The 141,839-nt window shown below is 21.1% G+C and overlaps 4 protein-coding genes, 3 long non-coding RNA genes and 1 pseudogene across 7 annotated transcripts; 2 read left to right on the forward strand and 6 right to left on the reverse strand.

Moving 5' to 3' along the window:
- Nucleotides 1–5,608: 5,608 nt before the first annotated feature.
- Nucleotides 5,609–5,762, reverse strand: LOC133667350 (5.8S ribosomal RNA; annotated as a pseudogene).
- A 4,847-nt stretch (nt 5,763–10,609) lies between these two features.
- On the forward strand, nt 10,610–14,886 carry LOC133667299 (uncharacterized). The gene is made up of 3 exons (XR_009832669.1): nt 10,610–11,734; nt 13,375–13,536; nt 13,601–14,886. It is a non-coding gene; the product is annotated as an uncharacterized LOC133667299 (long non-coding RNA).
- Nucleotides 14,887–37,434: 22,548 nt separating this feature from the next.
- Nucleotides 37,435–44,071, reverse strand: LOC133667309 (uncharacterized; the record flags this gene model as incomplete). The annotated part of the gene is given in 7 exon segments (XM_062085123.1): nt 37,435–37,476; nt 37,538–37,624; nt 39,636–39,704; nt 39,748–39,851; nt 39,854–39,983; nt 43,285–43,382; nt 44,065–44,071. Coding segments are annotated over 7 exon segments (537 nt in total), but the record flags the coding sequence as incomplete, so codon positions are not given.
- Nucleotides 44,072–57,232: 13,161 nt separating this feature from the next.
- LOC133667322 (uncharacterized) lies at nt 57,233–63,225 on the forward strand. The gene is made up of 3 exons (XR_009832705.1): nt 57,233–57,921; nt 57,998–58,622; nt 61,131–63,225. It is a non-coding gene; the product is annotated as an uncharacterized LOC133667322 (long non-coding RNA).
- On the reverse strand, nt 61,130–74,023 carry LOC133667321 (uncharacterized). The gene is made up of 6 exons (XM_062085148.1): nt 73,777–74,023; nt 69,569–69,748; nt 68,915–69,167; nt 68,784–68,852; nt 63,572–63,658; nt 61,130–63,517 (listed from the first exon to the last, which is right to left on the reverse strand). The coding sequence occupies exons 1-6, from the start codon at nt 73,812–73,814 to the stop codon at nt 63,416–63,418; spliced, it is 729 nt and encodes a 242-aa protein (XP_061941132.1). The 5' UTR covers nt 73,815–74,023; the 3' UTR covers nt 61,130–63,415.
- A 12,670-nt stretch (nt 74,024–86,693) lies between these two features.
- Nucleotides 86,694–97,366, reverse strand: LOC133667315 (uncharacterized). Its single transcript, XM_062085137.1, has 5 exons — nt 97,057–97,366; nt 90,370–90,606; nt 90,231–90,297; nt 86,831–86,919; nt 86,694–86,762 (listed from the first exon to the last, which is right to left on the reverse strand). The coding sequence occupies exons 1-5, from the start codon at nt 97,090–97,092 to the stop codon at nt 86,694–86,696; spliced, it is 498 nt and encodes a 165-aa protein (XP_061941121.1). The 5' UTR covers nt 97,093–97,366.
- An 8,452-nt stretch (nt 97,367–105,818) lies between these two features.
- Nucleotides 105,819–108,141, reverse strand: LOC133667233 (uncharacterized). Its single transcript, XM_062084204.1, has 5 exons — nt 108,076–108,141; nt 107,715–107,967; nt 107,544–107,612; nt 106,053–106,139; nt 105,819–105,999 (listed from the first exon to the last, which is right to left on the reverse strand). The coding sequence occupies exons 2-5, from the start codon at nt 107,886–107,888 to the stop codon at nt 105,910–105,912; spliced, it is 420 nt and encodes a 139-aa protein (XP_061940188.1). The 5' UTR covers nt 107,889–107,967; nt 108,076–108,141; the 3' UTR covers nt 105,819–105,909.
- A 906-nt stretch (nt 108,142–109,047) lies between these two features.
- LOC133667234 (uncharacterized) lies at nt 109,048–114,407 on the reverse strand. Its single transcript, XR_009832537.1, has 3 exons — nt 114,197–114,407; nt 113,434–113,750; nt 109,048–111,185 (listed from the first exon to the last, which is right to left on the reverse strand). It is a non-coding gene; the product is annotated as an uncharacterized LOC133667234 (long non-coding RNA).
- Between the last annotated feature and the right edge of the window lie 27,432 nt (nt 114,408–141,839).

Here is a 141,839-nt window from a genome sequence, read left to right on the forward strand (position 1 = left end):
ATTGAATTTCAATACATCCATTAAAATCATTAATGAATATATATTTTTTTTATTGCTTGAGCTGAATTTATTTGTATCGCATTATAATACACCAGAGTGTATTATATCGAGTAAAGTTCTTAAATTTATTTGATATTTTTATTCTTTTTTTGAATATCATATCATAGTTTTCAATTTATGTTTAAAATTAATCTTTTTTAATTATTCTGTACATAATAATCCGAATTCTTTTTTTCTAATTTTCTGTACTAGGAATGTATGCAATTATTTTTGATTGTGCATTTAAAACGTTAACATTTTGTTCATTCATATATTTATAAATTATAAATTATTTGATTTAATTTATATAAATAGTTATTGCAATTATTTCACTATTTTCTATTATTGCATTTATTATCACTAAACTTTATTTTGAAATCATCATCAATCATTTTTTTAACTAATAGTTAATTTTCGTATAATATTAGACATATGTTATATATTTTACTGTAATGGTATAATAATAATTCTTCCTACATTGAATTTATTTAAATATTTAATATTACTTATATCTTCTAATTGTGATCGTTTTAATACTTGTTACCATTGCACTATTTATGAAAAATAAAAAATTTTTTATTTTATTTGTCACGTGACTTATTCTTTTTGAATCAACATATTATTCATTTGACGATTATATACGAATTTGCATTGAATGAAAATTCACTGTTATTATTTTTTTCTTTACTTATTTATCTTTTCTTTCTTTTGCTTTCAGATTTTATATTTTCTCTTTTACAAAAACAGTCTTAGCTCGAATGAATTTTCTTTTCTTGGATTAGAACTACCTTATAATTTCTATACTATATAAAAATATGGTGATAACTTGTTTAAGATAATTCAATCTACGATATTCATTAATTTTTCTTTAATTTAGCATTGAAAAAAAATTTTAATTTATGTTCAAGTCTGTTTATAAAAATAATTATTAAATAATTATAAGATTCCGATAAATTATACAGCATTATCATGAAAAAAGAATATCGTTGATAACTTCTTCAATTACTTCTAACTGATTATATAAGTCGATTATATTTTTTTATATTTCCGAGAGTTTTAGATCGTGAATATTTTTAAAGAAAATAACGAACCTTACTTTGATAAATTTTTGATGTAATTTTACAGTACAATCTAAACATCTTTTTCTTTATTGGGTATGAAAATATACACAATATCTTTCATCAAGAAACTGTGGTTTTAATTGTTATTTTTGATTAGGATTCATTCATTCTAATATCTCTGATAGATTTTGATTAATAAAATCCTATACTTTTTTTTATTTAATAACAATTCTGTTTTATAATCTATGATTGGTAATAATTGGCTATTTCCATTTTCTTTAAAGTTTATTTTTTTTATATACTTCTTGAATTGTATACCATATAACAATATTATAATATACAAGAAATTGAATTTTAATTAAACATTTTATCGAGTTCTATGCTAATCTGTTGAAGATTAAAATTTTTTTAGATTCTGTTTTAATATCTTTATTTTTTGTTTTTGTGCGTACATGTGTAGATGGTAAATAGATGAATGGTATTTACAGAAGCAAATAGAACGACAAAGATAATTCTTTCACATTAATTTTTTTTTTCATAATATCGGATGAGATTGTCGACACATTTAATTCTTACTTTTAAATAATATATGACGATATATTATACGATAATATATACGATAAATAATATATTACTATTAAATAAAATATATGACGTTAAAATGTGACTACATATTTGATATTTAAAAAAATTTTTAAATTATTATTTTATAATCCATCTTGTAATTTTCCTATCATTTTTAATGAAATTTGAAATATAGAAATAAACAATGCTCTTTGTGCGCAATTTTAGTATAAATAAATAATGTATAAATAACAATATAATAATAATACAATAGTCGATAATAATATTTTGAGAATATACCATAAATATTAATAACAATAACAAAAATATTAATTATTATATCTTTATAAAATTTGATTTGTTCATTTTTATTTTTAGAAACTAAAGACTATTTTATTTTATTTTTGATTTCATTTTCAACAATCAACATGTTCTTCAAGTTGCAAGGTACGTTTGATGATTTTACAGCAATATATAAAATTTTGTAATTTTGTAATATTATTTAGTAAAGATACGTCAAATAATAGATAACTCTCAATATTTTTAATATTTTCTATTGTCTATGATTATAAAGAATTATATGTAGTAATATCATATATATTAAGCAAATTGGATATAAAATTAGATAAATTATAGATATAATAGTAATATTATTAATATACTGATATTAATTTTTATCAACGTTTATTATTAAATGTTTTATTAATTTAAATAACAACTCAATATATTTTAAGACTTATAAACATCATTTGACAAATTTTCATTCATATTATATTGGCAAAAAATTGGCAAAAGATGAAATTAATATTTCCAGACATTTTTAAGAATCACAAAATAATTTTAAAAAACATAAAATTAAATATCTTTTAAAATTAATAAATTTAATAAATCAATTAGATATAATATAAAATTTTAGTATTCCGGAATTTAAATTCTTTGACCTTTTGAATCGTAATGTATTTAGTGATTATATTTAGCGATATCTGTTTTTTATCGGTTTCAATGATTGATATAAAAACAGAATTTACTTAATTTTTTAATATAAATACATTAATATAATATTTCAATATAATCTTCTATTCAATTAATAATCTTAACAAATAATACAATAAACTATTGCCATTTTTGCATAATATTTAAAAAAACATTTAATATTTTAATACGAAAAAGTGAAATTTTAATATTTTTTCCAATTGATGATTTTTTTATAAAAATTTTTTATAAAAAAATTGCTACAAAAAAATATTGTGAAAAAAAATTGTGATAAAAATATTGTGATAAAATCTTTTTACTAAAAACGAATATTATAAAACACGATGTATTCTTTATGTAAAATATTTTCGAAAAATTTAATATAATAGATATAAAAATGTACAAATGTACAAATACTGATATTTATATTTATATTATATTACATTATTTTGATATTTTTAAGTTATATTCGAATACACAAAACCGTTAAAAATTATGTTTAGGATTACCTATTTTTTGATTGTATGTATCATTTTCTGTATCATTTTCTATAAAGATTTATTTTTTTGTGTCATTTAAATATTGGAGTTTACCACCCACTTAGGACTGCACTCTCAAGCAATCCGACTCTAAGGAAAAATTCTCCCGAAATGCATACCGGTCACTTCGGGCCCGGCATCCTCTACGGGTAAATAGTCCCATTCAAGATGGACTTGAACGCAGTTAGATATCACGAGATAAACGGATTCTCCCGAATACTACATTTCCCAGCGGCGGTATCGTAGGATTCAGTGCTGAGTTCATTCCTGGCCGCTACTAAGGAAATCCTTATTAGTTTCTTTTTCTCCGCTTATTAATATGCTTAAATTCAGCAGGTAATCTCGCCTACTCTGAGGTTGTCTCTACGTATAAAACGAAATATATTCGTGACATGTAACGTGTATCAATGAGAAGAATAAGAAAGTTAACGAGAGAAGGTTATATTTTTTTCTTTCCTTCCCTCTTTTTTTTAATTAAATTCGAAGAGGGAGGAAAAAAAAATGAAAATAAACATTCGAAATGGAAGAAAAATTTTTCTCACTTGAATCCCACCATCATATATTTTTCTCTTGCGCCTTCGCTAGATATATCTTATTTCTCTTTCGTATTACAAATTCTTTTCCCTTTCTTTTATACGCTCTTTTTTTTTCCCATGTATATTATTGGTATATATCCTTGTATCAAAAGACATCATGCATAAAGAGACATCGACACTCATCGTTCGAAATTTTAGACAGGCGGGGAATTCTCGTATGGACAACGGTAGGGTTGGCTCGGTGTGGAAGCATTGTATCATATCTATCAATCATGATGCTCGCACATCCCGATCTCGATTATACCAATGAGTAACTTTTTATTTATATCCGCAAAATCCCAATAAATCGAACTTACTCTCCGTTTTTTATTTGTACGATGAAGTTACAACCAGAGAGAAAAAATAAAAAAAAGAAAATAATGAAAGAACTTGTCTTTTTTTAAAAAAAAGAAGAAAAGAGTATTATTGTAAAGAAGAAGAAAAACAATATTCCCTCTTTTGCAGTCATAGTGTGTTAAATATGCATCGCACCATAGTATCAATTATTGTATGTCGTATTCATGTTCGAGCCAAGACTCTCGCAAGATACACAATGTCGGTTTTGTTTTAACGCCCGTCCTCTATTTTAGCTTCCGTTGACAATTCCAGCAGTTCCTACTTTTTTAAAACGTCGTTTTCTCATCTCTACAGAGATCGAAATCACCGATGCACGCCTTCAAAGCTCAACCCGATTACAATATTTTGATCCATGAAAGAGAATAAACAGGCCGGAGATGGTATGTGCACGAGTCTTTTTACTGCTCTACAAAAAAAGAGAAAAAAATAAAATGAGGTAAAATGAAACTCACGCAAGAAAAAATATCACGAGCCGTTTCCAGGGACTGAACAACCGACATGGACATGCGGTTCGGCGATAGACAACGAAAAAGGCATGGGATGACTAACATTAGATTCAGGAAATTTCTTTTTCTTTGCGCGGAGATGCCATAATTTGTCGTCTCGAAAAGCGAAAAAAAAAGAAAAAACGAAAAGAGAAATGAAAGAAAAGCCTTACTAAAGAGAATCGTACTCATCCTCATCTTACGTATCCTATATCTCCGTAGAGTCTTTGATATCTGATACGAGAACGTATCGCATGAGGACTCGCGTGCAGGTTGATGTGACGGTCCAATGACAGTTCCGACAGAATATAACACACACGAAGGAACGGAGTGAATATTCCGATTCCTGGGATTCGTCTTCTTTTCTCTCTCTCTCTCTCTCTCTCTCTCTCTCTCTCTCTCTCTCTCTCTCTCTTTCTCTCCCCCCCCCCTTTTCTTTAACAATTTCGATGAACGGTGCCATCAAGGGATGGTGTGATCTCTCTTCCCTCCTCTCTCGATATTAAACTCCCATATATTTTATCACAGTATTGCAGAAATATTAGTTTTAGACGACGTTAGGAGCGTGATATGTAATTTTGTGATTCGAAGACAGATTGAAGACGTATCAAAGTGGCGGATACGAAATAATGTTGAAAACAAGCACGAAGCGATGAAACATGGGCAATTACATGAAACGGACTCATGATTCCGAGAACACTCACGCACGTCCGTGACATGTTTCGTTGTTTTGTTGCTATTCGTGAACACGATTCTTGTATCACACACGAGCACATGTATTTCGATTCTGTAATTTCGGTCATGACCACGACAAACGCCAACGAACATCCAACAATCGTTCGTACGTCGCGCATCTTCCTCCTTACTAACTTGTCCCCTCCTCGATTTTTGACACCCGACTCGGAAACGTTCAATTTTAAAAACAACGACGGGAATTACAAAAAAAGAGAGAGAAAAAAAAGGATCAAATATACGAAGAATAACGATGCGCAATGCAAGTATTTAGGTTACGTGAACGACCCTCAGCCAGGCCTGATCCAAAAATTATATCCATAGATCGCAATGTGTGTTCAAAATGTCGATATTCATGTGTCCTACAGTTCACACATTGACACACATTAGCTGTGTTCTTCATCGACCCACGAGCCAAGTGATCCACCATTCAGGATAATCGTATTTTTTTTTTCTTTTACTTTTATAAAGGAAACGACGAGGATATTCCGATACTGAATCCTTTTTTTCTTTCTTTCTTTCTTTCTTCAAACTGTCGCTTAACCTGGAGAGAACGATTCATCAATGTATCGTCGCAGAGCTCATACGCTTAAAAAAATTCGATATTGAAAACTGCAATTCAGATATATATTATATCTCGATAAAATTCGAAAAATCGATGGAACACGAATTTCGGCCTCGAGTGGTTTTACTTCTCAATTTCCAAAGCGAATATCCGCTAACAGTACGGGTGTCCGACTCATGACACGATGGTCTCTTTGTATAACTGAATATAATTCGATATTTCCCTCTGAACAAACAATGTTTCAACTTTTAACTAAGAAGCGATAAAAATTTTCACGTCGACGCAATGCATCTTGGTCTCGCCGTTCTTTCGTCGGTTTAAAGTTTATTATGACGATGACCACACTATCCACTCATGGATAGGAAGCACGATACAAGAATGATAATAACATATAAGAGAAAAAAGGTCGAAATAGTATCCATCGAAGAGAATGTCCCGAAATAAAATTCGACGACGGCTCATTCATCCTTCGTTTTACTATCGACGCGCTACTTATCCTTACTGCTTTCTCGATTATCATTATCTTGACAGCTTCGTTTGATTCCAAAGTCTTGGGATCTGCGAGATCTAAGAGCGCGGTCTCGTCCATCTCCCGTTTATAACGAGAGCTCAGGCAACGAAAATAGAGAAAAGAAAGGAAGTATAGAAATATAAATTTGGTACTTTTTCTGCACGTATTTATATCCATACGTAACTCACGCATATATATTCTTGAAGACGACGGATCAAATTAATTTTTCATGTCAAAATTTGACATAATTTAATGAGTTTTTATTGAATGATGTATTTCTGTATGCTTTGGAAACTGAATTCGCGATAACCATCGTTTTAGCGTCGAAAAGCTACAATTTTGATCAAAATCAAATTTTCATATCAGAATTTCACCTAACTCGAATATCAGATTGCAAACGTCTCTCTTAACGATATCAAAACAGATTTCGCCGAAACTGCGATTTTCGTGCCGAAAAGCTACATAACTTATCGAAATCAATTTCTCGTTGCTGAATTTATCGCAACGGAGCGAGTTTGTCTTGAATAACATATCTCTGAATGTTTTCGATTCAGAATTCGCTATATGATCATTTTTCGTGACGAAAATCAACAATTTATATAAATTGATTTTTCATGAAAGAATTTGACATAACAATGCGAGTTTACGTTAGATATCGTCTCTCTGATTTCAATTTCGATGTCCAATTCGCCGTAACAGCGATTTTTGTGTCGAAAAGTTAACAATTTTAATAAAAATCATTTTTTCATATCAGAATTTTACATAATTTGCTAAATTTTTTGTTGGATATCATATTTCTGTTTGCTTTCATATTTGCAGTAGCAGCATTTTTAACGTCGAAAAGTTACAATTTTGATCAAAATCGAATTTTCGTGGCAAAATTCAACGTAACTTGCGAGTATCAGCTTGAAAACGTCATTCTCAACGATCAAAGCAAAATTCGCCGAAACTGCGATTTTCGTGCCGAAATGCTACATAACTTATCGAAATCAATTTTTCGTTCCAGAATTTGATATAACAGGGCGGGTTTGTATTGGAGATTGTTATCCGTCTCTCTCTGAATGTTTCGATGCAGAATTCACCATAGGAGCGTTTGACGAAAAGCAACATTTTTCATCCAAATTGATTTTTCATGGAAGAATTTAATCATTAACAATGCGAATTTGTTGTGTTGAATTAACTAACATCTCTCTGATCATTTTCTATCCCGAATTCGCCGTAACAGTGATTTTTTTGTCGAAAAATTATAGTTTTAATCAAAATCAATTTTTCGTGGTAGAATTTGTCATGATATGGCGAGTTTTTGTTCGATATCGTATTTCTATTTATTTTCGAATCCGAATCGCGGTAACAGCGTTTTTAGCATCGGAAAACTACAGTTTTGATCAAAATCGAATTTTCGTATCAAAATTCAACGTTTCTATAAGAAATCGTCACTCTCAACTATATCAAAGTGAAATATGCCAGGATTTCGATTTTCTTGTTCAGAAGCTGCGTGACGGAAATCAATTTTTCCTTCCATAATTTGTTGTAACTGGGCTTTGTATTGGATAACGTTTTTTGATTCATTTTCGATTTTCAATTCTCCATAATATTATTTTTCGTAACGAAATTTACAATTTCAATTCTAATCAATATTTCATGACCGAATTTGACGTAATTTGACGTATTTCTGCTTACTTCGAATCGAAAATCGTTGTAGCAGCGTTTTTTACATCGAAAAGTTACAATTTTGATGAAAACTGAATTTTCGTGTCGGATTTCAACATATCTGTGAAAAATCATCACCTTCAACAAAATCAAATCGGAATACGCCAAGCCAACGGAAAAATACAGATACACACACACACACACATATGTATCTACAAACCAAAACGCAATTTTATTCATTATTACACGTCAAGGCGTTTATGATGGTACGAAGAAGAGGAAATTTTAGAATCCTTAGATTTGGATACTATTGAACTATAGAATATGTATAAGAGGTAAAAAGAATTTTCTTGACTCATTCAAGCAGGAAATGTTGCACATTATATTCAATTTTAGCTGATTATTCTTCTACATACGCTATGGTTGAATAAAAAAGTGGAAATTTTAGAATATCTTTAATACATCATTAAAATGACTGTATTTTCGAAGATAACAGAGATGCATATTGTTTCCTCTACTCATTGCAAGCAGGAAATATTGCTCTTTATATTCAATTGTAGCTGGTTACTCTACGATAAGTATTATATGCTATGGTATATTTTTATGTTTTTTATGTTTCATTTGTATATTTGTCAAATAAGATACAAGATTGTCAGAAGAATTTAGTTTCGAATATTAATTCAGATCAAAATGATTTAAGCGTATCAAAAGAATATAAATGTATCACGTAACAGGATGAACAAGATAAAATAGCAAACATTAGTAAGAAGATTGGAATTAATTTTTCATGAAATATTCATTTTACTTAAATAAAATTTTAGATCTCGACAATCTAACTACGGATGATGCAGATATACATGTTTCGAGATGATATTTTAACAATTGAAAGTTTAGATGGAAATAGATTATATTTGGATTCAACGATTCAATTTAGAATCTACAATTTTACCACACAATATCGTTGAAAATTTTGAAGATAAAAGCCATTCTTATTAGAAGGTAATATGATATCTATATAATATATTTTTATATATTTAACATATATTCAATGATAGGCAATGATAGAAATTGACATGCTAAAATTAAAAGTTTGAAAATGATATGATAAACGATATGTAATTGAATAAATAAGTCATGGAAAAAAATTGAAGATAAATTTATGAGCGAAAATAAATATAAATCTGATGATATTTTCGTTAACATGCGTATTTCTATGTATTTAGAAGCATTGAAAAAAAAAGAAGAAAATGCAATATGGTAGTAGCAATTTGAAAAATAATTTGACAGATAAGAAAGAAAAGAGATCAAAAAACTAAAAAAACTGATTGAAACAAACGTGTATACATACACACACACACACACACACACACACATGTAAACAATATGTAAAGGTAATATAGACAAATTAATTGTCATGTTTCACATGAAACACAATAATATAAATTATTGGATTATCTAATAAATTATATTACATAGACTACTTACACATTACTTAGACTACTATTATGATACTATTATGATATTACTACTATTAGTTTAATTAATCGAGGTTTTACTTGTAACTAAATCTATAGTCGCAAACTTTTTTTATACTATCTTAAGGAAGAAATTGAATTATTATGAAAATTTTGATTTCAATGAAAACTTATATATAACAATATATTGAAATATTACATATAAAATAATTTATTTTTGGACAAAAAATTTCTTTAAGTATGTGAAATCAACTCTCATTTTTCCATGTTTTGCATTTCTTCTAGAAATGTATTTTATTCTATCTCCGATGATAGAGTTAGAATTCAATATTTTATAATTTAAAATTTTATTTTATCTCGAATCATTACGAATTGAAAGTATGTAAAGAAAGAAAAATAATATTGAAACTTGAAAAATTGATTTCACTGCTTTAAAATGATGTCCCATAATAAGAAAAAAAAATAGTTTCATATTATTATACTCGCAATATTTTATATAAAAAAATTATTATTGATTATGTCGATTTCGATAACACAAATACAATTGAATTTGTGTAAAGTATACGAAAACTTCTGCGACTAACTATATATATAATATTCTTATTAACAAGTTAATAATGAAAAAGAAAAATAAATTTTACATGAAGTGGATTATATTTAAATTAAAAAAAGTATTTTGTTCTGACATATTATCTAAATTAATTTTAAAAAATTAAAACTGATTTTATTTTTTCTGTTCATATATATATATATAATATCCTTTTACAAAGGTGAAAATTAAAGAAACATAAAGATTTTTGATATTATAAATAATTTATATTTTTATGAAAACCAGTCATATATATCGTCTGATAATATTAGTATTATTAGTATTATTTGTTGATAAATAAATTCATGATGCCATATATTTGATAATTAATTAATTAATTAAAATTAAATATATATCAAAATTATATTAAAATAATATTGTTAACAAGTAGTACATTATTAATTTATAACAATATAATCGATATGTTGTAAATATATATATAATTCTTTAAATCGAATGCTGTTGTAGAAGAGCTAAAATACGTTTAGGTTATTTAATCTAAATGTCGTTTTTTGCCGTCATGTTTAATTATTTTGTAATAGATATTTTGTAAATCATATGCGTATATATGAATATACACACATATATTAATAATATACTTAAAAATACGATATAAAATATAAATTGTAAATATATAAACAACAAATTTAATACATAATTTTAAAAGATTACTACGAATAATGCGAAATAACCTTAATGATTATAACCTATACGAAAGTTGAAAATTTGACAGTAAACAAAAATAAAAAAAGAAAACGAATAGATTGAAACAATAAATATTTTAATAAATGCTCTAAGTTGAAGTGTTTTAGTTTTTTTAATTTATTTGTTTAATATGAAAGTGTAAATAATTTAACTATTTTTCTGTGGAATACTTTTATCAATTATAAAATTAATTAAATCGTTTATATAATATAATTTTAGAACATAAATAAATATAAATCTCATATATAGTTTCTCTTCAATCTTAATATTCATATATTAAGTTATTCATATATTTTGTTATTTTGAAGATTATACTTTTTAAAATTATACGATATAATTACAAAAATTATAATAATATTTATTAATATTAATTTATAAATTATTATAAAATTATAATAATGCAGAAATATTTAAATTCATAATAATTTTTATGTTTAAATATATTGATAAACATTCGTAATAATAATAATAATAATCCATTTTATGTATATCTTGTTCTATAATAAGATTTAATTATCTATATTACTAATGTCTATATTAATATTATTTAACTATATACGTGAAAATTGACAATGTATAAATATTCGACAATGTGGAATTTATAATGGTCTAATCTCGTGATTTGTGTTGTAAAAACAAATTCTATGATGCAGTATTTAAAGAATCTGGTGGAAAAAGAAAATTCATCAACTTCGAAACCTTATTACGGGCACGATTGCTTAATTTTTTTCTGTAGAAGATAAAATCGAGATAAAAGTCCAAAGATCCAATATGGTGTGGGTTTGTTCAATTGCTATTAATAAATGCAACAATTTGTAATGATATGATAACACTAGTTTCATTATAATCCACTGCATTGTGTTTTCTTGCGAAAGTGGTGAAGCAAACTTTGACTCTAATGTTCTTAAATATCATGTAAGTTTTTCTAAGATCATAAAATTAAAAATTAAACTCTATATATATTATTAGAATAAGACAAATATTAACGTCAATGACTTTTATGTAATAAATATATAAATATTTTTTTGTTTTTTTTTATAATGAAAAAATTCATCCATTATGCCTGTCACTGTACACTGTCAATGTACACAGACAGCCATAAGATGTTATGCAGAAGTTGGATTCCTTATCATTGCTGATCTCTTCAGGAAAAAAAAACTTACATGATTCTGCAAAATGTGGTCTTTATCTGGATCTTCAGAATAAATTGTTTAGAATATACGATACGTTAAAATAGTTGGATGAACCATATGATATACAAGTATTCTGTAAAATTCCTTGATATTAGCACAAGAAAGATAAGATATCACTATCTTTTGTGAAATCAAGATCACCGAAAATAAAAAAAATTGATCATTTTTAAATAATGCACAAAATAGATTTTTAGATGTGAAACTAGAGTGAAAAGAAAAAGAGTCCTTTTTTGTATTAGTGGTATATCCTACAAAAAGTTATTGATTATAACCTGTTTTATGGCAATTTATCATTATTTAATATATTGATGAAATTTGTCTTTCATTTTCTGTTTCAATCTACAAGAAACTAATTTAACAATTGATCTAAGTGTCCTTTAAATCCATAGTAATAGTATAATAAAAAGTATTGATAATACACTCCATAAATAAATTCAATTTTTAAGAATAGAATAATTTATTTGTGTTTGATATGATTGAAATTATGATTATCCTCTTTTGTTTACTGTTTCATAATATAATATTGATGTAATACATCTTGGAAATATATTATATTAATTACTAGTGTGTTCATAGCATAACATGATTTTAACATTTATTATTCATTTTTCTTTTAAACCTTTTTTTTTCTGTTTAAACTTATGGAATTAAATACTATCTTTTTAAGTAATAAGAAAAATTATGATAGAATGAACTTTGACATGATTTATAGATATTTTTTTATAGATTTTATTTATAGCATTGTTTATGTATTGTCATTTGTTATGTTTGGTATAATGATATGATTGAAATTCGATTATTTTAAATTTCAATTTTGCAGAATTAGACATCATTTCTTAAGATATATTTTTTTAAAGTAAATACTAAGAATATAATAACAGTGAGATATCATTAGTTTATTGGTTTTAATTTTTAACATTATTAGTAAATATTGGAATTGAAAATAAATATTATAACATATCAAAAATTGAGCGTGATCGTAAAATAATAGCTATCGTTCTATGAGGAATTATTCTTTTTATGCTTTCATCTGATATGTTCGAGATACTTTCATCTTTGTTAATCAAACGAAATTGAATTATTGTTTGCATAATTATAAAAATTAATAATTAATAATCTAATGTAACATTATTATATTAAGATTGATAAAATTGATAAAGTACAATTAAATCGAGCATGTGCGTTATTTATTCGCCCTTGAACAAACATGAAATATAATCATGATGTAGTATGAAACTGTTCGTATTAATAAGCTGAAAGGATTGGAAAATTGGGCCTCATGGCAATTTCAAATGCGCGTTACTTTGAAATCCTGCAGTGCATGGGAAATAATTACAGGTGATTCAATTCTTCCTGTACTAGGAGATGATACGGCAAATCGAGCACGCGCTGTCTGGATAAAACTCAACAGTACAACTCAAAGTATAACCGCTAACATCAGTGCTATATCTTGACAAAGACTACGACAAAAAATGCACATTCATGAAGAATGGAAATATATTGCTGCAATAGAAAAAAGAAAAGGTAAGATTACAGACGAGCATTAGGCAAATATGGCAGTGTGCAATTCTCTTTTTTCCTGGCACAGACAAATGGCTTATCAGAATGTGGATTAAGTGAAGAAAATTCTAAGATCCCAGAACATGTTTTTTAAGAATCAAAAGTTTTGTTGCGAAAATTGAATCATAGGAAAAATGCACAGACAACCATTCCCAAAAAACGATACAAAATCTGAGTTTGGAAAATTCATCCATGCAGATATTTCAGGTCCAATGCAAGAAAATTCGCTTAGAGGAGCTCGATATTCCTTAATGATGAAAGATGACTACAGTCACTGGAGAAGTTTATATTTTATCAAAAATAAATCAGAGACATCACGATATTTAGAGGATTTCTTTAAGAAGCATTTAGAAAAAAGAATCATCATCTTCAGATCGAATAACGGTCTTGAATTTGTCAATAAAGAAATTGAAGAACACGTCGATATGGCATTATGTATCAGAGAACGATATCATTTACTGTGGAACAGAAAGGTTCTGCCGAACGGGAAAATAGAACCGTAGTTTAGAATCGTAGACCATAGTCAAAATAAAACCGGAAGAGCAGGGAGAATCATACAACGACTCTTTACGTGAATAATTTGAGCGCAATCAAACTTATTAAAAACCCTGAATTTCATCAAAGAAGTAAGCATATTGATGTACGCTATCATTTCATACTCGAGATAAATTTTACGAGAAAGAATTTCTTCTGCAACATATAGCATCAGAAGATCAGGCAGACCTTCTGATGAAACCTCTGAGAATAACAGTATTTGAGATATAAAGAAATCGATTGAATATCAAGAGTATCGAAGACATAATAGGCACATAAAATTATGACACTCAAATATAATAAACGTACACACACTAAATAAATTTCAGTTTACTTTTAAGAATTATGACACTCAAACATAATAAACGTACACTAAATAAATTTCAGTTTACTTTTAGTGGGAATATTAAAGAATTTAAAGTTCACTGAAATTCTATTTGTGAGTTTATTATTCAATGTTGCTAGCAATACCACTAATTCATAGCTGGTACCTATTTGTTTTTCTTCGATACGCATACTTCAAATGTTTTGTAAACAGATACGCACAATCATGTATAATCAAATATATTCATTCAGCTAAACCCGTACATTTTTATTTATTGTTTTCACTACCCAGTCAACACTTTTCAGTAATTTTAAATGAACTAATGGACCCTATGTTTATGTTCAGTCACGATTCTCAAGATATTCAATTGAGATTACTGCTTGATTAGTTGTGCGATCACGTTTCACGTTCCAAAAACATTGTATAATACAACGTAGAGCTGACATTAAATATTTTAATATTACGTTATGAATATTACAAATGTCTAAAATTACTTGAATTTTTTTTCTCTTTTTCAAATATTAGAATCGTAACATTAATTTAAATTATGCAAATTTATTGAAAATTAATTAACTTTCATGTAAATATAGTTCTAAACATCTAGATTCTGTTTTTTAGAATCATTTCTTAACGCTTACTAGCATATATTTTGTTGAAAATTTTTAAATTAAATTTTTAATTAATTTTCATTTCTAAACGATAAAATTGAAATAATAAATTGATGAAAAAAATGTTTCATGATTCAAATCTAAGTTATATTTTTAATTGAAATTATTTTTAAGAGAAATATTGTTACGAAAATAATACTTGTTTATTCTAAACTGGAATATTTTATTATAACATAATTAATATTGCAATATTAATATGCAATATAACGTATTGAAAAATTTATTGGCTATTGTATTATTGTATTATTGTACTATTGTAGATTTCTTTAGAATCATTTCTTAGTGCTTCTTAACATTTTTATTCCACCAAACTAAACATTTAAAAAAAATTATATTTAAAAAAATTTAATTATAAAATCTTATTAACATTTCTGCATTTTAAATTAGAACATTCTACAATCACAATTATATATATTCCATAAATTTGTTAAAAAATTTTTAAGCCATTGAAAATTATATACAATATTCTTTAGAATTATCCTTTAGTGCTCTCTAGAATTTTTCACATAGAAATAACTTAATTAATCCTTTTTCTCTTTCTCTTTCGCAACCAATAAGAACAGTGGAACTGATCGATCCTCCACATCTCGTTTAGAATACGTAGAATACAAGACAGAAAGGTGTAGTCATCTACGTATTCGATACGGCCTCAAAAAACATCCTCGTCTACAGCATGACTTCCGGTCGAAATCAGCGTATCGTTTTATCTCAAATCGTCTGTGTGAATTACATCAAGAGAAACGTCCTTTGTCTTCTCGAACACTCAGATGGCAATACTTGCCTAATTTTCACTTATTTAAACAGCAGCTAATAAGATTATGCTCTCGATAAGAACAGAATCTTGAAATGAGTTCACAAGAAAGAAGATTCACGATTTCGACATGAAACCGAAAAAAATGGTTATCTTAGGCACGGACAACAGAAGTGTCCTCTTCTTCTAATATGAGAGTGAGGCGGATGTTTAGATGGAATGCGATCAATTCTTTCGGTTCAAGGTATAGGATTTCAGCAGATGTTCACAAGCTCAGAACATCATCACTTAGGTTGCCGATTATGCGAGGAAAAGCACAAAAATCGAATTTCCCGGATTATACACAGAATACAGTCGAATGCGGTGCCTGATTCAAATTTTGAACATTGTATATATGATGTTAGAATAGTGTTTTGGAACTGAATAAATTAATTAACGTGAAATAGTTTTTTTTCTCAAAATTAAAACTCTCGAGAGTTAACATAATTTAACAATAAATATTGTTGAAAAATTGAATAATTTAAATATTTAGAATACACATTAGAATATACGTTAATTTTGTCAATAATTACTCCTAAAGTATTTTTACCTTTATAATTTTAATTGCAAAAATATAAAATATAAACGGTTATTTTTACACTACTGCAAGGCTATAATGCAGGAGCATAAATTATTTCATGAAGTTGACTATGTGTATTCTATATCTCGAATGTAATTTGGCAAAAACCTTTTTTTCTTACAATCTCTCATTCGTTACTTCGATTAATCGATAACAAATTGTTAAATCGAACAGATCATACAGATTGAAAGAGGTAAATAAGATAGGATTTATTTTATATCAAAATGATTGCAAATGGAATTATCCGAGTTGGAATTTTGAGTGACGCGATTAAAATTCATAAAGAAAACAATTTATAACATAATATGGAATGCAATGAGTTTTTATTTTGTTATTGTTTACCTTTTTTATTTCTTTTCCTTCTTAAAATTCTTGGACAGTAATACTAAATTAGAAATACTTATAGATAGAGAAAACTATTATCTACTCGATAATAATAAAATGAAATGATAATTTATACTGAACTATAAAATATATAAAATATTTGTCATTATATATCATGCAAATATAAAAAAAATTTTTATTTCATATAATTAATTAGTGTACATTAAATTTGTAATTGCTATCAATAATTATATATATGTGCGTGCGTGCGTGCGTGCGTGTGTGTGTGTGTGTGTGTGTGTGTGTGTGTGTGTGTGTGTGTGTGTGTGTGTGTGTGTGTATGTGTAATTTAATTCTGTGTGTATTAATTCTAATTTTCCGTGTTGAGTCAAATTAAGCCGCAGGCTCCACTTCTGATGGTGCCCTTCCGTCAATTCCTTTAAGTTTCAGCTTTGCAACCATACTTCCCAAAAGTTTTGGTTTCCCGGAAGCTGCCCGCCGAGTCATCGGAGGAACTTCAGCGGATCGCTGACTGGCATCATTTATGGTTAGAACTAAGACAGTATCTGATCGCCTTCGAAACTCTAACTTTCGTTCTCGATTAATGTAAACATTTTTGGCAAATGCTTTCGCTTCCATGCGTCTTGCGACGAGAATTTCACCTCTAGCATCGCAATATGAATGTCTCTATCTATCCCTATTAATCATTACCTCGAAGTTTCGAAACAAAATAGAACTGAAGTCCCATTCCATTATTTATGCAAACAGAGAGATAACCTGCTTTAAGCACTAAGTTTTTCAAAGTAAACGTATTTGCCTACCTCGACACTCAATGAAGAGCACCGCGATGGGATATTAGTTGGACCGCCCGCAAGGAGGTAAGTCCACCGATACTATGAACCGACACTGTGACATACAGATTTAACTATGTTTTTAACCATAACAACTTTAATATATGCTATTGGAGCTGGAATTACCGCGGCTGCTGGCACCAGATTTGCCCTCTAATTGGTCCGTTAAAGGATTTAAAATGGAAAGGATTTAAATTCCCATTACGGAGCCTCGGATGAATCCCGTATCGTTATTTTTCGTTACTACTTCACTGTGCCGTAAGTGGATAATTTGCGCGCCTACTGCCTTTCTTGAATATAATAGCTGTTTTTCAGGTTCCCTCTTCGGAATCGAACCCTGATTCTCCGTTACCCATTACAACCATGGTAGGCCCAGAATCTACTATCGACAGTTAATAAGGCAGATATTTGAAAGATGCGTCACCGGTGCTAGATAACTATGCGATCAGGATAAAATTATTCAGAGTCACCAAAACAAACGATGGACGAATGGACGAGCCATTCGCCACCAATTGGTTTTGATTTAATAAAAGCATTTCTCCCATCTTTGAGAGAAATTCTGAAAGAAATTCTGATGAAATTTGCATGTATTAGCTCTAGAATTATCACAGTTATCTAAGTAAATGTGTTCACGGTCTAATGAACCATAACTGATTTAATAAGTCATTCGCTGTTTCATCTTAATTCGGCATGTATTGAGACATGCATGGCTTAATCTTTGAGACAAACATATGACTACTGGCAGGATCAACCAAGGATCTTAGTTTATATATATAATTAATATTTTGCCAATTTTGACACACACACACACACACACATATATATATATATTTGTCATCGGTGCCCTTTACCCCTTTACGATCGATTATAATAGGTTTTTATAAATATTCAAATATGTATTAAGCATGCTAAACATTTGACTACCTTTTAAAAAATATAATTTAATTTCAAAAAGCGCGTAATATAAATTCACGTTGAGCCATATCCCAATGTTACTAGCATTTCCTCAATATGCTCCCATGATATCATCGATCATTCATAGTTTCAAGAATCATACTTCACAATATCATATATATATATATATAAAATATAATATATTATGTAATATATATAATATTGTGATTTTTAACAACGTGTAATAATAACATTGTTTCTTTTGCACGTTGTTTCTTTTCTCTCTTTTACAAACTTAAAATTTATCATACCAAATATGCAAGCCAACAAGAACATGCCCGTACGTCCTTAATAATATCCTTAAGTGAAAGGCCCGATCGCTCGAAGCTAAAAGTTAATGCTCAGTCGTACAAATGGCAAAAGCCATGTATACAGGTCACCAGCGTCTTTCTTCATAGAACAGACACGCGCCTGACGCTGATCCGCCCGGCTGAACTGTCGCTTCTCTTACAGTAACCGAACCATGGTTGGCCACCATGTCGGCGTCAAACCGGCTAATGTACGGCCGCTTATGGTGCAAAATCGTTGTAGCGACAGACCGAACGAAAGATACACTGGAACTTAGATTTCGATCAATGATCATTATCATTATACAAACTGATAAAAAAAATTATAAATATATTAACAGGAATGATGAATAATAATATAAATATAATAATATAAATAAATATAAATGAAAGGTCAATAATAGATTTTTACAAAAAAATTTAATTTTTTTTCTTGATAAGAAAAGTTACAAAAAATCAATTTTTAATGAAAGAAAAGAAAAAATTAATATATAAAATTGCGAAGGATAAATATAAATTGATTAATGAAAAAAAACATACAAGTTACAAAATTATTTTTCGAGAAATTAAGGAAAAAATAAAATAAAAATACCTGAGTCACGTCGTTCGGTAGTCCCCCGGTCAGATCGATAGTAATATCGGTTCGCTCGTGCTATATGTATCGCTCGGATTTACCCGGTCAGGTTTGTCTGTTCGTATCCCTCTAACATCCCCGATTAGATATTTTCTCCGCAATTTAACGTTTCAAGTGATAATTCTTCCATTCTAATCTTACCTTCAAGAAGCTCGTATCTGCCTATTATTATCATTGTTTGCTTATATTCCATGTTTTGATCCTGAAAAATCCTTTATTGCTATTATTATTGATATTATTATTATTATTGTTGTTGTTATTCATCATCATCACTTTTTTCTTCTTACTTTTCTTTCTTTCTTCCTTTCTTATCCCTTTTTTTCTTTTTTTAAATAGAAATGTTTACTCGCGTATAATATTTTTATGAATATAATTATTTTATATTTTTACATTAATTTATTTTATATTTTATATCTATTATGAATATCCATAAATATTTACATTCCCTTTTTTTTCTCTCTTCCAACTCTATTCTCCTCCGGGATTTTCTATCATAAATATTTCCATTATATTTATTAATTACACTAATACAATATTATATTTTTTTCGTTTTTCCCAATATTAATATCATTATACTATATGTTACGATTCAACGATGTTATGTTTTGTATTTGTTCAATTTTCTAATAATATCGATTTTTCGTTTTAATGACCGGTCACGTCGGCGCTATCTTACCATTCGCAAGTATTTCTTTGGTCACGTTGTTTCGGCGCCATTTAGTCATTTGGATTAAAGCTCCCGATCATGTCGGTTCGCACTGCTTTATTCTATTTAGTAAATTCGACCTCTACTAGTGGCGTATTTCTTTCTGAAATTTAAAAAAAAAATTTTTTTTTAATATATTATATGTGTATATATATATATATATAATATATTATTATATTATTATTTTATCATGTAATTTTATATGCATGTTATACAGGTAATATAATAACATATCGTTACTATATTATCGCGCGTACACATATTGTTGTTACTTTTTTAGTTGAATGTATATATATTTTCTTTTACGTCTCTTTTCTTTTTCTCTCTTTTTCTGCTTTCTTTCTTTCTTTATATTTTTTTTGTTTATATTTCGTGGGGTTTCGTCTAATCGACAAAACAAATCTCAAGCATAGGGCTGAATCTCAACTGATCGCAGCGTGGTAACTGTTCTACCGAGTACAACACTGCCAGGTACCTAAGTCGTTTACAGACGATTCCGAGTCTCGATGTCAGGAGTATCCATGATCGATTGTTAGAGCGCTATGGCCATCGATCGGCGAGATCCCGACGACGAATCCAAAGACGCCCGTACAGTAAACTGCGATGACCGGTCACGAGTAGTGTCACATTGTTTTGAGTCTTTCGACTAGGTTTCTGTCCTTGCTAAGTTGACCTTAGGATACCTGCGTTATTCTTTGACAGATTTACCGCCCCAGTTAAACTCCTCGCCTGGCAGTGTCTTCGAATTGGATCACGTGGAAATATTTTTGGCGATCGGCCGCGAAAACCTCACACCACTCTTACACGCTTGGGTCTAAAACAAACGGGTCGAAACCACCGGCGCACGCGCTGCACTTAACCGAATAAATAAAAAAACGATGAAAGTAGTGGTATTTCACTGGCGATGTTACCATCTCCCACTTACGTCTTATTCTTACGTTACACTTCTCACGTCTCCTTACAATGTTAGTCAAGCTTACAGTTAGTCAAGCTCAACAAGTCTTCTTTCCTCGCTAATTTTTTCAAGCCCGTTCCCTTGGCAGTGGTTTCGCTAGAAAGTAGATAGGGACAGAGGGAATCTTGTTAATCCATTCATGAGCATTACTAATTAGATGACGAAGCATTTGACTAAAATATTGCGCCTACGATCAGAAAGATTGTAGAAGACTTCCGAGGAAACCTTCTTGTGAGGTTCATCATTCAAGACTATTAGTTTTTATATTACGGACTCACTTTCTACGGATACTGTCATGAGATCTACCCGCAAGCTTGGAAAAATTAGAAACGGGGACTCTTTCGGGAGGCGCACTTAGCCGTAGCGTGAGTGCCTCGCAGAGACGTCATCCCAGATTCTACTATGTAAACATAGATTTCCATTTGCTCGTATCCGTCTTCTTTAATTTTTTTCGCGTAGCTTCCACTTTATGTGTTACGCATGACCATTGAAGATCTACGGATGCAGCATATTTCTTTGTTACCTCCTTTTGCTCTTTTTGTGGCAATATCCTTTGACTTAATTATTTGGATGCTATTCTTGTTCTAGTTTGGCTAGTTTTACAATGTTTGCCATCCATTGGACACCTAGATCCCCATGACTTTTGTTCGTATAAATTATTCCGTCCGTTATGGATGGATAGAGGTGCAATATTTCTTTTATTATTTGTTTGACCTCTATTTGGTCTAAGGTTCCCAACGGAGGAGGATTTACCACTAGTTTATGTATCAAGAGTTAGATTCTTATTAGATTTATTTTCTGGTGCGATTTTAGCTTTAGATTTTTGACGCACTTGGCTGCATTATTTATCTCTTGAATCGAGGCTTTGCACATTCCTTTCATGGGTTGAGTGTGGTTCCTAGATATTTGATTGCTTTTAAATCAGCATACGGAATACATTGCTGACCCAGTGCCAATTGTGGACCTTTTAGGATGTTTTGTGTTTTTGTTTGATAAGGAATGTCGCGCATTTTTCGTCGGATACTTGTATTTTTAATTTTTCCAGATATTCGTGTACTAGTTTATTCTGGTTATCAGCTGTTTCTTTATTTTTAGCCAGAAGGACAAAATCATTAGCGAAAGGGAGAACTGAAAGGTTCTCGCTTCCGAGTTTGATGCCCTCCGTCGTCTTGTCTAATGTCCCTATTACGGGATCGAGAATCAAATTGAAAAATAATGGAGATAGCGGGTCTTCCTGTTTAACTCTTCTCAATATATCCACTGGCAGGATCTTATTCCTGCAATATATTATGGTTTTGCATTCTTGTTTTGGATGTATTCGCTTATGAGATTTGGAATTCCTTTCATTTCCAATCCTTTGCTTATTGCCCTGTGAGGAACCGTGTCAAAAACTTTCGAGATGTCAATTATTGTTACAACTCCACCTAGATCTTCTTTCATTTTTATGAGGGCACTACTGAGGCTATGTTGTTTTTGCAGCCATCCTCTTGCATGAACCCTTTCTGCCTTGGCTGCTGCTTAATTTTTGATCGTATCTTATGATCGATCATAGCCGAATATATTTTTCCCAGCAGAGACCCGATGGTGATTGGTCTCCAGTTTTCAACCTCTTTCGCGCTCTTCCCCGGTTTGGGGATAATTGTGATTCGGGTGATTTTCTACTGTGCTGGGTATATTTGATGCAGCATGAAGAGGTTACATAATTTCGCAAATGCGGTGCCCCTTTCTTCTTGGTTTTCTTGATTCGGTCCGGCTGCAATATCGGCCTTAATTTTTTTTAATTTTTCTATAAGGTTCCCCACAGTAATAAGAGTCCAAACCTCGCTCATTTCTATTTTATTATTCAAGGGTTATATTGTCATATATTTTTATAGGCCTATTTGGCCCAAAAATTTTTATAGAGTAGAACTACTGAGCCAGTCCCAGAGAGACTGATCGCTTGTTTGCCATTACTCGGCTCATCCGATAATGCCAAGTCCAATAACTTTCGTAGACATTTTTTGTATAGTTCCTGGTGCTTGGCATATAGAAATTTTTTTCTTTTATTGTGGGTGGCCTTTTTCTTGTTATTCGCTTCAAATTCTTCCATGAAAAATCAATTTGTATGAAAATTGTTGATTTTCGTCACGAAAAATGATCATATGGCGAATTCTAAATCGAAAACGTCCAGAGATGTTATCCAACAGAAACTCTGTTTGTCCCGTTGTGACAAATTTAGCAATGAGAAATTGATTTCGATAAGTTATGTAACTTTTCGGTACGAAAATCGCAATTTCAACGAATTCTGTTTTGATATCGTTGAGAGAGACGTTTTCAATCTGATACTCGAGTTAGGTTGAATTCTGACACGAAAATTCGATTTTGATCAAAATTGTAGCTTTTGACGCTAAAAACGCTGTTACCGCGAATTCGGCTTTGAAAACAAACAGAAATACGACATCCAATAAAAAGTTGGCAAATTATGTCAAATTCTGACATGAAAAATTGATTTTCATTAAAATTGTTATCTTTTCTGTACGAAAATTTTGCTACAATTTTGATCCAAATTGATTTTTCATGAAAGAATTTGCTATAACAATGCGAGTTTGTGTTAAATAACGGTCTCTCTCTGATCATTTTCGATGCTCAATTCGCCATAACAACGATTTTCGTATCGAAAAATTACAATTTTATTCAAAATCAATTTTTCATGACAGAATTTCATAATTTATCAAATTTTTTGTTGGATATCGTATTTCTATTTGTTTTCGAAGTTGAATTCACGGTAGTAGGGTTTTTAGCGTCGAAAAGCTATAATTTTGATCAAAATCGAATTTTCGTGGCAGAATTTAACGTAACTCGCGAGTATCAGCTTGAAAACACCACTCTCAACGATATCAAAGCAGATTTCGCCGAAACTTTCGCGATTTTCGTGTCGAAAAACTACATAACTTATCGAAATCAATTTTTCGTTTCGGAATTTCTGAACTCGTTGCAAATGGAAAATGTTGCTCTTTGCACTCGTCTTTCATTGATAAGAAAGATTTAATAGGATGAAGAATAAGGTTTCTTTAGGATAAGCGGTTCATATGCTATCAAAGTCCAAAAACAAGTGGAAATTTTAGAATTTTTTAAAATATATTTCATTTTATAATCTTTGTCGGCAATAAAATTCTCTAATTCTCCTAATGATTTGAAAGAACTTGTAAGAAAAATTTATTTTTTGAAGAATAAGACAATTGTCAGTATGTTTCAGTCAATATTTGTTTTATATTATGTTTATTGTCACAATGAAATATTACGTAGGTCTGTGATAAATCAATGAAAAAAAAATTTTGTTTAATGATTACTACTGATTTTCATATTGCATTATCAGATTATTGTTTAATATCGTATAATATTATAAAATAGAATTTTTGTATTTATGATGAATTTTTTGCAATTTTTATTTTATTTATTTTTATACAAATTTTAGTAATAAGTTTCTGAAATAGATATTAGATTATTGATTTTATTGACTTGTAAAAAGATTTTTAATTCCAAAATTCTGTGACCAATTGCGTTTCAATTTGCATTCCAAATTGTATATAGATCCCTTCTTATTTGTAATTATCTTTGTTTAACATTAAAATAAGAAAATCTATTATTTTATTGATTTGCTATAACTTAAATTGTTTATTCAATGATTCTATGAAAATATTATTTTATTATTTTAAATAATGAAAATATTAAATATTTATAAATTATTTCTATTAATTATATTTTTTCTATTTTTATATTTTTAGCTAATATCATTAATAAATTTTCAATTTGTGCACAGGTTAATTTTTTACAGGATCATTTTTTCTAGTAAATGCTTGTTTATATCCAAGTTGTTTGAGTTGTTTTTGTATCAAAATGCTATCAGAATTATCATTTAGAATAACAAGCTAATATAAGAAATTTGAATTTTGTATAACCGTTTAATTTTTTAATGCAGAAATATAAAATAATTTTTGCAGCTTTTTTCATATTGTACATAATATACAATTAAAAAATAAATTTACATGAACACAAAAGCGTGATATCTCTGAATCGATGAAAATTTGAAAATAAAAAAACATATAATAAATCAAAATACAAATACAAAAATAACGTTAATCTTGAAATTCAAAATCAAATTTTTTTTATTCAATTATTTTTCATTCATCTAATGTATTTCACAGAAATGTTAATTACGAGATAATAAATTAGTTTATATTCACATATCTAGTGGAATATTCATTTGATACAATGATATATTTATTTTTTATTTTTTATCAGATTTATTATATGTTTTATAGGATTTATAATAATTAAAAAATAATACATATATAATTTTAATATATACATAATTTGTTTTTTTCATACAATTTTCATTCAACAAAATATTATTTTGAAGTGTAAAAATAATTTTTTTTAATTATATTTTTTTAATTATATGTGCAAGAGGAATTGTTATCACAATTCAAGAAAAAAAGTATGATATAATGTATCTAAATATATCTTGTTTCATTTGTTTATTCAATATCAGCATCATCTTAATTTTATAGATTCTTTAACAATGTTACTTTTTAAAAATACATAAAAGTCAACTTACTGTTCATAAATAAAAATAAAATTTATTAAAAATAATAAATTACTTTTTACCAACATATATTTTAATTCTAATATTTTATTAATTCTAATATATTTTAATTCTAATAAAAACAAATTTCAAATATACGCACGAATATCATATGATAATAAAATATTTTTAAAAATTAAAAAAATGTTTTGCTTTAAACAAAAAACATTCAAAAATAGAGAAATTTGATGTCAATATTCTACGAGCCCAAAAATTTTTAACATTTATACGGAAATGAATCCTTATATAAAAATATCATTTTTACATTTTTAAATTACAAATTATATAAATTATGTAAATTTTGTTTTAGTTTTATTTCTAATATGTTATATATATTTATTATATGTAAAATTATCAATCGTATTTTCTTCTTATATTTACATTTTTATATTTCTATTTCTTATTAGCAGTATAAAATTATAATTATAACTTACGTTTTCTAATGAACATAATGATAACATGATAATAAAAATAACATATAATAAAATAAATTTTGTAAAATTAATTTTTTAAAATTAATTGTCTTACGAATGTATTCCATAAATATTTCAGGCTTATTATCGAATATTAATTCGTCATAGTTAAATAAATTTTAAGTATTTTTTTCATTTTATTTATTTTTAATAAAATTTAATAATTTATAAATTTAATAATTTAAACGATATTTTATAGTAATTTTTTATTAATTTATATTCCTTTGCACATAAAAAATATAAATATAATATATATGTATATATTATATATATTATTTATTATATATTATATTATATAATATATATATTATTTATAAAATTTCCTATTTAATTTTATTTTATTCATTTTAATTTATATATTAAATTGAAAACTTAATATTTTTTTAAATATTTCATTTCATTTTATATATAATTTTCAAACACATTAAACATTTTTTGTGCATTTTTCTATTTTAAGTTATAATTTTCAGTTATCTAAATTTTCGTTCAAAAAATTATTCCTGCTTATTATTAATAATTGTCTTTTTTAATTTTTTAGAGAAGAAAATATTATTTCCTAAAAAAAAATAAGAAAGTTTAAGATTTAATTTAATGAATGTCATAATTAAAGATTTATGGAATTATTTGTATATATGCAAGATTTTTAATAAATAAAATATATTTATAATTTTTAATTTTAATAAGTGATATCAAAAAAAAGACTGTTTTGATTCGAAACATGATTTCTTTTTATTCTTTTGTGCACAATTTTCTGCTAAATATTGAGATATAATGGTTTTTTGTAATAGCTTTATGTTAAAATTCATTTATTTAAGAATTATAATTAATAAAGTTTAATGTTTAATAATTTTGAAGTGTTATATCCCACTCGAATCTTCCAAGATTCTTTTTTATATACAGTAAATTTTTGTTGATACTAAATATAAAATTATTAAAATAGATCTTTAATGCTTAAGTAGCATTACCATCATGCAGTTTTTTAAAAGCATTGCAGTGCTTTTTGTAAATATTCAAGATTCGTTTACTTTCTTGTTTCTTAGTAATGTTATGTGTAATAAAATAATTTTTTATAATTGAAATATATTTAATTTATCAAACTGTTTTAAGTATTAAAAATAGTTACAAAAAAAATATCATTGATTTCGATCATTTTTAAATATTTTAGATATTTATTTTAAATATTTTTTGAATGTATAATAAATACGAAATATGAAACTAATATTGCAATCATTATAATTTTGGATATTATCAATTTCGCCCAAGAATTATTTTATACTTTATTATTTAACTTTTCCCAAATCCGTTTTTTCCAAACTTTCTAAAAATAAATTTAATAATAAAAAATAATAAAGTTGTAGTAAAATAAGTTATATAGTAGTTTTAATCTTAGTAATAGTTATTAAACTTTATTATTAAACTTATTTCAATTTCCTCGCATGAAAAATCCAAGTTATTCTTTTTCAATTTCGAACGAATGCGAACTTCGTTTAAATTTATATTTTCATTTTAATTAACAATTTCATTAAATGGAATGAATTATATTTGATATATGAATTATATTAATAATAACAATTCCAAAATCCTTTATAATTATCTTAAGATTGTGTTATTCCTTTTGCGATTCTATATCGAACTCAAAGTTTTATAATTAATTTTTGTACTTCTCAAACTTTTAGAATTGTGATAAATATAAAAAGCATGTAACGCATTGAAAATTAATACGATAATACATTGAAGTTCGAAAAGAAATAATAACTTTCTATAGTACACAATATTCTTTATTGATAATAGTTGGTTTCTAAAAGCGAATAGCAATTTTTGAAGATAAATATATATTTCGCGATATTACGTTAATCAGAAATTTAATAATTAAATATAAATTTTTGCCTAATTTCGCAATTTTCTCTTTTAAATAACTCTTTATATCTCTGTTATGATAATATTATATGTTATATTATATGTTATATATATTATATGTTATGATAATATTATAAAAATAAAAATTAAAAGATTGATCGTAAATGAAGAATCCTATGATTCTATGAAGTTTTAGAACTAAAAAATATTATTTTTTCTAATAAACACAGTCTGTTTGTATTGTTATAACATTATTAATTTATTGATTCTTGAATACAAATAATTTAATTCAAGTAATTCTCGAATACAAATAATTTAATAAAATTATTTGTTTTAAATTATAATGGAATAACTCTCGAAATAGTTACCAAATTTTGAAATTTTATATCTAAAAAATGAATGTCAAAATTTTAATATTTTTTTCTCGACGATCTTTTTATTACAATAATGTGCTATGAAATAATTTTAAAAGTAATAATCTAATTTTCAAAAATTTTATCTTTTTATTTTTCATCATTCTTTTTCATTTTTTTAACAACGAACTTATTTATATAATTATTAATATAATAATAGAAGTTATTATATTACCAAAAAACTGAAAAAGAGATTAAAATCATGAATCATAAATAAATATTGTTGATAACATCACCAGCAGTAAATTTTAGAATTAAAGGATGAAGAACTTGTAATGAAAATTATTGCACCTAAAATTATTGTTTATTTTTAATTTTTATTCTTTAAATGTTTTTATTTCTTAAATTGTTAATGAGAATAATTTGTATTTGATATGCTTTGCTATGAAAATGTAAAAATATCTTTGAAGAAATTTGAAAATATTTGCATAGCATTTTCTAAAGAAAAAGAATATTCAAATAAGATCAACAAATAAAATAAACATTCTAAATTTAAATTTAAAAAAAATGTATTTCAATACATAATTATTGTAACAAGATGTATATACTATAAAGTTTGATATTGAAAGATATTCGAATATGAAAATTCAATTTATAGATTAAAGATTAAAGATTAAAAATCAAAATATATATTGTTATAACGAACAGTTAAAGTATAAATTTTTGAGTAGGCATATTTTAACATATATCAATAATGATTAAAAGATCAATAAAAAGAGAAAAAAAATACATACTATGAATGAATCAAATCAAAAACACGATCCAAAACATGATCGTTATATTTGAATATATAAATATATTATTGTTAGCTATTTAGAGATTAACTTTCTTATTGTATTTGTATTTTGATCATTGTTTTTCTGCAATTATTATAAACAATATTATTAGAAAATATCAATCGATAATATGAATCGTAATATCATAATACAAATTTATTAAACATAATTAATTTAAACACAATTTTATTAATTAATTATTAGACGAGCAAATAAGTTCCTTCCCCTTTTTTTTATAATCATATTTTCTGATTGAATTTGAATTACTTCCCGTTTTTGATGCCATCTGAAAGAGCGTTTTTTTATTTTTAAGAAGAATTTTAATAAGTGATTTAAGAATTTCCAATCTTGTAAGAATTTCAAACAATATGACGAGAGGCCAGAAGCATCATTTGCGTCATTGTTTACATAGCACTGAGAGAGAACGCTGTATTTTACAGAATATAGAAAAAGTAGTACCAAAGATTTAAAGTCGAAAATTTTAATTTGGAAGATAATGATCGTTCTGATACACCGAAAAAATCCGACTCAGACGCAAAAAAAATTGACAGAAAGGTAGGGAGTCACCGGACAAACAATATCTATTCGATTGAAACAATTGGATAAGATTAAAAAATTAAAACGATGGGTTCCACATGAATTAAACGAAATGAATAAAAAAAACAGATTCGAGATTTCTGCTGTCTTGCTTTCACGATATAAAAAGAAAAATTTTCTGCACAAAATTGTTATTGGCAATGAAAAAGATCTTATATGACAATTCCAAATGATGGAAATCATGAGTTAATAGCTTCATCTATCGAGAACCATCGATTTCAGTGGCAAAACCGAACTTGTATTGTAAAAAGTTTTGCTGTCTATGTAAGAATTTTTAAGGAATCATTTATTATGAACTGCTTCCACTTATATAGCTAGAGCAAAAATAACTGTTTACTGGACAAGGAACAAGACACATGATTTTGCAACATGACAATCTTCGGCACGTTGTAAAGGAACGCGGAACATATTTATGCATTGGAATGGAAAGTCCTGCCACATGGCATAATCTCCTCATCCTAGAATCGTCAGACTATTGTCTTTTTTGGAGTCTACAACACCAATCGTCGGAAAAGTATTTCAACTCGAAAGAAGATATTCGAAAATGTATTGATGATATGTATTGATAAATATATTCATAATCAACAAGTAAATGTCATTTTTCAGAAATTTAGATGAAATTTATAATTTACTCGCCAGATGGGAAAAGATTATAGAAAATGAGGGTAAATACTTTGAAATGTAATCTTGTATCTGACAATCTACTTGTATGTAATAAAATCTTAAATTTGTAAAAAAAGAAAGAGAAAGAATTTATTTGCATACCTAATAAAATAATAAATATAATAAAACCGCATGCAAATTTATTGACTTAAATTTTTCAAATTCTAATGACCGATTTAAATATACCAATATATAATATGCACAAATAAATGATAGTTCATAGAATCTCTAGAATTTGTAGGTAATGTTTATATTCAGAATATATAATCACAGTTCATAGTCACAATTATAATCTGAATTAACAAACTTTCCGTTAATATTAAAATTATAATACATTTTTTAAGGAAACAATAAATCAAAAATTACAGAAGCGATAGGTTCAAATATATTTTTCTTTTGATTCATTTTATTTAAATTATTTATATAGTGAATATCATCTTTTTTTTTAATAGAATACTTATTTGCAGAATAATTCCTTTTTAAAATACTATGAAATGATTTTTTTTAATGAATGTTGATTTACAAATTGATATTTTTTTTAAGATATAAAATTTTCTTCAATGCTGCTATTGATATAGGAATTTTGCTCGTGAAATATATTGTAATATATAAAAAAATTATTATGTGCAAAATTTATAGCAAATCTATTTTTAATTGATAAGTAAGTTCTAGATTATATTATATCAGAAAATAGATCTTATAATTAATTTTATAAATCATCTGCATAAATATAATTCAATGTAAAATCAATAACAAATAATTTATTAACATAAATTAGCATAAATAGAATTCAATAATATAACATCAAAGATATTTAATAAATGATTCAAAAAGCTATTCACTCATTATGTGTGAAGAATACACTCAAAATGGTTATTTTTATATATATCAAAATTATGAAAATTAATAAAAAGAGAGGAATATAGAGTTATTTTGGCAGAAGTAAATCACAGTAAATTCAAGTAATTCAAGTATAAATGAATCTTACCTCATTTCTAATAGAATTATCTAAGTAACAAATTTCCAATTGTCGAACTAAATGCATTGTTATTTGTATCTATAAAATTCTAATATTATATATATATATATATATTTATATTAATCTTTCTTTATATAATATAAATAAATATACTTCACGATACAAATTAGTACAGTAATTATTTATAATCATGATTATTTATAATTTTTATTAAATTGAGAAAAGTCCATATTAAAAATCCTATAATTCCTTTATTTGATATTGGTTTTGATATGGTGAATGATTTTAATAAAAATATAAATTATAAAATGTACACAGTACTAATAAAAATTCCACTATTAAGTCTAATAGAATTTAAGTATATGCTTGATAGATATATATTAATAAGTATATGATTAATTTCAAGTTTAAGGATCTCAAAATGAATATGCCTTGAATAGATAAAAAAAAAAGAAATAAGTTAGAAATAAAAAATAAAATAATATTAATATTATTATTTTTTCGATCTAATAAATTGTTATTAATAGAAGAAAAAGATAATTTCAGATATTTTAAATAACATAAGAAAATAAACTTATAAATTTTAATGAAATTTTTCTTTTTGAAAACAAATATATAAAAAAAACTTTATAATTTATTGTGATTGTATCTAATCGGAAAATGATATATATATATATACATATATACATATATATCATATATATCATATAACATATATATATACAATTAAAAAATGTAGTAATTTTTAAATAATTTTCAATAGTTTTGTCGCATGTAAAAATATTACAATATAATATCACAAATTTAGTACATCAATATTTGTTCATATTTCCAATTTTTATATTTATTATACATTTTTCGTATTATAAAGAATATATTGTGTCTCATGATGTTGATTTTGATTAAAAAAATTGATATTATTTTTCTGCAATATCTTTTATTTGTAGTGGCAATATTTTTATAAAAAATTCATCGTTAAATGAAGAAGATATTAAAATTTCACTTTTTCGTATTAAAGTATTAAATATTTGTTAGAAGTATTACACAAAGATGATATCAATTTATTACGTTATTCATTAAGATTAATGATTCAATAAGATTATATAGAAATATTATATAATATTGTATATATTACAATAAAAATAATCTCAAAATAATAATATTGTAATATATTAAGTAATATTGTATTAAGTATGTATGTAATATATTAAATATTGTAATAAATTAATCTATTTTTACATTAGTCATTGAACCAAGTAAAAAACTGATATCGCTAAATATATCATGATTCAAAGGATAAATTCCGGAATACTAAAAATTTAATAAACTTCATTTTATCATATCTAATTGATTTACTGAATCTTCAAAGATATTTAATTTTATTTTTTAAAATTATTTTGTAATTCTTAAAAATATCTAAATGATAATATTGATTGATTTCATTTAATACTCTTACTATAATTTATATAATTTGCAATAATTTATTGCAATAATATGAAAGAAAATTAGATAAATTTTAAAGTATTTAAAAAAATATATTGACATTTAAAATATATTGCTCAAATCAATAAAACATTTAATAATAAATATAGATGAAATTTAATATCAATAATGACATTTTCAATGAAAAGAAAATTGATTATAATATTTAATTTGCTTCATATTACTATGTTATTAATTATTACTACATTATTATTAAGATGTAATTATTTGTACAGATATTGTTAAGATATTATTATTGTTAAGATATTAAAAATGTCCTATCTATACTGTCTGAAGCTATTTTTACTAATTAATATTACAAAATTAGGAAATTCTAGATATTGCTGTAAAATCAAATATATCTTGTAATTTGAAGAACGTATTGAATAAAATATTTTTTATTATAGTAATCTATTAGAATTATAAATTTACATACAATACGTGATTATTGATTATATTTCATATCTTATATTAATATCATTTATATTACATAATATAGTTCTTTTATAAGTTTCTTTATACAACTTATCTTGTAAAATAACAATTAACAATAATTCAAATAATATCTCGGATGATCTCGGAGCATGCATTATCAATAATTAAAATTAATAATTAATTAAAATCAATCATATTTTTAAAAACTTACTATTTTTAGAAAAATGAAACAAAGATAAAAATATCTTATGTATTTCTATAAAAAAAAATTTTCTTAAAGAAAATAAAGAAACAAAAAAATTTTTTATAAATCTCAAAATAAAGAATGATCTTTCAAAAATACATTTTAAAATAAAGAATATAAATTCAAACTGTAATTTTAATATCTTTGTAATTAATATTTAAATAATTTTTCTTTATTTTTAATTTATAGTAATTAGGATTGAATAATTAGAATAGGATTCAAATTATTGATTTGATCACAGAACAAAATAAAAAAATCATATAAAAATTTCTAATATTTAATTTTTTCATTGCAATTTATTTTCTCATAAAACTTAGATCATATTTCAAAATAAATCAATTCAATAATTGTAATATGGATATTTGATTATGAATTATAGCATTGATAGAAGATGAAAGTATTATTTTTTTTGTATATTTTGATAATTTTTAACAATCTTCATCATTTAAGAAATTTGAAATTAATTCAAAATCATTGTCATGATGAACATTAAATCCTTATCTTGATATTATTGAAAATATAACTTTATTTTGAAAAGATAATTTACGAAATCACAAGAAACCAAAAACTAATCATACTATAAAAATTAAAAAAATATAAAAATAGAATAGAATTTACTCGAATAGAAATAATGAAAAAAGTTGTTATTAAATAATTACTATTTACTACCGCTTGATTATAAATAATTAAAAATAAAAAAAATTAATTGTATAATAAATAAATAATAAAAAAATATTAAAATTACATAGTTGATTTTATTGTATTTATTCTATTTATCTCTTAAAATACAATTTTAAGAAAACATTCTTTTTCTTCTTCAGATTTACGAAAACTTCTTCAAATTCTTGTTTTTTTTCTTAACATTTTTTATTTCTTAAACATTATTGAAATATATATATATATTTTTTAAAGAAATTTGATTTTAAATTCAAAAATACGATATTTATCTATTTATTTAATTTTAAATTCATAATTATTTCTTTCTTTTTTATAATTTACCTTACGAATACAGTAAAAGTAATAATTTTTAAAGTAGTAGTTATTATTCGTACATATATATATAAGCAAAATTAAATTGAATTCTCGTAATTTATAGATATAAATGTACCAATACAAAATAAAATTTAATAAGATAATGCTTATTATTATTACGCTGAAGATAATTAATATTTATATAAATTGGGAGAAAATTTTTCGATAATTTTTTTTAATTCCAAATGATTGTAAGATATTATCTATCTGTTCACATCTTGCAATAATTTTTCTTGAACGCTATAATAGAAAAAGAAGAAAAATATATAGATAAAAGAAATGTAAATATATTAAAAAAGTGATAAATATATAAAAAAGTGAAAAAAATGATAAGTTATTAATATATTCGAAATATTATTTTTTGATTCTAGGAATCAAAACAAACATAAAAATTAAGATAAAATTATTAGTTGAAACTTTTTCGATAAGTTGAAAACAAATTTGGTAAAATATAATAAATAAACTTCATCCCGAATTTTAATATGTCAATTTTTTTTTATTTTAACCTTTAAAATTGATCATTCAAAAGAAAAATCAATATTAATTTTATATCAATTAATTTTATATGTGAGAAAAAAAATTTTTTAAATACTGTTTATTTATTTTATTGCGTTTATTTAAAATAAAATCATAAAATTATTAAGATTAATAAATTTTTAATTTTCTTAGAAGGTTGTAAGTACTTTTTGAAATCACATAATAAGCAATATTTAGTATATTATATTATTTTTTCTACATTATATTAACATATTTTCTTAAAATTCATTGTAATAATTTATGATTTTATTTTTTGCAAATTCTTAATGATTATATCGCGGATATCACACATGTTATTTCAAAATAATGACTCATTTGATAATAGAAAAAATAAAAATGATCGCTCTCTTTTATCAAGACTTTTATAATTAATCATCAATTTTTTCTGCCATTTTCTCAAATCGAAATTTTGACAAATTTATTTATTTATTCTCAGTAACATTGTCCATTTTCTTGTGTGACTTTTTTTGTGAAAATTGTGTAATGAACGAGAAATTAATCATCAATTTCAATTTTAATAATTATTCATCAAATCTGACAGCCAATAGCATTAGGCGTATTTCAAGAAACATTGGAAGCTAATTCTCATTTAATATTTAATATTCATTTTAATATCATTATAATATTTGCATCAAGATATAAATTGTTAATTGTAAAATACAACTCAACGATTAATTTGTTATATTATTTGTTTTATATTTATTTGTTATATATTTTAATTTTTATTTTATATACTATTGCCATTGTGATAATTAGATATTTTCTAGGACAAATATATATAAAATGTTTTCTTTAAAACAATTTGATAAAAACTTTAGAATTCCATTTTACAAAAAAAATTGTGATTATTGATAATCAATATATTTTTTTTATATTTTGTATTTAATTCATATCTATTCTTTTTCATTTTTATTTTCTCATATATTTTAGATCAAAGTTTAAAATCAAAATTTATTTCGAAGGATTTCATATTAGCTATTATATAATATATTATTACTATTTTATAATGTGATCAATAAGTTTTTTTATTGATTTTATTTTTTATTTTTTACTTTTATTTTTTTATTTATGGTGCACTTGGTTTATATGATCTAATCATATATGATTTAATTAAGTTATATTTGTCATTATGCTTTATCATGTATGTAATTGTTTTTTATTTTGTTCATCTATTTCGTTGTTTTGATATTTATTTCTTGCATTTTAAAAGTTATCAAAAGTTCTAGTCTTAAATCTTAAATCTTAAATCTTAAATTTTAAATCTTAATATTAACTGATTATTAACTTATTTCAATTTTCTTACATGAAAGATCCAAGTTACTCTTTTTTAATTTCAAATGGGAAACAATTTCGCTCAAATTCAGTTGTTTGTCTCATGGTTAATGATTCTGTGAAATAAATATGATTGTATTTAAAAATTGACAATTGTTGTTCTGTTTGTGAATGATTATTAAATTATTAATAATAATTGTTAAAAGTAAATAGTTATAACTGTTATATTGCGATATAAAATAAGCTAAATAATATGGTTCTATTAATATAGAATAAATAAAAAATAGAGCTTGTATATATTTAATACGTCTCAAATATAATTGTTTCAAACATAATTTGTCTTTTGAAGAAATTATTACAATTCCAAAATCCTTTATAATTGTATATATATATATATAATATATAAATATGTTTCGCGATGTTACTTTAATCAGAAATTGATTTATAAATTTTTATCTTTTCGCAATTTTCTCTTTTAAATAAATTCTTATATATCTAATATTCATAATAGTATTATAAGAGTAGAGATTAGAAAATTGATTCTAAGATACAGTCATGGAATTTTATAATACTATAAAGTCTTAAAAACTAAGAAATATATTTTTTCTAACAAATACGATTTATAATTAAATAAACAACTTTGATAGAATAACCTTCGAAATTTCATAAAATTTTAAAAGTTCTATAATCTTCAAAAAAGGTAAAAAATGAATGTCATAAACATTATGAGTCAAAATCCCAATACTTTTTTCCCAATAATCTCTTTATTATAATAATAAAGTATAATAATAACAAATCATGACTTTAGAAGTAATAAACCTTTAATTTTGAAAAATTTTGTCTAAAGACTTCATTAAAATTGTCCATTATTTGTATTAATATAATGATATAAGTCATTATATTACCAAAAAACTGAAAAAGAAATTAAAATTTAAATAAATCATATGACAAGTTAAATATTTGTTTAATTTACCATAGTTGATAATTTGTTATTAAAAATATAGCCACCGGCATTAAATTTTAAAGGATGAAGAAGAACTTGTAATGAAAATTGTTGCACCTGAAATTATTGTTATTATTAAATTTTTATTCGTAAATATTTTTATTTATTAAATTGTAAATGAGGATTATTTGTATTCAATATATTTCTCTATTATGAAAAAATCTTTGAAAAAAATCTGAAAATATTTACATAGCATTTTCTTAACAAAGAAAAAAAACATTTAAATATTTAAAGAAGATAAAAAATAAAACAAACATTCTAGAGATTAGAAAAAAATTCATTTGAATATACAATTATTATAACAATATATATATAAATTATGATATTTAATATTCAAAAATATTCGAATATGTATGTTTCTTTTAAGGATTAAAAATCAAAATATGTATTGTTGTATAATACAGTAAAAATATAATTTTTTGAGTAATAATATTTTAACATACATTCAATAATAATAAAAAAAGAAAAAAAGACTATATTGTGATTAATCGAATCAAGTTTCCAAAACATGATCGTTATATTCGAATATATAAGTAAATTATTGTTAGCCGATCAAAGTTTAATAAGTTTTCTTTACGTTACGAAATGTACTTATTCTCTAAAAAAAATTTTATAATTTTTAATTATGCAAATTTATATAATGTAACAAAGATTTACCTTAAACAAGATATATATCTTGTTATATATATATTAGACATTATTAGACATTGATAGGGACGTAAACGTAGGTGATAAAGGGTAATGCTGCGAGGGTAATTCTGTTTTTGAAAGAAGAATTTAAACAAGCTTTTGCTTTGTATATTTATTAGAAACAATTCGATATGATTAGAGTGTCAAACTTATAATTATAAAAGTCAACGTTTTTTTTTATTGCTTCATATAATATTTATCACGAACAATAAAAATTTCGAAAAAACTTGCATCGCAAATTTTTCTCTTGGAAAAAATAATCTTATTCTTAATTAAATTAATTTTATTTAAAATGCTTGTAGAGATTATCATCTTTTTTTAAATATTTATTTACAGAATAATTCTTTTTTTAAAATTTGCATGTTACGAAATATTTCATTTATTGAATATTTATTTACAAAATGATATTTCTTTAGGATATTGTTTAGGATATATTAGGAAGTTTTCTTCAATGCTGCTATTGATACAGAAAGCTTTTGCTCATGAGATATATTACAAAAAGATTGTAATGCAAAATTTAGATCTATCTTCAATTATTAGACAGTTTCGAGATTATATTAAATCAGAATCATATATGGATCAATTAAATATTAAATATTAAATATATTAAAATAAACAAAATAAGAAAAAGAAACAAGATATCATTTATAAATCGTGCTTATTTTTTAAAAAATTTTAAAACATTATTATTGAAGTATATTATTAAAGTATTTAATCATTGGATTAGAATCTATGAAAAAAATCTATGACTATACAAAATTCAATATGTTGAAGTATTTCAATCTAATGATTATATCGTTTGTCGATTTTGACATTAAATATTAAGTAAATTGCAAAGAATCCCTAATTCTAAGGAGAATTTATTATATTTCAAATTATTAATATTGTATTCAAATTATTTGTCCAACCATTGAAAATCATATCGAATTGCTATGAAAAAAAAAGATCTTTTAGGAAATCAAATAAAGTAAATTTAAATAAACAAAAAATTCAACATCTTTTTTTGAATAGTGATTTAGGATTCCTTTGAAATTTTTGTTCTTCATGATAAATACAATATAAAAAAAAGAGTTTTACTTTAAAAATCAAAGTTAATTTTGCCATTATTGGCAAATTTAACTTAACAAATTTCCATTGATTCTATAAATCATCTCCAAAATCAATATCAAATCAATAACAAATAATTTGTCGTATCTTATATAAATAGAATTCAAAATATTTTATAAAAATTATTATTTATAAATTATTCAAAAATTAAAACACTTATTATATGTGAAAGAAACATTATTATTTTTATATATATCAAAATTATAAAAATTAATAAGAAAAGAAAAATATAGAAATGACCTTTGGCAGAAGTAAATTTAATGCATCTTACCTCGTCTCTAATAGAATTATCTAAATAACAAATTTCCAATTGTCGAAGTAAATGTGCTGTTATTTGTACCTATAAAATTTTTCTCTTAAAATATAAATAAATGTAGTCTTACCTCACGATACAAATTAGTACAGTAATTATTTATAAAAATAATTTTTGTTAAATTGAGAAAAGTCCATATTAAAAATCCTATAATTCCTTTATTTGATAATGTTATGATATGTTGAATGATTTTAAATAAAAATATAAATTATAAAGTGTACACAGTACTAATAAAAATTCCACTATTAAGTCTAAGAGAATTTGATAAGTATATGCTTGATTAAGTTCACGTGAAAGTTGAAAGATCTCAAAATGAATATGCCTTTAATAGATAAAAAAAAAAAAATAAAGTAACATCAATATTATTATTTTTATCAATAACTTATAGGTATTAATAGGAAGAAAATCTTATATATTTAAATAACACAAAAAAATAAATTTATAAATTTTAATGCAACTTTTCTTTCAGAAAACAAATATATAAAAAAACTTTCTAAATTATTGTGATTGTGTAAATCTTTATACAATCAGAAAATGATATATACTATCAAAAAATAGGTAACCCAAAACATAATTTTTAACTGTTGGCATATTCGAATATAAAAATATTAAAATAATGTAATATAAATATAAATTTGTACATTGTTCATTTTTATATTTATTATATTTTTCGAAAATATTTTAATAAAGAATTACATTGTGTCTTTTAATATTCGTTTTTATTAAAAAAATTTTATTAATTAATTTTACAATATTTTTTTGTGGCAATTTTTTTATGAAAAATTCATTTTCAATTAAAAAAGATATTAAAATTTCACTTTTTCATATTAAAATATTAAATGTTCTTTTTTAAATATTATGTAACATGTATCAAAGTTAATTCTTCTTTATATTATTTCATTTAACAATATAATCTAAGTTAATCTAACTAGAGAATAAAATATCATGGTGCATGTAGTTACTTTATTAGAATGTTTTAAAATGATATTAAAATAATATTAAAATTTTAGAAATTATTCAATATTTATATTTTTTTAAGACAAAACCAGAATTGATTTATGAAACAATTAGACTTGAATTAATTTGAATTTCATTTTCAATAGCTTTATTTTTAACAGTTTAACACTTTATTTGTAACAGTTTAATAGTAATTTATAAGCAGATATAGTTCTCTAATATTTTCAGATTCTCAATAGTAATCTAAGTTAAACTATAATAGCGAAACTATATGATTATTTTAAAAGTTACTTGCGTACCAAATGTTTTGTGACAAATCATTATAAAAGTGATCATAAAAGTTTTGATCTCCATGTATTGCAACATGATCTTGCAAAGTTTCATCCTTCGAAACTGCTTTCCAATGCGTCCATTGGTTTTTTTTAGTCTTTTTAACTTTTATTCGAGATCACATTCTTTGTATTTCCGCAAAAAATAATAATTGAAAAAAAAACAATAGTTTTCAAAATCAATTAGCATTTAGCCAAAATACAATACAGATCAAATCAATAATATTATTAGCATAGATGCAATTCAAAATATAATTAAAAATTAGATAGAAGTCATAATAAATGAATTAAATTAAAAGTCATCAATCAGCCGCAAATAGTTAGAGTCAACTACTATTCAAAGCTCATAATATAAATAATTATAAAGTTTTATAACAAAGTTTTATATAAATGATAATAAGCTTCGAGTAATATTCAGTTTAGGCACTCAATTTATATAATATTCAAACTAAGTTGTCACTTTAATATTCTTATATTTCTCGTTATATACTTAATACAAAACAAACATTTGATAATAATGAAAAGTACGAAAAAATTTTTTCGAATCATTACATAAATCATAAAATATCTAATAATGATGAATAATTATTTTCGTATAATTTTTTATCTTTGAAATCTCTGAATTTTCAACTAAATTCAACTATTATCAAATGTATAATGAAATGGTATATAATTATACTATAAAGAATTGCAGTTATAAGAGTTTCCTTCCAAAAATTATTTTTTCTTTTAAAGATATTTTTAAATATTTTTAAAAAATATTTTTAAATCTGGAAAATTTATATATCGGAATTTATTAAAATAATTTTAGAGTTTAATAAACTAAAAGTTCACGAAAATCAAAACATTAATTTCGAACATTTATAACCATAAAAAATGATCATAATATCGGTATCATATTTAATATTTATTATTATAATTTCGGTCATTGTAATTTTAATCGATCAAGAATTTCACATTTTATTTTTGCATTTCGCAAAATCCAAAGAATTTGAGATATTTTAAATCTATTATAATCCATGAGAAAATAGATTTTTAATTTAATTTATTTAATTTATTACATTTAATTGTTTATTATATTATTTATATTATATTAACACGTATAAAAAAATTTTATACAATAATATATAATCTATAATAAATAACAATCTTTTCTTGCAAATATTTCGAAAACTAAAAAATAGGACGATGATAATTAGAAAAAAATTGAAAAATGTTGATTTCTATATCATATACAAAATTACCAAAATCATCAAGGAAATTTCTTTTCTAAATTACAAGAAATATATCAATTTTTTAGTCATTATTCTAAATAAAAGAGAATGTTTTTTTTAAAACTTTAGAAACAAATCTTGAAAAAAAATTCTTAAAGATTAAATTTCTAAAACTTGTAAAAGAAAAAGAAATGTTAAGAAATTTAAATATCAGCAACTTTCTTAGGTAAAAACTTAGTGTTTAATTTTATGCTAATGTAAGAAAAATAATTATAAAATAAAAGTATTTTGTATTAATGATGCTTAACATTATAATGATAACAATATTAGTAATGGTTTAACATTATTTTAACTTTTTATAAAATATATTCAATTTTTTTCAATTCAATTTTTTCAATTTCAATTCAAATACCATACATTTTAAAAATATAATAAATACTAATTATAAAATAATATATTAAATATTTTTATATAATATTTTAAAAATTTTTCATTAATAATGTTATATATTACATTTCTAAAAATAAAATTGATTCAAATATGATAACATTAATTAAAAATATAATAGTGCTTATTTTATAATGTGCAATTTAGGCGAAATGTTTTTTTTATTTACCTTGGTAAATGAATTTTGCAAATTTAATTTAAACGAAAAGGAGAAATATTTATTGAAAATAAAAATTATATATATAAATAATAATATAAAATAATATAAAAAATATGAAATAATATATAAATAAAATATGAAAATGATATAAACCAAATAAAAAATCAGTGTTAAATTTAATTTGCATTTTTTTAATAAAACTCGATATACTTATTTTGAAATTCTATTTTTAAGAATTACTAGAAATAGCAATATACATTGATAATAATCGAAATATCAAAACGGACTTTGTATATATTAATTAAAAACAATGTAAATATTAATTAAAAACAAAACTTTTCTTTAAATATTTTTTATTTTCTTTAATTAATTATTTGATTAATTATTTTATTTCTTTAATTATTTAATTAATTTCTTTAATTATTATCATTAATAATTAAATATTAATTTGATAATTGCATTATTTTATTTTATATTATTATAATTCTAGAAATACTTACTTCTGTATTCAGCATTCCAAGAACTATAAAAATGATAACGCACATAATGTTAACAATTAATGATACTTTATGAGTGATCTCTTGGTATGCAAGCCAATCTGTATTTATTATTGCATTCAAAAATATGCCATATATAATGATGCATATATTATACTCCAGCCATATCGTAATCGTCCTTTCGATTCAAATATACGTAAACCAAATATTTCATTAATGATAATGATATTAACGAAGTATATTGACTTTTTGGTGTCCATAATAAAATTTTTGTTTTAAATATCTTAGTTATTGTGTCTATAAACAGTACACACAAATGGTAAATAAATGTATGACAAATAATAATTTCTAAAGATTTTAATAAAATTATATAATTATATTATATATAATTTATATTTTTATAAATTATAATTTTATAAAAATAATTATAGAATATATTTTTATAGAATATATTTTAATATAATATAATATAAAAATTAAATAAGTTTTTTTAGATTTTTAAATATATTTTTAAATAAGATCAAATATCTTAAATATAAAATGTAAAAATTTCAAATTTAATATTATATCTTTCTTCATATAGTTCTTAAATTATATATAATAGTTCTTAAATTATAATAATACAATCTCCATAAATTAATATGAATATCTGAAAAAACACATTGCCTGAAAATATCGATGAAATAATATCATAAAAAAATAGTACTTCTCTTCGTTCTTATCAAAAAGATTGTTTCTTTCATTTACAAAAAATTTCGCATTTATATATTAATATTTACTTACCTTTCATGTTCTTCTTAATTTTGTTCATATGAATAATTATATATATATTTATTTATTAAAAAAATTATATTAAATTATTATTTAATTATTTAATTATTATTTAATTATTCTAATAAAAATTTTATTTTTTTCATTAATTATATCTTTTTTATTATTAATCTTTTTTTTAATATTCTTACCACATACTATTGCAAATTATAAAATGAATAGTTTTATCTATTTGTATTATGTCATAATCTTCGCAAATTCATTTATACTAATGCAATTAAAGATAATCATCATCTAGAACTCTATTTAAAATTGTATATTGTCAACATAATGTTCTTAAAACTGATCAAAAATTACAGATATCATTTTATTTATTTATCAATGAAGATACAAATTAAAATGTAGAATATGATTTTTTTTAAAAAAATGTAATAACTTCAATTTAATTTCTTTTTAAGATTAATTAGTAATTGTATATTATTAGCAATTAATGAAAATTAGAGAGTTTCAAATTTTTTTTCAATTTATAAAGATCCGTATTTTCTGTTTTCTATGTTTCAATACTAAAAATGTTTAAATATAATATATATTTTTTATAGAAATTTTTTCTCATAAAAACATTAGAATTTCATTTTATAAAGAAAATTGTGATTATTGGTATTTTTTTTACATTTTCTATTTACTTCATATGTTTTTTTTTTTTGTTTTCTTATATATTTTTAATCAACTTATGTATTTTAGAATCGAAGAATTATTTTATATAGCTATTATATTATTAGACTATATTATGGTACTATATTATTATGGTATTTTATAGTTTAATTGGTAATATTTTTTTGCATAGTTTATATGATTTGATTAAATTATATTTTTCATTTGCTTTATCTAGTTATTTACTTACTTCATTAATTATGTTTTGATTTGTTTTTTGTATTTTATCATTTATTGTAATTGATCTTACAGTAGTCATTATAAAATTTATTTTTATATATAGTCTATGAGACATCTATTTTAATTTTATTAATTTTGCTTTATTTTTCTCCCTTTTCAATATAAAACTATAATCTATTGAAAATAATTTTAAATATTTTTGTAATTTGTATATTGTATGAAAATTATAAGTATTAGATAAATACTATGAAATTTTTAAATATATGTCATAACTAATAATTTATTAAATTTTTTAATCAAAGACAAGAATTATTATTAATCAGATAGATGCTAAGATATTTTTTTGTTCCAAATTTCTGTAATGAATTTTTTTACTTCTATGTTAATGTTATAATTATAATAATGTCATAATACAATAATGTTATAGTTGTCATAAATATATAGATATAAATAATGGTTTTTCTCGTTAAATAACTAAGGCCTGTTTTTTGCGAAAGATAGAAAAATAATTAGCTTTTTTCAAATCATAATGAATAATTAATAATTTTATTAAATAAAAGATTAGTAATATGAACATGTAATTATTTATATAATATATTTGAATTAATTGCTTCATTTTTTTTGATATTTATATTTAGTTTTCTTTTGCTGGGATCTATTTTCTATTTTTATTAAATATTTTTTAATATCTTTAATTTTTCAATTTAATTTTTTATAAAGAATATATTCCAGATAAAAATGAAAGTATTTTGTAATTTATATTTTCTTCTTTTTAATTTTTGATAAGTTTGTGTTATTGTTGCATAGATATGATATATTTATTAGTATTAATTCATAAATATAATATTTTATATTTGTAACAAATGTTATTAACAAATTTTTTATTTCTACAGGAGTTAATTTTAAAATCGTGATTTCTTATTAGAGAAAGATGTTTCTCTTTGAATTACTTGTGTTCGAGTTGCTCAAGCAAAGTTTATTGCTTTTATCCATAAAGTTGCCTATCAGAAAATATTGTTATTTAGAACAAAATTAATGTAGAAGATTTGAATTTTGTGTAATTATTTTACTTGTTAATGTGGGAAATAATTTTTATTTCAGTTGTTTTTTTATTGTATAATTCTTATAGTACGCCTTATAGGATTACCTTAGTAGTTATAGTTTTTTTACATTATCTATTTTAATTATAAAGGAATAATTTTAAATTAAATGTTTGCACAGTTTGTAGCAGTTCGAAGGATATTGTACTTAATAATTAACTTTATTTCTTTATTTTTTTTTCTAAATAAAGAACAGATTGTTTTGTATTATATTTGATTATACTATTTCTTTTATTTAGTGATTAAATTCTTTAAATTCATTGATTATTATGTTAATTTTTATTTTGTAATGCTTTCTTCTTAATGCAACTTTGTAATTTCTATTTTTTTTTTAATTAATAGAAATTTGCATTATTTTTTTTATTGTTATGTTTTATTATTATTATTATTATTATTGTTGTTGTTGTTTCGAATTGATGGATAACTTATTAAATATTGAAATCTAATTTTAAATATAACTAAATTACAATGTATTAAATAAAAAAACAAATTACAACTATCTGAATTGAAAACACATTGAATTGACAAGTACTTAATATTTATTTTAACTTATTAGAATTATTAAAATTATATTTAATTATATTTAATGATATTTTATTTAATTATATTTAATTATATAATTAACATTTAATGTAATAAATAAAATAATAGATAATTAAATATAAGAAATGAAAATTCTTTAAAATTCTATTTTTATATAGCAAATCTATCTAATTTCTTCATTTCAAAGAATTAGAGTTTCTGTAGTTTTGTAGCTTCTATACCTCTATGATTTTTCTTCTTTTTGAGAAATTATAATTCTTAGTTAAGATTCTCTCAATCGTAACCTAATCTAACTTAACTTAATTTAATCTAACCTAACCATTACTATGAGCATCGATAAAATAAAATATTTGAAATATGATTTTAAACAGCGAAGCAATGAAGAAATATTATCTTATTATCTGTTAATGATGGAACTCTTATTCAGATTTGCTTTAAAGATATTAAGAGAATTAATATTTTATCGAATAAGCAAAGAAAGCACGAACCATTAATTGGTCAAATCTATTATATCGTAACATTTTTACAATTAATAAATATAGCTATATAAATATAGCTATATAATATTTTTATATTATTGCATGTACAATATCATTTACAAATATATTTACGATAATTTTTCAATATTCTTATCATTTTTTATGTTATTATATTATGTTTTTTTCTTCTATTTTACAATTTATGTCAATGTCATGAATTGTAAAGTTATAAATTCAGCGCTAATATTTTGCATATTACAAATTATAAATAGAGATCATTTGTGTTCGATATATTTTTTAATATAAAAAAGAAGAAATCTGAATAAATTCATACAGCACCTTCTAAAAAAAAACATTCAAATAATTAAAATTAAAACAAATATTCTAAATAAAATTAGAATAAAAAAAATAATTTATTTGAATGTACAAATATTATGAAAAACTATAGAATATTAATGTATTTTATATAATTTATTATATAGCATTATAAGACACAAATATATATATAATAAAGTACAATCTGATATTTTTGAACATATTCTAATAGCATTTTTTTACAAAATAAGAATTAAAAATCAAGGAAAATCTAAATTTGTAAAAATAAATAAAATATTTATAAAAATGTAAAACGCTTTATACAATAAATTGTAAATATGAAAGTAATGAAAAAATTTTTATATAACTATTCGATAAAGCTTATTGTTACTTAAAAAATTATAATCATTTTAATAAATATACATTTGATTTAATAAATATACATTTAAAATGTAACAGCGCAATTAAATATGTTCAATTTAATTTACAGCATTTATCATATCGTTTTTGTAATGAAACCATTCAATAGCCTTATATTGTTTTAGATATATTACTCTGTCATTAGAATTTTAATATAATGTAAAATGCAATGTATAATATTTAAAATGCAATTTAATATTTAAAAAAAATTTATTGCAAATAAGTTATTACAAATACTTGGTATTGTATAACATTTTATTTAAATCTATAAATATATTATTGTATGACTCTTAATGTACTTATTTTACAAAATTATTAATAAATAAATATTAATATTAAGTATTAATAAATTGACTAAAGAGTAAAAATAAAAAACACATTGTATTTTAGTTTAGTTTCATTAAAAAAAATCGTTATTATTAAATATAAGAGAAAGGAATCTCAATATATATTCATATGATATAAAATAAAATATATAAATAAATTGGACTTTTTTAGACTTTGATGTGAAATAAAATGCTTAAAATGTTCGAAAATTCACTTGTGTTTGCTATACTGGTGGATATAGTTTTGTTTTTTGAATTTTTTTAAATTGATATGAGTAAAAATGAGATTATTAAAAATGAAATCAAAAACCAAATGAAATAGTCTTTAGTTTCTAAAAAGAAAAATGAGCAAATCAAATTTTATAAAAATATAATAATTAATATTTTTGTTATTGTTATTAATATTCATAGTATATTCTTAAAATATTATTATTGACTATTGTGTTATTATTATATTGCTATTTATTTACTAAAATTGCGCACAAAGAGCATTATTTATTTCTGTATTTCAAATTTCATTATATATTTCAAAAATGATAGAAAAATAGGAAAATCAAAGATAAATGATAATATAATAATTTAAAAATTTTTTTAAATATCAAATATATAGTCACATATTTAATAATTTTAATTTTAATGTCATATATTTAAAAGTAAGAATTAAATGTATTGACAATGTCATCCAATATTATGAAAAAAAAATTAATGTGAAAGAGCTATCTTTGTTGTTCTATTTGTTTTTGTAAATACTATTCGTCGATCTACACATGTACGCACAAAAACAAAAAATAAAAGTATTAAAAGAGAATCTAAAAACAGATTAGCATAGAACTCGATAAAATGTTTAATTAAAATTCAATTTCTTGTATATTATAATATTATTATATAGTATACAATTCAAGAAGTATATAAAAAATTATAAACTAAGAAAATGGAAATAGCATGTATAATTTTTAAATTAAATAACAATTATCAATCATAGATTATAAAATAGAATTGTTATTAAATAAATAAAAGTATAGGATTTTATTAATCAAAATCGATTAGAGATATTAGAATGAATGAATCCTAATCAAAAATAACAATTAAAACCATAGTTTCTTGGTGAAAAATATTGTGTATATTTTTATAATCAATAAAGCAAAAGATGTTTAGATTGTACTGCAAGATTACATTAAATCCTATCAAAATAAGATTCGTTATTTTCTTTAAAAATATTCATAATCTAAAATTCTCGGAAATATAGAAAAATATAATCGACTTATATAATCAGTTAGAAGTAATTGAAGAAGATATCAACGAATATCTTTTTTTCATGATAATACTCTATAATTTATCGGAATTTTATAACTATTTAATAAATATTTTTAGAAATAGACTTGAACAAAAATTAAAATTTTTTTTCAATGCTAAATTAAAGAAAAATTAATGAACGAATGTCGTAGATTATCTCAAACAAGTGATCATATTTTTATATAGTATAGAAATTACAAGATAGTTCTAATTCAAGAAAAGAAAATTCATTCGAGCTAAGACTATTTTTGTAAAAGAGAAAATATAAAATCTGGAAACAAAAGAAAGAAAAGATAAATAAATAAGAAAAAAGATAATAACAATGAATTTTCTTTCAATGCAAATTCGCATAATCGTCAAATGAATAATATGTTGATTCAAAAGAATAAGTCACGTGACAAAATAAAAAATTTTTTATTTTCCATAAATAGTGCAACGGTAGCAAGTATTAAAATGATCACAATTAAAAGATATAAGTATTATTAAATATTTAAATAAATTCAATGTAGGAAGAATTATTATTACATTCACAGTAAAATATATAACATATGTATAATATTGTATGAAAATTAACTATCAGTTAAAAAAATTATTGATAATGATTTCAAAATAAAATTTCAAAGTAAAGTAGTGATCATAAATGCAATAATAGAAAATAGTGAAATACTTGCAATAACTATTTATATAAATTAGATCAAATAATTTATAATTTATAAATATATGAATGAACAAAATGTTAACGTATTAAATGCACACTCAAAAATAATTGCATACATAATACAGAAAATTAAAAAAAAAGTATTTGAATTATTATGTACAGAATAAATAAAAAAGATTAATGTTAAACATAACAAATTGAAAACTATGATATGATAAAAAAACTATGATATTCAAAAAAAAGAATAAAAATATCAAATAAATTTAAGAACTTTACTCGATATAATGCCTCTGATGTATCTAAATGTAATACAAATAAATTCAGCTTAAGCAATAAAAACAATACATATTGTTTAATTAATGATTTTAGTGGATGTATTAAAATTCAATTATTAACATATAATCGAAAATGTAAAAATATTAAAAAATATATATGGCGTTTATAAAAAAAAATTTAATTAATTTAATTAAAAGCTATTTGATTAGCTATAGATAAAGAAAAGAAATATATTAATGATGAATCGATAAACTATTTAAAGGAATAAAAATGGAACTCATTGTAATACAATGGAACAGCAAAAAAAAATAAATACAAATTGAAATAATAAGATAAATAATAAGATAAATAATAATTATAAGCTTATTGAAAATGTACTGAAAATATTGAGATGAAGCAATAATAACGATAATTTTTCTATAAAACAAATTACTTATTACACCATAAGATATCGTGAATATTTATGTATTTGATATTTGATAAAATCAGATTTTAATTATATGCATTTAAATATATTTAAATTATGCATAAAATATATTTACAAATTTTAAAAGAACGTAAATACAAATTAGATAACAAAATTAAGAAATTACACTAGGATATAATGAGAGATTCAAAATCGTTTAATAGATTTAAAGACAAATAAAAATGAATCGAGTCGTGTTATTTTTTCAATAATATAAAAATGCAAATTAAAAGAATCTCAAAAGAAAAAAAATGTGATTATGAAAATAAAAAAATATAGAATTAGAAATGATAAAACATATGATAAAATAACTGAATAAAATGCATAGAATAAAGAAAATGAAAATATTCTGAAAAAAAAACATAAACTATTTATAAGCTTTATTCATGAGATTTATATACATTACATTCGGAGAAATTTTTTATATAAAAACTCTTTTTGTTTTTATCGCGCACGAGTCTCTATTAAATTTAAACCAGGACGATGTGATATGAGAAGATTGTCTTTGAGAATTTAGCCAACACTTATAATTGTATATTTCTGATGTATTTCAGACCAGCTGAATCGATCCTAACGATGACATACACATTTCAGATGCGGCTGATTCAAAGACAAATAATATTGTTCTAGTTCCACGAATCTATAAGATGCGCCGATCTGTTCCTGTTTATTATAAAATCTTTTTATACAGATCATCACTCAAGGCAGAAATTTCCTCAAATTTGGATATCGCGAAGCATCGACAGCGATATTAATGATTATTGACGTATTCTACCGAGAAACGTTTGTCTCTCCTAATTGAATCAAAAAGGAATTTTTCTGAAGGCACGGACGTCACTTGCTAAGAAAATTATGGACACGTCATAGCCCGACTACCGGATACAGTTACATTACTTTTATTCTAACGTATTGTGCTTTGATCTTGGGTTTTAATTATTTGCTACAATTTTGTGAAAAATCCTACTTTCTAATTGACGCATTCCGCAAGAACCACTTATATAGTCCATTCATCTTTAAGAAATATATCTTTATTACAAATCTGTCGAAGGACATTTAAGCTTATATCCAGTAAAATTATTACAATATTATTATTGCGGACGCATACATAAACAAAAGCATACATCTTTAAGATTCAATAGATAAGTATCAAAAATGTAATCGAATCTAGACCAATGAATGTAATATTATTAAAAATTAATAAAATATTAAATAAAAAAATATTTTTCCTTATTAATAATTACGTGAGACAAAGCTTTTAAAAGCTAAACTATTTGGATATTTTATTAAAATATGATACGGATGGATATAATTAAATATAAATAATTTAATTTTAATAATAATTTTAGAATATAATGAATATTATGAAATAAAATATGAAAAAATAGTAGCATACTTAATAATGTTCTTGTAAAAAACGACGTATTTATTAATAATATATAATATAATAATATAATAATAAAAATATTTATTTTTCATTGTAAAAAGAAAAAGGAAAAGAAATTTTATAAATTTTGTATTAATTGAATAATAAGAATCAAATTTCAAATTGGAACATATTAACAAATAAATATTTACAAAATATTATGCAATTAAATATAAAAATGAGAAAGGAAATTATTATATATCCTCAATATATTTATCTCATTTATTATAAATTTATAGATGAATACTACTAACAAATATATTTTAGTATTACACTTTTTTAGAATTATGGATTATTATAATAACACAATATGTGCGATAATTTGATCGAAAGCTTATGATTTTAATGATTTTAATGATTATGATTCCAATTATTTTAAATTTATTGTTTTCCAGATATTTACATAAAATTATTGTTTTATGTTTGTTATTATTACATTGAATTTTGACTATTTATTCATGATAGTGCGTGCGTTTGTGATAATATTAATATATAATCCCTTATTTACTGTTTCTGTATACTTTGTAATTATCGATATTCAAAATATATTAACTAAATATATGTTAATAAAACTAATATTAACATTTTGCCCCTTTTTTTGCGAATTTTTTAAATATGCAAAATGTAAAAATAATATATAAAAGTTCAAAACAATATTAACTTATTTATTTTACTAATATTAATTACATTGTTTATTGTAATTTCGAAGAATTCATAAAATATCTAGATTCTCTATTAATAAATATTGAAAATGATATTAATTGAACCATTATACATGTAAACAAGAAAATGTCAATATTTCAATAGATAATTTATATACATATACGAATAGAATAAACAGTCTTCTATATAATAATAGCAATTATTTTTTGTAATTATCTCGAAAATTAATACGAATTGTATATATAGAAAATAATTATATATATCGATACAGTAGCGATTCCCTTATAAGGAGACAAAAGAGATCGGATAGTGGAATTTTCGGATAATAGAACAATTACTTTTTTTTGCATTAAACTTCATTTATTCAAATAATAAATTCAAGAAATGAACAAAATTGACAATTTCTTTCAACATCTAAGGATTCCATATCTCTTTAGCAGGCATGTCACATAAATTAAATTGTTTAATGTAATAATGTAATAAATTTTTTATTGTAAATTTTTATTAGAAGCAACTGCATAGGGAATTACATTCTCGTTGCGCCTCAAACCATCGAATATTCTGTATATAATTTTTAATATTGCATTTCTGTTTGTTAATATCTGTGATTACAGATTTCCCAACATCATGTATTTTTGCTAATTTTTTGTTGTTGCACTTTCATCACTTTCAAGATTTTTAATTATTTTGTTTTCTTTTCAATAGTTAAAACTACATTGTTGTTTACTTATCATTATGATATCGTTCTCTGTTTCAGAATTGATATGATTACATTTAATCGGCTGAACACAGGAAAGTATTTATTATATCTAAATTTATGTTATAATTTAAGTATAATTAAATATATTGTATTTAAATATCACTACGAAACGTTGTATAGAGAACATACGGATAATAGAACGTCTATATATTAAGGTATTCGGATAATAGGGGTATAGATATGGGAGTCTCTAAAAATTATTTACAAAAAAATTATTTTTCCAAATTTTGTTCTGTACATGACAACATGATAATCCAGTTTTTTTGAGCCTAAATTGCAAGATATGGATATGAATGATAGTTTCAACAAGACGGTGCCACATGCCGTACAACCCGAAAAACAATTCAATTATTGCATGAGTCCTTTTCTGATCGTGTAATTTCTCGTTTTGATAATCAGAATTAGCCGCCCAGATCGTGCGATTTAACGCCGTTGGATTTTTTTCTTATGATTTTTTGAAATCTAAAGTTTATGCCGATAAGCCCACGATCACCCATATCTTGAAGGAGAAAATTGAACGTTGTATCAATGAAATTCAGCCACATTTATACAAAACAATCATGGAAAATTTCAACAAAAGAGTGCGTATGTACGAAAGAGCGAAATCGTGGAGGCCATTTATCCGAATTTTCTTTGAATTCTTTCTTATGAATTTTGAAACACCTTTTATATATGCATATACTTAAAACAATATAAATTTAATGCATTAATATTTGCAATTTTTTATATTTATTATTATATTATATTATTATATTATTCGTAAAAATATTTCTCGAATATAATCGTATCTCTTGTTGATTAAAATGATTTTTAATGTCATTTTTTCACGAAATTGTTTGCAATTATTTTTAAACTTATTTTTAAATTAATATATTAATAATATTAATAATATTTATAGCTATCCACTATCTGAGATTATTGATCTCAGATATCTTTTTTACAATAAATAGTATTACAAAATTACATTTTACATATTGCTATGTATCAACATATCTTGTAATTTAAAGAATATATTGAACAAAATAGTCTTCGTTATAAGAATTCATTATAATTATAAGTTTATATAAAATATATGATTGTATTTTATACTATATGAATTTGTCTGTTGATAATTGATCTGTTGATAAATCTTGATAATTGATGTATTTCTTTTATAATTTTTTTTACTTTATTCAACTTGTAAAATTCTTCAAAGATAACAAAGATTAAAGAAATAATATGGTTTTAAAATAAATACATTATTATAAATAAACATAAACTCATTCATATTTTTACAATTTTCATATGAATAAAAAAGATTCTAAAAAATTTTATTTCCACAATATAATATACAAAAAAAATAAAAAAAAGAAATGAAAGAACAAAAATTTTTTTCTTATAAATCTTGTTGAAAAAAAAACTCTTTTTGTTTGTTTGTTTATTTTAATCCATTAATAGGTTATGTATTATACATTATGTATTAAAATTTTACTACAGTTATGGTCTTAGTTTAAAATTCTTTCTATCCCATTTTTCTTTTATAATTATTCTCATTGCACAATGGCGACTATAAATGATCACAAACTATCGTTGGTTTTCATTAATTAGATGAATATTTAAAAAATAAAAAATTCATTTAAAGTTTTATTAATCTATATATATCAATGTAAAATTAAAAAAAATATTAATAATTTATTTGTCATTATATAATAATATTTATATTTTTTTATAATAATAAATTTAGAGATACGTTTTCATTATATTACATTATGAGATACGTTTAGTTTCTAACATGTCCGAACTTGTAAAATAATTTCAAGCATTATTATTTGGACGCAATATAGAAATATATACATATATCTTTTTCATTTTTCGTATTTTTAATAATTTTTATTAATATTTAATTGTTATTTCAAAACTTTTTATAGAAATATAACTTTATATATAAAATTATTCCTTGGCAATATCAAAAAACGCATTTATTATCAGTCTAAGTTTTGATTATTTAAATATTGAATTATATTACATAATCTCAAAAATATCACAAGGCGAATATTGTAATCTAAATGTAATCTAAGTTACAATATTCTGTAACATCGAATTTGCAATTAAACATTAATTCCAAAAATCATTATTTGGATGTGATTGAAATGAGATTGAAGCATTACTTACAAAGTTTCATTTATCATTTCTGTTTAAATAGATTTTATAATTTTTGTAACATTATGAATTTCTAATTTTTCCTAATTATAAACTTTTCTTATCAGAATATTAGATTATTGATACTATTGAAATAAAAATATAATTTAATATAAAAAATTTATAATATAAAATTATATTTTTATTTTCAAAAATTAATTATAAACTCTTTAAATTATATTATATTAAAGATAATGCATATATAGAAATATATTTTGCTAAATAGAATCCTTTAATTTTTTATTAAGGTCATAAATAATAACAAATAGTTATAAATGAAATAATTTAATATGAATTAAATCAGTATTAAAATCACTGTAATCAAATCATTTCTATGATTATTCTAAAATAAAATAGAAAACTTATTATTTTAAAAAATTTAAATATCATGACATAGCAAAATTAAAATTTATTAAAAATTGTATCGAAAAAAGAAGCATCAGATATTTATGTAGCATCAATATTTTATGTTAATGACAAGAAAAAATTTAATTAAATGAATTTAATTAAATAATAATTACAATAATTATTGATTTAAGAAAATAAAAAATCATGTTATAATAATTTCTGATATTTAATTTGTTAGACTTTGCAAGCTACATTCTCTCAAAAATCACATTTCAAATTAAATCAATAACATATTTGATATTGATTTATAAAATTGACAAAATAAAGATATTTATAACATAATAAAAATATTTGATATTATTTATAATATTGACAGAAAATGAAAAAATTACTTTTTTGAGGAGATATCATTATTAATATAACATTCCCAAAAAAAATTAAATTAAATAATTAAATAAAAAAAATTATTTAAAAAATTTGATGTGAATCCATTGTCGAATCCATAATCCTTATTGATAGCATTGAAAATTTAATCTTTTTTCTAATAAAAAAATTTATAGTCAGAAAAAGCTAGAAATCATATTGCAGAATTTAAAAAAATACATAGAATTTTCTTGAGAAATGATAAAAACAACTTATTAATATTAGTAATTAATAATTTAAATAACTTAATTACTAGTATTTATGGCTTCTTAATAACAAACAATCAAAAATAAAAGGAAATAATCATATATTAAATACTAAATATAAGAATATTAAAATTACATATCAATCATAGTCCAAATAGTACATTTAAGAAAACATTCTTTTTTCTTTATTTAAAAAAAAATTTTTGTTTCTTGTTTTTTTCTTTTATATCACATTACATTATGAAATATACAAAAATTTTTCAATTTTTGTTTCATTCTTGTAAAAATATTAAAAATAAATAAGTTTATAATTATATTATATATAACAGTATATAATTATATAAAGTTACTAAAATTTGTGATTTTATTATTCAATGTTGCCAGTAATACCACTATTTCATAGTTGGTATCTATTTGTTTTTCTTCAAATGTTCATACGTATACTTCAAATGTTTTGTAAATAGATATGCGCAATTACGTATAATCAAATATATTTATTCAGCTAAATCCGTATATTTTTATTTATTATTTTTACTGCCCAGTCAATAGGTTATGGGCCCAAATTACGAAAGAAACAATAAATAATTAAGTAAAGTATAGTTAAATTGAAAAAGCATGTGAATTAATTATCCGGCCTTGAGCAAACATGAAATATAACCATGATGAAGAATTAAACAGTGCGTATTAATAAGCTGAAAAGATTAGAAAATTGGAGCTCATGGAAATTTCAAGTGCGCGTTACTTTAAAATCCTCCGATGCATAGAAAATAGTTACAGATGAATCAGTTCTTCCTGTACCAAGAGATGATGCGATAAATCGAGCACGCAATAAAATTCTAGATAAAATTCTAGATAAAATACAGTTCAACGCATAATCGCTACATCAATGGATGAAAAACCACTTTTGCATATTATCAACTGTGAATCAGCTAAGGATATGTAGAAAAAGCTGAAATCTGTTTACGAACAAAAATCTAATACTAGTATACATATGCTGTTGCAGCAATGGTATCTGGTACAGTTATCAGAAGGAATCGGGCGATGATGTCGCTACTCACATCATAAAGCTCGAGAATCTTGCACATCGGTTATAAACTCTGGGTAAGAAAATTCCAAATCAAATGATTATCACTAAAATATTCATAATATTATCTCCATCATTTAAATATTTTATTAGTGTGTGGGAATCAACCAAAGAAAGAACTCTCAAAAATCTTATTTCAAGACTCATCATTGAAGAAACAAGGATAAGAACCAAAGAAATAAAACATTGCTTTTACTGCTAATAAGCATCAATTGAAAAAAATTTCAAAAAAGACAACATTAGAGAAGGCATTATTGCTACAGGACATTGGATCAAGGAATGTAGATACTAAAAAGCAACAACATCAAACAAAAAATAGACAGGAAAAAAAGGAGAGGCATTTGTTAGAGCCATATCTAAAAAATATAATTTAAAAACATCTAGTGATGGCATATGGATTTGGGTACGACTGAATACATATTAAATTGTCGCGAGTGATTCTTGTCATATAAAAAATTTGACAGTAAAGAATATTAAGATAGACGATAGAAAATATATTCAAGCAATTGGATCAGAAGATATCGACATTGTTTTCAATAGAAAAGAATGAGTGTGAAAGTATTTCAGGAATGTTTTTCACATACCAGAACTGAGTTTCAATGTTCTCTCAACAGATACAGTTCTTGATAAGCTATATGACTATACTTTGACGATAAAATATTCAGATTCATGAAGAATTTATAAAAACTTCATTTTAGAAGAAAAATTATGATTATTGGTAATATATATATATATTATATTTAAGTTTGAAACCAAGATTTATTCTTAAGTAACATTAATAAAAATGTAGAACATCTTTGAAGAATAGATTCTAAACATCAAAACAATGAAAAATGTTCATATACAAGTTCATATATGTCTGATGATCCACTTAATTAACAAGTTATGATCATTTTAAGTTTATATTAGATAAAGCAAAAATGCTCAACTGAATGTGCGACAGTATCGTATTGCAATATCGCTTATAGCAAAGCCCCTCAATAAAAACAAATATATTGATTTTTCTTTATATACAATTGATTATTCCAAATGAATTTCAATGTACAATGTACATAAATATCGTATAATGTAAGTATGCAACATTATATCATTTAAAAAAAATTTTAATTATACAAATGAAATCTATGTAATTTAACAGAAACTTACAGACAAATTATAGTAAATTCCATAATATTTGGAGTTATATGATGATTACAATATTTCATTTAAAATCATAAATGAATCATTATATTTCATTCAACCTGCCATGTTTATCGAAATCTATAGAAACAAATCAAAACACATTTCTTTAAGATTTCAAATTAGAAATGAATGTATGGTTTAGAAGTGTTTTTATATGCACAATTGCTTTTTTAATTATTTTTATATGTACTAGAAAGTCTAAAAGTTTATGTGTAAAAAAATACATTTAATTTTTTTAATGTGAAATTTTATGGAAATGTGTTTTGATTTTCTTCTATAGATTTCGGTAAATAGACAGATTGAGTCATACAATTCAACTAGGAATTTAAATAATATGTTTATATATCATAAAATAATTTATCTATGGATTTATATAAAGTGGTGTATATGTTATAATATTCTGGAATTTATTAAAATTTATTCGAAGTAAGATTTTGTTAAATAAAGATGTACATAATATGTATATTATATTACATTACACTGAAATTCATTTGAAATAATCAATTGTATATAAAAAAGTATCAGTATATTTATTTTCATTGAGGGGCTCCGCAAGCAACATTGCAATACGATACTGCCGCGCACCCAGTGAGCGTTCTCATTCTTTCGTCGTCTAACTCTATCTAATACAAATTTAAAATGCTTATAACTCTGTTAATTAAGCTTTATCGGATATATGTATATATGAACTTTTTTCATTGTTTTGATTTCTAGAATCCACCCTCTAAATATCCCACATTTTTATTAATACCCTGTATATTTCATATAGCTACTATGATATTATATAACTCTTTTATAATATGATTTTTTTTTAATAATTTATGTGATCTAATCATATGTATGTATTATTTAATTAAATTATTTTCCATTATGTTTTATCCAATTGTTTACTTCGTTGATTGTGTTTTGAAATTTATTTCTTCACTTCACACATTTTAAAAGTTATTATTGCCTAAATTATATTTATGAAGTTTATATTCCTTTTTTTTTTATTCATTAGTTTTTATATTTTATAATTTATATTTTCTTCTAAATATATTCTAAATTATTTCAGTTTGTTCTATTGTTGTATAGATATAATATTAATATTTGTTTATGAAGATATATATTACTTCTGTATTTTTATTGGTCAATTTTTTATTTCTGAAGAGAATAACTTTAGACCATAGTTTTTAGTAGAGAAAAATGTTTTTTTTTAAATTACTTTCGAAATATTTAAACACCATAGATCATTGTTTCTATATCATAATTATTTCGCCAGCATATATTGTTCTTGTTTAAAGCACATTGTTTTAAGAGATTTGAATTTTGTTTCTTAATGTAGAAAATAATTTTTGAAGTTATTTTCTTATTGTACTTTATAACTTGCAAATGTATACATATTTATAAATAGTATTTATATATATTTTTTACATTATTTATTGATATGTACAAGAGTTCTATTAATTCCTACTATATCTATATGTTTGATAACAAAGTCAATTAAGGTTTTTTTGTTTTTTGTTTCTAGGCAATTGGAAAAATAATAAATTTAATAATTTTGATTTATTCATTTTATATATTTCTTTATTATCTTCTCTAAATTTGAATTCGATAAAAAATAGGAATAACAATTATTTTTATTTTCTGTTTGATTATATTATATATTTAAGTTCTTTGAATTAATATTAAGTTCTTTGAATTTTGCTATATAATAATTATTGCATGTTTTTATTATTATTTTATTATTAATATCTGTTGGAATGCATTCCTCTTAATAAATCAAATTTTATAGCTTTCATTTTTTTTCAATTGATGAAAAATTTTTCTCTTTAAAAACTATAATTAATTTGTTAAAAATCTCAATAATATACTTGTATTTTATTTTCTAGTATTTATATATTAGATTGAACTTATGGTTTTTATTATTTTGATTTTAAATGCAATTTTAGATTAAATTAGTGCAAAATTTTATTGACTTTATATGTAATTTTAAAGTGCATTTGTTGCTCTGTGAAAATATCATATTAATTTCATTTTCAAATTAGTTTTTCTGATTTCTCAGGATGAAAACATTATGTTGAAAACATAATGTACAAGAAACAGATTTGAACAATCTTCTTATTCCAAACTAAGTCGGAAAGCTGCCAAAACAACTCACGATATCAACGAGGCGTTTGGTTCTGGGACCATTAACAAACGTACTGCACAATGATGATTTAAAAGATTTCGAAGCGGTGATGAGAGTTTTGAAGACTATGAGCGCAGTGATCAGCCATCAGATGTTGACAACAATGATCTGAAAGTTCTAATTGAAGTCAATCCTTAGATACAAGCATTCGGGAGCTTACTTTTGAATTAACGCATACAACAATCTATAACCAACAATCTATAGAAAATTGGAAAAACAAAAAAGCTTGATAAATAGATAAATTAAATGAACATAAAAAAAATCATCATTTTGAAGTGTCGTCTGTCCTTCTCTTGCGCAATAAAATGATCCATTTTTCAAACGAATTGTAATGTATAATGAAAAATATTATAAAATTCTTTATAACAATCGGCGACGATCGGTTCAGTGATTACGACAAAACTCCACAATACTTCCCAAAGCCAAAGTTTCATCAAAAGAAGATCATGATGACAGTTTGATAGTCTGTAGCCGGTTTAATTCATTATAGTTTCCTAAATCGTGATGAAATCATTATAGCTGAAACTATCACCAAATTGACGAAATGCATAAAACGCATGAAAAAACTTCAACATTTGTGTCCAGGTTAACAGAAATAGTCCTATCTTTCTCCACACATATTTGGTCATATATCGCCCAACCGACCTTTCAAAAACAATTGAACAATTGAGCTACGAAACTCTATTTTATTCATCATATTTGTTAAATCTCGTCCACCGATTAGTATTTTTTTAAGCACTTCAACAACTTCTTTCATGGGAAATGCTTCAAAGAAGAGAAATGTTGAAATGAAACACCATTCAATGAGTTTATCGCTTCCAGGATTCCAGAATTTTATTCAACCAGAATAACAAAATTTATTTCTCAAAAGTGCATTGATTGGAATGATATTTATTTTAATTAATAAATTTTGTTTGAGGCGAAATATGAATATTTGAATTTAATAGTTAAAAACTGCAAGAACTTTCTTTTTAACTTAATAATATCACATGCAATTCAGTTTTATCTTTTAAAAAAATATTATTAAATATAATTAGTAAGAAATAAATTCAATATGCTTAATTTGCCTATATATCAATCATAAATAAATATTTATATAGTATAAAAAATAATTTAATTTAATATGTATTAATATAATGTGAATTAAAAAGAGTTTAAATTTTAATAAAAAAATTAATACTAATTATTTACAGAAAAAAATTTGTAACATATGATAATATATAATATGTATAAACCGGCCAGAAATAGATCATTTCACTCAATTTTGTTTTTTTTAATATAAATTTATACTGTTTAAAATTTAACTTAATGAATGATCATTTTTATATGTAAACCTTTATATTTTTTTTTTCTTGTTTTTAATATATTCTACAAATATAATTTTATAAATGCATAACATTGTATAAATTATGGATTTAATTAAATGATAATATTTATTAATAATATATAATTATATTAATAAATTTAATTATATTTATACTATATGTTTAATTATTATATATAATTATTAATTACAAACTAATAAATAATTTATATGTACTATATATTGTAGGCAGAAAAGTGTAAGTATATTAAAGAAATAAATATAAGAAACAAAATTTTAAATTTTGCATTTTGTAAAACTATCATAATTCAAAAATTAAAGAATTTTTGATTTATATATTTATACATTCTGAATACTACATGGTGAATACTATAATTCATATCAAATATTATGCTGGTAAGTTAGCATTCAATTTGGACGAGAATGAGGACATAAAAAAAACTAAAACTTTGTAAACTATTTGTCCCACCAAATGTAACACATTGATATATGCTATTAATAGTTTATAAATAATTAATAGTAAGTTAATAAATATATAATGAATGAATAAATTCAATTAATTATAAGAATATTAATTATAAATGTGAATTGATTATATGTTTGTATAATTTAATAAATAAATCTCATAAATATTTTATATATCTATATCAATTTTTTTATTTATTTTGTCTACTAAAATTTTAATATTTCTTTTTTTTAAGAAAATCGTACAATAAATGTATGAAAGCAAATATCAAATTGATTTTTTTTCTCCAATAATCTCTTTTTATTTGTAAATTATAATGATTTACTATGAAATATAATAGATAAACCATGATTTTAGCAGTAGAAATTATTAATCTTTAAAGATTGCGCTACTGCTTAAAGGCTTCATCATACTTGGCGACGAACTAATTTGTACCAATACAACCAAAAAAGTCATTATACCACCAAAAATCTGAAAAAAAGATTAAATTTTTAAGTGAATAGTCAATATACTCATTTAACTCACCATTGTTGATAACTTGTTGTTAAGAATATAACCACCAGCAATAAATTTTAAAGGATGAAGTAAAACTTGTAATAAAAATTGTTGCACCTGAAATTATTCTTATTATTATTTTTGTTAACTTATTATTAACTAATATTATTTTCTAAACTTTTTTATAATAATTTCAATCGGTAAATGATCATATATTTGATATATTTTTCAAAATGAAAACGAGAAAAAAAAATTTATATAACATAATTTTATATTCTAAACAAATAAAAAAACATTAAAATAATACAATAATAATAAATTTAAAAAATATCAACAAATAAAACAAATATTTTAAATAAGATCAGAATAGAAAAAAATTTGTTTATATAATTATTATAGCATATAAATATATAAACTTGAGGTTTTCGAATACTGTTTAAATATAAGTGATACTTTTTAACAGAGCAAAAATTAAAAATCAAAGAGAAAATACATATAGATTTATAAAATGTTTATAAAAATATGAGACATCTTTGTATGATGAATTCGAAATATCAAAATAATGAAAAAATTTTTATATATATTATATAGATTTAAAACTTATTGTTACTTAATGAATTACTTAATAATAAACATTTGAAGTTTTTTTTTTTGCCTTGGATAAAATAAAACGATAAAGTTAAAAATATTCAATTAAATACGAAATATCTATTATATCTTAATAGTATCTTAATATTACTTTACGGTATCTTTCAAATAAACAATGAATTTATTCTTATTTTCTATATTCTTTTAAATACGCCATTCAATCAGTGGAATTTTAATGTAATATAGAATGTATCATATATAATCTATTATTTAAGAAAAAATTACTGCAAATTATAAAAATTATAGAAAATTGTATATTCAGTTCAATATTTTATATAAATTTTTTTTAGATATATTGAAGAGAGAATTTAAGAATTGTTATATAACATTTTCTTTAAATCTATAAATGAATTGTTATATTCATTTAATCTGTCTATTTATTGAAATTCATAAAAGTAATGAAATTATGTATTTTAAATTAATATATATTGTTACGTATTTTAAAATATATAAATAAACTAAAATTGAAATTAAAATTGAATATGTTTTTCTATAACTAATTACTCGTTTTAATTATTTTATAATTTGCTTTAATACAATCTTGTTTCTTTTAATTACACTGACATATAGAAAGAAGTGATTAATTGTACTTGATCAATCATAAATTAAAATATATAAGTAAAATAATATAAAGTAACTGAAGAATAAAAATAAAAAATAATAATTGATTTAATTTTATTTCATTAATAAATCCTAATGTTTTATATTATATGTTTTATATAGAAGTCCTAATATAATAAGCTTATTGCAAAATAATAATTTAGATTCTTCTGAATTTCGCAATTTCACACATAAATTAAATATTTCAGTAATCAACTATTTAAAACTTCATATCTTTTTACAATACCAATAGATATGATTTGTATTGCTCATTGAATTTCTTTAAAACATTTTAAACATGTGAGTTAAAACAAGATTATCTCAAAATTAAAAATTACAAATGAAATCATTACAAATGAATTCATTAATCTTTAAAAAGAGATATTCTCAAAGAAAGCAATTATAAATTAAATTTTATAAAAATATATAACAGTTGATATTTTTATTATTGTGTTATGCTTTCATACTATTATTATAATATATTGCATTATTATATTATTGCTATTTAATATATCAAAAATTTGCTCTGCATAAAGAAAAGTTTTTTCAAATTTCATTAAAAATAATAACAAAGTTGCAAGATGCAATATATGTACTATAGTATCGTATTCTAAAAATATATCGAACATGTAATTATATAATCTAAATTATATAAATTGCTGAAATATATGAACAATGAAGAATATTTGAACGATATCTTATAATATCGATATCTTTAAATGATATCTTATAATGATTATATTGTTATTATAAATCAATAATTTTCAAAATATTTACAAAAAATTGTTATTATTATTATTATTATTGAACTGATTTTTTATTATTTATTATTATACTGAACTGATTTTAAATATTATACAAATATGTTGCTTAATATTATTTACTCGAAGGATCATCTAATACCGTAGGACTATATAATCATTTATATTATGATTTTTAAATTAATGAATAATAGTTAACTTTAATTATTTATGGCTGATTAATGATATGATATGATTAATTAATAATTCTAATAATTAATGATTCTAACTGTTCTAATATAAAATGTATCCTTATTGAATGTTTCTATTTTGAACTGTATTCTATTTTTAATCTAACTGATTTGATCTAAAAAACTATGGCGGGCCTTAGTTTTTTTCCAATCATTACTTTTCGTAAAAATATAAAGAAAAGATTAGAAGGATCCAATTGTTATATTGGAAAACAGTTTCGAAGGATAGGATCGTATTGCAACGTGTGAAGGTCAGAATCTTTGCGCTTGTTTCCACAATGGTTCGTCGCATGCAAATGTGACTTGTGAAATGGCCATTGCTGCTATATCTTTATTTAAATTAAGAATCTGGAAAGCATTAGGAAATTATATCCGCTCATAAATTATTGTTAGACTGAATTGGAAATATTTAAACAGTTGAATAAAATCTCAGCTGTTTGAACGCTCTCAAGTCTTTGCCCTTAATAACTATATTGAATTTTAATTATGCATTCATTTTAATGTAGGTGTCTATTAGCATATGCATCAATATGTGATCACCATTTATTTATTATTTCTATAATAAACATATCATTTATAATATTATCGTATCATTAAATGATTGACATCCAAAATATATTTAATATCGACGAGCGATTTAATACCATCAGTTATTTGTTAGTATTTTTATTTATTTCTTATCTATAGTATCTATAGATATCTAAGTTTGCACATTTTACGAATTTTTCAAATTTGCGAAGTATGAAAATAAAATATATATAATTTTTAGGAAACTAAAATTATAATGATCGAAATATAATGGTAATGATTTTCGATATATAATTTACACATTATATAACTATTTATTTAAATTTTTGCCATATAATGTGTAGAAATAATAAGTAAATGGCGATTATATACGGATAGATATTATCATAGATGTATATATTCAGGATGTGTCAAAAACGTAAAAACATCCATTAATTAGAGATTTTTGAGATAATTTTAAATATTTTTTTTTTTTTGCAAAAATTTTCATTACTGTGTGTTCCTTTTGTTACTTCGTTTTATCAAAGCGCTGCCACTGAACAGGATAAAAATGTACACATTGCGTGGACAGTTTTCGACGTAATATTAAAATTAATTTTAATTTATAATTTTATAAAGTTTTACAAATAAAATATAGCAAAAAAAGTAAAAAATTTCTACTTCCAATAGATTCAATTTTTGTTGCGTGGAATAATATGGAGTATATAATAAATCATTAACAAATCATTACATTGTGAAAATTTTGAATATGAATTAACTTTAAGTTAAAAATTTATTGATAATTTATAATAATTTAAATTAAAATAAATGTTATATCCTTTGAAATGTTATATCCTTTATAAAATTGAAATTTAAATGTTTTTTAATAAATTTACAGAATATTTGTTAACTATTGAAATGTGATCGATTAGTTATTTAATTTATTGTCTATCTATATACGCATATTTTATTTAATCTATAAACTATAATCTTTTAAAAAAAGGATTCAAAATTTTAATGCATAAGAATTTTAATGTATGATTACACACTACATTAAAACAATTATTTTTTATAAATTTGAAAATGAATTTTATTCAATTAGTATACATATATTATTCGAACTATTGTATGCCAGCATTCTCACAAGGGCCTATACGACGAAATTGCTCTCTAATGTGACGATTGGTATCTTTAATCTCCTCTTAGTTTGTATTTTCATGAAAAATAATGATTGGAGGAAAAGTCAAGGCTCGCTACAATTTTCTAAATGAGATCAATTAGAATATAGATCAAATAGAATTCAACAACGATACATTTACATTAAAGTACAATTGACTGTAAACAGTTAAAATAAATCACTATTTCATTTAAAGCTCATAATATAAACTATTATACAGTTCTATAACTCCAGATGATCCTTCAGTTTATGATAATCAGTTCAGAGATTAAATTTGTGCAATATTCAAAGTCGTTCAGTTTAGATTTTAATATATACACATATGTATTATAATATAATCAATAAGAGAATATATTTCGGAAAGTAATAAATAATCGGTTAAAATTTTATATTTGGAATTTTACTTTAACCTATTTTTCAAAATTTGAATTCAATAATATAATAATTAAATCATATAAATCATATTAGATCATTATAGTATATATATGCAACTTGAATAAACAAAATTATAATAATCACATTTATATGGTAGCAATATTAATATTATTCTTAGAATCTATTTTATAATTTTAATAAGATTATTTATTGCAATTTTTCTTAAAAATTATTCCATATTCATTTCCGTATAATTCGCGAAATATCTCTTTATGAATAAATACTAAAAGTGATAATATTAGTTCACCGATTATATATTTTATGTGTCAATTTTTATATGTTTATATGTTTATATGAATAATTGAAAAAGAATAATTTCATGTTCAAGCACTTCATCATAAACATATATATAGAAGTGAAATTTTATACTCTTTTTTATTCCATAATTTTATTTCGTAAAAAAAAGATATAAATAAATATTGTTTAAATGAACTAAATTTAAATAAGTAATATAAAATATTAACATAGTAATATAAAATATTAACATGTTTTTTCAAGAGATCAATGAAATATTTGAAATCTAAAGTTTCTTTTAAACTATTATTCTTCGTGACAAATATATTACAATGCAATACAAAAATAATCTAAAAATCGCTCTTAAGTTCGATTTTATGATCATTTTTTTAATAGATTTCTACCGATCCAAAAATATATAGAATTATCTTTCAAAGCCAATGCTAATTCAATGATTTTCATACTCTGTATGAGTAGAATTCAATAACATAATATTTAAAGTTTTTTGAAAATAACTAAAAAATCAAAATCTCATTATGTGTAAAGAAATGATAATTATTGAAATATATTATTTCAAAATCATAAAAATTAATAAGAAGAAAAATCTTTGACAAAAATTTTAATTTAACTGTTATATTAATAGATCTTACCTCATTTCTAATGGAATTATCTAAGTAGTAAATATCTATTTCTCGAAGCAAATGTGCTGTTACTTCTATCTATAAAATTTATGCATTATATTTTAATTCATATTCTATAGTAAAAAAAAATATAATCTTACCTCATGATAGAATTTAGTGCAATGATTATTTACAAAAATAATTTTTGTAGAATATACAAGAACCCATATTAAAGATCCTATAGTTTCTTTATCTGATAATATTTCTGATAAGTTTAATGATATTAAAGAAAAATATATGTTATAAAGTGTACATAACACTACTGAAAATTCTCCTATTAAGTCTAATAAAATTTGGTAAGAATATGCTTGGTTAAGTATGCGTGAAAGTTTGAAAATCTCAAAATGAATATACCTTTAATAGATAAGAAAAGGAAAAAAATAAATTAATAACGAACAAAATAATAATAATTTCATTTTTTATTTATGTTCAATTCAATTCAAATGTAATATTATCATTAATAAGGAGAAAAGGTAGTTTTGGATTAATAATTTAAATAAAACAAAACAAAAAAAAATATTAAGAAATTTCTTTTTCAGAAAATAAACATTTCATTGAAAAGAAAATTGATTATAATATCTAATTTTCTAATATCTGGTATGCATGTTGTAAATAATTTAAAATTGTTTATAAGCACAGTCAAAGTTAATTATGAAACTATCTATTGTCTGAAACTACCCGTCTTTTCCCTATACTAGATAATATTACAAAATTAGAAAATTACACATTAATTATTGAAAAATTATCAAACTTACCTTATAATTTGAAGAAGATGTTGAACAAAATATTTTCTTTGATAATAATCCATTACAATTATAAATTTACGTGCAATATGTGATTGCATTTTATATCTTATATTAATATCTTTTATATTTGATAACTGATATACCTCTTCTATAATTTTATTCATCTTATGTAACTTATCCTGTAAAATACTTAAAAAAGATTCAAATAATATTATTTTGAAAGAAATATAATGTTATGAGTAAAATTATAAATTTATAAATTTATAATTTTTATTATAAAATTATAAATTTATCTATATGTTTATAATTTTCACAAGAATAAAACAAGGATTAAAAGGATCTTATATATTTCTAATATGATATGTAAGAAAAATAAGAAATATAATAAAAAGATGAAATTTTTTTTTTCTCAAAAAAAACTTATAAAATTATATTTTAGTTCATGTAAAAATATAAACTCAATGAGTAACTTTAATATTTTTATAATTAATTTATTTAATTTTTATTTTGATAATTTTAATTTTATTTTTGATTATTTATGATCAAGTGATAGCAAACTTGTTATTCAATAATTTGTGTTCGATCTAAATTATTAATTCTCGGTTTGATCACGTCTTTTTTAATTCATTAGTAGATTTTATATTATAACGATAAATACGATAAAATTTAATGCAATAAATTAATGTTTTTTTTATATATCAGTTATAACCTTAGTTTAAAAGTTTTTCTTTCATAATTGCCATCTCTATACAATGACAATTATAAATTATACAAATTTTTGTTGACTTGTATTAATTCGACGAGCATTTCATTGAAAAATAAAAAGATGTATCACATAAAATTTTATGTGATACATCTTTTTATTATATAATTTTTCAATGAATATATATGATATATTAATATCGATGTAAAAATTAAAAAAAAATTTTTAATATATTATTATATAATAATATATATATATATCAGTCTAGTTTTGAATATATCCAAATTTATTCATATAAATTATTTTCAATATAATCATTATTTGAATATTTTTGATTGAATTGAAGTATTATTCACAAAGATTTTTCTGTAATCTTTGTTTAAATAAATTCTGTAACTTTTTATCATTATTAATTTTATAATATAAAATTTTTTGTTAAAATAAAATAGAATCATGTTAAAAATGTTATCGATATGATTAGTATCAAAATTTAATTTAGCTAAAATATTATTTTTAGTATTAAAATAATTAAAATTGAAATAATTTATAGAAATGGATTCTAAATTTTTATTGATATTAAATCGATAGAAATATTATCTCAGTAAAAATTAGTTCTTTTTGTCAATTTTTATCAATCTTTATTAATTTCTTTACAGAATAAACAATTGTATAATTATTGATTTAATATGAAATGTGAAACAGTATTTTATTCCGAAAATTTTGAATATTTTGAATAAATATTTTTAGAAAATAATATTATAAACACATTATATCAAATAAATTATAAATATATAAACAGAAAAATATATTTAAAAAAACAAGCATTAAAAAATATTTTATAGTTTAATTTTATAGTTATGAAAAGAAATTTAAATACGTCTAATGATTGCAATTATTATTAGCATAATTTAAAAAAATAAAAAACAAATCATGTTATAAAAATTATTAATATTTAATTTTCCATATAATTTTCCTGGAAATTCATCTATTTTTCTATGAGTAATCTGAAATCACATTTAAAATTAAATCAACTTAAAAATTATTATAAAAATATTTAATTTCATTTATTATGTCATTGACAAAAATTAAAAAAACTATTTTTTAGAAATATCCCTTATCAATACTATCAATGTTCATCAAAAAAGTTTAAGGAATTTGAAATTAATTTATTATTATGCACTAAATTTTTTAAATTATTTCAGATTGAAAACCTAAATTTTAGAAAGAAAATTTGTAATTAAGAGAAGTTAGAAGAAATATATTTTAAAAGTTAAAAAATATAATATAATATATTATATAATATAATATAAAAATATAATAAAATTCACTTGAATGAAGATAACTCAAGGAAATTAATAAATAATTTAATTATTAGTGTTTGTAATTTTTTTTTAATTACAAATAATCAAATAAGAAAGATTAAATAGTAAATATAAGAATATTAAATACACATTGAGGTGACATTACAATTTATAATGCAATTTTTTTTCAAATTTATAGAAGAAATTTTTATCTCTATTTTTTTTCCTTATATTTCTTACACATTACATTTTAAAAATAGATGAGAATTTTTTAATCTTTATTTCATTTTTATAAAAAATATAAAAATATAGATGGGTTTATAATTATTTATATATTGTACAAGATATATAAAAAAAAGTGTAAAAGTGTAATTTTACTTTTGTAAATCTGAAGATCTATAAATAAAACTGCATGCAAAAATGATTTTAACTTCAAATTGGAAATCAATTTTTTTTATTATATCATACTTAGAAATAAAAAATTTCAAAAGAATTATGGATCTCAATGCAATTGATTTTTTCTAAAAAAAAAAAAAATATTAAATTTTTATTTCGAATTCATTTAATTTATAATTAGTTATATTATTCGTTCAATGTGAGAAAAAAATAGCATGTAGCATCTAGATCTGTTATTATTATATCCCATATTGTAAGATATCAAATAAAATAACCAATAAAATATCCAAAAGTCCAAAGTATGATAATATATCAACATACTGGTATTCCTTCTTCTGTCCGCTCATAATGAAATAAAAATGCGTTAAAAAAAAAAAAATTAGACACATTCCAAAAGAAATATAGTTATGATTATAAGTGAAATATTTCCAAGAAATTTATTTCATTAGATTTTATTTTATTTCCATGCTCGATAATTTTTTTTATTTATATTTTCGACGACTCCTTGCAATAATTTTCTTTTTATTATTTTTTTTTAAATAACAATGAATTCGCATTTTTAAAAGTTTCTACGCACATTGAAATACATATATTTATCATCAATTTAAACAAAAAGTTTAAGTTAATGACTTATACAAAATTGAAGTTCAATATCCCTGTTGAGTTTATATATACATATACATAAGATATATATATATAAAGCTAATTTCAGGATTCATATCTTATATATATTTATATAATAAAAATGCGACTCATATATATTATGTATATACTCATATATATAAATTACTCTTGTATATTTATGTATAAATTGAATATCAGTAGACATAATACTTGTTGTTTCGATTCTATTTTATTTTTTTTCTTTTTGAATCGGCGCACGATGTGACATAGTGAAATAGACTATCAAGGAGACGACTCATATATAACATAGTTTATTCCTATTTCTTTCATTAAATATATTCTTTCTTTGTATATTTTTTATTTTAATCAAAATTAAATCATTTTACAATTTATTTCCTAATAATTTTTCATTTTGTACGTTTTAATTTCTTTTTTCGAATCTAATTAAATTATAAAAAGTACATATAGCAATTTATTTCAATATGTATAAAGATTTTTAGAAACATGAGTTTTATGTTGTTTAAAGCAAAAAAAGCACAAGACAAAAAAAAAGATATCGAATGTTTAATGGTAAATTTGGAATATTTACATGTAATAATAAATATAATTAACTTGCAATTGACCGAAGAATAATGAAAATATTAAATAAAATGAATTCGAAAATTAATAGAAATTTAATTTTTCCAAGAGAATGGTTAAATTATAATATAATTCCTTCGAGACTTTTTATTTTTCTGAGTAAAATATGAAATAAAAAAGTTTGACTTTTTGAATTTTAAGATCAAATTATTTTTTATTGCATTTTTAATGATCCAAGGTGGTAATCATTAGATTCAAAAATATAAAAATATGCTATTTCTCTTAACATTTTTTTTTTATAAATAAAAAAAAAAATAGAAATGAACTTACTATTATTGAACTATTACTATAAATGAACTAATATTAATTTACAATATTTACAATATGTTATTAAAATTGTTCATCAAAATCCATATTTTTAAATTTATAAATTATATAATCTGGCATTATTAGTAATATTATTATTAGAAATTCAGAAGTACATCAATAGTTAAATATTTTTAAAAGAAAAATATAATCTTAAGTTTAGAAATAGAATATCTATTTTTTTATTTAATTAATTTTATGTTCATGAGCATTTCTTTCCTTATATATTATAATATTATATTATTTACCTTATAAATATGGTAAAAGTAAGAATCCCCAAACACATAGTTGTTATTGGTATATATAAGAGAATATTTAAAGTGTATTCTTGTTCATTGGAAGTAACGTAATTATGTAGTGAAATAATGGTTATTATTATTACGCTGGTTATAACTAATGTTTTTAAAACTTCGAGATAAGTCTTTCGATAATTTTTTTCAACTCCAAATGATTCTAAGCTATTATCTATTTGTTCACATCTTCTAATAATTTTTCTTGAACACTACAATGAAAAAAAAATGTAAGAAATATAATAAAATAATATTAGAAAAATTGTTTGTCAACAATAATTGTTTACGAGATTTAAAACATATTTATTTGGAAAAATATTTCATACAAAAACTTTTTCTCATTATAATTGATCATCTTTTACTAAATTTAAAAAAGAAATTAAAATGATGTTGTCTAATGAGCACATTGCCATTTTTAAGGAAAGTTTTCAATTGTATATTTTTAAAATATCTCAGCCTCATTAGAGTGCAATATGATTTTAAGTCCTAGAGTGATATATTTCACATACGATTGATTCAATGGCAATTTTATAGGGATAAAAATTTATAATATTATAATAATTTATACGCTGTTTAGTTCAATTTTTTAAAAATTTTCTTTTAATTTGGGAATAAGTTAAAGTAATGACAGAGACTTTATTATTATTATTATGTTATCAAAGAAACTGTGATCTTCCAAATTGAACTATGGAAGAGATTTCTGAGGTCACGAGTCCGCAACAAAAAATAAAAAGAAATTTAACATTTTATAGAGCACATTCTCTAATATCTGAATACAACCAATAGTCAGTTTTCTTTATAATTCATGTTTTGATCATTATCTAACATATATTGTAAGAAATTTAAATTTCATATATCTTCATATAATCTCACACATTGCATTTGTAATTTAATTCTATTTTTTGTTGAGATATATCACTAGTTACAAGTATCAGAATTCAAACATGCACCGAACTCCTATCCAGCATCAATATTATCACGAATACGAACAAAAAAAAATTTGTAATACAAATTGTTAAAATCTAAAACTGAATGATTTTGAATATTACAAATATGATGTCTGAATTGATAGTATTACTCAAAGGACCACCTATTATTACAGAATTGTACAATCATTTATATTATGACTTTGAGTGAATAAATGGTGATTTACTTTAATTGTTTGCGGTTGATTAACGATAATTTGAAGTAAATTGTTGAATTCTATCTGATTTAAATTCTATTTTATTTTAACTGATCTGATCTAAAAGACTGTCTCAAGTCTTAGTTTTTTCTTTAATTATTATTTTCCATAAAAATGCAAATAAAGAGAAGATTAGAACAATCAATAGTCGCGATGGAGGGCGTTTTCAAAAGATGGGTTCTCGCAGAATTGCAATATATGGAGGTTAAGATTTTTACACTTCCACGATAGTGCAAGGTACTGTATAAACGTGAGTTATGAAGTGGCTATTGCTGCTATATTTCTATTTAAATTGATGATTTAGAAAGCATTAAGGAATTATACTTGTTCATAAATTATTAGACTAAATTTTATTAGACTAAATTGAAGATACTTGAGCAGTTAAAAATAAAATCCAGGCTGTCTGACTGCTTCATAGATCTTGGTTTTGTTTTTAATATGCCCATTATGAAATCGCTGACGAGTTCAATACTGAAATATATTAGTATTACTAACATTAACATCAATTCGAATATAAAATATTTCTATAATATTTCTATAATATTTATCCAAATAAGTCAAAGTATGTTGATTTGCTTCTTCCTGGTCGTTATCTAGATCCAATAATAATCCGCTATCTTCGTGTATGAACACGATGCACAACTTTGCCGCTGGCAGCTACCCGCTGGCAATTTTTAAAATAGCCACATGTGGAATATTATATATTTCTTCATAAATCATTCTTGCATTATTGTAGAGAGGGAAGATTTTCTTCTTGTATTATTCTCAATTTATTGCAGAATGTCTACTGACTTGTACCACTTATTTCTCTGGTGTAACTATTCTGTAAATATTCTTTATATAATATTCTGCTGTAAATATTCTTGAACATTTGTTGAATTAGCTAATCGGCCAAGTCAAATCACTTTGACCTCTCGCATTGTTCTCTGATATTGCAATCAATACATCGCTGAAGTCAAAGAATTCAGATCGTTGAGATTGGAAATAAAGGAATGAAAGCAAGACAGAACTGTATTTATATTAGCAAAGTGTATAATGCTCTTTAATCTCTGTTCACGATACGATGCAAAAGATTTTGATAAATTTTACCGCAATCTTTTCTCAAAATATATATGCATGCGAAGGATTCAGACGTTATTCTATACTGTATTTTTCTAATGCATCTGATATCCTTATATTGTGTTCTTCTTCTTTAAAAGCATATCTAATTCATCATTCATGGAGCTTATTTTGCGTATCTATAAAATTCATTCTGTTATCTGAAAATATTGTACTACATAATCCTCTGCGGGCTATGAATCCATATAAAAGCTTTTCTTTTGAATAAGATGTTTTAATGTTTTATAAATTTACGTCAATTCGACAATAATCAAATTATTAAATTCTCTCTGATTTCTTCAATCTTATTCTTCGTTTTTATGCGCGAATTTCTACTAAATCTAATAATGTTTAATATTGTCGATTTATTTGTTGAAATATGCACTCATTAGCACTTGCTTCTAACCAAGTGACCACAGGGAGCTAGTTTGTAAAAATAGAGAATTCGCACCGCCAGATATAAGATCGGCGGGATTATCGCATGAAGTTATGTGACGCCATGCCCGATAATAGCATATGCTTTCCACAAGCTTAGCCATGAAGATTTTCTATCTGCTGAGTGAATCGAATCTTAATTAGCACGAATCTAACCAATAATATACGCGAACAATGTCTAAAATAATTGCGACTTTAATCTTTGACATTAATTGCGTAAATAAGAATTAATAACACCACAAAGCTCTAATCTTGGAAGAGAAATTGATTTGAATGGAGTTATTTTGGATTTAGCACAGAATAATTGTGTTTCTCATTTATCTGCTTCTACCGGCAAGCACAAGATTCCTATTTCTTGCAATATGCATGTAGTTAGAAATGATGCAAACGCGATAATATAAGTGATCATATCTAATTCATGTGTCTTCACTCCGATCCGATCTACACAAAATACATTGGAATTGCGATTCTCAATTCTAATTAATACTTTGCGATACATTTTTTTCTATATCTGCTAATATATACTTGTTGAAGAAAGAAAAATAAAGAATAAATTGTCTCCAATCCATTAAATACAACATAAACTTTCATAGTCATGCTGCTAATCTTGGAGACAATGCGGCGCGACATGATAATATAAATAATCTTCTTTATCTAGAGGGGCAGTTAATCGAGTCATGTGTCAATTTTTCATACTTTGCCATGAAATCTTGATGTTTATTGAGTCATCGTATTGCCTAATTTTCTCTCAAGCGAGTATAATTACTTTTCCTCCGGTTCGCATGAATCATCTAGTTAATCATTTTGAAATGAATATATAACGTCCATCATGTTATTTATTATATGTTTTCTGAGAAATGACTTTCACAATATTTTTTTTTATTTGAATTTCGTAGATATCTTTTCTATCTTTTAAAATTTGACAAAATTTGTTTGTCCAAATCACTATTTCTATGACATCTAATGTGTATCGGATTCTTTTGGTTACACCGCCGAGCACCCAATCGAATTGAATTTTTTATTATAGTAAGCGAGATATTATCTATACAACAATATTCAAAATGCCTGTTTCAATGAACATATTTATTTTTTTACATTTGAATTGAAAATCGGCTAATATAATGACCAATGTATTTTTTTATGTATTTTTTTAATTTTAATTATAGCAATTTTTCTTTTGCTAATGAAAAGTGCTAATGAAAGGTTCAGCAAATTTATGGTGATTTTATCTATAGTCCGACACGAGATGCTGGCATTAATTTATTATATCCAGGCGAAATGTTAATAAACGTTTCCTCTGATAACGGAATTAACTGAATTTCCGATACCCGAAATATTCCATTTCATTCGCCTACACTTTATTTTCAATTTGTTACATAATTACATTAATATGATATTCTTGAATAATGAAATTATATTAAGAATTTCAGTTTAATAAAACTTGACATTTCTATCTGTTTCTTTAGTTATTCTTCACATAAATGCGATTAACAATACGACATATTCATTCGATAAGAAATAAACTGCAATATTTGTAATGCAGGATGAGACTGATGATGGGATATCTTTTACCAAACTATTCATTTCTGATTCAAGATCAATAACATATATTTTATGGCAATGCATGATGCATGCATGTATTCATGTGATGTAAACAAATTGTAAATAATTAAATCAGAATTTCTTTTATTGTATGATTTTTTTCATTTAAACTTAACTCCTTAAATTTTTGCATCATGGCAAAGATTGCTGCATTACCCGAACTGGATACAGAAAGAAATATTAAGTACGAAGAAAATATTAAGTACATGCGCCATCGTTCGTTTTGGTCAACGCCCTAAAAAAATTCGATCTTCGCTATTCGATGAACGTTATCGCTATTCATTTATTAAACATCGCTTATGATGTTGGTTATCCATCGCGAAACTCTCCAAAGTTCTAAAAATTTGTGAAATTTTTTAGAAATCTATAAAAAAAATCTTTAAATCTAAATTGAACACCAAAATTAATACTTGCTCTCACCATTTACTTAATGTTAACACATCTAATTTTCTTGAAAGAATTAACATAGTATTCCATTTGTACAGATTTACTTAATTTTTTTAACGCAAGAAGATTTTTTGCATCATCAATGAATTCTCTTAATACAATGGAAAATTTACTTTTGATCAATAGCAGATTTAAAAGTATGCCTACATGATAAATAGAAAGATTTGCGGTTTTCTTATATGGCGTTTGTAATTTCTCCCAAACCAGTCTTTAATTGTTTCAGATAAACTCAAGGATTGGATGTGCAAACAATGGAATACCTTAACGACGCCCGAAAAAGAAATCTTTACAATTTCGATAGAAATTCATTATTCTGAACCAATGAAACAAACATATCTCTGAAGTTAATAATAATAGAATCATTAGCAGTTTCGTTAAAAATTGGCAATTTTATTTGAGAATACCGAAAAAAAAAAATTAAAAATTACCGAATATTGCTGCTGGAACACAGTAGCGCGAGACACAATCGATTCTAATGAATTCTGACTTTTTCTTGGCGTGTATGTATGTATGCATCTTTTATAAAATCTTTTACCACAGCTATTATATTGAAAAACTCATTTTCAAACTCGTCGCGATAAGCTGCGTATGATGATTTTTATTTGATGCTTGCGATAATTTGTTCTGTTCTTCTGCGCATATATCTCTTATATAAAAAAATCATATTTTATATTTACATTTCACATTTGTTTTTTTGAATACCATGTTATTGTTTGGATTCTTAAATCTTATAATTCTTAAATCTGTAGAGTTTTAATCGAACCATACTCGTTGACTAATGCTTTTAATTGAATCTCTACTAATATAAGAACAAGAGTATGTTTACCGGAATTAGATGGAAGAATAGATCGACGAAAAATTAATTACAATTAGAATTGCACTGGGTTTCTGATACCGAAGTGATAAAAAACTCTTAATGAAAAAAATTATTGACTATTGCTTATCACTGTTTACTGAATACTGAACTGAGCTCACTTTTGAATATTCTCTCTTTGACTGTATTCAGCTCGAAGGCTTAAATATTAAAATCTAAAATTAAATAACTTTGAATATTGCATAAATATAGTACCTGAACTAATATTATTTCGACCATCTATTGTCGTAAGATTTGTTGTAAACTGTATCGTTGCTAAATTTTATCTGATTTAAATTCTATTTTATTCTAACTGATCTACTCTAGGAAATTCACAGGCTTTGGTTTTTCTTCTAATCATTATTTTCTATAAAAATTACAAACTAAGAAATTAGAGAAATCAATAGTGATGAAGAAGGGCGGTTTCGAAGGATAGGCATCCGGGGGATTGCGTCACAACGAGTAGGAATCAAGACCCTTGTGCTTGCTTCTATGGTGGTTTGTTGCAAGGCACTAGATATAACAAGGCAAGTATGACTTGTGAGTAGTAGTCATTGCTACTATATCTTTGTTTAAATTAAGAAATATATTTTTTCAATACTCCTAAACTATTGAAAATAAAATCCAAGATATCTAACCGTTTCACAAGTCTTTTTTTCTTAACATAACATAAATCAATTTTTGGTAAAAGTCAAAACAAAAGTACAAAAATTGACATAATAAGAATGTTAATTGAATTCTAAAACAAAGGATAAAATTGCTATAATGAAGAATATAGGATTTTATTTCATTTGCGTTTCGTTTTATCTAAAGTTAATTTAAAATGTTAAAACATAATAAATAAGTTTCCGAAATTTTTGTACATTAATTTTAATATTTGTTTTAAAAATAATTATATACAAAAAAAATGAAATTAGGAAACTAAGAGCAAGGAGTAATTATATGGATTTTTAATTGTTTAAAATGTTAAAATGTTAAAATGTTAATTGTTTAAAATTGTTTGAAATAAAAGTATTGTTTAAAATGTTGATTTTTATAATATATTCGAAAATCATCAAAATCAACTTCTTTTCTAAATAATTATTGCATTCTTATATCGACATCTTCAGAACATAATAATATCATGTTATTCTTCAATATATTTAAATCTATGTATCAAAACTAATGTTTCCTTGCGTTTTCTTTTTAATAATATGGTACATATAATATATCTTCTAACTAGAGAATATAACCGAATAATATAATATACCATTCCTAACGAATATATTAATATGCATTTCAAATTTTAAGAGATATTGTGCTCTAACAACATCATCCTATATCCCTAGTTTTATATTTAATAACTAACGAGCCTATAATAATACTGAAGAATTTCCGTACAAGAAAAATATTCTCTGTATCATATAAATCTTATAATTATTTGATGTATTCTATATTCTATATCTATATATTTATATATTCTATATCTATATTAAATATTTATTATTATTAAATACTTATTAAGAAATCGTATATCAATTCTTTAAAGATTGTTATAAAAAGAAGATTTTCATTAATAAAATTATTTAAAAAAAGAATTATTAAAAAAGATTATTAAAAAAGAAATCCCGAAAAAAATTTTAAATTTTTCAAAATCAAACGGGATCATTGGAAAGATTAAATAATTTTAAAATTCTGATGATGAAAACTTTAGTTTTAAAAATAAATTCAGGTGAATTGTAATATGATTTTTTTTACGAATTATAATAGTTTAAATATCAGCAATTTTCGATGAAAATTTTATGTTCTTTTAATTTTAAAGTAATATGTTAATGTAAATAAAATAATTATATAATAAATATATTCTGCAATATATTAGCAAATTTTATTTCTAGTAATTAATAGAAATAACAATGAATATGAAAGTTGACGAAAATCGGGATTGCATAACGAACAGTAACAAATATTAATTAAACAAATTTTGTGTATGCCAACTAAAAACAAAAATTTTTTTCCAGTATTTTTAATTTATTTTATTTTGTTTATTATTTTATTATCATATTATTTTAATTATTATATATTTAGTTTTAAATACTTACTTCTGTGTTCATGACTCCAAGAACTATAAACATCATAACGCATATAATATTAATATATGATGTGAGTTTATAACTGATTTCTTGATATGCAAGCCAATTTTTATAATTTGTGATTATTATTGTATTTAGAAATACAGTATATAAAATGATGCATATACTAGCATATGTTATACTCCAGCCATATTGTAATCGTCCTTTTAATTCAAATATACGTAAACCAAATATCTCATTAATAATAATGATAGGTATTAGCGAAGCATATTGAGTTTCTGGTGTCCATGCTAAAATTTTTTTCTTAAACGCCTCAATTGTGTCTAAAAGCAATATACATATTCATACATACAACATACATATTCGAATTCTGATAAATAAATTAATAAAATAATAATTCTCAGAGACTTTTCTAAAATTATATTATATAAATAATTATACAATATATAAATACAAGTATATTATATAATATAATCTATAAAATAATTATATAATTAATTGTATAAAATTTTTAGAACAGATTTTTATAAAAAACTCAAATACAATTTTAAAAATATTCAATGTTCTATTTTCTAAAATCATATAGTAAAATTTTTTCCTAAATTATGAATTATAACATCAAATCTCTATAAATTAATATGGAAATAAAAAAAATAAATCAATGTGTAAAATTATCACTAAAATAACTCTTTTTAATAAAAATAATATTTGCCTACCGTTATTATCGAAAAAATTATTTCTTTATAGTTTATATACATAAGAAAGAATTCATGTACATATACTGATCGACTTACCTTTCATATTTTTCTTAGTTTATAATTTTAGTTTTTTTATTAATTTTAATTTTTTAGTTTATAATTTAAATAATATTTTTATTTATTCCAATAAAAATTCTTTTTTATAATAAAAAGTTATATTTATTTATTATGATAAAAATTCTCACTTTTTTTATTAATTATAAGTTTTTTTTTTATGTTTTTACTGAATTGTCAATACTATTGCAAATTATAAAATGAGTAAGTTTATCTGTTTGTCAATCGTCATAACCTCCTTCATATCTTATTTATAATTAATATGATTAAAGATAATCTTCATATTCTCTAGAATTATTTATAATTATATATTTTCAACATAATTCTTTTTCAAGATTAATGGAAAATTGCATGTCATTTTATTTACTTATTAATATAGATACAAATTAAAACAAAAAATGCAATTTTTTTGAAAGAAAATTAACTTCAATCTATTTTTTTTTCAAAGTTATTCAATAGTTATGTAATTATTAAATTATGTAGTTAATCAGCGTTTTGTATTATAAGAGTTAGTTAGTGCTTTCTATTAATAGTTAGAAATTTTATGGTTTTTTCTTTTTCAATTTATAAAGATTTTTATTTTCTGTATATTTCAAAGTTTGAATGCCGTTTTAAATTATGATTTGTAATACGTTGAAAATTTCATTTCTAATTTTCTGTATTCCAAGATTTTTGAATATAATCATTTTTTCTATATCATGAAATATTGATAATTATAACATTTTACTTTAACTAATAAATATTTTTAATATTATATCTTATATATATTTATTATACATTTATTTATTATTTAATTGTTTTTTGTTGATAAAATATTTCTTATTATTTATAAAAGTTTCTTTTTTATAAAAATTGTATGTGAGAATTTTATTTTATAAAGGTAATTGTGAATGATTTGAATTGAGAATGATTTCATCATTTTCTGTATTTTTTTTTATATATTTCACATTTAAATTTAGAGACTTATTGTAAAGTATTTATATATATGTCATACATATATTTATTATTCAGTTATTTATTTCATTTTTTTCATTTTATCCAATTATTTCATTGATTTTGAAATTTTTTTCTTGCATTTTAGAAGTTATCATTTATTTATTTACTATGATTAATTTTGTCTTATAATATCATCTTTGAACTTATTATATAAATCTGATTGATTTTATCATTTTTGGTTATTTCTTTTTACATTTTTAATATAAAACTAAATCGATTAAAAATAATTACAAGTATTCTTGTATTTTTATAATCTTTATATAATGTAAAAATTGTGAGTATTATATAAGTTCAATAAAATTATGAATTTTTAAATATCTATCATAACTATGACAATTTATTAAATTTTATAATGAAATAAAAGAATTTTATTTTTGATCAAATCGATGTCAAAAAAAATTTTTTTTTTAATTTCTATAATGTTTTATTTCATTTCTTTTAATTTATTTTATCTAATATTTTGAATTCAGTTAGTTTCAGCATTATGTTTTAGTAGATAAAATTAAACTTAGAATATTTATAATATTATAATATTATAATATAACTAATATATAATTAATAAATAATATTTGAATAATATTTGAATAAATTGATTAAAAATATTTAAATGTATTTTATAGATATATGTGATGAATATAATATATTTTTATTATTATAATTTTTTTTCAAAAATATGTTTGTTAATTGGAATCTTTTAAATAAAGAAATAACTAGTCTTTTCAATTTTCTAATCGCTTTCCATAATAATTATTTCATAATAACTATTTTATACATGAAAAATTAGAAATATAAATAAAAATTCTTCATTATCAATAATTTTGAATTAATTGCTTCATTTCTTTGGTAGTTGCATTTTAATATTTTGTTCAATTGTGTTTTTGGTTTTTGTCAAATATTTTTTAATTTACGTTAATTTAGTTTTTTTAGATGAATTTTCTGTGGAATATATTCTAGATAGAATATTTTTAAACTTGTCTTCTTTAGATGGCTACTCGTCTTACTTCCTAAATTATAAATTTTATTATCGCTGTTTGTTGATGAGTTTTTAGGAATACTTTGAAATTTATATTTTCTTTCAAATATTTTTTTAAATTGATTTTACTTTGTGTTATTATTGTATTTTTTCTTTGTGTGATTTTATTAGCCTGATGAATATATTCAATATTTTTTTAACTAATATTATTAAGTTTTTTTTCTTTCTTAATTTTAGATCATAATTTTTAATAGAAAAAATGCATTTTTCTGAATTTTTAAATTGCTTGGATATAGCTCATCATTCAATGCTGTCTTGTAAGACACTATTCTTTAGTCTAAAATAGTCTAAAATAGCAAAGTAGAAAATTTAAATTTTATGTAATTGTTTTGTTTCTTAATGCGAGAAATAATTTTATTATAGTTGTTTTTTTATTATAAAATCTTTATAACATCTTTATAACTATAATTTTGATAGTTACAATTTTTTATATATGATCTATTTTGCTTACAATTATTTATATTTAAGCTTAATAAAAAAATTTTGATATAATATATTGAATTCTTTTTATTTCTGTATATTTTTGGCAATATAGGAATCAATACTATGCAACTATTTATTATTTTTATAATCATAATATGCAGCTAAAATGTATAAATATGAACCAATTAAAAATTTTCTTTCTTATGAATTACGAAAATTTTTTATAGATATAATTGCAACAAAAGTAATACTGATATTCATTACAATATTTAATTATTGTGATTTAAATATAATCTGTAGAACGTAAATATATATATATATATATATATATATATTTACGTACTACAGATTTGAATACAAACTCGATATTGGATTTAAAATATTTTAAACTTGTCATGATTCATAAAGGATTTTTGATTAATTCATATAATTATATATAATTTTAATACTATCTGTTTATAATGTTTATATGTTTATATGTTTATATGTTTACAGTAATAATAGGAAAGTTTGCATTAATATTGTCAAAGCATATATACATATAAATATATAGTATATATAGAATATATAAATATATATTTAATAAATATATAATACTATTGTATTAAAAGTTTTTAATTAATAGCTTAGAAATTAATTCATAATTAAAATTTTCTCCTTGCAAATATTCTTCAAAATTTCAATTCATTTGGAATGTATTTTATTCCTAAACTATATCTAATAAAAATTTAAAGTATTTATATTAATTACTGAAACTTGATTTTAAATACAAATACAATTAAATATTAAGATGCATTACCAGCAAAAAACAAATTACAAGTTTAAAAATAATGATTAATATTTATTTTGCTATATTATTAAAACTATTAATATATATTTATATGAACTTAATAGAATACATAAAGTAACAAAATTATAGATAAAGTGACTAAATTAAACAACAATTACGAACCATTAATTATTTAGTGAAACAAAACATACAAAATATAACGAAATGATTATTGAAGAAATGTTATATAACTATAAGAAATATTATACAACTATCATATTACTTTGTATGATAAAATTCGTGTAATATTTTAAGGTAAAATTTTTTAAACTTTATACGAAGAATTATTTTTTTATGATTCTTTTAAACAAACGAAGAGAGACATGAAACATATTTGCGAGCCTATAGTTAATTAGATTTGCTATATAATAATATCTCTATAAAGTGATTTATTATATTATTATTGTATTTACAAAATATTTATATCAAGTGTATTATATAATTTGCATAAATAGTCTATAATTTGCAAATATATTTGCAATTATAAAATTGACTAATTTGAGTTATATGATATGACACAATTTTTTGCTATTATTAATGATGTTACAATCTCAATATTCTTAAAAATATAATCTTTTTCTTTTATCATAATTTGTAATAATATATCATAAATTATAGAATCATAAATTTAATTATCATTTTCATCAATTAATTACATAAATATTATCGCTTATAACAAAATATTTATTTAAAACAATTTCAATTTTAGTCCACATAAATGTCAATTATTTATAAAATAATTAAATTACAATTAAAAATTTTCATTAGATGAAGCAAGACAAAATATAATAGAAATAAAGACGAAAAAATTTAATGAAAACAAAAATTGCTATTAATTTAATAAGTCTCAATAAATATTTTTGTATTCATCAATTTATCAATTTTGCTTGCTAAAATTTAAAAAAAAATCTTCTTTGAGAGAATCATATAATAAATATATAAAAGTAAATATCAAATTGATTTTTTTTTCATAATGTCTTTATTACTTTCTTGTTTATAACTTACAATAATATGCTATAAGATATAATAGATAATCATAAATCATGATTTTAGTAGTAATAAATCATTAATCCTTAAGAATTTTGCCTAAGGATTTTATTTCATATTTGTCGATATACTTATTTGTATAAATACAACCAAATAAGTTATCAAAGTACCAAAAAACTGAAGAAGAATTCATTAAGAATTAAATTCTTAAATGTCAATTATTATTGTACAATTATTTAACTTACTTCTGTTGATAATTTGTTGCTAAGAATGTAACCACCAGCAGTAAATTTGAAAGGATGAAGTAGAAGTTGTAATAAAAATTGTTGTATTTGAAATTGTTATTATAATTTTCATTCTAAACATTTTGTAACTGCAAATTATAAGTAGGAATTATATTCGATATGCTTTTTAGTATGAAAAAAGAAAAATTTGAAAAAATTTATATATCACATTTATGTATTCATATTTAAAACATCTTCTAATATTTTAAACAAAAAAAATAAGAAAAACATTCGAATTCTTATACTATATATGTTTAACTTATTATTAATAAGATATATGCATTTTGAATTTTGGATAGAATGAAACAATGAATGATAGAATTAAAAATTATGTGCACAGCATATCGTAGTATCACTTTTTCAAAGTTTTCAACAAAACAATAATTATATATATTATAATAATTATTATATTATAATATATATAATATATATATATTATAATAATTATAATTCTTTTAGATATATCAGTGTTTGTAATTTTAATTTAATGTAATATACAATGAGTTATATATAATTTATTAGTTATAATATTAGTTATAATTTAGTTATAATTTATTAGTTATATAATATATTAGTTTATAAGTTATATATAATTTATAAAAAATTTACCATGAAGAAAGAGCAAATTTTAGAATTCGATATTTTATAGCATTTAAATTTATAAATGAATCGTTATATAATTTATATTGAAATCCATAAGTAAATCATATCCATAAATTATTTAATATTCAAGTTGCTTAATTGATGAAATATACAGAATTTACAAGATTCTATATTTCTAACTAATTAAATCTTTTTTATTACAATTTATTTAATTACTTTTGCATTAATTTATATTAATTATTTTTATTTTAATTTATATTAATTATTTTTTATATTTATTTCAAAATAAAGTTGCTTCTTTTGTTTTTGTTATTCTTGTATTATTATTATACTGTTATTATTCTAAACTGTTATATTATTCTAATATTAATATATTATTGTTATTTAATCAAAAGTGCACATAGAAAGCCGTATCAGTATTTCATTAATATATTTCTTAAATTTTATAAGAAAATTGCAAAATGAATCCAGCCTATCCAAAAAATATTGAAACATCCAAAAAACAAAAAATTAACAAATTTTTTTTTATCAATAAAAAATTAAATCGAATTATATCACGATCAATGAATAAATAAATAAAATACCAATACATGCATTTCGTAATTGGCCACAATTTTTAATAACTCATTAATGCAGTATGATTATTTTCGTTATTTTATTTTTTTTTTTGAAAATCATATACAACAAAAAATAAAAATTAAATGAAGATTTAATCAAGTTTCATTTTTCTATAGGTTATGAATGCAGAATTCATAAACAATTTAATTATTTCTTACAATAATACACTTTAGAAAAAATATACGTATATAAAAAATTGTAAATATTATAAAGAAGGCTTTGGGCAAACATAGCTATGTTATGAATTGCAAATTAAATAACAATGATTACCGATCCTAAAAATATAATATAAAATATAATTAAAGAAATTTTATCTTTAATAAAAAATAATCTTTTAAAAAACTATTATATCAAAATCGATTGGAGTAATATAATAGCTTGGATAAAAATTTATATGAAATATTATATAATTATAATTTGGGCTGTTACAAATTATACAAATTATACAAATTAATAATTTTCAACATAATTACAAAAAATTGTTATTTTTTATTATTACATTGAATTTTGGCTATACATGTATAATTGCATTAATATAATACCATTTATTTATTATTTCTATAAAAACATTTTATAGAACACATTAACATTTCTTAAAATATATATATAATAAGTGAACTAATATTAATACAATTATTTCTTAGTATCATTATTTATTATTTATTAATATTTATAACAAATTTATATATTTTACGAATTATTCAAATATGCAGAATGTGGAAATAAGATATAAAACAATTACAACAATTTCAAATTATTAAAATCACAATGATTGAAATGATACAATATAAAAAATATGATACATCACATAATTAGATATTTTAGATACCACTATAATAAATTATAAATTGTAAATAAGAGATAATATAATATAATACTAATAAAAAAAATTGCATTCTAATAAAAAAAAAGATCACATATAATCATAAACACATATAATTATAAACATATTATACATAGATAATATTCAATGTATTTATAAACAATACTAAATAACGCATATATATTTTGCAATATAATAATAATAAATTTTTATTATTATCTCGAAAATTAAAAAATAAAACTCGTAAAACTTTATTTATAGAATCCTAACTTTATCTCTCAAAATTTTGATTCGATATATTTAATAGTCGGATTATATTGTAATGCAGCCAAATTTAAACGAATGAAATGATTGAAATTACAATGACGGAATTTAAAATGATAGCGATATTAGCATCATAATTATATCTATTTTTATAACATTTTTCATTGCAATTTTAATTCTTCAAAAATTATTTTATATTTTTCTGTTCAAAGAAATTACGAAATGCAAAAATAGTTCATGAATAAATATTAAAAATAATATTAGTTCACTTAGTTATACATTTTTTTATTCAGCAACTGTATTATGTTTCTATAAACAGTTAAAAAAAGACAATATGCTAAAGCATATTTTATTACATATATAAGTGAAATTCTATAATTTTATTTATTCTATAATTTCATTTCATAAAAAAGTATTTATGAATAATTATATATATATATATATATATATATATATAATTTGCATAACATATATATATATATATATATATATATATATGAATATTGTACAAATAAATTTAAATGAACATAAAATATTAACATTTTTTCCTAAGAGATCAATATATTTGAAATCTATAGTTTCTTTAAGATTATTATTCGTTATGACGAATACTTTAAGATGTATACTTTAAGATTTATAAAAAAATAATTTGATTTTAAAAATCATTCTCAAAATCAATTTTGCGATTATTTTTTTTGACAGATTTCCATCGATCCAAAAATACAGAGTCTCCCATCAATATCGATACAATGATAAATTTTCCGTATCTCTTTAAGCAGAATTTAATTATAACATTGTAAACAGAAACAAAAATTTTCCTAAAGTAATTCAAAAATTAAAATGATAATGTATAAATTATCTCACTGATATATAATATACATAAAAATACATCTCACTATATAAAAAAAATACTTAAAATAATTTTTGAAATATTTCAAGATCGTGAAAATTAGTAAAAAGAAAGATAATCTTTAACAATTAAATCAGTAAATCAAAAGTAAATTTTAATTCAAATTTTTTATATATTTATATATATTAATATGGATCTTACCTCATTTTTAATGGAATTATCCAAGTAGCAAATATCCAGTTCTTGAAGTAAATGTGTTGTTAATTCTATCTATAAAATTCTAAAATTAAATGCATCTATAAATTAATTCTTTATTTATGATATAAAAAGATATAATCTTACCTCACGATAGAATTTAGTACAATGATTATTTAATAAAACAATTTTTATAAAAAATAAAAAAATCCATACGAAGAATCCTATAAGTCCTTTATTTGACAACACTTCTGATAATTTTAAGGATATTAAATAAAAATATCCATTATAAAGCACACTCAATAGTGATGAAAATTGCATTATTAAATCTAATACAATTTGATATGTATATGCTTGGTTAAGTTCGCGTGAAAGTTTCAGAACCTCGAAATGAATATACCTTTAATATATACATATGTGTGTGTATGAAATGAAATAATTTAATTGGAAATAAAATAACATGAGTATCATTTTCATCAACTTAGTAATTTATTACCATTAATAAGAGAAAAGAAATAGCCCCAGATATTTAAATAAGCAAAAAATAAATAAATAGTTTATAAATTTTAATGAAATTCTTCTTTTTGAAAATAAACATATGAATTTTTTAATTTTTACTTTTAGAAAAAAAGATCAATAAACTAAAATTGAAAAAATATGTTTACATGTTTATATGTTATCACAAGAAAATAGTTCGTAACACTATATATACTTTTCAATCATTTTTTATATGTTCACATATATTTAAAATACATCACAATAAGCTTGATGTATCAATATTTGTATATTTTTATTTATATATCCAATTTTTGAATTTTTGGTAGTCATAATATCTTTTAAAGATTTTTTGATAAAAAAATGTATTGCATGTGATGACGATATTTGTTTTGATTAAAAAAATTTTTAATATTTTATTTTTTCTATGACACAATTTATATTTAGTAGCAATTCATTTTATGAAAAGTTTATCCTGCAAAATATTGAAATTTCGATTTTTTGTATTTTTTATTGAAATATAATTAAAATATAATTTCAATTATATTGAAATATAAACAATTTTTTAGAAATAAAATTTTTTAGCAAAGATGATAATAATTTAATTGCATTCATTGCATTGTTCGTTGAATCTTCGTTGATTCAAAAAAATTTTTTATGGAATTATTGTAGAAAGTTGTTCAGAAATATAAAAAATGATTGATAAATTTTAACTTTTATTGATATATAAATTAATATATGAATTAATATATGTATCAATTATAAAATACTTCAATATTTTTAATAAATGTATTATTAAATTTAAAAAACAAATCTATTTAATGTTATTTTTAATTTGATAAATTTATTAAATTTTTAAATATATTTAATTATGTGATATTTAAGATTTTTGAAAATTCAGAAATATCTGATTGATTTCATTCTATTTTGCTGTAATTAATATAAATTAAAATTAGTTTAATGAAAATTTTAAAAAATATTGTATTGTTAATATTAAAATCAATAAAATATTTAATATATTTTTATTTATATTTCTTTTCATATTTTTTATATATTTTTCTTTTATTTATTGTCTCTTTTCTATATTTAATTATATTTATATTTATTATATTTATAATTATATTATATTATTATATATTTATTTCTATATTTATATTTTTATTATTATATTATATTTATTATATTTATATTTATTAATATTTATATTTATTTCTATATTTATATTGTCTCTTATCTATATTCAATATTAATGATTATAATATTTTATATAATAAACATTATTGAAATGTAATTAAATATTGAAATTTTATATTGATAATATCATGGTAATATCACTTTCAATAAAAAGAAAATTGATTTTAATATCTAATTTGTTTGATATATGTTGTTCTTAATTTGTAATTGTTAAGCACATAGAATCGAAAATTATAAAATTATAAAAATTATATTAAAAATACTGTATAAAAATAAAATTTAAAAAATCTATCTATTCACCATCTGAGGCTATCCCGTTTACTCCTTTACTAAATATTCTAACAAATATACAAAATTCTATACATTATTATGAAATTACCTTGTGATTTGAAGAAAATGTTGAACAAAATATTTTTTATTATTGTAATCCATTATAATTACAAATTTACATAAAATAAATGATTGCATGTTATATCTTATATTAATATCTTTTGTATTTGATAGCTGATATATCTCTTTTATAATTTTGTTTATCTTATGTAATTTGTCCTGTAAAATACTTAAAAAAATTGAAATAATATGATTTTGGATTATTGGAAACAATAATGATTGAAATAAATATAATACTGTGATATTATAAATTCATCCATATTTTTATAATTTTCACAAAAACAAAACAATTTTCAAAAAAATAAAAATCTTTAAAGAATTAAAAAAACCTTGTGTACCTTTAGAATGTGATATAAAAGAAAAATAAAGAAATAAAATGAAGAAACAAAATTTTTTCTTATAAATCTTATAAAAAAAAATATTCTCTTAAAAATATATTTTTTACATTATCTACAGAATAATGTTATTCTATAGATAATAATGTGAATTCAATGTGTTATTTTAAATTCTTATGTTTAAAATTTAGTCAATTTTTAATTTTGTAAATTTAAATTTTATGTAATAATTTTTTATTATCAAATGATCCCAAACACTTATAATTGAATAATTTATTCAGTCTAAATTATCTATTCTTGGTTCGATTATAATTAATATATTTATTAATCCATTAATAGATTTTATAAATTTAATGTAATAAAACTTTATTACAATCTTGGTTTAGAGATTTTCTATCCAAATTTTTTTTTGTAATTACCATCATTATATAATGGCGGTTATAAATCATACTATATAAAGTTACCGTTGAGCACTTCATTTAAATATAAAAATATTTATTATGTTGAAATTTTATTTTATTTTTTTAATGAATAATATATAATATAATAATATTAATACTGAAAAAAAAAATTATTTACTTATCATTATACCAGTGTACACATTTTTTTTCTAATTTTTTTCTAACACTTTTCATAGTAAAAAAAAAATAAAGAAATATATAATAAAATAATAATAAAATTACTATTACTTGATAGAAAATCATAAATTGATTAATAATAAATCAAGAAATACATTTACATTATCGATTTAGTTTCGAAGAAATACGAGTTTACTCATATAAAATATTATTTTCGAGCATTATTTCTTGGATGTGATTGAACTGAAATTTAAATATTACTCATGAAAATTTCTTCTGCAAGAATAGAATATTATATCATCGATTATTGTTAAAATTAAAATTTAGTTTAGCCTCGTGATCGATTTTGCTTCTTTTTTTAAATTACTTTTTATTAAAAATGTTAAATCGATAAGAATATTATCCTGTTAAATATTTATTCTAAAATATATATAATATATAATTAATGTATAATAATATATATAATATAATATATAATTAATACTTTTATTTTTTTATCAACATTATGAATAACAATATATAACTGCACATTTGTTGAATTTATTTAATGTGAAATATAATATCAATTTTAAAAAAAAAATATTTTAGAAAATTTAAATATCATATATCTTTTTTAATATTAATATTATAAAAAGCTAATATTATATTATATAAAGCTAATATTATAAAAATCATATCAAAGTGAAATTAAAATCAATAAAAAAATATATTGAAAAAAAAGCATAAAGATAAAGATTTTACAGTTTATAAGATAATAAAATACAGATAATAAAAAAAAATTAAATTTAAATAGATCTAGCTGCAATTATTATTAACATGATTTAAAAAAAATGTTTTATTATAAAAATTTTTAATATTTAATTTTCTAAGACAATTTATTTTTATATATTTTTTACAGACTTTATAAGACTGGAGTTACATTTCATATTAAATCAAATTAACAATTATTATACAAATATTTAATATCATTTATATTCTATAGTATATTGATAGAGATTGAGAAAACTATTTTTTGAGAATAGTAATTCTACCGATATTTACCAAAAAAGTTTTTGGAATTAATTTCTCAGAAGTTGTTATAATCATTATTAAACTTTAATTTTGACATCATTAAAAATATTGTATTTTGGCAAAAAAATTTAATACAAAAAAAAAGAACTATAAATTAACAAAGAAGCTAAATTAATCATTTGAAAATTAAAAAAATATACAGAATTCACTTGCAAAAAAATGATTCAAAAAAATTTAAATAACTTAATGTTTGTAATTGCTTGATTATATCAAAAATGAAAGAAAATTGATTAAATATTAAATATAATTGATTAAATATAAAATGATTAAATATAAGGATATTAAAATTATATATTGATTTTATCGTTTTAAAAATATCATTAAAAGACATTATATTTAATAGAAAATTAGAAGAATTTTGTTTTTATATATCTTTTCTTTTTCTATTACATTACATAAAATACATAAAAAAATTTCAATCTTTATTTCATTCTTGTAAAAGTTGTAAAAATATAGATGAATTTATTATTTGTAATATAATTATAATTTTATACACCATATAAAAAGTAAATATAAAGAATATTATATGATTCTATTCTATATGATTCTGAATCAATCATGATTCTATATCAAAATCTAAAAATAAAAATGAATATAAACATGATTTTGATATTAAAAATTAAGCAAATTTTTTTATTGCATCGTATTCTATTCAAAAGTAAAAAAGTTTCAAAGGAATTATGAATCATAACTCAATTATTCTCTTGAAAAAAATATATTATATTTCCATTATGAATTCATTTTATTTAAAATTTGTTTATATTCTTCGGTCTTAATTGTCTTAATTTCAAAAAAAGTATATAGCATATGACATACAAATCTAGCATATTTCTTTTTTATAAAACATCAAACAATCAATCAAAACATCAATTGTTTGGTTATATAAACCAACAAAAAATTTAAATATTCTATATGATGTTGCTTATGATAGTATCTTTTTTCTCGTAATGAAAATATATCCAAAAAAAATGAGACACATTCAATTTTCATAAATTTATCATAAGCGAAATATCTTTAATAAAATCTTTTTATAGATTTTTTTACTTTTTTACTATTATATATATATATATATATATATATATATATATATATATATATATAAATAATACAATAAATAGTACAATATATATATATATATATATATATATATATATATATATATATATATATATATATATATTGTACTATTTACACGCTGAATTATTCTCATTATTATATATTATAGACTTTTCTTTTCGAGAAAATTTCTTATAACAGTTTCCTTTTTTTTTCTTTTTCTTTCTCTTTCTATTTAAACTACACATGCATGAAGCTGAAACTTTATCTCATCTTCATTGTATCAATCATTGATTGATTAAACTCCTCGGTTGAATAAATACATATCGTTTAAAATATCAACAAAATTTCAATATACTTCATTGTGGAAAGATACTTTTAGAAATGTCAGATCGATTATTTAAATAATAAAAAAAAAAGAAAAATGTGATAATTCTAGGATATTTTTATAATAAATTTTTTTTAAATTTGCAACTAAAAAAAATTTAATTCTTTTTTCAAAAGACAAATTATAATGATTTCTTTGAAACTTTTTACTCTTGCGAAAATATAATGGAATAAAAAATTTAATTTTGATTTTCAAGATCAAAAACATTTCTACTTGCATTTTTATTTACAAATCTCTTTCTTATAAAAGAAAAAATATAAATAAATTTACATTATTTTTAATGAAAAATATTAGTGAAGTTATTTATGAAAATCAATATTTTGTTATAAATTTATTAAATATTGATTTGTTTAATAAAATATATTTCTTTTTTTATATAATTTACCTTATTAATATAATAAAAGTAAGAATACCTAAACTCATAGTTATTATTGATATAAATATAAAAATATTTATATCGTCTTGGTGTTGAATGGAAATACTAGAATAATAATCTAGCGAAATAATGCTTATCATTATTACGCTAGATATAATTAATGTTTGTGTAACGCAAAAAAAAGTTTTTCGGTAATTTTTCTCAATTCCAAATGATTGTAAAGTATTGTCTATTTGTTCACATTTTGCAATAATTTTTCTCGAACGCTACAATGAAAAAGGAAAAAAATTGTAAGAAATATATGAATACTAGAAAAATAAAGAAAATATAATATCTAATGTTAATATTTGTTATATTTAATTTTAATTATAAGTCACTTTTTAATTTTAGAATCAAAATACAGAATTGAACATTAGATATAGACGTATCGTTTGTAATTTTTTATAATTCTTAATATAATATATTAATAATGTTAAAAATGTTAAAATATTAGATATTCTTGTAAAATATAGCATGTTTTAGAAATTTCTTGTTATGTATAAATTTAAATATTATATTATTGCAGTTGATTTAAATACGTTAACATGATAATCTATAATTAAAATTAATCACAATAATAATAAGAATAATGTTTGCAGTTCAAATGCTGAAAGCCTGAATTTATCTTAATATACTTTATGTGACTTTTACAAATCTTAAAAAGAGAGGAAATGCATATATGAGTCTAACAAAAAATCAGATTTAATTTATCATTTAATCTTATTCAATATTTATGATAATTATTTTGAAATTTTATTTGTAAAAATTAATAGAAATATGAAAATTGATAAAAATCAAGATGTTAAAATGAACACTATTATATATACCAATTAAAAATTTTCTTCAACATTTCTATTTCATTTAATTATCTTATTGTTTGTCATTATGTATTTTAATTTAAAAAATACTTACTTCTGTATTCAACATTCCAAGAATTATAAAAATCATAACGCATGTAATGTTAATGTATGAAGCTAGTTTATAACTGATTTCGTTGTATGCAAACCATATTTTGTAATTTATATTTATTATTGTATTTAAAAATATAATATATAAAATAATGCATGTGCCAGCGTATATTATACTCCAACCATACCGTAATTGTTTTTTTGATTCAAATATACGTAGAGCAAATATTTCATTAATAATAATGATATGTATTAGCGAAGCATATTGCGTTTCTGGTGTCCATGCTAAAATTTTTGTCTTAAACGCTTCAATTGTGTCTAAAAGCACAGAACACATATTAGAATTCTGATAAACAAATTTATAAAATAATGATTCTCAGAGATTATTATAAAATTATATAATTTATATAATTATACTAAATAAACTATAATTTCATAAAAATAATTATATAGTATATAGATTTATTTAAATATTAATATAATAAATGTAATAAAAGAATAATAACAAAATAATTTACAAAAATTTTTTATTAGTTGATTTTTATAAATGTCTCAAATATCTTTATAAAATAACATATAAACAAGAAAAAATGAATCAATGTAAACAATTTAGAATTCAGTGAGATGAATTTCTTTTACAAAAATAATATTTCTCTATTATTTTGTTATTATATATGAAAAAATTATTTTCTTACATGAGAATTCATATTAATATTTACTTACCTTTCATATTCTTCTTAATTTTGTTCATGTAAATAACTATATTTATTAATAAAAAAATTATATTTAATTAATTTTAAAAAATTCGTATTTCTTTTATAAATAATCAATTTCTTTTTTTAAGGTTTTTTTAAATTGTTATATAGTATTGTAAATTTTAAAATGAGTAGGTTTATTTATTTGTCTGTTGTTATAATTTCCTTTGCATTTCATGACTATTGCAATTACAAATAATCGTCGTATTATCTGAAATTGTATGTTTTCAACATAATTTTTCTTTAAGATTAATCAAATATCGCATATGTCATTTTATTTATTTATCAACAAAGATACAAATTAAAGAATATAATTTCTTTTTTTAAAAAAATGTTTACTTCAATTTAATTTTCTTTCAGATTAATTTTTCAAGAAATTAATTATGGATATTCTATATTATTTGATTAATAAGAATTAATACGTAAAATACTTCTCAGAAAATCATAAAAATGTTATCCATTGTAATAATAAGATTTTTGAATCTTTTCTTTTTTTGTTTATGAAAAATCGTGTTTTCCGTATGTTTTGATATTTTAATATTTAAATGATATTTTAGGCATAAATTATTTGTCATATTCGCTTTCATTTTTAATTTTCTTTATTTTAATGATTTTGGATATAGCCATTTTTCTTATACAATGAGATTCTTGGAATTATCATAATGTTTTACTTTAATATTTTTGTAACATTATGATTTTTATTTATGGCTTTTAATAGCTTTATCTTGATAAAAATTTTTATTATTTTTTATAGAAATTTTTTTCAGCAAGAAATTTTATATAAGAATTTCATATTATTTCATAAGAAAAATTATAATCATGTATAATCAATTAATAATTAATAATATTTTTTTTTATATTTTGCGTCTAATTTATGTCTTTTTCTTTTCTTTTTATTTCACATCTAAATTTGAAGATATCTTTAAATACTTTATATATTTTTATACTTAATATAACTATTCTATGATGTTACATCATTATATTATTTATGGTATTATTAGATACTTTTTTTTGTTCGTATACAATTTATATAATCTAATTATTGTATATGATCTTATTAAATAATATTTTTCATTATACTTTATCCAGATATTTACTTACTTTATCGATTGCATTTTAAAATTTCATTTTTGCATTTTAAAAGTTATCGATTATGTATGACGTGATTGAATTTTTGTAGTATTACTATTAAATTTATTTTATTTTTTGTTTTGATATCTTTAATTTTGATTTATTTATTTCTTACTTTCAATATGAAACTATAATTAAAAATAATTAAAAATAATTTTATATTTTTGCAATATTTATATAAAGTATTTATATTTGCAGTATTTATATATAATATAAAACTTGTAGAAATAAATATTACATAAAAATTACAAAAATTATATGAATTTTTGAATTATGAAATCATAATTATATCATAATTATAACAATTTATTAAATTTTTTAATCGAACAGAATGTTATCATAGCAAAAATGGGATAAAGATTTTTTATTCCACATTTCTATAATGAACTTTTTATTTCTCATAGCTTATTTTAGATTATATTAATTTTATCATGTATGAATAGAATCTAAATCTGGATTAGTTATAATATTAATTATATTTGATTTAAATATATATTGTAAATGTTCAAAAACAAAATTTTTAAAGATATTTTTTTTGTGGCAAATAAAAGAATATTTGATCTTTTCAATCTCCTATTCGTTTTCTTTTCCTACTAAAAAAATAATAAGTAATAATTCATTTGATGAAAGATTAAGAATAGAAATATGATATTCTACATAATAACGATTTTTAATTAATTAACTTCTTTGTTACTTGCATTCAATTAATTATTTTTCTTAAATTATGTTTTTGTATTTGCTAGATATTTTTCAATTTACTTTTTAATTTAATTTTTTAGCTTAATTTTTTGTAGAATATATTATAGATAAAACAAAAATATCTTTTAGCTTTTGTCTTGTGGCTAAATTATATTTATAAAATTTATTTCCGCTGTTTGGGAATTTTTATGAGTATCTTACATTTTTTATGTAAGTACTTTTTAAATTAGTTTCTATTATCGTATAAATGTTGCATAATATTACATTCATTAACATTAATTAATAATTATCTTAAATATCACTTTTATATTTTTAACTAATATTATTAACAAATTTTCTTTTTCCTAAATATTAATTCATAATTTTTAATAAATTAATAAAGCAAATATTTTTTTTTTTGAGTTATCCATATTCGAGTTGCTTGCTCGAGTTACCCATATTACGTAATAATGTTGTCTTCTTTGGAAACATTGTTGTTTTCTAGAGTTTCAAATTAAAGTAAAAGATTTGAATTGACTTTTTCATGTAATTGTTTTGTATTTTAATGTAAGAAATACTGCTTTTGTTTTCTTATTGTATTTAATTTATAACAGATTAATTTTATATAATCTATATATCTATATTAACCTATGTAATCCTACCATTTTTAAAAAAAAGTTATTTTTCCTTTTTTACCTGACAATGAAATTAAGAATATATTTGATATATGCAAAAATCTGTTAAAATAATTGCTGATCCGTCTATAAGCTTGATTGAGATATCTCTTTTGTTTCTAAAAATTTGAGAAGTTACTATTGTATTTAATAATTTTTATTTATTTCTTTATTGAAGATTTTATTATACATATTATTTTATCTTTTTTTCTAAGATTAATAAAGAACAGCAATGAAGAAGAATATAATGATTGTTTTTTTTATATTTGATTATTTATTTGTATTTATAATGATTAATTTCTTTGAATTTCTTAATTGTTTCATTAATGTCTATCTTAGAATACATTCCTCTTACAAATCCTAATACAATTTAATTCTTTTTTAATTCTTTTTTAATTGATAACTGTGGAGATTTATATTTTTCTTTTTGAGAATTAAAACTAATTTGTTAAAAATCTTAATGCTATTTATTAAGATTTTTATATGATTTTCTTTTATTTGTTTAAAATTAAAATTTTTTTTAGTTATTTCTTTTAATATTTCTATAAGAAATTTAATAATTTAGACTTCAATGTATATAGGTATTAGAATATGTATATAGATATTTTCATTGTGGATTGCTTTTCTGATCTTTTTTTTTTTCTTTCTGAAAGTTCATGGCTGAATCTCTCATAAAGTCGCAGTGATCGTATCCGACAGTCAGAGCATGATACGTAATTACAAAGGACTATCTATTTATATCAATAATCAGAGTACGATATGTTCATAATGAGAGTCTTTCCGTGAACGCCCTCAGAAAATTCTTTCTCAATTTCTTCTCAATTCAATTAGGAAGATCACAAGTTTTCGGTGGGGCATGATAATAACCAATAATATCACAATCAATGCCATACTCTTGATGTGTCTGGAATATATTACCTTTGGGATTAGACTCCGCTTTAATCAGGCTAAATTATGTCAAAAATATACAATTATGTGTATATATGTATGTATATATGTATATATAAGTGTCGATTAAAACGGCAATCTTTTTAGATAACATCATTTTTTTTAGGCCTAATAAAAAGCAACCAAAAAAAATAAAAAAGATTTTCTATAGAAGGAATTTTTGCAAATAAGCTATTTATAAATCTCGCGAACAATAAGTGGTACCAGTTTTAATGAAGAATCAGAATTATGATGCATATAGAAAATGTACTTAAATTTAAAAATTTTTATGATTAAATAATCAAAAAAAAACTATATAATCATATACAAAAGATAGAAAAAACAATAAAATTAAAGAAGAGAAAAGATATTCAATTTGAAATATTTGTAACCAACAATGAAATATAATGCATCAGTGATAAGGACATATATCCAATTTTGCATTGATGAATTTATATTTATAGATAATATAATTGTTGAAAGATAATATATAATATAATTAAATAGTGTGTAAATTATATCAACTTTAGATTAATTGTCAGATTATAAAACTGATATTTATCATGTATTATAGATTTCAGAATAATTATGACACGCATACATTGAATAAAATATATGTTGAATGACTAATGATAGTTGAAAATAGTATCACATGTGAAGTTGTTCAATTTTCTGAACAATTTCCTGAAAAAAAATATTAATGTATTTTATCTTAATAATAATAAATAAATATTTATATCAAAAATAGTTTAATTTCATATATATTATAATATATATTATAATATATTAATTTCATATATATAAGATTATAGATTGAAAAAATGTTTAAATTCTAACAAAATAAGATCATAAGTACAAGATATATAAAGCATAAATTATAAAAACTTTTTGTTTAATTGTTTACGAATATTGTATTTCTTTTTCTAATCCTTGCATTTATATTCAATTAAAAGTCTATAAAAAATTTAATTTTAATTATTAATAAAAACAAAAAATGAATTAAAAAATCAATTAGCAAAGAAATAGCAAAAAGTTAACATAAATTATTTACAGAAAAAATTCATAATATTCTAAAATTATATTATGTCAAGTTCTGTGTGATAAAGATAAAGTATATTGTTCAATTTTTTATTTCACTTAAATTTCAATTATTTGTAAATTAATAAATGTATTTCGTATATATATTTTTTCTTATCCTTTCTTTACATCAATTTTTTCATTTTTATTTATTTTGATTTCATTTCTATCTTCAAACGAAAATAGAAGATTTTCACAAATAAAGCTATATAATTTCACTTTGTGTAAATGAAATTATATATTCATTGCTGAAAATATATTAATAAGCTTAAAATGTAAGATTTTACTACTAAAATAAAAATGAAAATTAAATATATTTAGTAATTAAATGATAATATTTATTAATATCTAATTAGAGATTAAAAAATAAATCATATAAGAAACAAAAACTTGAATGATACAAGATTACATATACAATACAGATTTAATATAAATTTTTGTAATTGTTTATAATTTCATGAAATCTTTTTAATATACTTTCTATTAATTTATTTGATCAATTTCTAATTATACGTTTAATTTGATTTCTTAAGAAATAACAATTTATTATTTTTTAATGTTTTGTTACATTTTATATATGAAAGAAAATAAAATTTATGTAGACTGAATTAGTATTATTTTTCTCTGAAAATTTATTTCTAAAAATTTCTTGATAATTTTATATAAATATATAAATATATAAAATCAACATTCTATTTTACAATAACATATAATACAACTAATATTTTACAAAAATATTAATTATCAGATAATAGATTATGCATAGAGTGACAAAAAAAAAATATTATTTTCCAATACTATATTTATTTTTATTCTTTATCATAATAGCTAAATGTTATATAGGATTTAACGATTAAAAAAAAATCACATTTATTACGTAATTTACAGTTTTTATTTAAATTTCATATAATAAATACAAAATATTTTTTATAATTATAATTATATTGTTATATTTTTATATATAATTATATATAATATTTTTATATATTTACATAATTATGTAATTATATTCACATATATATTTTTTTTTAATATATTGAATAGTATTGTAATGATTTTAATAAATATAAGCTAATAGTTGGATGCTTGTATAATAAATAATAAATACTCTTCGATAAATTCGTAACAAATGATATATCCTTAAAGATGAATGAAGATGGACTTGATCTTTAAACGTATAAATGATTATTCGTGCAGAACGCGAAAGTAAGTCTATTAGAAATCTATTAAAACAGTCTTTTACAATGTCGTAGCAGCATAAATATGTGTCCGACAATTAGAGCACGATGTGTTCACAAACTACCTAATTGTCGTATCCGGCGGTCAAAGTATGATTTAATCAAAACTTTTTTTTACAAATGAAGTTCATATTCTCAAAAAAATCCCTTCTTAGTTCAATTTCAGTTTTTCAATGAGGTATGATAATAACCAATAATATCGTGATTAGTGCCTGATTCGCCAGAATTCTAAATTAGAGGAAAATTCCTCGAATTCGGCTGGTGATAAATATACAAAGATATTAATATGTTGATGATCAATAATTGATTTCCATTATAGATTTCCTCGAATTAAAATAATGTTGCCGTTGAATCAATTGCGTCTGGAATATATCACCATTAGAATCGATTCAATTGATTTGAACTGCGTCAGAAATATATAATTATAAACGTTGGCTAAATTTTTAAAGACAATCTTCTCAAATAACATCGTCTTTGGCTTAGGCTTAATAAAGACTTGCGCGCGGTAAGAATAAAAAAAATTTTCATATAAAAAATTTTTCTGAATAACTTGTTTATAAATCTCGCGAGTTATAAATGTTGCAAACATATATAATTATATATTATATATGTATTATATAATTTATCTAAATGTCTTCTTTCAAATTAAAATATTTGCATAATTTTATTTTTATAAATATTTTATATTCAAGAATGTTGTCGCTTTTTAAAAAATATATATATATATATATATATATATATATATATATATATAATAAATATATATATATATATATAGACATATAGAATAATTTAAATATAGAAAAATATAAAGAATATTACAAAATAAAAGAAAGTAAAAATTAGAAAATATACATTAAAAATTGATCTTTAAACATATTAATAAAATATAATATAATTGAAAATATTTCAATTCACTTTCAATACGAAAATAATAATAATTTTTTATCAATATAAGTTTTAATTTTATATTAAAAATAGATTTCAAGAACTATATTAAAAAATAATAATAAATCATTGAAAAAAATGAAAAAAAATATATCTTTTGCTTTTAACAAAAGATAATCAGAAATAGATATTTATGTATCAATAAATTTTTCATGACGAATGTACACAAGTTTTTAACATTAAATACATCATTATTATATTATACATTTCTTTTATATATTTTTCGCTACTTTTAATATATATCTTATAATCTTCAACATTTTTAAAAAATTATTCATAATTGTCAATTTTCAATTTAAAAAAAAATTTTTTTAAAATATCTTACTTCCTAAAACAAATCTGAAGGAAACTCAAGGTTTAAGTCAAGAAGATTATAATTAAAATACCAGATTACATGTACATATTAAAATCGTAAATTTATATATTATAACTTCGGACATTCTAATTTCTATCGTTTAAAAATTCTTTATTTTATTTTTGCATTTTTTCCAAAAGATCCATGGAATGAACTTTCTAGATCTTTCAAACATAAATTTAATATAAATGTGATATTATATTGTTTTATAAATTAATTGTAAATTGTAAAGATATCATAATAAAATAAATCATAATTTATTTAATAATTTTAATCTTAATAATAGCTAGGAAAAATAGTCAGATTTATTTCTTGCATAAAAGATTTAATCCGCTTTTTTTCGAATATAATTTTTCATTATATAAAAATACATAGATTTTTGCGCCTAACAAACTAATATTTCTATTAAATGATTGCGATCACTTTTAAATATTGATAGCTATTATTTTCTATGATGATTGAGAATCACAATAAATAAGGTTAAGTTAGGATATAAGATGTAAAAAATAAAAATTGTATATATATATGTCTCAGTTACAACATCAAAAACTTATTTCTAAACTCCAAAATCTTCAAAAATTTCTAAATTTAAAAAATTAAATATTTTTTTTTTGATTATATTCAAACTTTATTTACGATGTTGATGTGAATTTTTTTCTTTTTAAATTTTTAGAAATGCAAGAATAAAATGTATGTCTTTATATCTTGCTATTATTTTTTCTTTATTTAAAATTTTATTTCTGATTTTTTTTAGATTGTAAACATGATATTAAATAAGAAAAATCATCAATTTCAATATTATTGTAGTTTCGAATTTATGAGTGATAAAGGAAAATTATCTTTTTGAAATAGATAAAAAGTAATAAAACTAATAAAATGAAAAAAAGAAAGAGTATACTTTTATTAAATATTAATTTTAAACATACAAAATTTTATAAAAATATATAAATTGAATATTAAATTTTGTTTCCAACAATTTCTTTATTATTTTGTTATTTATAAATTACAATTGATGTTCTATAAAATATAATAAGTAAAATATGATTTTAGCAATAATAAATTATAAAAGTAATCTTACAAGCTTTTGCTTAAAGGTTTCATCAAACTTGGCGACGAACTTATTTGTATTAATACAACCAAATAAGAGATTATAGTACCAAAAAACTGAAAGAAAAATTCTTAAATAAATAATGAAATTATAAATTCACTTGACTCACCATTGTTGATAATCTGTTGTTAAGAATATAACCACCAGCAGTAAATTTTAAAGGATGAAGAAAAAGTTGTAATAAAAATTGTTGCACCTGAAATTATTGTTATTATTAATTTTTATTCTGTAAACGGTTCTTTTTATAGTAACAAATTATAAATGGGGATTATTTATATTTTATATTGTATAAAATATTTTATATTGTATATAAAAAAGAAAAAATTTGAAAAAATATTCATACATTATATACATCATATGCATACATTCATATTTCATAGTATCTTCTAACATTCTAAAAAATAAAAATGTTTAAATAAAATTAATAAATAAAATAAATATAAATAAATAAAAAATTAAATTAGAAAAAGGAATTTGCTTGAAATAATTATTATTATATTATTATAATACGGAAATATTAAATATAATATATATTAAAAATAAAATGTAATATATACATAAATATATATAAAGTGTAAAATCTGATATTTTTAATAATATTTGAATATGAATAACGAATAATATTTGAATAGATTAACGATTACAGAGTAACGATTAAAAATAAAGGAAAATTTATTTATATATATCATAGCTAAAATTTTATATTTCGAATTCTATTCTCTTATTTCATTCACTTTGAAATTTCGATTCGATATATACATATAACGATTAAGTCATATCATCACAATTCCCATTTGGAAGAGGGAAATTATAATAATCGAATTTAGAATGATATCATAATTAATATCTATTTTTGTAACATTGTTTATTGCAATTTCAATTTTTCAAAAATTGTTTTTATTTATTTTTGCATCCAAAGAGTTCATGAAATAAAATCTCTACAATCTGAATAAATACTAAGAATGACAACACATCTAATTATACATTTGCGTTTATATAAACAATTGAAAAAGTGACAAAAACATTTAATATATATTAAATTCTATAATCTTTACAATTTCATTTCGTAAATAAAATTATTTCATAAAAAATATATATTCTGTAAATAAAATAAATTTAAATAAATAAATTTTTAAATATAAATTTAAATAAATATTTTTTTCTAAGTGAACAATACATTTGAAACTCATGATTTCTTTGAGATTGTTATTTTTCATAATGAATACTTTACAATACAATTGTAAAATCGATTTTGCAATCACTTTTTAAACAGATTTCCACCGATTCAAAAATATGTAAAATTTTCTTTCAAAATGAATGTTTCCAAAATTAATGACAAATAATTTTTCATATTCTATATAAGTATAATAACACAATATATAAAATTTTTTTCAAAATAATTCAAAACTTTATTATTATAAATTTATTATTATGGATTAAAACTGACTATATATAAAAAACATATAAAATAATGATTTGTTAAATATGTTTTAAAATCATGAAAATCAATAAGAAGAGACTAAATATATAGATATAATCTTTAGCAAAAATAAATTAAAGTAAATTTTAATTCAATTTATTATATTAATGTGGATCTTACCTCGTCTCTAATGAAATTATCTAAGTAGCAAATATCTAGTTTTCGAAGCAAATATGCTGTTACTTCTACCTATAAAATTTTAATATATCTGTATATTAATTCTTATATATAATGTATATATTAATTCTATTATATAATTTTTTATTATAATGTACAAAGATATAATCTTACCTCGCGATAGAATTTAGTGCATTGATTATTTATATATATAACTTTTGTAGAATATAGGCAAATCCATATTAAAAATCCTATATTTTGTTTATCTGATAACGCTTCTGAGAATTTTAATGACATTAAATGAAAATATTCATTATAAAATGTACACAGTAATAATGAAAATTGCATTATTAACTCAAATATAATTTGATAAGTATATGCTTGATTAAGTTCACGCGATAGTTTTAAAATCTCAAAATGAACATACCTTTAATAGATAAAAAAAAAAAATAGGTTAATAGAAAGTAATATAATATTAATATTAATATAAATATAAAATAATATTAATATTATTATTTTATTTTCGTTATATTACCATATTTATCAATATAATCGTTATCAATATCAATCCTTATTAATCAATAAGAGAAACGGAAATAATCAGATATTTAAAATACGCAAAAAAAAAAAGAAGAAAAGAAAATTCTACATATTATAATTTTTCCAATATCTTTTATATATTCCAATAATTCCAATTATCTTTTATATATTCCTACATACATCAAATCATCACAATAATAATATAGATTTGATATATATTTGTTTATCATTCATATGTTTAATCTTCTTATTTATTTTATAATATTTTTTTAATATTTCTTCGCAAAAAAAACATTGCATCTTATGATATTCGTTTTGATAAAAAAAATTTTTAGTTTAAATTTTTATTTTATCATGATACTTTTTACATAAAATGACAATCCCTTTTATAATAAGTTCATTCTTAACTGAAAAAGATTAAAATTTCATTTTTTTGTAAATAAAATACAAAATTTTATTTTTTAAAAATAATACATAAAAATAATATTTTAATTGTATCAATTATATTACTTGACCCTATTGGATATTTAAATAGAAATTATTGTAGAAAAGTGTTCAGAAGAGAATTCGATAGAAAACTAATCAATAAACTTTGATTTTTGAATTATTATATGAATTATGGAAAGTATTATGATATCGCTTAATATATTGCGATTTAAAAAACAAATTAATTTTATGTTATTTTAAGTCTAATAAATTGAAATCTTTGAAAATATTTAATTTTATGTCTTGTAACACTTAATATAAGTTCTTAAAAATTTTGATTAATTAGGTCTCACCCAATATCTTTACTATTAATTTGTATGATATGAAAGAAAATTAGCTTTATATTAAAAAATTATAAAATATATAAATATATGAATTAAAATCAATAAAATATATAATAAATAAAATAATAAATAAAATCAATAATATACATAATAAATATATTTAATAATAAACATTGATAAAATTTGATTTCGGTAATATCACTTTCAATAAGAAAATAAATTAGTTTGATATACATGTTACAATTATTTGTAAATACATTCAAGACATTAAAAATATCTGGAATCATTCCACTCTTTGAAGTTTCTTAATTCAATAATATTATAAAATTCTATACATTGTTGTGATTTCACCTTATAACTTGAAGAAAATGTTGAACAAAATGTTTTCTATTATAATAATCCATTATAATTATAAATTTATGTGCAATATGTAATTGTATCTCATATCTTATATCAATATCTTTCGTATTTGATAGCTCATACACTTCTTTCATAACCTTGTTCATCTTATGCAATTTGTCCTGTAAAATACTTTAAAAAAATATTATTAAAAATAATATAATTTTGAAAATAATAATGATTGAAACATGATAATTTAAATATGATTAGTACTATAAAAAAAATATAACTAATGTTTTAAATTAATTTATATTTTTATAATTTTCAAGAATGAAACAAAAAATCTCATATATTTCTAGAATATAATATAAAAGAAAATTAGGAAATAAAATGAACAAAATTTTTTTAAATTTGAAAAAAAAAATTTTTTTTAAATTATATTTTAGTATATATGAAAATGTAACCTAAAAATATAATTTTAATATCTTTATATTTAATATTTATTATTAAATACAATTTTAATTTTGATAATTTTATTTTTAATTATATATTGAAGACTAGAAAAATCTATAATTAAATAATTTGGATTCAATTATTGATACATATTGATTCATTTTCAATTAGATTATTTTTTTTTTTGACGATTAATAAATTCTTTACATTAGCAACACGATAAAAGATAATACAATAAAATTTTACTATAGTTACGATTTCGGTTCGATTTAGTAGATTTTGTTATCTCTTTTATCATAAAAATTTTTTTTATATAATTATTATCATTATATAATATAGTCTATAAATAATATAAAACCACTGTTAGTTTCATTAATTCGAAGAGTACTTCATTTAAAAATATTCATCATAAAAAATATTCATATTAAAATTTTATGTTATATTAATTATGTATATACATATGATATTGAATGGAGATTTAAAATTTAAATAATTTAAATAATTTAATTATTAATATTTGTGGTTATTTGATCATAAATGATGAAAAATAGAAAAAAAATTAATGAATGTTAAATGTAAAAATTAAAATTACATATTGACCTTATTACAATCTAAAAGGCATAGAAAAGGCAAAGAATATTTCTTTTTCATTTAAAAGAAAAAAATATTATTTCCTTATTTCCATATTTCTTTTCTTCATTTTTTTTTGTACCGAAATACAGAAATAGATAAATAAGTTTTCTATCATTTTTATAAAAATTGTAATAATATAAGTAATTTCATAATTACTCATAGTACTTTATGAAATATATAAATAATAAATATAAAATACATTATAACATAATTTTATAATTTCATAAAGATCAATAAAAAGTATATGAAAATGATTTTATCAAAATTTTTGCGTGCATTTTTATTTATCAAATTCTCATTGATTCAAAGATATAAAATCACGTTATAATCATCATATTCTTTACACATACTTTTTATATTCTATTATTCTTATATTCTATATATAAGAATATTTGGGAAAAAATACACATAAATTTATATTAATATAAAATACTAATATGAAGTTGTTCATGAAAAATAAATATTTCTTAAATTTATCAATTATATAATCTGACAATTAATAATTATATTACCATAAGTTATGAGAAATTTAGAATATATCATTACATACTTTTGAAAAAAAAATATAATCTTAAATTCAGAAATATATATTTTTCTATTCAATTATTTTTAATTTCATTAACACTTTTCTCTTATATATAATTTACCTTACAAATATTATAAAAGTAAAAATCCCCAAATACATAGTTGCTATTATTATATATATGAGAATACTTAAATCGAATTTTTGTCTTTCTTCTTTGGAAATAATATAAAACCAATTTAGTAAAATCATACTTATCATTATTGTGCTAGATATAATTAATATTTGTATTACTTGGAAAAAAGTTTTTTTATAATTTTTCTCAACTCCGAATGATTTTAAAATATTGTCTATTTGTTCACATTTTGCAATAATTTTTCTTGAACGCTACAATGAAAAAAAGAAAAAAAGTTAAAGAAATATAAAAAAAAATTTAAATTTAAAAAAAGTTTAAAAAGTCAAAAAATATATAATATTAGATGTTAATATGTATGTCATTTTTCGATTCTGGAAGTCAAAACAAACACAGAAATTAATATACAAATATTGATTGAATCTTATTCTTTAATAAGTCATGTACAATTTTTAATTTAAATAACTTTAAATTATATTAAATGAAATGAACAGTAAACTACATTATGACAGAGACAAATCGGTTTCATTTCACTTGCTTTATTTATTACGAATTTAAATTGTCAAAATTTAATAAAAAAGTTTTCAACATTTTCGTGTATCAACTGTTTTATTTGTTTTATATATTGTTATAATATGAAAAGAATAAAATTAAAAAATTGTAGCTAAGCAGCAGTTATATGCATAGAAAAGAATTGCTTACAATATTGATTTTTATAACATGTCGTAAAATCGGTGAGGAAACCTGTTTTCTAGATAATTCTAATTAATATCATTTTCAGAATATAATAATATCAACATTATTTTATGTTTCAATATATTTAATATAATTCAATATATTTGTATATGAAAGTAAATATTTACATTATTTTATTTGTAAATATGGTCATATGAAGTAATCTCTCATTCAATCAAGTTATATAATAAAAACATATCATAAATTATAAAACAAATCATAAATTTTATGACTATTTATTGGTTACGAAAAAATTTTTTCCTGTCATTCATAATAATTTTTTAACTAATTTTGACTATTATCAAATAATAATACAATTATTTGATATTTTTTATATTGTATATTATGATAAACAGTCATAAGATTCATGAATTTGAATATTTATTATGAATATAATTTATATAATTTAGAATTTTTTCTTCTAAAAATTGATTTTTAATATTTTTTAATGATCTTTTGCCTGAAAATTAAGATTAGTTATTATGAAAATCCAAATATTAATGAAAAACCATCAAATATTTATAAGATATTATTGTAATTTGATCATTGTAATTTCGAATATCTAAGAATTGTTTTATATTTTATAATTTTTGGATTTAAGAACGTAATTTAAAGCCCATTATAATTTATTAGAAAATAAATTTTTAGTCATTATTCATATTGCTATATATATTCATATTAACAAGAAAACAAATATGGACTGCATGTTGAATAAATAATATGAATAACGTACAAAAAAATTTTATGTATAATAATAATAATTTTTGTATAATAATAATTTTGGAAATATTTCGAAAAATAAGACTGAGTGACAGTTATGAGAAAAAAAAATTATTTAAAATGTTGATTTCAAAATATCCAAAAATCATCAAAATCGATAAAAAAAACTTTCTTTGATAAATTAGATAAAATAAAAATTTTATCAGAAAATAGAATATTAATTTTTTACAATTATAAAAAAATAGATTTTCTTTAAAAGCCAAATGCCGAAAAAAATTTTGTAAATTTTTCAAAGAAAAAAAAGATCTCATTTAAAAGAAATCATTAGATTAAATCTAATAATGAGAAAATAAAAACATTTAAAATGAAATCAGATAAAAAATTGTAATATAATTTTTTTTTAAATTATAATAATTTAAATATCAACTTTTGATAAAAATTTAATATTCTTTTAATTTCTGATATTTCAGTATAAGAAAAATAATAATATAACAAAAATATTTTATATTAACAAAAAATGGCATGTTATTTATAATTTTTTATAAAGTATAGCATAATTATAAAGCATTAATTGTAAAATATTATATATTTTAAAAATTTCTTGTTCATAATATTATGCGTTATATTAATGAAATTGATCCATATGTATTAATGTTATATACAGTGTTATATACAATTAACTTATACAATTAATTAAAATAGTATCAACTTTAACATTTAAAATTCAAATCGAATATTTGATGCTTATCTAGACAAGTGCATTTTAACATATAAACAAAAAAAAGGAAATGTATATGAATGAAATAAAGAATCAATTAAAGAATTAAATTTAATTAAATATTTCCGATATACGTACTTGGAAGTATATACTCTGAAATTTTATTTCTAGAATTAATAAAAATAACAATGAACATTAAAATTGACAAAAAACGGAATGTTAAAACAAACACTACTATATATATATCAATTAAGCAAGCTTTTTTAGTTTAGTTTATTTAATTATTTATATATATTATTATATATTATTGTTGTTTTAGAAATACTTACTTCTGTATTCAGCATTCCAAGAATTATAAAAATTATGATGCCTATAATATTAATATATATAGTCAGTTTATAACTGATCTCTTGATATGCAGGCCAATTTTTATAATTTATGTTTATTATTTCATTTGTATATGTAGCATATAAAATGATACATATGCTAGCGTATATTATACTCCAGTCATATCGCAATCGTCCTTTAGATTCAAATATACGTAGACCAAATATCTCATTAATAATAATGATATGTATTAGTGAAGCATATTGAGTTTCTGGTGTCCATTCTAAGATTTTTGTTTTAAACGCATCAATTATTACTTCTAAAAGCGCATATTAAAATTCTGATAAACAAATCTATGATAAATAAGAATTGCCACAGATTTTTATAAAATTATATAGTTAAAATTATATTATATAAATTACAATTTCATAAAAATAATATAAATTTAATATTATAGTTTAATAAAATTATTATTAAACTATAATAAGCTTTTTTAAACATTTTCTTAATAAATTTCAAACGTGAATACAATTTTAAAAATATATGTGTTCAAATTTGTAATGTAAAATTTTTTCTAAAATATATAAACTATGTACAATATCTGTATTAATTAATATGAAAAAAATAGATAATAGATTTAATATCTAAAAATATTAGTGAAATGGATCTTTCTAAAAAAAATAATAATTCTCTATCCTTATTATCAAGAAGATTGTTTCCTTACATGAAGAGAAATTCTATATTTATTTGTAGATATTTACTAACCTTTCATATTGTTTTATATTCTTTTAGTTATTATATTATTGTTTCATATTTTTTTTAGTTTTGTTCACGCAAATAATTATATTTATTAGTAAAAAAATTATATTTATTTATTTTATTAAAAATTTTCACTTATTTTATTAATTATCAATTTCTTCTTTTTTATATTCCTTCTAAATTACTACGTACAATTGTAAATTATAAAATAAATAGGTTTATCTGCTTGTTTATCGTTATAACTTCTTTCGCATCTTCTTTATGACTAATACGATTAAAGATAATCGTTATATTATCTGAAACTATATTTATAATTGTATGTTTTTAACATAATTCTCCTTTAAAATTAATCGAAAATGGTATGTGTCATTTTATTTATTTATCAATGAAGATACAAATTAAAATGAAGTTTATAATGAAGTTAATATAGTTTTTTTGAAAGAAAATGTTAACTTCAATCTAATTTTCTTTTAAATTAATTTTTTAAGAATAATTTACATGCGTTCCATATTATTAAATTAATGAGAGTAGAATGCTTACTCTAGAATTCCTTATTAAAAATATATTGTAATAATATCTTTAGATCTTTTTTTTTTTTTTAATTTATGAAAAACCATATTTTCTATATATTTCGATACTTAAATTTTTTTAATATTATAATTTGATGTTTTTAATATATAAATTATGATGATATGATAAATATTTCCTGATTTCGTTTTTATTTTCTATTATTTTAAGATTTTATTAGATCTTACCATTTTTTTTGTATCATGAAACATTGGAAATTTGTTTTATTAATATATTATAATATATTATTATTAATATATTAATATATTGTTTTATTAATATATCTTTTATAATATTTTAATGTTCGATTTATTTATATAATTTCATATATATATATAGATTGTAATATCGTTTTGTATAAAAGTTTTTTCTTTATAAAAATTATTATGTAAAAAATAAATTAAATATAATTCTCTTTTTTTTTATGAAAACTTTTTGAGAACTTTATTTTAAAAAACAACAATTTTAAAGAAAATTATAATCATTAATGTAATTAATATATTTTTTTTATATTTCACATTTTTTTTTCTTTCTTTTATATATATTTCACATTTAATATAATAAATGAAATATATAATAATATAATTTAATAAAATTTATAAAATTTACACATTATTTCACATTTTAAAATTGAGATTTATTTTTAAGTATTTTATATTATATATTATTATAACTATTATATAATATAATATTATATCATTGTATTTTATAATAAGCAAAAAATACTTTTTTTTTCTTAATACACAGTTTATATAATTTAATCTCTTAATTATGTGTCGTCTGATTAATTTATATTTTAATTATACTTTATTCAGTTATTTATTAATTTACGAATTGCATTTTGAAATTTATTTTTTCTATTTATTAGAAATTATCGATTAATTATGGCATAATTGGATTCATTTTGCAATATTATCATTGGGTTTATTATATTATTACTTTATTTTAATTTCATTAATTTTGTTTTATTTATTCCTTATCTTTAATATAAAGCTATTATATATTATGACTAATTTTAGATTATATAATAATGTAAAATAATCTAAGATTATATAATAATCTTAGGTAATCATCTCTAATGGTATTTTTTTATTTAATTTATAATAATCTTTTATGTCATGTTAAAACGTTTTTATGTATTTAAAAATATTAAGCATAAGTACTTCTTCTTATTTATAATAATCTTATAATAATCTTATAATAATATTATAATATTTTTCGATTTTCCAATTCCAAATGAATTTCCATACGAATATTGTTTTGTCATAATTATTAACTCTTTATAAAATTCTTTAAATAAAGCATTAATCTGGAAACAAAAATAATAAAATAATCTTTTCTCAATTTTCAAAAAATATAAATTTTTATAAAATTATGTGATTTTTGACAGAAAATTATGTAAAAACTAATAACGATAAAAACTTCAAAAAAAAAAATAAAATAAAAAATTTTTAAAATAAAAAGAAAACCTAAGTATAATATTTGTAACTTTAATTATTTATAATTATATAAACTACAATTATTTAAATAAAAACTATCAGTTTGTAATATTAAATATGAACATTTTTAATATCGTGAAAAAAGCATTCAAAATATTCTTAATAACATTTCTCCTATAAAATAAATATGGGCTATATAAAATATGGGCATAATTGATATATATGAAGAAATGAAGAACGGAATATTCTGATTTTACTATAAAAGGACACATGAATATTTAATTAATATAGAAAGAAAATGAATAATACAGAAAGAAAAAATATTAAAATGAATATTATTAAAAAGTATTATTATTCATTATCTAGAACTATTAATTTTCATTTCCATTTCCAATATATATAAGTCATTTTAAATCAAATCGATATTTTTTTACTACAATAACTTGAATTTTGTTAATATTATATTTGTAAAAAATATTTGTAATTCATACAACAATAGGAATAATTTACTTCATTGTTTTTTTAATTTTGAAATTGTTTAAAAAATATATAATAAATCTTTAGTAGATAGTTTGCATCAAAATATCTTCTTGTTTATTTCTATAAAAATTGCTTTGAAATTAAATTATTTTTGCTATTATTAAAGGGATTCTTCTTTTTTCATTTTTATTTATAAAAAATCAATTTGTTTTTGTTGCATGAATTTTTTATTGTATTTTTATTATGATTTTTTTATTTTTAATTTTTTATTTTAATTATAAAATTTTGTTAATGCAAATACAAAAATATTGAAAATATTTTATAAATTTAACTCTTAATTTAAACTTTGAAAAATTAAAAATATATATATTTATGAACAATAATAATATTTTATAACAATAATAATGATTATAAAAATCAAACAATTCAATATTATATTCTAATATTTTTTTGAATATCATAAATATTTCGAACATTTTATTTCAATGATTCTATTTTTTTAATTAATTCTAATGAATTTTTATTTAAAATAATTTGACTTATTTTTTCGTTACTTACACAAAACGAAAACTTTAATGCTTAATATGCACTTGTTAAAGTTGAAACTAAACAATTTTGAATATTCATACCTGAACTGATAATACTCAAAGGACTCTTTACTGTCGTAAGACTGTATAATTGTTTATATTATGAGCTTTGAGTGACCGAATAGTGGTACTTTAACTGTTTGTGGTTAACTATAATGATTCTAAGTGTATTTTGATGCAAACTATTTTTGCTGCTGAAATTCTATCTAGCCTGTATTCTAAATGATCTAGAAAACTAACGTAGACCTTTTTCTTCTAGAGTTTTTCTTCCAATCCTTACTTTTCGTGAAAATGCACATTAAGAAGAAGTTAAAAGGACCAATTATCGCGTTGAAAAGTAGTTTTGTAGAATAAACTTTCACGAGATCATCATGAAGGCATGCAAGTGTGACTTGTGAAGTCGCTATTGTTGCTATATCTCTGTTTAAATTGAGGATTTATGAGGATTTATGAGGAAACTATATCTGTTCATAAATTGTTGTTAAAAAATTTTTTATTATTACCACACGCAGATTTTTATTAAGCCTAAACAAAGGATAATGTTATCTGAAAAGAATGTCTTTGAGAATTTAGTCGACACTTATAATTGGATTTTTGATATACTTCAGTTTGCTGAATCAATTCCGACGTTTATTCCAAACGCGGTTGATTCAAAAACAAATAATATTATTTTACTTCGAGAAATCTATAAGAGAGATGCGTCGATCTTTCTATTTATTAAGAGAATTTTTTGTATACATTTTTTCTTTGTATACAGATCACCATTCAAAAATTTCCTCGAATTTGGCCAGTCACGAATCGGGCATTAGCCAAGATATTATTGGTTATCAGCATGCCCCACCGGGAAACTATGACCTTCCTTACATAAGTCAAGAAGGAATTTTTCTCAGGATATGAAAATAGAATCGACTTGCAAATGATGATGAGTTATTTTGCATATAAAAGATATAAGAAGATTAAATTAAAAACGTAATACTTTTTCAAATATTTCATTTCTCTTTAAATATTTACAATAAATAAATAAACAAACTATTATTAAAGTCCAAATGTTTTTTTTACCATTTATAACTTGTTACAATATTCATTTTCTAACATTTATATTTAGAAAACTATATATAATTGTCTTCTAATCTATATATAATTGTCTTCTAATATATTTTTTTTAAGAATTAATTTAAATTTAAAGAATTAATATACGATTAATGTTGAACTAATATTTTGAGATTTATATTGCAAGAGATGTTTCAATTGAATATTATCGCTCAAAGATTACCTTCGAACCATGATTATAAGATATTTCAATTGCTGTTAATAAATTCTAATGAAATGACAATACTTATTTCGTAATTCACTGCATTGTGTTTTGTTAATAATTGTGAAAGAAATTTTGATACTAGTGTTTTAAATATCATAAGTTTTATAAAATTAAAAATTAAACTATATAGTATTGGAATAAAACAAATATATTAACATTAATGTTAATGACTTTTTTGTTATAAAAAATTTCAATATTTTTTTCAATAAAAAAAAAATTCATCTGATGTTTCTGTTATTGTACCTTAACAATAGACAATCTTAAGTTAGGGAAAAGCACAGCCATTAATTTTAAGAAATTTTATTTTATCATCTTTAAATGTAAATAATGAAATAAAGCAAGAATTGGTTATTAGTTAAAGAAACTTTTGATACAAACTTTAGTACTAAGTATTTAAAAATATATTGGCAATAAAATAGCAAAGCTTCGCTTAAATATCCATTAAGTTGGTTTTCTTCGTTTTTCTTTTTTTGTTACAAAATTAAAAGATAAAATCGAATATTATTATTTTTGTTTTTGTTCTATATTTAAAGTAAGTATTAACAAAAAACAAAATTTATTTATAATTAAAGATATTATTGACAACATTAAAAATTAATTTAAGGAATAAGAAAAACAGCAGGACAACATAAACCAGATATAGCACAATATTTCTCAAAGTAAATGTTACATTTTCATGCTTTTTATATATTTGTGTACTTACCAAATAATACAAAATTGTCAGAAGAATATAATTATATCAATTTAATTATATTAATTTAGATCAAAATAATTTAAGCATATCAAAACAACATTAAAATTAACAATATTACGTATGAACAAGATAAAATAATAAACATTGATAAAAAGATTCATATTAATTTTTTATAAAATATTCATTTTATAATAAAATTTTATATCTCGATCATAACTACGGATGATATATATACATCTTTCAAGATGATATTTTAACAGTTTAAAATTTAGATGGAAAGTAAAATTAGATTGAATTCAATAATTCAATTTAGAATTTACAATTTTACCGCGTAGTATCATTGAAAATATTGAAATAGAATCGAAGTGATGAATATTGAAATAGAATCATATTTTATTAGAAAATAATATATTTATCTAACATATTTTAATATATTTAATATATTTCAATAATAGTCTATACAGATTGGTATTGTGATATTATAGAAGTTTGAAAATGATATGATAAACGATATGTAAATGAACAAATTAATTATAGAAAAAAATTAAAGATAAATTTATGAACAAAAATAAAAATAAATCTCATAATATTTTCGTAGACAGTATTCTTACACATTTAGAAGCATTCAAATATTTTAATGTTAATGAATATTTAAAAAAAAATATAATATAGAATTAGCATTTTCCTTCGAAAATTTTCCAATGATAAATTTTTTAAAAATCGATATCAAGCTAAGAACTATGCAGTATCCAATTTTTAAATTTGTGCTAATTTTTCTTTGAATTTTGGTTTTTTTGGTCGTCTAGATTGGATTCCAGGTATCATCTTATTAAACCCTCATCGTGGGATCATCGTGGGATGCATGTATCTTAATTTTAAGTTAAGTTAAAATCATATAATACATAATTTATTTATTGCGAGTGCATTTCATAATTACAAAAACATTAATTTCTAAGTAAAATATAAAATTCTCTATATTTCTTAATTTATTGATTTTATATAGCTAATTATTTTTACTTTCTTTTCATTAATTATTTTTCAAATCTAATTCGAATCACTCTCCATCAATCATCGCAATAATTATAAATATTTATCAAACTGGTACTCTACTTCGAAAGTCCGCGGTCTGATCAATTGGTACTTTTGATATCTTGGATACCAATTAATTTGAGATCGGCTTTGATGGTCCTGGAACAATTTTTAGCTCCTTCTTGTAATTGTGGATATCGTGCATTGGACTACAAGATCATATCGTAATCCTCTGCTTGTCAACGTTATCTCACTTGATGAGTTAAACAAGTCGATTGATGTAAGTCGTGATGGAGCAGTGATTCAAATTTTTTTATTTTTTTTCTCATTATTTCTTAATATTTAAATATAATTTTAATTTTATTTAACTTTTTTCATACGAAGTAAGATGTGAGTAAGAATGTAATGCGAATACATTTTAACGCGAATACTTGAATCGTAGATTTAAGATTCGTAAGATTTTTTGAGATCTAGATTAAACTAAATTTAAATTTCATCAAGCAATAAATATAAAAGATTTTTGTAAAGATTATTATAAAAATAATTATTAATTTATTGTTATTAATTTAAATAATCATTTCATTTCAAATAAAAAATAAATTAAATTATAAGATAGATTTATAGATAATATAGATTAAGTTTAATGCGAATAAAAATATATTATTTAACTTAAGGCGTAAAATAAAAATCTCAATTTTTTTTACTTTAAAATAGATCTCTTGTATCTTGAGTTTTACTATAGTTTTCGTTTTCCATTTTTATCTCCAATTTCCATTTTTATAGTAATTCGAAACGTTTATTTCTTATTTTTTCTTGTACTTATCTCTATTTTTATAATGATTATTTTTATAATGATTATTTATTAGTTTTTCTTAGCTTTTCTTAATTCACTCTCAACCATATTGTCATGCAACGATGACTAGAATCGTAGGACGGGTACTCTATTTCCGATGTCAGTCAAGAATCCACGCTTAAGTCGATTAATACTTTCGATCAAAGATCTTGCGGTTGAACTTATCTTTGTAATCCAGCTCTAGCGGACTAGACTCTATAACTCTATATTCTTTCCTATATCGTTGGGGTAAATAATTTTTCTATTAAGCCGTTGTCGTAACTCTCGATTAACCACGACTGGTAAGAATTATTTGTATTTGAATTATTGCTGATTCTTGTAAATCTAACGATGTAAGTCGTGATACGAGAATGACAATGATTTATAGGAAGTTGGTTTTTTTTTAATTTCTTTATTTTTATTGATCATGTATTGAGCTCTCTCTTACTAAACACTGCAATTTTTCATATAAATTAATTATAATTACTTTTTTCGCTGTAAATTAAACGAAAATATTTTTGTTATGCGTTAGAGATAAACGTTATAGATTTAAAATTTACTATTAAAAACTTTATTATCAAGATATATATTAGATGTAAATAATATTAAGATATAAATTAAGCTAGACTTAAACCTTATTGTTGGGTTACATGGGATTAATTGCGAGCAATTAATTATTGTAAAAGATCATTGTAAAAACTATTATACATTAATTTAAATAATCATTTCATTTTATTTATTTAATTTCTATTTTTTTTGTTTTTTTCATAATTTATTTAATATTAATTAATTTAACATTAATAATAACATTATTATTTCAATAGTCAATTATTTATATTTTAATTCATTTTAATTATATTTTAATTATTTATTTTTTTAATTCATGTATATTAAGTATTCATTTCGTATTTCATTTATGTGTTCTTAATTTATTTAATTTTTATTGCATTTAATTTTTTAGCTTTAAATGGATCTCGATGTGTAGTCATCTCTTATGATGAGATTTGGTAATTGACATTATTTTCCAAAATTTTTTTTTTCAAAATTCTCTCTTAAAAGAGTATATGAAAAATATTTTATTAAAAAGATTCAATAATTTTCATTAATTAATTTTTTTTGGAAAAGATGTAAAGCTAAGAATTATGCTTTAATTTTTCTACGTTCTAGTTTTTCTAATTTAATGAGCTTTTGGATTTCTTTTCTTTTTTATATACAGTTTTTATATTATTTACATGTAAAAATAATTTAATTTCTTAAATTATTTTATTGTGTTTTTAATTCTGTCTAATTTGATTAATTTTTATTGGTAATTAATTTTTATGTTTAATCCTTATTATATTTTTTCATTAACGAACATTCATAGGATCTCAATATACAGAAAACTATAATTAATATTATATTATATAATGTTTCAATTTTCGCATAATTAAATAAATTAAATTTGCATCGTTTTAGCCAATCAGAAAGTCCTAAGTAAAAAAGTCTATAATGCATGGTGTGATTTTTTTTTATCGAAAATCATCGTAACAAGATATATTACCAGTGCAAATAATTTCTCAATTACGCGGTAAATACTTAATTCTATTTATTCTTACTTTATTGTGGAATTTATAGAATCTATTAAATATTATAACAACAAAATTAATTAATCTTTCTTTTTTGTATGCTTTTTCTTTCGATCGATAGTTTTATTGTTACTGGTATTATTCGTATTGCATGTATTATAAGTTTTTCAGTTAAAATTTCAATTAATATTTTTTATTTTAATATAATTTTAATTTATAAAACAATTATAAAACAATTTATTGCATATGAATAATCTGTAATTGTTTTTTATATGAAATGATATTTAAAATATCTTAATGCAATTATAGTTGAATAAGTCGAAAACTAATATCATAGAAATATAAATTTAATTTTTCATAAAATTTTCATAAAAATATATCAATTATTACGTTTACTATCCTAAGAAATTGTTAAAAGCGTGATAAAACAATAAAAATAGTAAAAAAATAATAAATAATAAAATAACTAATAATAAAATAATAGTAAAATAGTAAAAATATGTCAATTTTTTATCGTAATATTATTATGATGTTAATAATAATAAAAATTAAAAAACTACTGGATTATTCGTCGATATTGTACTCGAAAAATCAGAGTTAATGCAATCGATAGAAAACGTACGTTTTAATCGAATTTCGTAATTTTAATTATTCGTAATAGTGGCAGCAGTTTTCTATATACGCGATGCGATAGAGCGATTATTTCTTAACGACCTTATGTGTTAAGAAGATCGATGATATTTTAAATTTTGGTAATATTGAGAATATTTTTTAATCATTTATTGTTATAAAATTTATTTAAATCTTATTTAAAATTTATATTGGGATCTTTAAAGCTAATTCTAATTATTTTAGTAACTGATTAAATTCTGATTTCTAACATTCTAATATTTTCTGATTGATTTTTTGTTAAATGCCATTTTTGTAGCATTTAATTGCGATCTGATCTAAACTCTCAATTTTAATTTCGATCTGAGTTTTAATTCAGTACTTAACCATCTGATCTGAAATCTATTTTGATTACGATTTTGGAAAACTGTCGCGAGTCTTAATTCTTCCTCCAATAGATACTTTCGGCAAAAATGCAAATTAAAACTAAATTAGAACTAATGACAGTATTGGAAGGCAGTTTCCAAGAATGGACACTTGCAAAGTCATTATAACGCATAAAGGTCAGAATCCTTGTAACCACTTTTATTGCAAAATATTTGGCATGCAAGTGTGACTTAAGAAATAGCAATTGTTATATCTTAGTTTTGACTATTATTGAGAGTTTGAAAAATATGAAGGAATACTATTTGCTCGTAAATTATTATCGTAAATATTGTAAACTATTAAAAATATTGAAGCTATTGAAAATGAAATTCAAGCTATATTGACTGCTTCATAATTAATTTTTAACGATAAAAAAGATTCAAAATTTAATTTGAATGAATGTTATTATGAAAATGCCAGATTACGTGTGCATTATATTATATATATTTAATTTAATGATAAAAAAGAATTAGATGTAATTTTTTATTTATAAGATCTCATCAAAAATGCATTATAAAATATATGAATAATTGCAAACCTACGATTCTTAAATAAATAGTATTAATTGTTTGAAGTATGGATCCAAAACTATCTTAGGTCTTGAATTTAATTAATTTTAATATATCCTAAAAATAATATAGTCTAATAATAAGTTACTATAATACTAAAAAATAAAAATTATATAATATTATGAAATAAAGATTAAATTTTTAAATAATTAGTCAATGTTATACTCATTTAATTTATTAATATTTATAATCTACTATGTAAATACTAATAATAAATTAAAAAGAATAAAAAAAAAGTTTTAATAAAAATTGTTATAATAAAAATTATTATACTTGAAATTTTTGTTATAAGATATTATAATTCTTACTTTGTAAGTCACATTACTTCATATATTTATTCAATAATCTTTTATAATAAATTCAAATTGCAAATGAGCAATTTTTTTTATATATGACATGTTCTTTTATTCTGATATTTTATTCAGTAAATAAAAATCATGTATTATTTTCAAATTTCGAATATCGAATAAGATTCGAATATATATTTAAGAAAGAATTTAAAATTACAATTACGAAACATGAAAATCCGAAATTTTTATATAATAGTATATTATATTATATAATAATAAGGATTAAAAATCAAGTGAAAAGATATACAAATAGACACAAATCCAGATTATTGATTTATATTATTTTATAACATATTAATAAAGCAAATAATAAACGAAATATTTAAAATATATATTCAAAAGTATTATATAAATTTATAATTGAAAATATTATTTAATATTATAATTGAAGATTTAAATTATGTAATATTTTATATACTTAAATAAATGAATATTTATTATATTATATTATATTATATTATATTATATTATATTGTATTATATTAATATTGTATTATATTAATATAATTATATTAATTATATTAAATATTATATTATAGTATATTAATCAATAAATTGTAAAATGTTTGGATACACATAGATATATCAGAAACATTTAAATGCTTTTCTACTTAATGATTGTATTGTATATTATTATTATTATATTATTATTATTATATTGTATCAGCATTATATATAATATTTATGTTTATCCTATTCCTAATATATCTATTATACATTATTATATTATTTATTAATATATTTGACAAAAAACATCCACATATATTTATAATTACACTATAGATAATAATACATGATATGATGCAAAGATATAAAAAAAACTTTATAAATATGTAAATATTTATGAAAAATATATTCATTTTAGGTACACATTATTATTTTTGTAGAAAATAATAAAAAAATATCAGAAATAATAAAAAGGATTTCAGATAAAAGTTATATTGTATTAATAGGAACATATTGTAATGGTATTAAATTAAGTATTAATTCTGGAATAACTTTGAATTATTCTATAAAACAGGAAATTTTTTTCACATTTAAATTTTTAAATAAAATTCTATATTTTTTATTAAATATCTTTGTATTATATATTGAAACATATTCAAAATGTTACTTATATTTTTTTTATTAATTTATTAATTTTCAAAATTTATATGTACGTTACATTTATATTTTATCGTTATAAATTTTGCTGAATTGAAAATAATGTAGTATTATGGCCAGTGATTTCTCCAGATTTTTGATTATATATTTTTTTTCTGTAAGTATAATATAAATAGTTTACGTATAATATAATATATAGTATAATATAAATAGTTTTCAATATAAATACTTTAGAAATATAATGATATTAGAAAAATTAAAGAATAATTAATTATTCTCTATTAATACATATGAAGAAATATTTAAAATGTTGAAAAAAGAGAAAAAACAAATTACAAATATATATTTTCAATAATGGAAGACATATTGAAAAATAATATCTAAAAAATAGATATTATCTAAAAAAATAATCTAAAAAATAATCTCTTTTGTTTCTCGTCTCTTGATATTTTTCTTTCTCATTATTTTTATACAAAATTGATTTTTCAAAACTGTCACAATATATAAATTCGATAAAGCAATCTTCTTACAATATAACATTAATATTAAAAGTGTATATATTGTAATATTAAAATTACAAATGTTGCAGAAAATTTGAAAGTTAAATAATTTTTTAAAACGTCTCACATCAATATAAAGATATATAATAAAAAATATAGAATTCTATTTAAAAACTTAAAAATGATTTTTACACGATAATTCAAATTCAAACATTTATTATCATAATATATGTCCATCGATATCATAATTTTATCTCAAACACTTTCTTGTATTTCTTATATTAACAAAAATAATCGCATTTATATATCTAAAATATATCCGATATATTATATATTCGAAAAATATTTATGTATAATGTAATAATATAAGATATATAAATATTTTAATACAAAAAATAAGTTTTATTAAAAGTTTTAATAAATTTTTGTATGTGTTTGTATATAATATATGCATATTTATTATATATTTAATCATATGTAATTAATTAAATTTATAATCTCTATTGATCGGCGATTTTGTGTGTATCACAATTGATAGAATGAGCAATTTACCACACTTTTCTATTAAATCAGTTATGAATAACTTGCTTACTAAGCAATGTTCAGTAATTAATATATTCATATTTTAATCCATATATTTTTAAATACGCACGAATATTGAGATATTATGAGATAATATGCTTTTATATGTATTAATATCTTAATATATTTATATTTTATTTAATTAAGTATCCAAATTTTAAGATTTTATGTAAATAATTTGCAATAAAAACAAAATTTACTAAGTGTTATGTAAAAATTAGAAATATCATGATTTTGATTAATAATATTTAATTTTTTAGTCATTTATTTTGATATGAGAAAAATAAAATGTTTATATTCTTATGAATTAAACAATTCTCTTTTTTTATTACAATACTTTTAGTTCACGAAAAACCATTCCAATATTATTGAAAGTTATATATTTTTTAGCAAGCTTAGAAATTGATAGATATTTGCTTGATCCAATTATCCATCATTCAAATAGATTTAAATCGAAACATATTTAATTAAAAAATAAGATATAAATATATTAAAATGTTGGTATACATATATTTCAATATATTAATATAAATGATTCAATATATGACTTAATATATTAAAAAACACGAATATATTAATTACATATTTATGTTTTAGATTATGAATAAAATGGATATTAGAATTAAATGGAGCTCAATAATTTATACTTAATGCGAACTATATTACAGTAGAAATCGTGAAATACAGAAAAAGTCGCCTTGACTTATTTTAGAGACATGAAAAGATCTATTCTTCTGATTCTTCTAAACAAATAAAAGGTCTTCTAAACTAATAAAATGAATCATAGTTTGCAAATCGTCAGTTAACCAAATCTGCTATATAGTTATATATATATTTTTATAAATAATGCAAATTTTATAATGCAAATTGTGTAGCTGTATAAAGTATTTATTGCGTTTATGATGTCATTTATATATATTTTATATGATTTGCAAATGTATTTATAATTATATATTTATAATTTTATATATCTGCGCATAATGATTTGCGCATATGTTTGAATTATAACATATTAGGCTGTTGTAATTCTTTGTCTTAAATGATCCGTATAATGTGATCTTCTTCTTTTATTTCACAATTTGCAGTTATGAATGAGAAATTTGGTATATCATCGTTTATAATAATATATCCATTTAAAACAGTTTCAAAATTAATATACAAAAATATTAATTTTTAATTATATACAATATATTGAGATTTATTTATTAAATAATTAAATCAATTTAAATTTTCCTTAGATGAAAAAGCAAAAACAATATATAATATATAAAATAAATATAAAGATAAATAAAAAAATCTAAAGGAAATTTATAATAAATAAGACTTAATAAACATTTGTGTACTTATGTCAAATTTGATTTTAATGTTTATTTTGATATCGTCTTAGTATGTTTTCTAAGAAAATCATACAATAAATATATAAGAGCGAATATCAAATCGATATTTTTTTCCAATTTCTTTATTATTTTTTTATTTGTAAATGTAACAGCGATATTATGAAATAAATAATAGATAAACCATGATTTTAGCAGTGATAAATCATTAATCTTTAAAGCTTTCTAAAGGTTTCATTATATTTAACGATAAATTTATTTGTATTAATAAAAGGTGTCCCAAAATTCACGCAAGATTTGAATTTTGCTTCATTTGTGCGTAAGTAAAATGTTGCCAACGAAAAAAAAGAGATAGCGTGACAGTTGACAATTCAGGATTATTAGAAATGAAGTGCTACACGAAAGAACAACGCGTTTTCATTTTTGAACAATATTTTAAAAATAATGAAAAAATAAAAATAATGTTTTTCGAACAAAATCAGCGATGAGCTCATTTTTATCTTGATGAATTGGTTAATCGACAAAATTGTAGCATTTGGAATTTAGAAAATCCATGAGAAAATCCAAATAATTGTTGAAAAATTCACATTCACATAAATTCGCATTCACAATGTATTACTGTTTGATGCGAATTTTGAACTTTGGAAGCATCATCGAACCATTGTATATTCTTCGAAAATGCGGCTGATTGGACAATAATAGTTATTGTGACATGATAATACAGTTTTGTATGCCTAAATTGCAAAATATGGGATATGGACAACGTATGGTTTCAACAAGACGATGCTACATGCTATATAGCCCGAAAAATACAATTACTGTATGAATCATTTCCTGAGTTATTTCGTATAATTTCCTATTAATCAGAATTGGCCGTCCAGATCATGCGATTTAACGCAATTAGTCTTTTTTCTTGGGGTTTTTGAACTTTAAAGTTTATGCCGATAAGCCCATGACCACTTACATCTTGAAGGAGAAAATTGAATGCTATATCGATAAAATTCAGCCAAATTTATACAAAACAATCATGAAAAATTTCAACAAAAGAATGCATATATGTCAGCAAAACCGTGGAGGCCATTTATCATTTTATGATATGCTATTTCATACATAATTTTATACTGTATACTTCATGAATCAATAGAAAATTTACAATTTTTAATTATAAATCTGTTTTCTATCAAAATTATTTCTTGAATGAATTTTAGAACATTTTTTATAATTAAATAAATGATTATAGTACTAAAAAATTAAAAGATAGATTAAATTTTTAAATGAATAAGTTTATATTTATTTAACATATCATTGTTGATAATCTATTATTAAAAATATAATCACCAATAATAAATTTTAAAGGATGAAAAAGTTATAATGAAAATTGTTAAAATATTATTATTATATTTTTATGGTAAATCGAATATAAATAGAGATTTGTATTTGATATAGTTTTTGATATGAAAAAAAAAAATCTGAAAAAATTCATATATCATATATTTAGAAAAGACTAAAAATTGATATATAGACAAGTTTAAAACATTTTTATATTTCCCACATTAAAAATAAAGAAGAAGAATAGATTATATTATATCTCTGTATTTTATTATATATCTATGTAGATTACATTAAGTTATGATTATTTTAAATAATTTTATTAACTAAAACTATTTTATTAAAGTATTTTTAGGGCTAAAAAATATAAATATTTATTTTATTTATATGAGGTTTTTATCATTATATATATGATATATGATTACATATACTGACTTTTGAAATATTATTAATTTTATATGAAAATACAATATTATATATATATATATCAATTTTACTGTAATTTTACTAAAATGTGTCAATTTTAGTTAGTTTCAGTAAAATTAAATATTATAATAATAAATTATATAATAAATTAAATATAATTGTTATAATTATTGTTTTAAAATTCTATGTTTAGAGAAGCATACAGTCAAAAAAAATTTGGTACATATTGATACATATATTATACTTTTAAAATATACTAAAATAATTTAATCTTGCATAATCTATAATAAATATTCTTATATAAAGAAATAATATAGAACTTATATAGAAATTTATATATTTTAATAATTATCATTTTAAAAAAAAATTAAATTTAAAAATTGTCAAATAAATTCATTTAATGATATATTAAAAATACTATATTGAAAGTTATTAATAAAAATAAATTAATAAGAACAAAAAGTTAAAAAATATAAAATCAATAAAATAATATTATCTAGATAATAATTAAATATAAAATAATAGTTTTTTATTCAAATTTCATAACATCTACAAACTGAAGAAGAAAAATTATTAATGAAATATTTATTAACTTCAAATCTGAATTAATCTGAATCTGAATTATGATGTTATATTATATGTTAATATAAATGAAAATAATATAAGTATTGAAAATACATATAAAAAATAAAAATGCATCTTGGTTTAATATTTTATATTCGCATTTGAAACTAAATGATTTAATATTATTGTATAATTTAATATTAAATATATTTTAAATAGTGCCTCACACAATATGGTACTATAAACATTTGAACAAACGTTTTATTATGAAATTTTTATTAATTATTAAGAAAATAAACTATTTTATTTTTTATGCTTCCCACAATCATGTATCGATCTTCTGATAAGTAAAAAAGCTTGAGATATTTTACATTGTTCATGAAAAAACACTTTTTAAAAACGTTTTTTATTTAAATTTAAAAAATTTATATGTTTTTATTAAAGAATACAATAGAATTAAATGTAAATATGTAAAAAAATCAAAAAATTTTTATTTAATTTCTTTTATACAATTTTTTTTCAGAAATATTAATTTTTTCCAATTTCTCTTATATATATATTCATATTCATAGCATTTTCTTCAATAATTTTAAACAAATGAAAAAAAAAGCTTGAATAAAATCAAAAAATAAAACAAACAATCTAAATAAAATCAAAATAGAAAAAGTAATTTATTTGAATATATAATTATTATAGTGTACAAATATATATATATAAAATATAATATAAGTACAAAATTTTAAAAATATTTTCAAAAATATTTGAATATGAATGATAACTTTTTACAAAATATCTGAGTTAAATAAAAAAAAATCTAAATATATACATATACAATATATACAATATTTATAAAAAATATTCTTGCATGATAAATTCCAAATATCAAAATAATGTAAAAATTCCTATATATGTTTCATAATGACTGAATGTACCACTAAGTTATAACCATTTCAGATAGAACGAAATGGGAATAAAGCATTCCAGTGTGCCATATTCATTATATTATATTGCAACATATCAATAAAATAATATATAATATGAAATAATAATCTTGTATTTTTTATATATTATTTATATAAAATTTTAGTGAACTTTATTATGGAAAATCTGTTATTTTTATTTATATTTAATTTCATTTATATTTATATTTAACAATTTATCGCAAAAAAATTATAATAAATTTTATTATATAATATTATATAATACATTTTTTTCTTTAATAGGCAAAAAAAATTAAAATAAAATTTTAAAAAAATTAAATTAATAGATGAATCTTTTATATCATTTTATTCAAATCCACAAATAAATCGTTGGATGAGATTCAATCTGACTATTTGCTGAAATTTATAAAATCCTATATTTTAAACTAAAAAGTTAAATATATTTTTTTTACAATTATTTACTTGTTGACTAAGCAGTGAAATAAATAAATAAAAATGTATGGATTTAGCTGTATATATATTAGAATAAATATATTTAATTGTAATAATTGCATAATTGTGCATAATTGCATATCTGTTTACAAAACATTTGAAGTATGTATATCGAAAAAAAACAAATACCGATTATGAAATAGTGGTGTTGCTGGCAACATTCAATAATAAAATTACAAATAAAATTTTAGTGAATTTTCAATTCTGTCATAGTCTATTTCTATGTGACTATCATGTCTTCGATACTCTTGATATTCAGTCGATTTCTTTGTCTCAAATACTGTTCTTCTGAGAGGTTTTGTTAGCAGATCTGCCTGCTAATTCTCCAATATTATACGTTGCAGAAGAAACTTCTTGATGAATTTATCTTGTATAAAGTGATATAAAGTACATCAATCTGCTTAATTCTTCGATGTAATTCTGGATTTTTAATAAGCTTGATCGCGCTCAAGTTATCCAAAAAATAAAAGTCGTTGTAAGATTCTTGAACATAACTAGATCATTGATCAGATTTTTCATCCATATGATCTCTTTCACAATTTGGCTTGCTGCTATGTATTTGTCTATATATTGTATATGTATATTGTCTACGTATTGTATATATTTGTCTTCAATAGAGCTACTATTTGTTGACTTCCAAAATTGCAGAATCGTCTAGTTTTAATACAAAACTAGTAGTGGACTTCTTGGTTTCAATGTCTCCAACATAATTTGCATGGCTTAATGTGATTAATCTGTTCGGTTGAAAAATGAATATTACATTTTGTGATTTCGTTTAGATACTTGAAAATTCTTTTTATTGCGTTCCAGTGAATTTTGCTCAGTTTTTCCAAATTGCTTGGCTTTATTTACTATAAATGTAATGTCTGATCTAGTGCCTACCGACAAGTACATTAAACTACTGCTAGTTGATATAGGAATTCTGATTTTTTCTTGTACCCACTTTTATGCGCCTCCATGTACAGTTAATGATTTTGATCGGATTGCTACTGAATTAGCATTTTCCATCCGAAATTTTGCAAAATTTTCTTGATATAAATCTCCTGATGCATCTAATCATTTAATTTGTAATTCCAATTTGTATCCAATTTGTACATAATTGTGTCGTCTTTCTGACGTTCAAAAATTATGATTCCCATTCTTTATTTGAATTAATTTCGTAATGATTTGTGAATCTTACATCTCTATGTATTTTAATTTATTCTCTTTCAGGAAGCCAGACCTGGGATCTTTTTGTGTTTTCATTATATTCGATGAAAACGCCTTTTTCATCCCATTTTCGTTTCTTCTCTTTAGGGATATGGAAGTATACTTCTTCTCCGAATGTTCTGAGACTCGAGATGTTCGGTTTTTTCTTGAACCACAACTTAATGTGTTACTTCTTTCTCCCCACTGATTCTGGTTCTATTTAAAGTGTAATTAACTACTTTGGCTCACATTTTGATTAGCAGTTTTCCTGCGTGCAACAATGTTCCCGCTAAATCAACTGATTCTGTTTTCCCATTCGGCGGAACGGTTCTATTCCGGAGTAAATGGTACCATTTTCTAGTGTAATACAATATCGATATATTAATTCCTTAATTTTTTGACGAACTTTATTGATAAACTCAAGGCTATTATCCGAAGATCTTGATTCCTTTTTCTAAATGCTTATCAGTTTTTTTAAAGAAATCTTTTAGACATCGTGATGTCTCTGATCTATTTTTGATAAAATATAAGCTTCTCCAGTGACTATAGTCATTTTTCATTAAAAAATATTGAGCTTTTCCAAACGAATTTTCCTACATTGGACCTGAAAGATCTGCATGGATGAATTTTTCAACGCGTTCAGATTTTGTATCATTTTTTTGGTGATAATCTGTGCATTTTTCCTAGGATGCAATCTTCGCAGCAAAACTTCTTTCTGATTCTTAAAAATGATGTTTTCGAATCTTAGAATTTTCTTCACGTTTTCTTCATCCATATTCTGATGAGCCATTAGTTTGTCCTAGAAAAAAGAATTGTGCACTGCTGCATTTACCTAATGCTCATTTGTAATTTTAGATTTTAAATTTCATTACAAATAACTTATCTTTTCTTTCTCCCACTGCAACGATATTTCTATTTCTCATGAGTGTGCATATTTTATCGTTGAAATATTATCATAATCCCTTCTCAAAAGCTGCACCCACCGAAAAAACTGAAACTCAATTCTGATACGTGAAAAACGTTAAAATATTGAGATTCTTTCTTTCGCACTCTTTTCCATTGAAAGCAAGAATATCGATATCTGATCCAATTGCTTGAATATTTTCCATCGCCTATCTTAATATTTTCTACTGTGTCAAATTTTTTATATGATAAAAATTACTTGCGATAATTTGATATGTGCTCAGTTGCACCCGAATCCATATGTGCCACTGGATGTTTCTAAATTATATTCTGAGACATAGCTCCGATAAGTGCCTCTCCTTTTCTTCCTGTATATTTTTCGTTGCTGTTTTTCGATTTCTGCATTCCTTGATCCAATGCTCTGGTTTGTGACAATAATGACATCTGATCTAACGTTGCCTTTTTTAAAATTTTTCTTATATTAATGCTTATTAGCAATAAAATGTTCTCTGACTTTTCTTCAATTCCTGTCCTTGTTTCCTTAATGGTGAGCATTGAAATAAGATTGAGAGTTCTTTCGTTGAGTTGATTCCACGCACTAATAAAGTATTTGAATGACAGAGATAATGTTATCAATATTTTAGTAATAATCATTTGATTTGGAATTTTTGCAATCGATGTATAAGATTCTCGAACTTTACGATGTGAGTAGCGACATCATTGCCCGATTCCTTCTGATAACTATCATTGCTGCAATGTGTATACTAGTATCAGATTTTTGTTCGTAAACAAACTCCATATCCTTAATCGATTTACAGTTGATAATATGCAAAAGTTTTCCATCCATCAATATGGCGATTATGCATTGAGCTGTACTGTTGAGTTTTGTCCAAGCAGCACGTGCTCGATTTGCCGCATCATCTGGTACAGGAAGAACTGATTCATCTGTAACTATTTTTCATGCACCGCAAGATTTCAAAATAACGTGCACTTGAAATTTCCATGAGGCTTAATTCTAATCCTTTCAGCTTATTAATACGAACAGCTTCATATTCCATCACGATTAGAGTTATATTTCATGTTTGCTCAAGATGCCCGGATAACTAATCCACATAATTTTTTAATTTAATTGTATTTTATTTAATTATTTATTGTTTCTTTCGTAATCTAGGCCTATAATCTGTTGACGGGGCAGCGAAAACAGTAAATAAAAATGTACGGATTTAGCTGAATATATTTAATTATACGTAATTGCGTGTATCTGTTTATAAAATGTTTGAAGTATGTACGAAGAAAAACAAATATCAAACATTTACCAACTATGAAATAGTGGTGTTGCTGGCAATGTTCAATCATAAAACTACAAATAAAATTTCAATGAACTTTAAATTCTATAACATTATTTTATTTTATTATTTTTAAAAAAATTTATTTTAAGACAAATTTATTTTTTTTTAATTTCCCTCTATTCACGAACACTTGCTCGCGAGATTTTTAAGTAGCTTATTCAGAAAAATTTTTCATATAGAAACTCTTTTCTGTTATTATCGCTCGTAAATTTCTATTAAGCCTAAACAAAAAAATGATGTTATCTGATAAGAGTGTCTTTTTTGAGAGTTTACTTATAAGTCGATATTTATAATAGTATTTTTTTTTTTTTTATATACTTCAGCTTGGCTGAACCAATTCTAAAGATGTATTTCAAATACGATTGACTCAGCGATTAACATCATTCTAGTTTGAAGAAATCTATAATAGAGATCAATTCCTGATTATTAACATTTTGATATTTTTGTATACTGATCACCAGCATAATTCGAGAAATTTTCTTCTAACTTGAAACTCTGGCGAATCAGACACTAATCGCGATATTATTGGTTATTATCATTTCTCATTGGGAAACTGAAATTAAATTAGGAAGGAATTTTCTGAGAGCATGAACTTCATTTGCAAAAAAAGTCTTATTGTGATCAAGTATCTTAATTATTGGATATGATAAATAGATAATCTTGTTCTAACATTACATTCTCTAACCGTCGAACATGATTATCTGCTGTGACATTATGAGAGATCCAACTTTTTTATAAAAACGTATAGAAAATAAAAAAAATTAATTTAAATATCTTTAAATCTTTAAATACATTGTAATAAAATATTAATTAAAAATATTTTAATTTATTTTCAATAATAACAATTTTTTATAAATATAATTTAATTCTATATATATAATTCTTCTATATAAAAGAATCATATTAAAAAATAAAAATAATAATAATATTAATAAATGAAAAAATATAACTTTTGTTTTTAACAAAAGATAGTCAAAAAATAGAGAATATTTATGTATCAATAAATTCCAAATAACAATAACATTGAGACATGATTCTTTGTAATATCATGTACACAATTTATGTTAAAAAGAATAGAAATGAAATTTCAAATAGAAAAAAAATAGCGAAACATGAAAGATGTATATTTTTATTGTAATTCTAAAAATTTGAAAAAAAGAGAAATTCAAAATATCGCAAATAGAATTCGAATATAATCACGAAAAAAGTATTTGTTATGCAATTACAAATAAAGAATTTTGAAATTAAATAATTTTTTAATATCATAACTGAAACATATATATGCACAATTTTTATTTTTTACATTTTATGTCCTAACTTAACGATTTATTGTGATTCTCATTCATCATACAAAACAATAATCAATATTTAAACCGATCGAAATCATTTAATTAAAAAGATTAGTTATGTCGTTATTTGGACAAAAAATTGCATTCAAAATTGAAAGAAAGAGGATTGCATTTTTTATGTTGAGAAATAAATGACTATTCTTTCTAGCTATTATTAAGATTAAAATTATTATATGACTTATTTTATTATAATATTTTATTACAATAATAAAAATATTTTATTACAATTTATAATTACAAAAAAGCCAAAAAATTATTAAATTTATGATATATAGATTATAAATTTATCTTTAGATAGTGTATTTCACGAATTTTTGAAAAAAATGCAAAAATAAAATAAAGAATTCTTAAATAACAGAAATTAGAATAACCGAAATTATAATAATAACAATATTGGTTATTTACTTTGTATTATATATTTTAAAAAATATCAAATATATGTTTAAAAATCATCTAATGAGATAGAATTTTATTTATGTTATTATTTTCGATGCTTAGATTTTCAATTTTTATTTAAACATAATAATATTTACGAGCCTGTGTAATCTTTAGAATTTAATAAAATGGATAAATTCCAATTAGGAAAATTCTTTTCGTAAAATACTATCAAAGCACAAGAAAATATAAGCATAACGAATATCTATGTATTCATATCATTTATATATTATAAATATTAATAAGAAACTATTCAATTCTTTCAAAAATTGCATCTTATTATATAAGATCTATTTTATTAATTATCCATTTGTATCAATAAGAAAGTACATTAATGTATAAATAAGAAACTAACATTAATGATTTGTCTCCGATGCATACGACACTTTAGTTATATAATTATGACAATAGCATATATAAGTCAAAGAAAAGAATTTTAGAAAAATCGAATTAGTCATATATTTCAATAAACAATTTCAATAACAATTTTTATAGTTAATAATATATTTTTAACAATTTAATTATATCAATAAAAAAAATTCCATATTAAAAAATATTATATTTCATCTATATTTATCAATAATTTTGAACTAAACAAAAGGAATTTAAAAAAAAATGATATTTCCAATCAAAATAATATCTTTCATTTTTTCATTATGATCTAATAAAATAACAGATTAGAAATATATTTTATTAAAAAATCTTATTAAAAATCTTCCGCATGTACATGTAATCTGATATTTTAACTAATCTTCTTGACTTAAATCTTTTATTTTCTTTCGGACTTTTTTTATAATAATAAATAGTCATAAGTATAGTATTTTTATAGCGTAGTAGTAAAAGTAAGATATTTTTTTTTAAAAATTGATAATTATGAATAATTTTTTAAATATGAATGCTGAAGATTATAAGATATAAGATTATAAAATATATTAAAAATATATATATTAAAAAATATATAAAAGAATATATAAGAACTTTTTTCATCGTTTTGATGTCTAGAATTCACTCTCCAAAAGTGTCTCACATTTTTATTAATACCCTCTATATATATATATATATATATATATAATGTGTATATATGTGTATATATATATATAATATAAGATTATTAAATTCGATGATCTTGGCTTAATTACCAAAAACTTATCAAAAAATATAATCTAAAAATACAATAAATCTACGGTATTAAATGACGAATTAATATGGATTAAATTTGAGGAATTTCATATTCGATAAATAAACCACAACTTCTGATTGAAAAATTTAATCTATATGAAATATTTCGAAGATATCAAGTCAAATCAAATTTTTGACATGCATGTAATAATAGCATCATTTACTTGCTAAACTCTAATATCGAGACAAAAATCGCAAAATGAACAATCTTATCTTATTGTCAAAATATTTAATTCATTAGATTTACTGCCAATTATTTATACAATTGTAGTTTAGAATAAATTCTTACTTACAATTGCTAAATCATTCATGTTTATCAATATATTTTCTATGAATTCTGCGATGCAAAATAAATAAGTTTAAGCAATGTGTAACAAATAATATATCAAACGAAAAGTAATTATAAGAAAATAAGAAATAAATATTGATAAAATAAAATTTTACCAAATCATTAATTATGTTATTATTAATTATATTAGATTATATTTTTATAATCCGATATACTTAAAACAAACAAAGATAAAAATAAAGTAAATGAAACAAATTCTTCTTTAAAATAATAACGTTAACAAATTGTTTATTTCATTTTTAATAATTTTATTGTAATTTTTATTATATTTATACACTGATAAATCACATAAATAAGAAGAGGAAAATATATAATTTTAATTGAGTGAAAAGACGAAATTGATTATATTTATTTTAAGAGAAAGTATATGTTTGTTGTAAAAAATTGCAGTTACAAAATCTAGTGTAGATAGACTTCAATATTGTTCATAAAAACTTTAATACAAATTTTTGAATAAATTTTATAATTAGAAAGAAGAGAATTTATGAAAATAAACTTAACAGAATAATAAAATTGAATAATAAAAATCAATTTTACAACTAAAAAAAATTTTTTATTATTCTAAGTTTAAAATTTTTCATTTATTAACAAAGAAAAGAAATCGTTCTTAGAATAATTTAGTAAAAAAACGTTAATATATATAAGTTTTAAACTATTTTTAATAAATATAAAAATAAAAATAAAACAATAATGATAATAAATACAATCCAATAATAAAGACAATAACAACAAAAATTGAAATTATTATATTGAAATTAATTGAAAACAAAGTCGATATAGAAAAATTTAAACATAATGTTTTTATCACTTAAAAAATTTTGCATCAGATTTTAAGAGTTTCTCAACTTCAAATTGAATTTAATCAATTTCAAATTAAAAAGTTAGTAGATTTTCCATAACAATTTAAACATCTTTAATTATCAGCTAATTATTTGAGATAAAGTAATGATACAGAGCGACATTGCCAAGGACAGAAAATTGGGATAGGACTATATAAGAATATAAAAGAATTATTTTTCTCATTTATTATTATTAAAAAATAATTGAAAAATTATTATATAATTTAAAAATTTACTATTTTATTTGCATATGTATAAAAAAACAATTTGATTTTATTTTAAATGTGATTCAATATCTTAATTATTATACATTATTATATATTATATATATTATATATTATAATTATTCTTCGATATTTAATAATAGGATGAAGTTATAAAGATTCGAAATTTTCATATACTATTCCATCATAATTATTATGTAAAATAATTCCAAAAACATCCACAGTTATATGGATATGGACAAATAAATAATAAATTTTAATTTATATGCTAAATGTTATTGTAACTTTTATAATAAGCTATTGTAACTTTATAATCTATTTTCACTTATTAATTTATGTAACTGGTAATCATCTTCTTTCAGATAAGATTCTTTATGTTAAAAATTTCATAGAAAACTTTATATTTCATATATATATCATTTTCATGAGAAACAAAGATATTGAAATTCATTCTCTTTATTACTATATTGGCGGATTAAGTGATTTTTTTATAAGAATCTTAATCTTCTATAAAAATTAAAACAGTAATAGAAAAGATAAATTTCTTGATATATACTTTGACATATATATAATATTTTATACAAACAAAGTTATGAGAATATTATTAATTAAAAAGTTACAAACTTTTTTGAAATTAAATAATTTTAATTTTATGTATTTTTTAGTAAGTTTTTTTAGTAACTTTTTTTTTTAGTAACTTGTAATGGAGATTAATAATAATATGGAATTCAAATTTGCTTCTTAAAAAAAGAAATGAACTGATTCTTGCTACTTAGCAATTTTAGCATGTTTAGTTAATCAGCTTAATATTCTTATTACAAAAATTTAGCTTTATCTTAATTTATTTTTTTCTATTTCTAATATAATATAGTTATAATATAGTATATTTGTATGAGTTGATAATACTGCAACAAAAAAAATTACCATTTATATTAAAAATTCTATAATTTTAATTAGTCTAAATATTCTAAAATTATAATTTTTTTTTAAATTTATTTTTATTAAATCAAAAATTCTTAAACAATAAAAAGTAACAATAGAAGTAGAATATAATTTGTTGAGAAATTGAAACAAAACTATTAATTTTCTTATTTTATATAGATAAATTAGATCTATATTATTTGTTGATATATATATTAATAAGTATAATATTTACTAAAGTTACTAAAAATATAAAAAAAAAATTTTTAATGTGTACAATAAATATGTTGATAAATTTAATTAAAAATTTATTTTTATAATATTTCAAGATTACAATTACTCAAATAATATTAATGTTTAGTTATCCAATTAAATATATTGATTTTATTATAATTACTTTCTAATTGTTTATATTAATTATATAATTTTAGCTATAATTTTGCACACTTGTTATTGTAGTGTAATTTCATTCAGATACATATATACATAGTTATACATAGTTTTATATATATATATATATATATATATATATATATATATATATAACTTCATTCAGATATATTATTCTTATAATAGTTCATCTAAAATATAATAAATAATATTGTAATTTAGGAATATTAATGACATTTTTTTATAATATTTAAAAGTATTTATCTTCTTTTCAATTTTTATTATTTTTATTAGCAATATGTATGAAAACATTCGTTGAATATTCATGAAAACATGTTGCATTTTTGTTAACAAATCTTTTGTTTCTAATTTCTTTAAATCTAAAAATTTAGCCAATTCATATATGCAAAAAGTCACTTTATTTCTCTTCTAATTCTGTGATTTAGAGATTTGATTATTTTAGTTTTAATTGTATTTGTTTTCAATCTTAATGTATTTTTAACTTCGATATTTCATGATATATATTTTCAATTATTTTCAAGACTAAATTGTGCAAAATGTAAATTTTACTGAATAAATTCAGTTTATTTAATTTTTCTTTTGTAAAGCCAATCTATAATATATTATTATATCTATATTATATGTATAAATATAAATTTTATTTTTTTTAATATACTAATGTATAATAATATACTAATTGATTATTATTTTTCAAAAAAATAATTTAAAAAATTTAATACTATTACTAATATATACTATTACATAATAAATTCTATATATTATAATACT

Source organism: Apis cerana, linkage group LG14 (assembly GCF_029169275.1).
Source record: "Apis cerana isolate GH-2021 linkage group LG14, AcerK_1.0, whole genome shotgun sequence".
Taxonomy (NCBI): domain Eukaryota; kingdom Metazoa; phylum Arthropoda; class Insecta; order Hymenoptera; family Apidae; genus Apis; species Apis cerana.

What these genes read in the sequence shown, in the direction of transcription:
- LOC133667321 (XM_062085148.1), bottom strand. Translation starts at nt 73,814, where the DNA reads ATGTGTTTGGGGATTCTTACTTTTACCATATTTATAAG. An exon ending in CATCTTCTTCAAATTATAAG is followed by an intron (nt 69,168 to 69,568) that starts GTAAGTTTGATA and finishes TATCTATTAAAG; the next exon opens with GTATATTCATTTTGAGATTT. An exon ending in ACAACAAGTTATCAACAATG is followed by an intron (nt 63,518 to 63,571) that starts GTGAGTTAAATG and finishes TCTTTTTTTCAG; the next exon opens with ATTTTTGGTGGTATAATGAC.
- LOC133667233 (XM_062084204.1), bottom strand. Translation starts at nt 107,888, where the DNA reads ATGCAATTTTCATTATTACTGTGTACATTTTATAATGAATATTTTCAT. An exon ending in ATAATTTCATTAGAGACGAG is followed by an intron (nt 106,140 to 107,543) that starts GTAAGATCCACA and finishes CAATAATTTCAG; the next exon opens with GTGCAACAATTTTTATTACA. An exon ending in ACAACAGATTATCAACAATG is followed by an intron (nt 106,000 to 106,052) that starts GTGAGTCAAGTG and finishes TTTTTCTTTCAG; the next exon opens with TTTTTTGGTACTATAATCTC.
- LOC133667315 (XM_062085137.1), bottom strand. Translation starts at nt 97,092, where the DNA reads ATGATTTTTATAATTCTTGGAATGTTGAATACAGAA. An exon ending in GGATAATTCCATTAAAAATG is followed by an intron (nt 86,920 to 90,230) that starts AGGTAAGATCCA and finishes AATAACAATTTC; the next exon opens with AAATACAACAATTTTTATTA. An exon ending in GCAACAAATTATCAACAGAA is followed by an intron (nt 86,763 to 86,830) that starts GTAAGTTAAATA and finishes ATTCTTCTTCAG; the next exon opens with TTTTTTGGTACTTTGATAAC.